Raw genomic sequence first — 144,179 nt, 5'->3', positions numbered from 1 at the left:
AAGCAATAACAAAGAACAGGGATCTAAAGGGATATGACAATGGTCGATAAATTGATGTACATTTCCAATAATAATATAGAATATTACCACTTTTTAGATTACAATTAGCGGTTGAAACGTTTGAATACTTGACTAAATGAATGAATCAACCCAGCTCATACCAATAACGAAATTAATTCGGAAGAAAATCACGAAACCTATACGTGTTTTTCAGCTGTCGTTGGGGGGCAACACATCGTAAAATTGACGACCTCTCCATTTGCCCCCCAAATATTATTTTAGATTTATTTTGCTTGTTGGTTATACCTTATTCCTGGAATCAACCAATTAAAATTCAATAAAAGTTCCCAAAGTTGTTAAACTAACGATTATAAAAACTTATAAAAACTTCTTTACCCCATCTCCTCCAACTAGATGAGACAACTGACCAATAAATAAGGCCCATATTAGCAAGCTAAATTGACGCCAATTTATTATCCTATATTCATTACAATGTACCAAATTTATATATTTTCCTCATAATTCATATATTTTGCTCATAATGTACAAAAATGCAGCACATTTTAGACAAAATTTATCTGCATTCGATTTCTATCAAAACACAATCTGTACATCTGATATTATATTTTGGTCACAGAAATAAATTTATAGATATATTGTATAACCCAGACAATTACATGTTAGGGACCATAGACGTCCAAGGGGGGGGGTAATGGGGCGATTACCCCCCCAAACGATTTTTCATATAACCCCCCCCCCATTTAAATTTTACTCCTACCCTGGGGGTGCCGTAGGCACCCCCAACCATTTAGGAGGGGGTATTTACCCCCCCAAACAATTTTGGGGGGGGGGAAATACCCCCCCAAAAATAAAAAATCTCTAATAAAAAAAATTTTTGCGCGCTTCGCGCGCATTTTTAATACTATATATTTGATAAAATTTTAATTACCCCCCCCAAAAATTTTACCCCGGGGGTAAATTTTGTGGGGGGTAAACTAAATTTACCCCTGCCAACAGATTTCAGGGGGGGTAATTACACCCCCAAGCAAATTACGAAAACCAAAAACGAATTACCCCCCCCTTAAAAAATTTTTACCCCCCCCCCAAAAAAAAAGCTTGGACGCCCCTGTTGCTTTCTGCTCTTTTGTAGTGCCTTGGCTGTGTTAATATTACGGACCCAGTTGGTTGTATTTCAAACACCCAATTGAAAGTCGGCACAGTTATTTAACTTCCCCCCCCCCCTCAGCTTGTTTTACTCTAATGTGACAGATACCCACTAGTCTAAGAATATACGCAAGTTTACACGTTACGCAGATATCCCCTTGAGGGATGAGACAATGGACAAACAGATTGATGTTTTCTTATTGGTTGAAAAGTTTGTTCACTGGTAGTTTAAAACCAACCAATTAAAATTCTATAAAAGCAATGTATATATCTAAAATAGCAATTACCAGTGTAAATTACAGTCCAATACGTCCTCTCCCTCCCTGAATGCTAAGTTTTTTAGATTTTTTATTAAAATAATTTCTGAAAAAAAAACTTTGTACTCTTTGGGAACAGCAGGTGTAACATAATAATATTTTATTTTATAAGTGAAGCTTTTCTATAATAAGGGTAGGTCTATCCGTCCGTACGTACGTCCGTAACGGTTAGCTTTTTTCATTATTTGAACAGATTAGAATCGTCCTATTGATTTCAAACTTTGATTCCTATAATAGTCACGAAATAGTTACAAGAAAGACATTTTTTTACTATTTAGGCAACAAATATTCTTTTTTGGAATACGGATTTCGATGCTGTGAGTATTGGTTTAAAAAATATGACGTAACAAAAAAAATTAGCCAATGAGAGGCCGTTATTGACCAATGGCGGCATGCGTAGTGGACTCTCATTGGCTAATTTTTTTGTTACGTCATATTTTTTAAACCAATACTCACAGCATCCGGATTTCTATTACAACAAGGTATAATGTAATAAGCAAAACATTACTATAATCAAGTCCTAAAAATGTAAGCATGTCTTTGAACAGGATAATTATTAAGTAGTTGCAATTTTGTTAAGACTCATGCATTAATATTCTGCTAATTCAGTTCTGACTCTCTACAAGTGTTGATGTTCGTCTGTCTGTCCATCCAGAGCTTCGATTTTATTGATGTTGTCATCCTTGTTCTATAAAGTTTCTAGTAAATGTGCATTTAATCGTTTCTTAACCAATTGCGCAACTAAACTTTTATATTTTGCTTCTACATATGTACCAGAGAGAGAGAGAGAGAGAGAGAGAGAGAGAGAGGACAATGGGATGTTTATTACATTAGTCCCCAAAGTTTTTAATAACGGTTTCCTGTTTGTTTGCGTAACAACTTTGGGGAATTTGAATTTGTTGGTTTATTAAGTTGAGTGTTCGAACGTTCCAACCACTAATTTTACATTAAAAAAGGGTAATTATGTGTATCATCATTGTGGATGTACATCAATTTATCGGCCTTAGATATCCCTGTAGATAACTGTCCATATTCTCTAGTTGGATAATAGATATAAAAAGATTAGATGAACAATAGTTTAACTAGATAAATAGTTTCACAGTGTAGGAAGTGAACACATATTGCTACGAAAAAGAATAATTACATTTATTATCTAATTAAAAAGTTAATAATTAATTTACAACGGATAATATAATTCTTTTAAAATTACGCTATCCTAGTGGTTTCAGGATGACAGTAAACCTGGCAACGTCATCCAGGTAAATAAAACATCGATTCTTATTTCTAGGTATGGTCTTGCAGGTACCTGAGAGATGTGAGTTCAAAGTTTACCAGAACATTTTTGGTAGGAACTTCGATTAACACAGCCTAGTTGATGGAGTACACTTGACAGTTTCAGCTTATAAATCGTGTGCCAACAATTTCCTGGGAGCTTTTCAGCGGAAACCAAGAAGACAAGCTGACATTACCTTGAAGCTGCCAACTTTCAACAGCTATCTGACCGCAAAAGGACTGCTGACCAGAAATGATACTGATAACAAAGAACCAATGGAAGGCGCTATAGATGACGCCATCAACCTGGCAAAATAAACCATTGTAATATTTTTTAACCTTAATTTATTTATGCTCCTATTCATGATCCTGATATTTTTTTAAAGTATTTTATTCATTTTAATAATAAAGTTTTAATAATAATAATCATCTTTAATTTTTTAAAACTTTTAAATACAAAAATGAAAAAACAATTTTAAAAAGAAAAACCTGATTCGACATAAAATAGTACAAAAGCCATAGTTTCATAAATAGATTTATTATAAGTCTAACTTTCAAAACTTTTACATTTTATTTCAATGATATTCAAATAAAACCATTTTTTTTGAAATTGAAAAAGTTTGCAATAAGGTTTTGAATATTTAGCAAGGTTTAACAGCCGCAGCGAATTTGTGGCGGCCTGGATGTAATTTATCAAAGTGTAAGTATAGCTCAAATTGTCTAAAACCGCTGTTTTCTTTTAGAATTAAGCGGTCACGGAACCTTAAAAAATTGTGTTATGAATGTCAAAAAGAACTTGATTAAAAGATACAGAAACAAGGATGACAACGTTCATAAAAGTAAAGCTCTACAATCAAATGGTAGGACAGACGAAGAATAAATCTTTTTGACAAGCAGAACATTAATTTGTGAGGCTAAACAAAGTTGTAAATAGATTTGTTTCAAAATTGCAAAAATACAGGATACAGTAAAAGTACATACTTATATTTGGAACTTGATTATTGAGATGATTTGTTTTATTTATTGTATCTTGCTGTCCTACGAATCAATTTTACAAAAATCAGAAGGATAGGATAATTATATCATACAAAAAGTGTTGTCCAAAAAGTTAGAAATCAAAATGTTTTAAATGGACATAGAAACTTTCTGGAAACGATTATCAAGTTGCTACGCTTCTAAAATCTTACCTAACATTTTAGGAATCATCATGCAAAGTTTGAAATCGATAGGACTGTTCTAACATGTCTAAATTAACGAAAAGTGCTAAATGTTACGTATGGATGGACCAAACTTGTTGATAGAAAAGCTTCAAATACTTTTATGTGTAAATAAAATGATTAAATAAACTTATGCCAGTAATGACTCTTCTAGAGCAAAAAATATTGTCTAAATTGTTCATTAACACAACAATATCCTTTGCTTTTTCCACTTCCACTTCATTACAAAAGAATAAAGTTTAAAAGAGCGCAAACATTAGCTTTTTATTAACCTATTTATTACTCTAAAGTAGTAAAATTTTGTTCGTAGTTTAATGATATAGCATATAGAACTCAATATAATTACTTGGAAGTTGAAGATTTTCATGTACTCTAGTAAAGCGATACTCGCAGCTGGCAAAAAAATGCCCCTTATCCACTCCTTTTACCCAATACCCTCCCCTCCTACTTGATAAACGTATTGACCAATAAATGAAGACCACTGTAGCAACCATAATTGAAGTCACAACTGCAATACTGATCGACCACTAGATCTACCAACTAAAACTGCAAAAATAAAATAAAACTTTTACAAAAACACAAGACAAAGTTTTTTTATACAGTGCACATAGGGGCAACAAGGGGATTCAATTCACCACCCCCAAATCAAGTTTTAAACATTCTATGAGTATTATCATACCCAATGTACAACAGATTTCAAAGGAATCGTAAAAATACGCTTTTCAAGTAAGCATTCTAATGCATGGAAGTCAAGAAATGCAAAAAATTTCTTACAGAAAAAGGCATACTTTTTAAGTTTCACCAACAATTTTAAAAGTATTATAAAATCTCTTAGAATTACCCTAATTAGACAAAATAACTTCTGATGAGTCATGCATTACATATATTTTGACAGTATAAAAGAAAAAAACACAAATTGAAGAAATTATTTCTAAATAATTCTAGTTAAAGTCAAGATTTTAGTTTTTTTTGTTTGTTTTTTAATCAACATTTAAGTAGACAATAAGAGGAAACATGTTTTCGCCGGGTGTTGCCGGCTAAAAAAACAATATTTGATTACCCAAAGACATATTTTAATCGCCAGTACTGGTTTCATTTACCCCCTCGCGCCCCCGTAGGGGTTTTTAGCCCGTTTTCTGAACGTGGGTGCACAAAAAGTTTGTAAGAAAAAGCGTTTAAATGCGCTTTTAAAGTCAAAACTTAAGATATAATTCAAATAAATAAAAGACACAAAAACATAGACTTATTGGGAAATATTTATTCTGACTTAGAATTAAAGTTAATAATAAATATTTTCAAGTTCTATTGCAATAAATGATGGGGAGGAGAGGGGGGGGGGGGCTAAACCTAAATCTAAATCTCTTTATGTTTGATGTTTTAATGTAACTAAATAATCGTTTCTATAGATTATTACAAATATCAGGGATCTAAAGGGATAAGACAAAGGTCAATAAATTGTTGTACATCCCCAATGATAATACACAAAATTACCCCTTGTGTAGATTAAAGTTAGTAGTTAAAACGTTTGAACACACAACTGTAAAACTTTGGGGACTAGTGTTATAAACAGCCCAATGTCCCCTACCTCACTGCAGAAAGGTAAAGTTAATATGCAAATAACGTGAGGTTCTTATAATCATTCTGAATTGGAATTAGCAAGTAGTCTATCTGTCTGTCTATTGGTAATGCTTTGTTTTTAAATTATGTAGTTACATGGTATTCATGTTTAACGTCAGCAGTTTTATTTAGAAAGGGAGGGGACTGTTAATTACACTAGTCTCCAAACTTCAAAGTTTTATAATAACGTTTTTATATTCGTTAGCATAAGAACTTCAGGAAATTTAATTGATTTTCTATTGTTTGGTTCATTAAAATGAGTGTCAAAACTTTTCAACCACTAATTGTCATCTACAGACAAATAATTTTGTAATATAATTTATTAGATATGTATCAATATTGGGGATGTACATATTAATCGGTTATTGTTTTGTTCCTTAGATCCCTAGGTGTTAATATATAATACAAAGTAGCTTGATGTCTGTTTGTCTGTCCGCCCATCCCTTAAGATCTCTTTTACTTAACTTAAACAGGCTAGAATTGTTCGATCTCAAACTTTTCATGCTGATTTCTACAACAGTTAGGTACGACTTAGAAAGCACAGCAACTCTATAATCGTTACCAGAAAGTTCGTACATCCATTTATAACAAGCTGATTTTTGCTTTTTTGACAACAAATAATAGTTTTGAATGTTAAAAATATCCTATTCATCTGATTTTTTTTAATACTGGAGATTCCTATTTCAATAAGGTGTAATGTTGTAAGCAAAGCATCTCTATAATCAAGTACTAAAAACATCAGTATGTCCTTAAACAGTAACATGTATTTAATCAGTTTTAATTACAATTTTGTATAGACATGCATTAATATTCAGTTCTGACACTTCACAAGTGTTAATGTTCGTTTGTCCTTCCATTTCAGAGCTTCGCTTCTATGGATGTTGTCATCCTTGTTTAATTACCTCTTGGAGCAAAGCCCATAGAGGCTAGGGGCTAAACTGCTAGTATACATATAAACAGTAAACAAGAATCATAATATCATTATAAATATAGATATTAGTTAATAAAAATTTATGTTAATCATGCCTACATTTATAATGGATTTACATAAGAATACAGTGAAACTTGTAGCTTGCTAAAATAAGGATCCCCATCCACCCCCATTTACACCATCCCCTCCCCTACTACTGAAATGAATTCCATGACCCCAAATTTGACACTTTAAACACTAAAATCGGACTACAATTGACATAGTTACACTTTAAAGGTCCCAAAAAGCTAGTGATAGAGTAGCTGCGCTACTAAAAAAATCTCATATTGATCTGATAACCAAAACCCCTAATTAGACATTTTAAACACGAAATTCATACAACGATAGTTGATGGATAGATAGATGTTTAGGTAGATGAATAGATATATGGATAGATAGATGGATAAGTAAATGGATAGATAGATGGATAAGTAAATGGATAGATAGATGGATAGATGGATGGATAGATAGAGGGATAGATTGATGGATGGATAAATTGATAGTTGATGAATAAAGAGATGAATAGTTGATAGATACATAGATGGATCGATATATAGATGGATAGACAAATGGATAGATAGATCGATAGATAGATGGATAGATAGATGGATAGATAGATGGATAGATAGATGGATAGATAGATGGATAGATAGATGGATAGATAGATGGATAGATAGATGGATAGATAGATGGATAGATAGATGGATAGATAGATGGATAGATAGATGGATAGATAGATGGATAGATAGATGGATAGATAGATGGATAGATAGATGGATAGATAGATGGATAGATAGATGGATAGATAGATGGATAGATAGATGGATAGATAGATGGATAGATAGATGGATAGATAGATGGATAGATAGATGGATAGATAGATGGATAGATAGATGGATAGATAGATGGATAGATAGATGGATAGATAGATGGATAGATAGATGGATAGATAGATGGATAGATAGATGGATAGATAGATGGATAGATAGATGGATAGATAGATGGATAGATAGATGGATAGATAGATGGATAGATAGATGGATAGATAGATGGATAGATAGATGGATAGATAGATGGATAGATAGATGGATAGATAGATGGATAGATAGATGGATAGATAGATGGATAGATAGATGGATAGATAGATAGATAGATAGATGGATAGATAGATGGATAGATAGATGGATAGATAGATGGATAGATAGATGGATAGATAGATGGATAGATAGATGGATAGATAGATGGATAGATATATGGATAGATAGATGGATAGATAGATGGATAGATAGATGGATAGATAGATGGATAGATAGATGGATAGATAGATGGATAGATAGATGGATAGATAGATGGATAGATAGATGGATAGATAGATGGATAGATAGATGGATAGATAGATGGATAGATAGATGGATAGATAGATGGATAGATAGATGGATAGATAGATGGATAGATAGATGGATAGATAGATGGATAGAGAGATGGATAGATATATGGATGGATAGATGGATGGATAGATGGATAGATTGATGGATAGATAGATGGATAGGGTAAGGGGGGCTATTTTCGGGAGAGGTTAATCTGGTAATTTTCTATCTACCTTCATAAAATGACCTTTATCTCCATGTTCCTTCCAAATGATAGAAAAAAACATAAAAGCAAATTTGTTTGTTGTTAAATTACCTACAAAAAAAAGTATAAAATGGAATTTTTGTGAGATGAATTTTAAGGGTAATAAATAAATAAATCCCCTTTTTGGTTGATTTGCCCCAATGTGCAGTGTAATAGAATGGAAGTACAAAGCTGTCAATTAGAAATAACTTATATTGATGTACTGTTTGGACCAATTTTATCCAGGAATCTCAGAGGATAAGACAATGAAAGACAAATCTATGTACATCCCAAATGATGATAATCAAAATTACACTTCTAGACACTTCTAGTTTGTAACCAACCAATCAAAATTATATAAAATGTACCTAAAGTCTTTGAATCAACAAATATAATGATGTGGCTTTAAAACTGTTGGTACAAGCCTAATTTAAAGTCCAATGCCCCCTCCCTGACTAGATGTACTGCTTGACACATTATTTTATTTTTCTATAAGATAAAAACGATGCTTGCAATATTATCTAATTTGCTACAATATAAAGATGAATATTTTCAAATCGTGAAAACTTAGATCTGAAATTTACGTCAACCTTCAAACATTGCGTATGATCGCGTACGACTTCGAGAAATGGTATTTTATAACTGACCATCTTAACCCCAATATTTGTCCTATAACTTGGCATGCTGTGCACTTAATTCTGAAAATTAAATCACATTTATTAATAATCAAAAGCGCAAATTGTATACATAGCACAAACAATAAATGTATTAAGTATAGTAACCGAGATAACTACCTGGCCCCGGTCTTTGGGACATTTCTTGTCTGCTATCAAATTGCTTACTGCCCCTCTGGAGCGACTTATAATGCTTTTGGCTGATATTTAAAGACTCATTTAAAAGTCAGCACGGGATGGGGACATTTGGAAGGGGTCATTTAACCCCTTCCCCCTCTATTGTTTTATTCTAACACACAATTTGCCTAAATATCAACATTAAATTTAACGTTCCAACAACACACAATATACAAATACTCCTTCTATCTTTTGATATTTTTGGCACTTTCGAAATACAACAAATATATGACATTGTGGGTAAGTGATGACACACCACTTTTTAAAAACTTCTCAGGGATGAAGGGTACATTAGACTGTAAATTACACCGGAACCCAAAGTTTAATAAACACGTAACTTTATATTTTCTTTAAATCTATGTCTACAAATTTGATTAATTGTTAAAACTAACACAGTCTAAACTTTTTGACGAGGACCAATCTGCATAGGCGTCCAAGGGGGGGGGTAATGGGCCATTTGGCACCCCCAAACGATTTTGGGGGTGCCGTAGGCACCCCCAATATTTTGTAAACAATACCCCCCCCCAAAAAAAATTACCCCTACCTTGGGGGTGCCGTAGGCGCCCCCAACGATTTTGGGGGGGGTATTTACCCCCCCCAAACGATTTTGGAGGGGGTTATTACCCCCCCCAAAATAAATGTTCTTTAAAAATTTTTTTTGGGGGGGGGTATTTACCCCCCCCAAATTGAATGTTCTTTAAAAAAAAATTTACTGTCCAACCAGTTAAAACAGTTCTTAACCATGATAACAAAAAATTTAATAGTTTGATCATGTTTTATTTGCTTGGGCCTTTATAAGGGCTAAAACCATCCCGGGGATCTATGATGTAATTGTAAAGCACTGAAGATTCCATAAAATAGATACCTAACAAATTAAATATTTCATTAAATAATGAAAAAGAATTTCTATAGGCGATTTCTTTTGGGAGGATGTCAGGGTGTCTCAAAACTAGTTATAAAACTTACCAGGACCTATAAGACGCTTCACTTTAAAGTAAAATCATATTGGTTCATTGGTTAGTGAGTAAATTATTGTATTTTTATGTTCTAAAGAATGAGATACTACTATATATTTGAATAGTAGTGGCGCCCTTAGCATCTAAGAACTCGTGTTTTCTAAAGGGTAAAAAGGGAGGAGAAAAATAGCCTAAAACCACTCAAAGGATTGACCTATAATAGTGTGGAACCATCATGGGATCTATGTGAAGCTTTCCTAAAAAGGAGAACTCAGTATTAAAAGTAATGAAATCTGAAGCTATAGTCAAATAAACCTTACTTACTACTTTAGATGTTATAAGATAGTACTTATTATTAACTTAATAGATTAGGTAGGTGCTTTTTTTACATAATTGAATTACCCCCCCCAAAAATTTTACCCCCGGGGTAAATTAGTTTGGGGGGGGGGGTAATTACCCCCCCCAACAGATTTGGGGGGAGAATTTACCCCCCCCAACAGACTTTAGGGGGGGTAATTACTCCCCCCAATCAAATTTTACCCCCGGGGTAAAAATTTTGGGGGGGGTAAAAAACAATTTCGGCGCGCTTCGCGCGCCATTTTACCCCCCCCAAACAAGAATTACCCCCCCCCTAAAATTTTTTACCCCCCCCCAAAAAAAAAGCTTGGATGCCCCTGCCAATCTGTACCACTTTTGATTCCTGTGTCGTCATATAAATGAGGGATTCTCCATCTCTTTTTAGGGGTTTTATTTCCTACCCCAACCTCTCATCTCCCTCATTTTATGACGTCACAGGAATAAAAAATGTTGCAAAAGTGGTGCAAATTGGGCTTCGTCAATTTTTTTACTAATATCAAAATCTACGAAAAGGGTAAGTATGTTTATAATAAGTGATGTTATTTCATTAATTTTTCGTCCATTGTCTTATCCCTTTAGATCCCTGACAACTTCTACACAACTTTTTGTGGTATTAGTTTAGCCCATATTATACTAAAGGCAATTTTTAATAACGAAACTTCTCTATATACAGAAGAAATATCCAACCGTTTGACCCACCGCCTGAAATAAAATTCCAGACGGCCAATCACACACTGTTATGCTTTACTTGAGGGATGAAATTTTTGGGCATATTACCTTAAGTGATCGCCTCTTAATGGGCGTTTCGTCGTAGTGTCACAGTAGCTTTTGATATGTTATTTTAGGTTAGGTTAGGTGATTGCCTCGCAGGGTTAGGCAATTGGCCATGCAGGGTTAGGGCACTCCAAAGGGGCTAGAAATAGGAGAAAAGCTACTGTGAAAATACGACGAAAAGCCCTTATGAGGCGTTGTCACGAAAGGGATTCACCCCAAATTTTGTATTTACTGTACCAATGAGTATACAGTAGATAGTTTACTTGATCCGTGGATATGTCGGTATCTCATTAAATTTCAGTTGATTACTTGGCTACATATCACACTAGAGATAAGGGGTTAAATAACTCTATTTCCCTATCCCAATGACCTTTTGTCGACTCTCAATTAGGTATTTGAAAATCAACCAATGGTGTTGGGAATACTAACACAGCCAAGTAGCACAAAACAATTTGCTAGCCGACGAAAAAGGTCTTTGGAAAAGGGGTTAGTAAGTTATTTGTATATACATCCAAATATATACCTGTTCTCTACATGTCATAATATCTGTCGGTCATACTCACTTTTTGCTACTTAAGGATGTTCTCATCCTTGTTTATTTGTTTCTACAAAGAATTGTAAAAAGTTTTGCCAAAGTTACAAATGACATCAAATGTAATATTAATTTTTGTTGCAAAGCTATTTCTAAGTCTATTTGTGTCTAGATGTCCTTTTGTCTGTCCGTCTATCTGTCTGTTCTTATGTCTGTCTTTTAGGGGTTTTATTTCCTACCCCAACCTCTCATCTCCCTCATTTTATGACGTCACAGGAATAAAAAATGTTGCAAAAGTGGTGCAGATCGGGCTTCGTCAACTTTTTTACTAATATCAAAATTTACGAAAAGGGTAAGTATGTTTATAATAAGTAAGGTTATCACAACAATTTTTCTTCCATTGTCTTATCCCTTACAATCCCTGACAACTTCTACACAACTTTTTGTGGTATTAGTTTAGCCCATATTATACTAAAGGCTAGTTTTAATAACGAAACTTCTCTATATACAGAAGAAATATCCAACCGTTTGACCCTTCGCCTGAAATAAAATTCCAGACGGCAAATCACACACTGTTATGCTTTACTTGAGGGAAGGAATTTTTGGGTATATTCCCTTTTGTGATATCGCCTCTTAATGGGCGTTTCGTCGTAGTGTCACAATAGCTTTTGATATGTTATTTTAGGTTAGGTTAGGTGATTGCCCCGCAGGGTTAGGCAATTGGCCATGCAGGGTTAGGGCACTCCAAAGGGGCTAGAAATAGGAGAAAAGCTACTGTGAAAATACGACGAAAAGCCCTTTGGAGGCGTTGTCATGAAAGGGATTCACCCCAAAATTTGTATTTGCTGTACCAATGAGTATACAGTAGATAGTTTACTTGATCCGTCAATATGTCGGTCCCTCATTAAATTTCAGTTGATTACTTGGCTACATATCACACTAGGATAAATAACTCTATTTCCCTATCCCAATGACATTGTGACGTCTCAATTAGGTATTTGAAAATAAACCAATGGTGTCAAGAATATTAACACAGCCAAGTAGCACAAAACAATTTGCTAGCCGACGAAAAATGTCATTAAAAAAGGGGTTAGGAAGTTATTTGTATATACATCCAAATATGTATCTGTTCTCTACATGTCATGATATCTATCGGTCATACTCACTTTTTGCTCCCTAAGGATGTTGGCATCCTTGTTTATTTGTTTCTACAAAGAGTTGTGAAAACTTTTGGTTTTGCCAAAGTTACAAATGACATCAAATGTAATATTAATTTTTGTTGCAAAGCTATTTATAAGTCTTTTTGTGTCTAGATGTCCTTCTGTCTGTCTATTTGTCTGTCCTTCTGTCTGTCCTTATGTCTGTCTTTATTTCTGTCTTTATGTCTGTCCTTCTGTCTGTCCTTCTGTCTGTCCTTCTGTCTGTCCTTCTATCTGTCCTTCTGTGTGTCCTTCTGTCTGTCCTTCTGTCTGTACCTCTGTCTGTCCTTCTGTGTGTCCTTCTGTCTGTCCTTCTGTCTGTCCTTCTGTCTATTCTATTGTCTTTACTTGTGGCTGTCATTCTATCTGTCCTTCTGCCTGTCCTTCTGCCTGTCCTTCTGTTTGTCCTTCTGTCTGTACTTTGTCTGTCCTTCTGTCTGTCCTTCTGTCTGTCCTTCTGTCTGTCCTTCTATCTGTCCTTCTGTGTGTCCTTCTGTCTGTCCTTCTGTCTGTACCTCTGTCTGTCCTTCTGTGTGTCCTTCTGTCTGTCCTTCTGTCTGTCCTTCTGTCTATTCTATTGTCTTTACTTGTGGCTGTCATTCTATCTGTCCTTCTGCCTGTCCTTCTGCCTGTTCTTCTGCCTGTCCTTCTGTCTGTCCTTCTGTCTATCCTTCTGTCTGTACCTCTGTCTGTCCTTCTGTGTGTCCTTCTGTCTGTCCTTCTGTCTGTCCTTCTGTCTGTCCTTCTGTCTGTACCTCTGTCTGTCTATTTGTCTGTCTTTTTGTCTGGACTTCTGCCTGTACTTCTGTCTGTCCTGATGTCTGTCCTGCTGCCTGTCCTTTTGTCTGACCTTCTGTCTGTTTTTCTGTCTGTTCCTCTTTCTTTTCTTCTGTATGTCCTTCTGTCCTGCTGCCTGTCTGTCCGTATGTCTGTCCGACTGTCTGTTATAAGCAATTATTTTATTGCATTAATCATAATCGGGTCGTTTGTTTTATAATTTAAAAGAATAGATTTAATTTATAAAGTTTTAAAACAGGAAAACTTTTGAATTTAAAATAATTTTGAAACAGAATAATTAATCTTCCAACGTAATGTTTCCCATTTTGTTTCAGCTAATTACAACTAAAAAAGGATGACAACATCCACAAAAGCGAAGCTATAAGTCTAGACGGTATGACTAACGAACATAAACACTTGTAAAGTGTCAGATCTTAATAAGCAGAACATTAATTTTTGAGTAAAAAGGACATACTTACATTTTAGGACTTGATTATGAAGCTAATTCGCTGATAATATTGTATCTTGTTGTTCTAGGAATCAATATTACGTACAGTTGGACATACAGAACTTAACTATAGAAAAGCTTCGCTTTTAAAAAGTACAAATAATAGTTTTGGGTGGGTTGTACTTTTATTACTTTCCTCTTGGCTAAAGAAAATTAAAATTTAAACAAAAATAATGAATGTACTATTTTTAAAGATAGACCAGGAGTTATGTCAGAGAGAGAGGGGACAATGGTCTGTTTATTACACTATTCCCAAAAGTTTTAATATAGCATTTTCTTTATTCGTTTGCTGAACAACTTTGGGGACTTTAGTAAATTTATATTGGTTAGCTCATTAAGTTGTTCAAACGTTTCAACAACAAGTTTTAGTCTACATAAGGGGTAATTTTGTATATCATCATTAGGGATGCACATTAATATATCGGCCATTGTCTTATTCCTTTAGAGACCTAATTTTATATGTATATGTTTATGTATATTTCATAAGATATCTGTTTGTTTGAGCTAGACTCGAGATTTATGATGGGGAGTAAAAAGAATAATTTGAAACAAATGTTACGCCTAATATCAGATTTATAATGTTGAAACCAAACTTGACAGTCACAAATATATACATACAAAAAGCTTTAGTCAATATATAAAGTAGGGTTGGGCCGGATAATGGATACCGGATGTCCGACTTATTAATAATGCCGGATATCCGGTTCCAGCCGGATATTTTGCCAACGTTCGATATCCGGCAAATTACTGCTAGATATCCGGCTGGATAACCAGATAGTTTCATTATCCGGTATCCGGCCGGATGTTAAAAATGGCCGGATATCCGGCCCGAAGTACATACGGCCATACCGGATATCCGGACCAACCCTAATATAAAGTAGGGCAATAAATCTTATGAGAATCAACTTATTAAAGTGCGGTATTTATTTTTCTCATTTTTACCTTATAAAGAAAAGAAAAAATGAAGTTTTTAAATAAAAATTGAGCTAACTTTCTTATTAATCAGTAGTTATTGAGATGATTCACCTCTAATTATATCCATTGTAATTGTTTGAAAATTATAGAGTTGCTACGCTTCCTAAATTTTACTATAACATTAGACTTAGGTTCTTAATCGACAGGTCAATTCTAAAATGCATAAATTATTTATCAGACCTAACCATTACGTCATAAGGACTTACTTTCGGAATCGGATATAAACTGAATAAAATTTATATTTAGAAGAAAAACTTTAAAAAGTCTATATGTCCAAACCAGGGAGGCAGGGACATTAGGCTGTTTATTACACTAGTCCCCAAGGTTCTATTATTCGTTGGATCAACAACTTTAGGAATTTTTACAGAATTTTGATTTGTTTGTGCAAACGTTTCAACCACTAATTGTAATTTATAGAAAAGGTAATTTTGTGTATCATTATTGGAGATGTACATCAATTTATTGGCCTTATCCCTTTAGATTCCTGGTCCAAACTCTCTTGATTAAAAAGTTTGGTAATTATTCAGTCTTGTTCATTTTCTAAGAAACACAACAAGAACTAAAAATAATCTTTCCTTAGTTTTATTTTTTTATTTTATTTTCTTTCTTCCCAGTCTAACTTTTGAGCTAGAATTGTATCAACATTATAAGAATAAAATAACGCATTTTCGAAAATATATCAGCCTAATGATGATACACAAAATTACCCTTCTGTAGATTACAATTATAGGTTAAAACGTTTGAATACTCAGCTTAATAAACAATACCATCAGAATTTACCAAAGTCCCTAAATTTATTAAGTCAACGGATAAGAAAACGTTGTATTAAATTTTGGGGACTAGTGTAATAAATATCTAATTCTTCTTTCTCTCCCTCTCTGTTAGAGTAGTGTTTAAATAACGCCTTGTTGATAATGTATCAGCCAACATTACTCTTATTATCCTTATAATATAGTAAAAGGATCTTGGTCTGTCTGTTTTTGTAGCAAGGATCTTGCTAACCTCTGAACCGTTATGGTTCTCTTTTACAGGGTAGCTTCTTACAAATCTGGAGAAGGATTATAACTATTTTGGGGGGAGGGTACCACTACCCTCCCAAAATAAATCTCCTCTAGAAAAAAAAATTTTCTTTCAAAACTACAATCGAAAGTAGTGAGGGGGGTCGACTCTCCCTTCCACACTCAAGGACCCTTAAAGGCCTCTAGGGGCGTTGCCTCTAGTATGCCATAAAGACGACAGAATTACTAAAATTCTATGTCAACATATTACCCACCAAGTTTAACAAGGAGCCATAAGATTTTCTGGTTGAGTAAAGGTCAATGGTTTGTCAGGATTTACAATGAAAACAATGATGACAACATCCATAAAATCCAAGTTCTGAAATGTTAGGACAAACGATCATTAAAACTTGTATAGTGCCAGAACTGAATAAAGATAGTATAGATACATAAGTTTATTTGTTTCAAAACTGCTTTAATACAGGATACTGTTCAAGAAAATACAAACATTTTTGGGACTTGATTATAGAGATGCTACGCTTTCTTAATCGTACCTAACTGTTGTATGAATCATCATGAAAAGTTTTAAAACAATAGGACAATTCAAACCTGTCCAAATTAACGAAAATAACTAACCAATACGGACGGACGGACCGACCCTAATAATAGAAAAGCTTCACTTAAAAAAAACCATGTGTTATTAGGAAATAAATATTTGCTAATGCTTTTTTGTTTATGTCTGAAAGCATCATAGTTCTATCAATGTTATCTTCCTTCACTGAATGACCGAGATTCAAACCTATCACCTCTCTGACGACGAGTAGATCCGCTAGATGTTGAGTCACTGTCTTGGGTTTTCTCTTCCCTCACTATATAACTGACCCTTACACTGTTTTATCGTCGAAAATTCTTTAATCGAACTGGGGAACCCAAAAAAATTTTTTAGCCCTCTTGCTTTATCAGAAGCTGAAATATTCATTCTAATCTAAATAGAAGATTTTTTTGGGTAAAAACAAATTATTGTCTGAGAAAGAAAAGGGAAGAAAAGAGACACTGGGCTGTTTATTGCAATAGTTCCCAAAGTTTATAACGAATTCTTATTCGTTGGCTTAACAACTTTGGGGACTTTTATTAAAATTTAATTTTTTTTTTCATTCAGTTAAGTGTCCAAACTTTACAACCACTAATTGTAATCTACATCATTGGAGATACACATCAATTTATCGGCCATTGTCTTATCCCTTTAGATCCCTGATTATGTGCCATTGTATAATACAAATTTAGTTGGTTACAAATTTCAACAACAGCTATTATCAAAGGCCATTTAGATTTGCCTTAATCTTTATTTCTCCTAGACAGTCTAATCCCACTCTGGCCCCCCGCCCAACACTGCCAGGGATATTAAGGAAAGGGTTGAATTAAGGATCGAACGTTGACCAGATATCCGGCCGGAACCGGATATCCGGCATTAGAAATCAGCTGGATATCCGGTATCCGGCCAAAAAAGTATCCGGCCCAACCCTAATTAAGGGATAAGATAATGGATGATAAATTAATATATATGTCTCCAATGATGACAGACAAAATTAGCCCTTCTATAGATTAGATTTAATGGTTGAGAAGTTTGAGCACTACTAGTACAAAACCAACCAATCTATATTCAATATAAGTACCCAAAGTTTTTAACTCAGTGAAAAGGATTAAAAGGATTTGGGTATTGGTGTAATTTACAGTCCAATGTCCCCTCCCTCCCTGACTTTATGTTGAGCGAAACTTTTGCTATTTGAATTCAATTTGAAGGAAAGATTTAATGGCATATTATTTCAGTATGCTCTTATTTTACTTGTGAAATCATAGTTATTTTTCGCATCGTATTATAAACGGCTTTCCGCGGATATAGAATGTACAGTTATAAGATTAAAACTAGTTTTTTTAGCCCCGAGGTGCCAAAGGCACCGGCTAAAAAAACTGGTTTTAATCTTATGATTGTACATTTTTATATTCGTAGAAAGCTGGATATAATACGATGCTACACATAGTTTTTTCGTATGGATGAGAACCGGTTCCTATCCACCGGATTCGAATGAATACGAGAAAAACTTTTGTCGATTGTGGATTTTTGTTATTACATGAAATTAATTTTAAGATTTTGTTCGTCTTTTAAGATCTTGATAACAACTGGCCCGATTGAGTTCTTCATTGTCATAGATTACTTTTTGTCTAACACAAAGTCGTGGGATTAAATCCCTCCTCTTCTAATTAAGAGCCCCTAAATGCTAGGGGCATAGCAAATAGTTTACATCCAAAGTATAACGAGGTCTGTCAGTTTTTTGTTCAGTAGGAACTATGTAAAATATGACCCCATTCGATTTTTGATTTTCAATGAATATCTAAACCACCATCCAAAAGTTTCTTGTATCAATATGAAAATCTTGGAAAGATTTCCTAATGTAACATTTCCTAAGATTTTTAACAAACTTAATGACAATATAAGAAATTGTTCCTCATTTAAATCTACCAAAGCCAAAATGAAAAAAAAAGTATTCTAAATTGCTATTCTAGTTTTAAATGCACCAAAAGAAAATGTTATCCTTGTAAAAAATGAGTAATATTGATCTAATTAGCGCCTGTATATAAGTTAGACCCTCTACTATACTTTTTTCTTATTCTTTTTACATTATTTTTTTATTTCAGTAATAACTCTTAAAAATATTTTTTCCGATATCTAATAATTCTCATATTTTTATGTTTTTGAATGTTTGTATAAAAATATTATCTAAAATCCTTAACCAACAAATATCTACATATCCAAGTATTAACAAAATCTTATAAACAAATTAGGGATTACGCATTTGTACGGTCCTAGTTGACTTTGTGATTCCTTACTTTTGTATTAATATTAATAATTTCTATTTTTATTAAATGTATTTAACCATGCTAAAGTTAAAATAAATGTTATGTTATGTAAATTCAAACACCAAAAGTTTTTGTCACAGATTTAATAGGAATCTTTCTTTACAAATGTTTTAGTAGCGTATTTGGTTTACACAACAAAGAATTTAATGCCAGTTCATGGAACCTTTCAGCTTTTATTCTTTTAACGTTTAATATCATTATTTAAACCATAAAGAAAAAATAATGAAAAAGCTATAGGTAATCAAAATTGAGGGCCTAAATCTGAATGTTTAAAAAGGTACTTAATTCCAACTTCTAATGATCTATTTTTTTTAGTTTTACTTTATATTTACCCTATAGATTGGAAATATTAAAAATTGAAATAACAAGTTGGCATCCAAATAACCAATAATCATTTTGATAGTTATTAATCGAATCGTATTGTTTTAATCGTATTGTAGACAGCTTTCCGAGGGTATAAAAATTATAAGATTATAACCAGTTTCGCTAACCTCGAGGGGCTGGTGGACAGGGTTAACAAAACTGTATCATCTTATAAATTTTCATTTACTATTCGCAGAAAATTATTCATAAAATAATACGATACATGATTTTTAAGTATTGCTGAGGACCAGGTTTAATCCAGGGGGTGTTAACGGTTACATAGCAACATTTATATCATATCTTATTGTAACATGAATCCTCAATCAAGATACAGACCAAAATTTCATGCCTGAATTACCAATGGACGGACACATCATAAATATAGAAAATATTTGCTTTAAAAAATAATGTATAATATTCGTTTAAATGTCAAATAACTTATATTGGCGTCAATCTGATTTCTGGTTAAAGCTTAACTTTACATTTTAAATATAATTTTTGGATTTTAATTTGTTTTACATTTTATCTTTTTCTTTAAAAGCGAAGCTTTTCTAAAATTAGAGTTGCCGTCTGTCCGTCCGTAACCTTTCAGTTCTTTTATTTCATTAGACATGTTAAAATTGTCTTATCGATTTAAAACCCCGAATATTTAATCTTTCTCATTTTTACATCTGCAACTAAGGATGAATAAGTATATTTTCTGTATTGCTGTAAGAAAACATTCAAATGATAGTTAATCCTAGGGAGGGGGTGGGGGGCTAACCCCGCGGGACTACCCTATACTCATTATAACCAAACCTAAAGCAAAAACACACACCACCCTTATTTTCATTTTATAAAAAGTAGGGAAATAGGAGAGATATCTGTGCTCTAGTAGGCTCTTTGATGGGAAACCGCCCTGAATCCAGAATACATATGTTAACTTCCCATTTCATGTTGAGAACAATTAGAAATCTCTTTGTTTTAGAAACAGTCAGACAAAACAGAAATTGTATTTGTGGAAAAATGTTCAGAAATGACAGGGAGGGAGGGGACAATGGAATTTAGATTAATGTGGTCCACATTAGTTTTATGTTCTCTCATTCATTGACTTAAAACTTGGATACTATATTACTTCCCAATTGGATACAAACTTATGGAGGGAGGGGACTTTAGGCTGTTTATTACTCCAGTCCCCAAAGTTTTATGATGGCATTTTCTTATTCATGAACTTAACAACTTTGAGGACTTTTATTGAATTTTGATTTATTGGTTTTTCAAAGTTGAGTGTCCTATCGTTTCAACCCCCAATTGTAATCTACAGAAGGGTTAATTTTGTGTATAATCATTGGTGATGTATATCAATTTATCGGGCATTGTCCTATCCCTTAAGATCCCTGGTATATCCAATAATGAAGTGTAATGTTTAGGTAATGTTTAAGATAGATAGAGAAGAAGAGAGAGGGAGAAAGAGAGAGAGAGAGGGAGAGAGAGAGAGAGAGACAGAGAGAGAGAGGGAGAGGGAGAGAGAGAGAGAGAGAGATATATATAGAGAGAGAGTGACAGAGAGAGAAAGAGAGAGAGAGAGAGAGAGAGAGAGAAGAAGAGAGGGAGAGAGAGAGAGAGAGAGAGAGAAAGAGAGAGAGAGAGATGGTGTGTAACTAAACCTATTTTATTTCGATACATTATAGTATTTCCCATGTATTGCTTAATGCTCATATAATACATAGATGCTAGCGTACGAGCCCCTAACATCCTGTATTATATAAGTAGGAGAATAAAAAAGCCTAAAACCATCCTAGGACTTGAAACTAACAATAAAAATTCCAACGCCTATGTGTAGCTGTCCTAAAATGGAAACACAATAGTAAATACAAAAAGGTGTATAAATTCTTCAAGAACATTTGCCTTTTCATATAAATATAAATAAAAAAAAGTTTTAGCAATTTTCCTTGTAAAGGTGTAATTCATTTAAGAATTGAATTGTTCGTCTGGACTTTATAAAAACAAGGATGGCTACATCCATAAAAGCAAAGCTCTGAAACGGCAAACAACCATTAACATTTGTAGAGTGTCAGAACTGAAAAAGTAGAATTTATGTATAAGTCTATACAACAATTTGTATATTTGTTGCAAAACTGGTGTATACATGATACTGTTTAAGGACATTTATACATTTTTGTTCTTGATTATAGACATTCATTGCTTATAATATTTTCCTTTTTTGTCCTAGGAATCAGTTTTTCAAAAATTAGATGAAAAGAATTTTTATATCATAATAATGTTGTTGTCAAAAAAGTTAAAAAAAATTAACATGTTTAAAATGGACATACGAACATTCCTTTAACGATTTTAGAGTTGCTACTTTTTCTTAATGGAACCTAACTGTTATAGGAATCATCATTAGGGTGGGTCGATTTTGGACATTTTTTTCTGAGGCCAAAGCGGGGATCTGCAAATGATTTGTATGAGTATAATACACCTCTGGATGATTTAAAATTTATCCTAAGTCTTAAAACCGCCTACGACCAGACATTCAATTGTACAGCTATTTGTAAATGGGAGTCAAAAATTTATTGAATCAGAACTATGGCTTCATGGTGCTCTCAGGAAAGGCATTGAGGAGTAGAATTAGGAACTTTTGCCCGTTTCAAAAAATCTTGTTCCTAGCCTGAGAAAATCTAAAAACTGTACAAATTGGACAATTCTCAATAAACCTTTAAAAAATGTGTTTTTTTAGTGATTTCTAAGGCTAGGAACGAGATATTTTGAAACGGACAAAAGTTCCTGATTCAGCTCCTCAAGGCCTTTCCAGGGAGCATCATGAAGCTATAAATCTGATTCAAATTTTTTTGAATGTCGTCTTTGCATATTTATAAGTAATTAAATATATTTTTTAGTGGTCGTGTTCTAGAACTCAATTTTTTAAAATTCTTTTTCGGTCAGAAATGTTTTAAAGGTTAATTTTATCTGTTGCATATTCCCTCTTTGTCTAATTCCGATATGAACCCGCCCTAATCATCATGCAAAGTTTGTGTAAATGAACGAAAAGATCAAACCGTTCTGGACTTACGAACTGACGGAAGAACCGACCCTGCTTATAGAAAAACTTCGCTTTGTTCAAATATTGAGTTGAAGTAAAATATATATTGTCTGCTACATACACAGAATTACTCAGTCTCAGGGGTCCAAAGGAATAAGACAATGGGCCAATAAATTGATGTACATTCCCAATGCTGATACATAAAATTACCCCTTTTGTAGATTACGTTTAGATATTCAACTTAGACCATCAGATTAAATTTCAGTTAAAGTCCCCAAAATTGTTAAGGCAACGAATAAGAAAACTTTATTAAAAACTTTGGGGACTAGTAGAATTACAGCCCTATGTCCCCTCCCTTCCTGACTTATTCTAACACCAGGCAATAGATTTATTATCCTAGATGGACAATTTTTCTTCGTATTTATTTCATCTAGAAATACGAGCGACGAGTTTTTTGCACTCTATAATTTCATATCTTATTAAAGCCTTATCTTTTAAGAAATTTAACTATTTATAGCTGACTTATTTTATAGACGAATAAAAAAATAGTTTCCTTTCTACAAAAATGTTTAGAATTTCTAACCAATAATGTTATTGAATTGCTCCTACACTATGGTCTTATTAGTTTAATTTAAGGGATTGTTCATCTAAACTTTCTATATCTATTCATGAGAAAGAGTTGAGTGTTCATATGTTTCAACTAGGGTTGGGCCGGATACTTTTTTGGCCGGATACCGGATATACGGTATCCGGATAGTTTCAATATTCGGTATCCGGCCTGATATATGGCCAACGCTCGATATCCGGCAAATTACCGGATATCCGGCCGGATAACAGGATAGTTTCAATATCCGGTAACCGGCAGGATATCAAAAATGGCCGGATATACGGCCAAACCGGATATTCGGCCCAACCCTAGTTTCAACACAGTTTATCAGGGAAGGTTCGTGCCGTCAAATGGTTTGATCCAGGGAGGAAAGGAGGGGATATTGAACTGTTTATTAAACTAGTCCCCAAAGTTTTATAATAGCGTCTCTTCGTTGTCTAAACAACTTTGGGGACTTTAACTGAATTTTGATTGGTTGGTTTATTAAGTTTAGTGTTCAAACGTTTCAACCAATAATTGTAGTCTACAGAAGGTGTAATCAAAGGGAAACTATCAAACATTTTTTTATAGACTGCCCAACCACTATTTCACTAGCAAATAATTATTTTAATAATAATTTAAAGGTGACAAACTTTAACTTTTCTATGGAAAATCTTTTAATAGGAGCACCCTCTTATCTACCAGATTTTGTAATTTTTATTCTTAATATAGAAATCTTAATGTTTAATTATTTTCTTTACAGCTGTGCCAGGAAAAGAAAGACACCCTTGATGGTTAATCTTATTTGTTTTATCTCTAATTACAGGAAACTGTATTTAAAAAATGGCAGTTATAGTAAGAAGTTTTCTAAAATAATCTTTGACCCAGGTTGATATATTAATTAAATGATGAAAGGGTGAAGGGTGGGGCGAGATGGAACAGCGCTAAAATTTATATTTGGGTTTTAGTTTAATAAAACTATTAGCTGGATTATGAGGGGAGGTGAAGAGAAAATAAGCTATTTTCTTTATCTAAATCAAAATAAAAACTTTATGTCTTTAACAGAAGCTTTTACCTGTCCCTCTACATTGTATACAATTTTTTCCGCTTAACTTTGCATATCTCTTAGTTACAATATTGAATGTATGTACATACTGCTAAGGTCAGCTTTGGAGAAGCCACGCTACTAATTAATAAACAAAAATGTTTTGTTTTTTTTAATTTCTTTTGATTTCAGTTTCCTTCAGAGTTTATTGTTGTCCATTGAACCTTGAAAAATCCCACCCTCTAATTTTTTCTGTTACAGAGCACCAAACCCTGTTATTGTTAAACTTTTTCTTTATTCTATAGGAATGATTTCATGGGGAAATGGGGGCGGGGGGGGGGGTTACGCTAAATCTATCTTCTCTTATTTGCAATGTTAAATGAACGGATGAATATCAGTCATAAATAACTTTGGCTACAAACTGTTTTCTTTTATTTTAAAAATAATTATCCTGTCTTAACCTTTGTAGTTTACCTTTAAGTACCTTGTTGTACAATGTCTCGTCAAACTTTTTAAATCTTAACTCTCTTCCTCTTAAATTGTTGTGTTTTTCTTTTGTAAAAAAAATTAACTCTCTCTTCTTATTTCAGTTGCTGAGCACAGACGAGACCAGGAGAATTTCCAGCCTCGGCGATTTGGGCGTGCTGGTGTGGGAGAAGGAGGCCACCTCGAGCGTGTTCGTGACCGCAGTTCTGGTGGAGGTGCTGGACACAACCGTAGCCGCCGTAATGAAATCAGTGGTGGAGAGGAACGTCGCCAAATAGCTCCCAGCAATCAGAACTCTAAATTGCAACTTCCCTCAGACAAGGATTTTTACATTTGTACATTAAACCTCAACGGTCAACTTCTAGTTTCCAGACAAGCGTTCACCAACGACAAACTTCCTGTTTTTGACAAGGACAATCGCCTGCAACGAATGGGCTTGATTCTACCCAAACCAAAATTCTTGGTCTCAGGACTGGCAGCCACTACAAAGGTGACCTGTACGTTCTTTGGAGGAGCATGTTTCTCGTGTGATGTTATGGGTAATAGTCACAACATAAACAACTCGGCAAGAGTCTTTCTCCTTGGTGATCAACACTGTCCAGTCCTTGTTGGTCTGAAACAAGATTGCTGTCCTGTTATTCGTGTGGAGTCCGGAACTTTTACTGACCTACAAAATATGCTGATTAGACACTTCAAGGCTGGACTAAGGATACAGAGTGGGTCAATAGGTGTATGTCTCCTTCTCACCCTGCTTATGAAGGTTGGCCACACAACATACTGGGCTCAGCTGTTGAGCTTTTCAGAGTGGGCCGCAACTTACAACCTGCATATATTACCTTCTATTCCACCATTCCCGACTGGCTATGGCTTGGACAGCTTAATTTCAATCAAGCAGCTGAACTCACACCTGCAAGTGTGTCATTTTGGTAACAGTGCAGGAGGTAAAAATGCTAAATACTCACTCTGGCAACCCCTCACCTCCACTCTTGAACAGCATGGTGCAGCTGTCTGTACCATTCCTTCCCCCCCAATTTGCGTACAGGAGGTGGGGGGAATGTACGCACGCTGTGATGGCCAATTCTCAGAGGGTTGCAGTGGAGACTGGAGCTATGGAATGCCCAGGAATATTGAGGAGACTTTCCTTGTATCCTTATTACAGTCGGTGTCTGCTGCCCATGTGGAATTGAACCCAACAGCAACAGCTGTTGTAACTCCAAGCAAAGATTCCTTATTTGCTGGTCTCAGATCTGGCTCCAGATTGGATATTAACAGTGGCAGAATCGTGTTTCTACTCGGTAGCTCCATAATGCAGCAGACTAAACCCTTTCTACAAGATCTCTGCCTCACCAAGGGTGTTCAGGTTGTCTCCTGCTGTAAGGGAGGTGATTACCTAGGCTTCTTCTGGAACCAAGACCACTCTTTCCTAGCAGCTGGGAAAGAAGAAGATGTTCTGTTCTTACATTTCCTGGGAAACCACATGTTAAACAAGGACAACTTCTGGATGGACATGCTACAGAATGGTAAGAGAGTGTACCACTTAACTAACCCAATGATCCTGTCAGACCAGCAGATGGACCAGTTGATTCTAGACACCAATAAGCTGTCAATCTTCCTGGCGCAGCACTTCAAGGGAAGGGTGTTTATTCTAGGACCCTTCCCTAGACACATCACTCAATGTTGTGGCCTACAGGAACATTCTGTCCTAGACAGTGAGAACCAGCGGATCTCAATGACTGGCTATGCAAATCTTTTCAACAAGTATCTGCAGGCAAGCCTCGTTCTACCAGAGAGATGCGAATTCCTGGAGTACCAAAACATTTTTGGTAGAAATTTTGACAAAAACTGTCTGGTCGATGGGGTTCACCTGACCCCTTCAGCCTACAAAGCTTGCGCCAATTTCTTTCTGGGTTCACTTCAGCGTAAACCTAGAAAACAGACTAACACGCCCTCCAGGATGCCAGCTTTCAGCAGTTACCTGACCATGAAGGGGTTACTGACCAAAAACGAGGCTGACACCAGGGAACCTATGGAGGGGGCGATTGATGACGCAATAAACCTTGTCAAACAATGAATTCACCAATCCTTATTTATTTTTATCTTATTTTACTCGTATTTATATTATGCTTTGATTTTTATCACTATGTCTCATTTTATAATTTATATTCTAATAATAAAGTTTAAATAATAATAATAATGTAATATTGAGTTTCATCATAAAAGATGCACATCAATTTATTGGATGTTTGATTATGTGTAAAAAAGAAGACTATAAATAGTGCCGTTAGCTTAAAATTCTATTAAATCTTGGTTTTATGAAAACTTAGCAGTATCCTAGCTTTTCCACCACTCGTTATTACTGGTATTCTATTTAAACTGATTTTACCAGGTGTAGTTCTATACATTTTTGTTGCATCTTTTAGCAGGTTAGTTTGCGAAAAGAATACAACATCTAGAGAGAGCTTTGGTATTTTATGTATTTGCCATACAGACACAAAAGAATTTTAAGTTTAAATGAGAGGTCATATTTCTAGCCTATGCTGTGTGCATATTACTTTTTTATGTTCTAAATTTATTCTTTTTTAAAGCGAATCTTTTATATAATTAGGTTCAGTCTATCCTTAGGTCACGGTTAGCTCTTTTTTACGTTTATTAAGACATGTTAGCATTGTCCTTTCCATTTCAAACTTTGCATGATTATTCCTATAACAGCTAGGTATAATTAAGAACTCTATAAATGTTTACCAGAATGTCCGAACGTCAATTTAATCCATTTGTTGTAATATTATTAAATATTAAATTATCCTATAAATCTGATTTTTGGAATACTGATTCCTGGGACAACAAATTATAATATTATAAGCGAAGCAAGTCTATAATCAAGTCCTAAAAATATATGTATGCCCTTTAAACAGTTTTGCATCCAATTTACGTGCAATTTTGTCAAAACTTGCATGACCTTTTGTCTAAAAGTCCCAACTGTGTTAGCTAATTACGTCATGCAATGCAAACGACCTATGACTAAATTACCAATGGAAGGCCAGTATGACGTCATTTTTATAAGCACTATGAAATGATTCTAATAAAGTATTCAGAATAATAAAATAATTTAGTTTCTAATGAGATTTTGTTATTTGATTAAATACTTTGGTTATAGTAGAAAAGGAATCAAAATTTGTAAAACCTAATTCCAAAATTACATTGCACAAATATTGCTTTTATATTCAGGATGACGCTGAAACAAGGCAGGTATCTAAAGGGATTAGATAATGGCCGATAAATTGATGTACATCCCCAATGATGATTAAACTTTCTGTAGAATGAAACACTCAAATAAACGAACTAACTAATCAAAACTCAATAATAACTATTCCAGGTCATAATGCACAGAAAAATAAATTTGAAAAGATACCTTGTATAATAATGTTCAAATACAAAGGAATAAATATACTTAACTCATCATATCCCGATTAACATTTTGATTTGATTTTATGGTAATAGTCGGTACACCGACAAACGTCCTACTGCGACAAACGTCCTAATGCGACAAACCTCCTAAGCGACAAACCTCCTAAACGACAAACGTCCTAATGCGACATCTCTTAAGTAAAACATCCTAAAATATTTTAAAAATTTAAATCTTTCACAACTTAATTTAAAAATGTCCGAATATAAATTTTAAAAAAAGAATTAAAAAAATTAAAGGTCGATTTTTGTTATGCATGATTGTATCGGGTTAAAAACCATGCCATTCGATGGCCAACGCAGACTTTGGGAAAACTGTCGGACGAATTTTTAATTTTCAGCCTGTGTGCAAAGTTATTCAATAAATAAATTCAATTAAAAATTATGTCCCTGTGTTTTATCGCCATATTGGATTTTATATTGTTAATTTGTATTAACGTTAGTGGATTTTGTTCTCAAATTTTGGAAGATTTATTTATTTCATAATTTTTGAAAATTTTTAGGACGTTTTACTTAGGAGATGTCGCATTAGGACGTTTGTCCCTTTAGGAGGTTTGTCGCATTAGGACGTTTGTCGCATTATGAGGTTTAGGACGTTTGTCGCATTAGGACGTTTGTCGTGGTAGGAGGTTTGTCGGTGTTCCGATTTTATTCTGTATCCAATCTTCCTTTTATAGACATACATTTATAATGGACATTATCGTTCTAAATATAGTGGTACACCGACAAACGTCCTACCGCGACAAACGTCCTACTACGACAAACGTCCTACGCGACAAACGTCCTAAGCGACAAACGTCCTACTGCGACATCTCTTAAGTAAAACGTCCTAAAAATTTAAAGGTCGAATTTTGTAATGCAAGGATGTATCGGGTTCGAAACCATACCATTTGATAGCCAACACAGACTTTGGGAAAACTGTCGGACAGATTTTTAAAATTTAGCCTATGGTTAAAGTTATTCAAAAAATAAATTTCAGTCAAAGATTATTTTCCTGTGTTTTATCGCCATTTTTAATTTTATATTGATAAGTATTCTTACAATTAGAGGATTTTGTCCTTAAATTTGGAAGATTTTTTTATTTCATAATTTTTGAAAATTTTTAGGACGTTTTACTAAAGAGATGTCGCAGTAGGACGTTTGTCGCAGTAGGACGTTTGTCGCTTAGGAGGTTTGTCGTTTAGGACGTTTGTCGCATTAGGACGTTTGTCGTATTAGGACGTTTGTCGGTGTACCAATATAGTTTTTAATAGTTATTTATTGCTTCGTATTATAGAAAGCTTTCCGCGGATATTAAAATGGAAAATATCATAAAGTAGCCCGGGCCTCCGGCTCCTAGGAGCTAACCAAACTGGTATTGATTTTTTTTTATTTTTCATTTTAATATTCTTAATAAATTGTCTAAAATAAAATGCTATACATGATTTTTCAGTCTTGTTAAGAACCTGTTCTAATCCAGCGGATATAACTCGGTTTTGAAGCCATACTTGAAATTTATTTATCACTCTTTATGATTATTATATTTGGTTTTGCATTTATTACTCTGTGCAATATTACTTCATGTAATAAACTTTCAATGCATACCACAGGGATATCCAGGGATAAGACAATGAATGAGAATTTGATGCAGAATATCATTGATGACAATAGTTATTTATCATATCGTATTTTGAAGAGCTTTCCGCGAATATAAAATATACAATTATAAGATTAAAACTTTTGATTGTACATTTTTATATTCATAAAAAACTAGATATAATACGATGCTAGACATGATTTTTTAGTATAGCTGAGAACCGGTTCTAAACCACCGGATATTAATTGGTTTCGAAGAAAACCGGGAATTAAAATAATCACTTTTTTGGATTTAAATTATTGGTACGATGCTAGACATAATTTTTCAGTATGGCTGAGAACCGGTTCTAAACATCAGGATATTAATTTGTTTCGAAAAAAACGGGAATTAAAATAATCACTTTTTTGGATTTAAATTATTGGTAATTCAACCAATCAATCAAGATTTTTAGTTTTAAGCCAACAAATCAGAGCTGGATCTTTAAATTGTTTGGTGGTGCGCTGAATCGGGGCGATCCAGCTCGGCGCGCCTAGATATTATTAGATTTCAATCTTTAAATCAAAATGGAATGGGCGAATCAGCGCGCCCAGTGGCGCGGCAATGGCACTCAACGAGTAACATTGCCGCGCTAAACCGGGGTGAACTGGATTGCCCCGATTCAGCGCACCACTGAACGATTTAAAGATCCAGCTCAGATAATGTGTTTTTCAAAGTTACGGTACCAGTATATTTTTTATTCCAATTTCCCTATCTCTCTGATGCACACAGAACACAGAATAGGTTCACCAAATACAAACACACAAATAATTCAGAAAAAAATAAAATATTATCAAACAGAGAGAATAAAATCATAAATAATACAAAAAAGTGCATTAGTTGACTATCGCATTGTATTATATACAGCTTTCCGTAGATATTAAAATGAAAAATTATAAGATTAAAAATATTATTATTTTTATTTTAATATTCTTGAAAAATTGGCTGTAATACAATGCGATACATAAATTTTCAGTCTGACAATGACAATTTTTGAATGATATACATTTTATCAAAGAGGGATTTTTTTAAAATTAGGCTCGCTACTCGCTGGTGAGGCAAAATTATTTTTGGTGAAAAATCCTCCAAAATCGCATAAAAAGTCTACAAAAATTAAATAAAAGAGTTGTTAACATACGATTTTAAAAAATTGTTGTAGATTTTGAATGTGCAGAGTTGGTTAAATATTATTCTTTATTGATTGTCTTATCCTAGTCTCTCTTTAAAACTATGAATTTATTTGACTTATCTTTAGAATAGAATAAAAGTAAATTTTGTCTAAATAATCATAATTAGAATTTTTATAATTGATTGGACTCAAAAAAATGTAAAATTACAACTACATAATTCTTCCTATAATATAAGGTAGTAAGCTTTTTTTGTCTGTAGTGAAAGATCTTGGTAACCGCTGAACCGATATCGTTCTCCTTTACAGTGAGGCTTCACATAGATCCTAAGATGGTTTTAGGCTATTTCATTTTCACAAGATGCTAGGGGCGCAGCCGATAGTCCTTTAATATATGGTAGTAAGTTTTTATGTCTGAAGCTAACGATCTCGGAAACTGATTGATTGTTCTTTTCAGGAAAGCTTTTATTAAATGTACATGGGTGGTTTTAGGCTACTTTCCAGATCTCCCTCACAATCCGCTAGAGGCTAGGGGCGAAGCACAAGGTATTATTTTAGTGCAATACTCTGGTATCAAAAGGGATATGACATTGGTTGATAAATTGATCCCCAGTGATGATGCACAAAATTACCACTTATGTAGATTACAATTATTGGATGAAACGTTTGGACACTCAACTAAATGAACCAACAAATAAAATTCAAAAATAGTCTTCGACTTTGTAAAACCAACGAATAAGAAAACGTTATAATAAAACATTGGGGACTAGTGTAATAAAGAGACCAATGTCCTCTTTCTCCCTGGTAATAATGCAAGTTGTGGATAAAAGTAAAATAGAAACACAAAATCCTCATCCAATAGAGTAAAACAATAGTGGGAAGAGGGGTTATAAAACTGTATGTCCCCCTCCACGTAGACCCCGTGCCGACTCTTAAAAGGATCTTTGAATATCAGCCAAGAGCCAAGGGAATAATAACACAGCCAAGTCGCTACAAGAGAGCAGAAAGCAATTTGCTAGCACACGAAAAAAGAGTCTCAACACTGGATATAGATTGTTGTTTGGGTTTTACATCTATATTTATAGATTTATTCTTTATCCAATAAAATATTTTACTTGTCTGTCGTTTTATACAGGAATAGTTAGGGATAAGGCATTGATTCATAAATCACTGTACACACCCAATTATAATAAACATAATTATCCACATTGTCAAAATCAGAAATGGAAATGTTTCGATACTAATAGTTTGTACTAACCAATCAAGATCAAGGTGCCCAAAGTTAACAAATTAAAAAGAAATGTTTTTAAAAGTATAAATATTATCACAATGTCCCCTCCCTGTCTTGGTTTTATCAAATATACATATAAAAACAGAAGTTATTTTTCTCGTATTCATTCGAATTCGGTGGATAGGTACCGGTTCTCATCCATACGAAAAAAAACTATGTTTAGCATCGTATTATATCCAGCTTTCTACGAATATAAAAATTATAATTGTACATTCTATATCCGCGGAAAGCCGTTTATAATACGATGAAAGAAATAACTATTAACGTAAGCGCAATACAAATAAAAAAACATTATTTAAAAAGGATGACAACATCCATAAGTAGCGAAGCAAACATTATTGTGGAATGGACAAACGGAAAAAGGTTAGTGTTATAAATTACTAGAACTTTAAAAAGAAATTTATGTCTTTTGAAGTATGACCGACAGACAGACGGACAAAACAATATGTAGAATATTTGCACATATGTAAAAGGAACCTTCACTGAAGCTTTTAGCAGTCTATCTTCAAAAGCAGCCGAGAAAATCACATTTCCCCCTTACGGACGGACAGACAAAGTGAATTATAGAGTAGCCATAAAAATGTACAATCTATAAATCTTGGAGGAACTTATATTTATTTTAAAAAAATTTTGTAAACACGTTCTTCTATTTGTTGGGTTAATAACTTTGGGGACATTAATGTACCTTCATGGGGTTTTGCAAACTACAAAAGGGTTGATTTTGTTTTTCATAATTACTCCAGTTTAAAGTTTTATGTGAATTTTTTTTAATTACTTATTTTCAAGATACTTCAATAGGCCAGTAGTTGAAAAGTTAGGACACGAAACTTATTGATCCAACCAATCAAATCAATAAAAGTCCCTAAAGTTGTTAAACCGAATAAGAAAACATCATTTTAAAACTTTGGGGATTAGTGTAATAAACTGCCCAATGTCCCCCCCCCCCACATTCCTGATAATAAGCTCAAATATTTCATGTGAGGTTATCATATTACAACAGATTTACAAAATTTATTACATTGTAAAAAGTAAGAAACATATGAATTTACATATTGAACAATGAACATGTATTAGAATATAATAAATGTTAAATCAAAAGAGAATTTCAATCCTATCATATAAATTACTAAGTTTTGTATGTCTGTAGCGAAAGATCTCGCATACCGATTAACCTATACGGTTCTCCTTTACAGTGAAGCTTCTTTTAGGTCCAGATAAGATTTATAATCATTTTGTGGGAGGGTTATTAGATTCTCCACCCTCCCAAGGGAAATCACCCATTAAAATGTTTTTTTTTTACTTTTTCTTTTTAAAGTTAGATTGAAACTTGGGTAGGGAGGGAGTAACCCCCCCCCCCCCCTAAGTGCGCCTAGTGGCTTCTGGGGGGCGTAGCCGCTATATACATATAAGCTCTGTTAAATAAACGTGCTTAAAAAGTAACATTTTTCTACTTTATAAATAAAGATTTTTGCTCATTTTTGAAACTATCGCCATAATGAACCAATCACGTCTCTGCTAAACATTGAATGTCTTTTAACAATGGACACATGCACAAGAAAAAAGAATATTGGAAAATAATTTGGCCCCAACTCAGGTAAATGAAACTCAAATAGCACAAAGAAACGTTGAATTTTATGTAACATTTCACATTAACCAACACCTGACCTTGTTGGTTTTAAAATTGTGCCAGCCAGGGATCTTAAGGGATAAGACAATAAACGATTAATTGATGCAGAACAAACTTCTGTGCGCCTAAATTATTGGTGAAAAAGTCTGACACTGCTAGTACAAACTGATAAAAGTAGCCAAAGCTAGAAAATGAGAAATATATGGCCTGTATGAAAACAATGTGTGAATATTCATTTCTGCATACGTCCAACCTTTAGGAAATTGCAATTTGTGAAGACTTTTTTTTTTTATAAAATAACCATATAAATATAGTACATTTAATCATTTATACTAAATAATAAATCTTATCTGATCTAATATATATAGCTAGGTTTATAAAACTTTGGGCAAAAAAAAATTTACACTCCATTATCCCATCCCTTCCAGGTTGTCAACATTTGTAATTTAAAATAAAAAGTAGAGTAGGTTTGTATTTTAGAATATTTAAATTTAGTGAAAAAGTATACAATTAAATGAAAAGCTAAGCATTTCCTACAAGGGTTCGACTGCCACAAATTCTCGATTTTTTTCAATAAGCTTTGATAGGCTTACCTATCAATTACCTCATACAAGCGAGGCTGCTGTACATAATATTCTAACGTCAGGTCCAACTACCTAGGATAACTAAGGAGAGCCAAATATCTTCCATCCAAACACACTGGGTAAGGTTAAGTAACACCCATGAGACAACCAACTCTTTTATTGTAGAACCTTTGACTGAGAAGAAGAACTGTGCATGGTAATGAGTTGCGCCTATTTATGTCACGCAACTGAAATATAAGCAGTAGGAATAATTTTTAACGCCTTTAGTAAACCTATCACCTTCCCGTCGACCAGTGAGGTACCTATCTATTTAGGTAGGAACAATTTTTTTTTGGCAGGTACCTAATTTTCTTTTTTTAATTACCTCATGGGACAAAGCCCCAAGAGGCTAAGGGCGTAGCTGCAAGTACAAACTATAGCAGTTGTTATTTAGTTCTTTTCCTCAAAATGCCTAACGAGGAGTGAAACCTGACCTAACCTATTCCTAACCACTGAGGTAGGTTCGAACCCGCAAGGACTATAAACATACCTGACTACTTGTTACCCAATATAACCTATCCTAACTTGACATAAAGTGATAAACAAACAGAAAAATACCTCTTCTGCCCCTCATGTTTCTAATTCATTCCAGAATACTGTAAAATCTATATGTTCATTGTGTTCATTACAAAAATGTATGTATAAAGACAATTTATTATAAATAAAATATAAATTTACCCGTCCTTTCCTCCCTGTTGTACATTTGGACAGGAGGAAAAAAAACCTGTTTACCGTACAAAATAAATTCCCGTCAGAAGTAAACTGGTATAAAAGGGCCAATAAACTGATCTATCAGTGTTAATTTTACTATCATAGAAGGAGGTTCCACCCTACCAATATATACATTTGTTCTGGCTGTATTTTTAGAGGAATTTTAGTGAAAATACTTATTGTGCTTGTGTAAGTTATTAATTTCTTATTTTGTAACCTTATGATTAAAATTGCCTAAAACCAACTATGTTTATTGGCGACAGGGATAAGGGATGGGAAACCTGACCGAAAATTAGGTCTCAGCCTCCTTTTAAAAGTGATGGGGCAACTTTTCTTTTTTGCCTAAAAAATCAACTCAATTCCCCCAGTTCCTCATTGGCTGTAGGCCAATATCCAATAGCCTGAAACTTGCTTTTAGCATTAACCAATTAATTAATAACAAACGCGTCCCCCAGTTCATTATTGGCTAAATTAATTCAACCAAACATAAATTTCTGCTATTAGAAAGACAACAATGGAAATTTTCTGCTATTAGAATGACAACAATATATATGACGTTCAATCACATCAACTTATTATTAAATTTACACATTAATAAATGTCCATATAGCAAAACATAAATTGAGTGATCGTTTTTTGAAGACTGAGTAGGATTCAACATTTTATACTTTAGAACAATGTGAAAAACTCATGTCTTTAGACAATTTAAAAGTTACATTTCATGTGGAATTGATAACCCATCTAAATGATCACAAATACAAAACTAGTTCAATATGTAAATAAAAGTGTACTGTGTTTTGTTAAAAAAAAAATTTCATTAATTTTGGTAAAAATTATTGCACACTTAATTGAACTTTTGTGTTAATATTTAACGTAAAATAAATTTTTTTTTTAAAATTCTTAATTTATATGTTTGCTATGGACAAATTAGTTGATAGAATGTTACCCATGTACTTATTCAATTCTACTTAATTTATTTATTAAAGCTGGGGAGCTAAAGCGGTGTTTATTTCTATATACAAATTTTGGGGTGAAGTAGATCCCCCCTTAAAAGGACTCTCCACAGAAAAATCAACTTTAGATTTTTGAAAATCTAACCTGAAATTATTATTCTCTGTTCAATTTTAGGCATTTTTTGTTTTTGTGGCATCGTGATCGAAGCCCTTTGAAATTTTTTACCTCCTTTAAGTGAATCCTCCCGCCATTTAATTTGTGGTGCTTTAGTGATTTTTAGCTTCTATTTTTGCCGCCGTTGCCGCCTTCATCGCCCTTCTCCGCCGCTACTCCGCTGTACGTCGCTTTTAAATAAATGCTCCCCTCTCCCTTGTTCAGAAATTAAATAGAGGCTGGGGGTGTTGTGTATAGCTACGTACGCAATGTATAGCGGAGTAGCAGCAGAGAAGGGCGATGAATGCGGCAACTGCGGCAAAAGATGGTTATATTTGGCGGAGGCTAATACAAAATGGAGGCGGCAGGATTGTCCAGTCAAGGAAGAGGATAAATCGTAGAGCGGCCGGTTGCAATGGAGCAAATGTTCTTTAGCGGCGAACACATATTGAGTGGAGGAAAGTGTAGTATATATTGTTATAGCGGCAGTGCAAATAGGCGGCGGACAAAATTTTCAAAGGGCTTCGATCGCAATGCCAGAAAAACAAAAAATGCCTAAAATTGAACAGAGAATAATAGTTTCAGGTTAGATTTTCAAAAATCCAAAGTTGATTTTTCTGTGGAGAGTCCTTTTAAAATGTTTAAAAATAAATCAGATTTAACCATCTCAAAAAAAACTTTTTTTTAAATGGGGGGGGGGGGGTTGGCGAAGTAATAACGGGATTCTACTTAAAGCCACTAACATATTGGTTCTTTGAAAAGTTTTTATTATATTTTATGATAGGTGAAATAAACTACCTGAATTCTATTCTATACTTTTTTTCTTTGCATTCATATAATAGCTATTTCATCATTGTTCATAGTTTTCAAATCTAACTACTGTGTCATCCCGAAACTAGTTTTTTAGGCCTAGTTGGAAAATAGGCCTGGAAAAATATTTTCTTACGTTTCCCATCCCTTATCCCTGATTGGCGAAGATTAATCTATTTAAGGAAGTAACTCAGTATATTGAATTTACTTGCCTTTCTTATTATTTGTCCTATCTGGAGAAATCTGGACTATATCAATTGATGTTTAAAAAGAGTGGCATACTGTAGCTTAGAGGAAAGATGAACCGACGGAAAGACTTACCTGTAGAGTATAATAGCAACAGTTAATCATATGTTGTTATTATAAGAGCTGTCTGCAAGTTTCAAGCTAACAGTTATGAGACAGAGCTGTTTAAATCTGAAGCAGACCTGCAACAGGCAAGATTCCATGGAGCCTGCGTTAAGGTTAGGAGTCTGGTTACTGCTGAGTCCACTAGGCTGCGTTACACAAAGAGCTGCCACTGCTTAGTAGATGAACTGGAGTTCCTCAGGAATGAGAACAGGAGAAACCTTGAGTACATTGACCAGCTCTTGTCCGATGGTAGGGCTCTACGGCACAGCTTAGGCCAAAGAGAGAGGATTATAGACAGCCTTGAGAGTACAATCCGCGGTTATTTGGATTATATTGCTAATCAGCAGCGGCCGCGGTCTATTGGTACTACGGTTTCTATTCCTGATTATAAGCCAATTAATCTAGAGATATATAAACCACTCGCTGACCTGGCTGTTGGAGACCTTGATAGATCCCGCCTACTCTGTGACCTTGTTTCCAAGATTAATAAGGTTTGTTCTGATTTAACCCTTTGTGAGGAAGCAGTCAACAGGACTGACCGCTCTTTAGTAACTATATTGGGTGAAGCTTGCTCCAGCCGCCAGAGGAGGGTGGAATTAAGAGAGGCTGAGATCCGGTTGGGGTCCATGCAGGGAAAGTATCCCTTTCTTATTTCATTGTGTCAAGGGTCTGTCAAAGCAATAGATACTGCTTTTGACTCTACAATTATCTAAGCTGAATATGCTTCCCTTGAAGAACTTGCTGCCAGACGTGATCTCATCGCCCAGGTCTTGCTGAACCTACTCCAGCTTCTCCCTCCAGAGAACCGAGAGTCCCTTCCAAGCTTGGCCAACTATTCATCACAAGAGTAATACCTGACAAGTAAGTACTAACCAATAAATAGGGAGGGCGGGGGTAACCTTGATACTTGTCTTATTTTATAGCTTTTATAATGTAATTGTAAATTGCTGTAGTATTCATCTATTTAATCTTTAAAATATTTGTTTAAATACTTTTGTACCTTGACGTTGACTGATCCAAAACATGCAAAATTTCTAATTTAACTATTTCAGGTTTTAACCGTTCTGACTATCAAGAATGAGTCTAAAAGTCAAGGATTATCTAATAAAGCAAGACCATGCCCTCTATCAAGATTTAAATTAGTACCCTTTTTGAAGTGAATTTCAAACAGTAGTAATTTTATCATTTTAAATTTTATATGTTAATAAAGTTTTATGTGTTACTAACTGTGTTTATTTGTTTTTGATGAGATTTGGCCGTTGAATATAAAATTTCGGACGCTATTGGTTTATTAATACTATAGAAAAAGCTTCTAGAAATTACAAATACAACTCCAAACCCCCACCCCATCCCTATTTTTTGTGACCGACAAGCACTTTGGCGGATATTGCCAATTTTGATAGTATACAAACATTTAGAGGTTATCTTTAACCCATTAGTGCCGAACCGGGTTTTAAAACCCGGTGCCAGAAAATGTAAAAAAACCGGTTTTCGGCTTCATAATTGCATCATTCTCAGTATGAATCCCCCCTCTACTACCCTGGCTTTCATTTCCCCCTGGAGCAGGTAGTTTTGCCGGTATAGATCAACAAAGTTTGAAAATCATGAAAATTCAAAATACCCCATCTAACTTTTTTGTTTTTATAGTAAAGTCGCTGATTTTTTTCGTTAAATCTAAAGTTTATTGACAAGTACATCTATTTGTGAATTCGTTTTATTTAAATTATTATTTTTTATATGATTTTTTTATCGTTTTTTTACGCCCTATATAGGCCTGGTTCGGCATTTCCATTTGGAGTCTGAAATTTTTATTACCCGGTTTCACTAATAGATCTTTTTTGACAACAACAACAAAACAGGGTTTTTTTACCCGAAATCGCCGGCTAAACACGAAATTTGAAATAAATCGCTTCGTATTATACTTGTAGCTCTATAGATTACATGAGGTTGTGTAGTTTTCAATTACGGATCGTATCAAAGTTCTAAAAAGTGTTCATCTCACTTTTGGCGTTCAAAAATTACATTTTTCGATTTTTGGTCAAAATAACCGGGTTTTTACAGGTCAACCGGGTTTTAACGCCGGGGGAAAGCACCAAAAACGGGTGATAATGCCTGGTTGGTATTTATGGCCAAGCCGAACCGGTTTTTTTTGCAACTTTCCTGTGCACGCCACTAGAGCAAAACAAAAAAATACGAATTCCGTTTTGACCATTATAAAGCTTCCCTGAAACTTACAGCTCGATCGGCCCATAAAAGTGGCGCTCGGCACTAATGGGTTAAGCCAACCAAAGATCTGCCGCGGTTAGGTGACCCTAGTTGTGTATCTCTCTGGTTGTTGTGTATATGATAAATACTTGTTGGAATTTCTAGCATGTGTGGAGGGTATGCGCAGAATTACAAAAATTTTATATACACTTGATAATGAATTTAGCTACTGTAATAGATGTATTACCCTAGATGATGTAGCAAATACAATAATATGTACACCGTTAGGGAATTTATAGCAGACGATAAATTTTGAACGGTATAACTTTAGGAAGGAAGGGGACAATGGACTGTTTATTACACTAGTTTTTTAATATCGTTTTCTTATTCGTTGGCTTAACAACTTTGGTGAATTTTGATTGGTTTGATAATTTGAGTGTCCCAATCTTTCAACCAATAAGTGTAATCTACAGAAGGGGTATTTTTGTGTATCAGATTGGGGATATATATCAATTTATCAGCCATTGTCTTATTCCTTTGTATCCATGATATTTTACGAGAAAGAATTTTTTTCCAAAGAAATTCAACTATTTAAAGCTACTATTTATGGATTTTAAAAAAAAAGGATAGCTGCCCTTTGTTTATAAATTGTGTTTTTATTGGTCCAATTTACTGATGAGGAATCTAAATCTTCTTGAGTTCTTAAATTTAGTTTCTAGTATATATGTATACGTGGATAGAAAACTAGTGAAACAGAGAATATTTCACAAAATCAAAGTGTCATTATTTTGCCCTAATGTGATTTAATTTCCATTATACTATATTGTTTGAAAAGACGATTTATATGATGAAATAGCGCTATGTATTAATTTGATTAAGCATCTTCATAATCAAATATGTCGATATCAAATAATTTCATTTATACAATAACTTATTTACATAATATTTTGCTCTGTTTGTCTGATTTTTGGAGCTTTATTTTTATGGTTGTTGCTGGTAACTTTACAAAGTGTCTCAAAAATCAGACATGTGACGTCATAAAAATGAGGGATTATCCATCTCTTTTTAAGGGGTTTTATTTCCCGCTTCTCATCTCCCTCATTTTAATGACGTCGCATGGCTGATTTTTGAGACACTTTGTAAAGTTACATTTTATTGCAAAATCTCATTCCATATCCACGAGAGTTTGGCTTTGAATGTTGTTCTTCCGGGTGTAGAGTTCAATGTGTTCAATATCGTCAATACATTTGTATTTAGTCTAACATACAGGGCGTGAGCGGTGGACACGACGGACTTATTCACTAAAGTCTTAATTCTTAATTCGCTTCAATCCTCAATTAAACAGAGTCACTATAAACAAGTTTATTTACAGACAAACAAAACAAAACAATACTGATTTAAATATTTACAGATTAGGATGGGTTAAACAGAATAATTATGATTTCTTCCCTGGGGTAAGGAATATCAAATACAAAAATAGATTACATTAAATAAGCATAATTTATTCAAGCAAATTATATACAAAAAAAAAAAACAATTATTACAGGTTGGAGCATAGCTACTCTATAAGTATGTCCCGCTAGAATAGAATGGGTGGGGGAGGTTCTTTATAAAGCCCTCTCTATCTGCGAGACTTTATATCTATAGAACTTAAATAAACCCACCCCACCGGAATTAGATTAAGTTAAAGGATGTTAATATTATTATTAAACTTGTTTTTAAAAAGTATCATAATTGTTTTAGATTCTACAAAAGTTAAGTTTTAGTTCTTAACCTTCCTAAGACAGTCAATTATAAGGGGTCCTAGGACAAACTCAGCATTGACAAACGTCGGAGTGGACACTTAACTTAATCTAACCTATCTTTACCCATCTTATAATTTTCAAATGTTTAACCTCTGCGGGTTGCTTATTGCTATATTCATATATATATATGTATATAAATTCTTAATTAGCTCAATATTTTAGACACTCCTGTGTTTGTCCACTCCGACATTTGTCATTCCTGCGTTTGTCCTGGAACCTAATAAGGTACAAAAATGTGTAGAAAAGCCTTGCTCTGATATTTTATTCTGATATAAAATGTACTTGCCTATATTTGTATTCTAGAATACTAATATATTTATGTAAATAAGCCATGCCGTCTCCTCTTATATCCTTAAGACTTTTTAGTATTAACAAGCGGTTATGCCCCTAGCGTCTAGGAGCTATATAGTCAAGGTGCTTAGACGAGATATAAAACTTACTTAAAACCATCCAAAGACTAAAGTCTGATGATGAAAAAGCCTAAAACCATCACAGGACCTATGTAAAGCTTACCCAAAACAAAGAACCTAGTCGGTTCAGTGGTTATTGAGTTCTAAAGCTTCAGATAAAAAAACCTTACTTCTTTATATAATGGGATATGTATTTTAGATAAAAAAAATGTACAAATGTGTGTTTATTAAAATGATGCTTACAATAAAAGTGTTTCCAAACATTCGATTCCTGAAAAATTTGGGTACAATTTAGAGAGCATTTCTAAATTCCATTAGACCTTTTTTTTTTTTTTTTGTCTGTTTTGACTACATTCTTATTTTAACATTTGCTTGATTTTTTTTTTGTTCTTGGAACGATTAGGAGAAATTGCGTAAACGAAGCATCTCTATAGAGTCAACCCTTAAATTTAAGTATGTCTATCTTTAGCATTCTCTGTCTAAGAAGTTTTTTTCCCGGACTTTTTGATTTTAATGATTTTGGCAATTGAGTCATAGAATAAGGAGGAATAGAAATGAAAACCTCAAATATTTTAGGGAATATTGAAGAAAAGTTGCGCTTGCGCAATAAAAACATAATATGAAACTTGAATGGGACACATGTCAAGTTGGGACAAAACTGAAATAATATCTTTTTAATGAAAATATATCGAAAAGTATTAGATTTTTCCTCTAACTTTATGTCTCTACTGCATAGAAATTAAATTCATGTTTATCTAATATTGTTTACATTTCACCACTGTCAATGTACTTTATGACGCAACTTGCGTAATAACTCGATTACGAAATGTAAATGTAACTTGCGTATAACTCAACAATTAATAAAATAATTTATGATAATAATTGAAATTAAAATACTTAAAAATATAAAATATAAACATCTTTTACTCTCAGACCTTGAAAGAATTAAAAATCAGCTGCTAAGGATTTTTTGTAAACAAATTCATGCGGAACCCTAATACAAATGCCGTGATCATTATTTCTCAACCAAATATTTTTAAAGTCATTTTTTTACTAAATTCATGTTGAAATGAATTTTTGTTTAAAGTTTTGCTAATACTATAAGGTTTTAATCCATTGTGAATAGGACAAATATGGCTGGACGATTGGCTGTATGGCTTTTAGTATACTATTAAAAAAGTCATTTATTTTTCATATCATTTCTCGATAATATCTGAAATCATATGATTTTACTACAAGCCTTGTAGCCATTTAGGGCTTTCAAAAGTTCCAATTTTATTTCAGGCTAGCCAGGCAGAATCTTCTACCTGGATTCTATTCTATACTTTATCTTCTTTGAATTGAGTATTTCTTTTATGCATGTTGTCATCCTTGTCTTGTCGACTTTAAACTAAGTCTTGATTTCACTAAGGAGCAGGGTGTAGTGTAGAATTTTAAGACAGCTATTACAGAAGTAAACTGACAGAATCCTGCGTATACACAGGAGGGAGGGAATTCATTTTGGATGCTGGAAAATATTCTGGTCTCCAAAGTTTATAACTTGAGAACTTTGAGGACTTTTAATAATTCTTCATTGGCTTGTACAAAGAGGTAAATTTGTTTTATATAATTCCATTGTATATATCTTTTACCCTAATATAAAGGTTGAACAAAATACAGGGAGGGAGGGGACATTTTAATGTTTATTACACTAGTCCTCAAAGTTTTTTATTAACGTTTTTTATTCGTTGGCTTAACAATTAACTTTGGGGACTTTTATTAAATTTTTACTGGTTGGTACATAAGGTTGAGTGTCAAAATGTTTCAACCATTGATTTTAATCTACAGAAGGGATAAATTTGTGTATCTATATTAAGGACTTCATCAATCTATTGAACATTGTCTTATCCCTTTATATTCCTGACAAAATAGAAGCAAGTTACAACAGGAAGTGAAGTATTAAATTAGCATTTCATGTTGGCAATAGTAATATTCTCATTTCATCCTCAAATAAAAACAACATGATGACTATCTGTGTGTTTGTAGCAAAGAATCTTGAAAACCACTGAACTGATATTATTTTTTTCTGCGTTGCTTAAAAATCTTTCTCGTTTTCATTTGAAACCGATTAATATCCGGTTGATTCGAACCGGTTCTCATCCATACGAAAAACAAATATGTATATCATCGTATTGCAGAAAATGTTCCACAAAAACTAAAATAAATATCATAAGACTAAAACTAAAACTTGCGGAAAGCTGTTTATAATACGATGCGATAAAAAAAACTTTTTACTAGTTTTGCTAAAATGTAGAATTTGTGTAAGTTTGACTTTACAATAGCTTTTGATTTCTTTATTTATTTTACTCAGTGACGTAAGTTTCATTAACGCCTTCTTTCAATTAGCATTCTTTAAATTAGCAGTGTCAAACTTTTCAATAATTGATATTAATAAGGGTAATTTTGTTTATTGTAATTGTTTCATTCATCTATTTATCATCTGTTGTCTTATCCCTTATCTTCTATTCTTATTAACCAAAAGAAAATAAATTGTAAAAAGAAAGTTAAATTATCGAGAAAACGAGACAGTTAGTTCTCCTTGATGTTTCAAACTTACACACTTTTCTTTCTAGTAGCACAGCTACTATACAATTAGGGCCTGTCTGAAACCCGCGACCGTGGTGCTGCTTTGTCAGATGCGCGTCATTAATAGGTAGTGTAGAGGAAATGCCTTGGTAAAAAACAGGCGCAACTCCATGAACAGTTAGGACTCCCAGACAAGGGTGGTGCAATTAAAGTGTTGGTTGTCTGTTATTTAACCTCATATCCTTGGGTGTTAGTATATCGCATCCCATTATAAGCAGATGATGCTCTGGATTCTATAGATAATCATAAGAAGATTCCTACCCTTACGAGGTAAGATATGGACATATTTTTCCTTGTTCTACATTTAACAATATCTATTTGAGCCAAGGTAAAAAAAAGGAAAAATAAGAATTCTTAAGAATTTAGTTGAAGAAATTAGAATTACTCGGGAGCACTCACAGTTACTCACAGATTGAGACGAATTATTGCATTACCAAATAATTTCATTCAGACAGACTTATCTGAGATATTTTAAAAACAAATTTTGACATACTAACACAAATTTTAAAAAGTTTTTTAAGAACATAAGATTTAGACTTCCAACTGATTTTTAAGACATAAAAGGTTGATTTTCATCAAATGGCTGACACGTGGCTGCCGAGCCCTGGATTTATTCTACTTGTCTAAAAAATACAGGATGCTGAATCTTGAGGAAATAGATTAGTCATTAAGGTTATAGGAATCATCATCTTAGTCAAATTAATATAATAGACGTATTTATATTCCGATAAAGTTATTAAGATTTCAGATTAAAAAAATCTTTAGGATTTGACATAAATTTAGAAAAGCTTCGCTTAAGAAAAAGAGAGAAAGATATAGAGTTAGGAGGGATCTAAAGGGATAAAAATGGCCTATGAAATAATGTACAATGTACATCACCAATGATGATACACTAAATTACCCCTTAGTAGAATTATTGGTTGAAACGTTTGAAAACTCAACTTAATCAACCAATCAATCAAAATATAATAAAAGTCCCTAAAGTTGTTAAGCCAATGAATAAGAAAACGTTATTAAAAAACTTTGGGGACCAGTGTAATAAACAGCACCATGTCTCTATCCCTCCCTGTATGCGAGAGAGAGAGTCTTGTAAAAAGAATTGTAACTAATGAGATGAATCAACTGTGAGAAGATAAAGATATTATCCTAGAATTGAATTTCTTTGTCTATACTCTACATCTGCAGGGATCTAAAGGGATAAGACAATGGTAAATAAATTGATATACATCCCAATGATGATACACAAAATTATCCCTTCTGTAGATTACAATTATTAGTAGAAACGTACGGACACTCAACATAATGAATCATCTAAAATTCAATTAGTCCCCAAAGTTTTTAAGCCAATGGACATGAATTTTTTGTTTTCAAACTTTGGGGACTAGTGTAGTAAACAGCCCAATGTCCCCTCCCTCCCTGCTTTATCTTTCAAGTCATTCTCATTTTACCAAATTATTGAACCAAATTTACACAAAGATGACAACATCCATTAGAAGCAAAGCACAAGAGCTACGTAAAAAAATGGACATATTAACTTTATAGAAGATTCTTAACAATTAGAAAAAACTTCACAAAATAATTGGCCGTTTATTTTAAACAGCAATTGAAATAATCAAATGACTTCTGTAGAAATCCAATTACTTTCAAAGCATTGCCTAAAATAAGTTAGGTGTAAGAAAAAAATCACAAAAAATTAAGGCTAGGGTTCTTGCCCTCTCCACCCACCTTGAAACAAACTCCGTGTGTTATAATTGCGTTGTAAACCTTCCCTTCGCCCGATAAGTATTGGGTTACACTACAGGGAACCAACCCTTTGATGGCAAGAACTTTGTCTGGAAGTCCTAACAATACTCCCTAAATACATTACCAACTGACCGACCGCCAAAATGGTTTAGTGGCTAAATGCTAATTCCAATCTTTAAATAAAAAATATAATATCTTTCTTTAATTGCAGCCGAGAAGACTAAGTTTTTCAACCTAGCGAAGCAGCATATAGAGCCTAATAAAAAAAGGATGACAACATCCATAAAAGCGAAGCTCTGAAATGGAAGGACAAACGAACATTAACACTTGTAGATTGTCAGAACTGAATTAGCAGAATATTAATGCATCAGTACAAACAATATTTTAAGAAAATTTGTTGCAAAACTGCATAAATAGATGATACTGTTTAAGGACATACTTACATTTTTGGGACTTGTTTATAGAGATGCTTCGCTTATAACATTGTACCTTGTTGTAATAGGAATCAGGTTTTAAAAAATCAGAAGAATCGGAAAATTTTAACATACAAAAATTTGTTGTCAAAAAAGTTAAAAATCGACATGTTTAAAATGGACGTACGGAAATTCTGGTATAGTATATAGAAATGCTACGCTTTCATAATTGTACCTAACTACTATAGGAATCATCATGCAAAGTTTGGAATCGACAGGACAATTCTAACCGTTTCAATTAACGAAAAGAACTAACTCTCTGTGACGGACGTACGGACGGACGAACCGACCCTAATTATAGAAAAGCTTCGCTTTTAAAAAATACAAAAGACCAATGAGAAGCCAGAATACATTTTCATTGACAAATTATACTGGCCTTTAATTGGTCAATTGTATTGTTTCACGTAATTTTTATTAGGCATTATAAGCTGCTTCCAACTTAGCCCTACAGACAGGCAAATTGAATTATATATTGGCTTCATTATCAACAAGATAGTATCTTGTGTATTTTGCAATTCATGTACTGAAGAAAATAATAAACTATCCTTTTTAATCATCTAGTAAAGCACCCCGCTACCCTTCCATTGCCACAGTCTATATTTTAAAGTTTTTTTTAAAAACAAAGTTAATTTTCTATAGGTTCAAAGACCAAAAAGTACAAAGAAAAATATATCATTATCGTAGAGGCTTCGCCTCCAGCATCTAGGTGATACCTAACCTCATGCTTTCGTCAAAAATGTAAAATAAATGATGTTCAAAAAAGCCAATCCCTTCACTCTCTTCAATGCAAACCCTACAGTAAATTCTGGTCCAAAACTAATAAAAATAATCCAATTCATGGTCAAGCAATGACAATAAGAAAACAATATTGAACTTTAAATCTACTCACCTTTCAAGACCTAGTCCTTGTGTAGAATTTTGCTCTACCAAGAGATTAAAAAAGAACAAACCATAATATTATATTTATATTAATAATTATATTTCTATTGAAATTTGAACATTATTAACAAGCGAAATGAATCAATATAATATTCAAGAAACAATGAATAACATCAAAAAAAAGTTTTCTAATCTTAATCTAGACAAACATATATATATTATGTAAAAAACAATCAACTTAATGATATCCTTATTAATATAAAAGATAATTTGTTTAGGTATAATTAATTAGGGATCTAAAGGGATAAGGCAATGGCCGTTAAATTGATGTATATCCCTCATGATGATACACAAAATTTCCTTTTCTGTGTTTTACAATTATTGGTTAGCACGTTTGATCGTCACTTTAATGAATCAACCAATCAAAATTTATTAAAAGTCCCCAAAGTTGTTAAGCAAACGACCAAGAAAATGTAATAAAAAACTTCGGGGACTAGTGAAATAAAAAGCCCATTGTCCCCTTCCTTCCTGATAATGAATACAAAACAAGGCAGATTACGTCCAATAGTAGCCAAGCTTTTTAATCAAGTAATCGTATTTAGGTGATTTTGATTTTGGCATAGAGCGTAAAAGTTTTGTTGATAAACTTGGGATATGAATTACAGAATTGAACGTACTGTTTGTTCATTGGGATGTTCATATATCTAACTAACATGATGAACTAAATATTTCTGGACATGAAAAATTTGTATACTGCTGGTTTGTACAAACCAATAAAGATTTTATTATTGTCCCAATTTTTTTTAGGCAACAAATAATGTAACGTGTTTAAAAATATTGGATGCACGAATAATTTAATGTCCAATGGCTCTTATCTCCCTGATTAAAGCAGAGAGAGGGGTTCTTTATTACACTAGTCCCTAAGTCTTATAGTAATGTTTTCTTAATATTAAATTTTGATTGGTTAGTTCATTTAGTTGAGTATCCAATCTCTTCAACCACTAATTGAAATCAACAGAAAGCAAAGGGTAATTTTGTGTATCAACATTGGGGATGTACAATAATTTATCGTCCATTGTCTTATCCTTTTAGATTTCTGCACTAAAGGAGACAATAACTTATTCCAGTCTGACACGACTAACTTATCGAGTAGCTTCGCTTCTAGCTACAATATTTTCCTCATTTATATTTTATCTGTTTAGAACAATGGTAAAGCTTAATTGAAACTGTTCTAAATCTTGTTAATCCAGTAAATGGTATAGAATGGAGAATAAGGAAATCTCGAATTTCTTTATAATTATTTATGTGGCAGGAATTGTAAGGGATGTAACAATGGACAATAAATTGATGTACTTTCCAAATTATTACTTACAAAATTACCCCTTCTGTAGAATAAAATTCGGACATTTCTAGTTTGTAACCAACCTTTCAAAATTTCAGTAAGGTATCCAAAGATAACTTTAAATAATCTTTAAATCTCATGATGGTTTTAGGCTTTTAATCTTACATTAAATTCTTAGAATTGGTTTATGTAAATCTCTGCCCTTAATATTCTTCTGAATACAAAGCCCCCTAAGTCCTAAGGGCGCAGCCACTAGTCAATTTAAAAACTAACAGTAAATGTAATACTTTTACAGTAATTTTAATGCACATTTAAAGACAAAGAAATCTTTATTTATTTTAAACGTTGGTTAAAGCACATACATTAATTTTGTTAATTGTTACGCCTTTCTGATAATTTCATTGAAACTTTTGACGAATTATTTTTTTTTAAATAAGATAGATTCTCCTTTTTCCTTTAAAAGGCACAAAATAAGAATATAAGATATTTCATCATATTAAAATAATTATAAATATGATAATAATGTTATTCAAATATAAAATTTTCCTTTCTATTTCCAAAATTTTTTTTATCTTAAACAAAAACCTGCTTGAAACAACTTGTAACTATATTTTGTTTAGTAAATAAAAAGTATACAAATACATTAAAAAAGCATTACATTTTTCTTTAAATGAGGTTAAAAAATAATGTTTTCCTCTAACAATTGCTTGATTCTATTTTCCTGTTAAGTAATGTTAAGTAATTTTGCAGTGGAGTCTTTTTATTTCTTTTCCTTCATTCGGAAGAAAAGTTTTTATATCTCTTAGGGGAATCAGGGATTAAAAGATATGTAAGAAAATCTTGATGATACATTTACCCAAAGAGGTCCTAGCTTTTCTGGTGGTGGGGGGAGGGGGGGATTGCTATTTAGGTGCCCCCCCCCCCCCCTAAGACAAATACTACTATTATTAGGGATCTAACGGGATCAGACAATGTAAAATAAATTGATGTAGATGTAGATTACAATTAGTGGTTTAAAAGTTAAGACACTTAACCTTATGAACCAACCAATCAAAATTCAATAAACGTCCCCAAAATTATTAAGCCAACGAATAAGAAAGCGGTGTTGAGAGACTTTTGGGACCCACCTCATTGATTATGATGCTGTTTGAAATGTTTAAAATATACCAGATATTGTAATTATGTTTTAATACCTAAAGGTACCTAATACCCCCCCCCCCCTAAAATTAAAATTACTATCTTTTATAGGAGCCGTCTAACATTGAAATATATAAAAGTAGCTAAAAACCTTTCTAAAAGCAGTCCGACCGCAATGGTTTACCTAATTATGCTACATATTGAAGGAAATTTTAAAATGAAGATTCATTTTATAAACATATTTTATGGAGACAAGAAAATTTCAGAAGTACGGACAAAAGGATATTCCGAATTATAGAGTAGCTTCGCTACTAAAAATTGCTAAGTTTATAATACTATAATGTGAGAGTGTCCCAGCAAGGTCATATGGAACTTATTAAATTTCCCGCTATTTAAATCTCATGATTTGTAATTAGAGTATTTAACAATAATATGTCAAAAGAGAATACTTGAGCCAATAAAAGAATGTTGTTTTAATGGATATCTTTAGATGCGGCAATTTGTAGAAGAGGGAATATGATCTCATTGCTTTAAGACGTTTAGGCTAAGTGCATCAAGCCAAAGTGTCATTGGGTAAAGAGTAACACAGGATATTTAACATTGGGGGAATCAGATTTCGGGGAATCCGTTTGTGAGAATCTAAACAGTGGGAATAAAATTAGGGAAATGTGTGGGATACCGTTTTCTGTGTAGATATAATCACATTCAAATACTCGGAAACTATTTATCAATAAAACTCTTTCTAAACACTTATCCATCTATCCTTTCTACTTTAATGGAGGATGACAGGCAAATCCATTGTTCGAATTCGTACTATTCTGTACATATAAGGATTAAAATATATTATTAGAATGTACAATAGAAAGAAATAATCAAAACTAAATATAAATTTAACAGGAAAACGCTGATGTTATTGCCATTGTACTTTTTAAACCTGCATACATACTTGGTCTACTAGTTAGCTGCATCCGAGTGGAAAGTAGTATTGCAAGGAAGGAAGGAGACATTGGGCTGTTTATTACACTAGTCCTCAAAGTTTTATTATAACATTTTCTTATTCGTTAGATTAACAACTTTGGCGACTGCAAAAGAATTATGGCTAGTTCATTAAGCTGAGTGTCCAAACGTTTCAAGGGGCAATTTTGTGTATCAACATTGGGGATATATCTATCAATTTATTGGCAATTGTTGTATCCCTTTAGATCCCTATTCCCTAAGTATTGCAGTGTGAAACTATTACGGCCCATCCATCATACACACACATATCCTATTTCATTATTAGCAACAATTAATCTAATTGTCTTAAGTGGCAGTCTTCTACAGGGAATACTAGCAACATCCATAATGTACAAAGAAGCGGGGAGGGAGGGGACAATGGGCTGTATATTTCACTAGTCCCCAAAGTTTTAAAATAATGTCGTCCAAGTCATGGCTCAACAACTTTGGAGGCTTTTATTAAATTTTGATTGGTCGGTTCATTCAGTTGAGTATCCAAACGTTTCAACCACTAATTGTAATCTTCATAAGGGGTAGTTTTTTTTATCATTATCAGTTATTTGGATTAATTCATCGACCATTGTCTTATCCCCTTAGATGCCTGACAAAGATGTGAGTTTTAGCCGTTTTTAAAAGAAAATAACGAATATATTGTTAAAATAAGTATGAGTATTGTAACAATAAAGATGGTTAGAAAAAAGTTGTATGGAAAAGTCAGTTGGATGAAACTAACAGTTTAAAGAGTAGTTTTGGTCTTGATTTACCAGAGGATGTACACCAAATTATCGTCCATTGTCTTATCCTATAATTATGCCTATTAGTGTAGTAAACATTTTTATAATAGTTATTTCTCGCATCGTATTATAAACAGCTTTCCGCGGATATAGAATGTACAATTACAAGATTAAAACCAGTTTTTTAGCCCCGAGGTGCCGTAGGCACCGGCTAAAAAACGGGTATTAATCTTATGATTGTACATTTTTATATTCGTAGAAAGCGTGATATAATACGATGCTAGACATAGTTTTTCGTATGGATAAGAACCAGTTCCTATCCACCGGATTCGAATGAATACGAGAAAAATGCTTGAAAATATTTTTTCCGTTATATCCTGATATAAAAGTAACAGGATGCCTTTCTATCTCTCTGTCAGTCTATGTGTACCGAAGGATCTCGCTAACCGCTTAACCGATATGGTTCTCCTTAACTGATGCTAATTATAGGCTCAAGGGAAGGTATATAATTGTTTTGAATGGGGGGGAGAGTACCGCCACCCTTTCAAGAGGAATGGCCAATACATAAATTAACTAAACTGCTTTCAGGGGCATAGCCGCTAGTAAATAAACACTTATTTAGACAAAATAAAATACATATTAAAGCTAGAATATAAAACATAAAAACGTACTAAATATTAAATACCTATGTATTTATATACATATATGCCTATGAATGATAATATTTATATTCTAAAATAGGTCATCCATGAAATTATGAATTATATACTGGTCTGCAAATATTTTTTCTTCTTGGACATCACACAGACACACAAAAATCAATTATTCGTGGCGGACAAAAAAAAACGAATATTGGAAATCGGGTTTGCCAACCACAGCCGTTTATTTATAAATTTGAAGCTTTTTAAAGTACCTATAACAAAAGACGTCATACTGGCCTACTAATGCGCAATTGAAATGTATACTGGCCTGCCATTGGTAATTTAGTCTGTGTATTGCCTTATCATTGGTCATTTGTATTGTATGACGTCATTTTGTTTAGGCACTATAAAGAGCTTCGTGAATTTTTCAGTTTTCAGGTTTGTTGCTTTAAAGTTAACTCAAGGGTTTAGACTTTCTTAATTTTTAATAAAATTTTATCATTCTGTTTCTGAATGTTATATCAATATTTCTTTAATAATTTTAAAACTCGAAATGAAACTATATGTACTGTACAAAATCGGAGCCCATATTGTCTGTAATTATTGAAGGTATGTAAGCCTAAACCATAAATGCTGAATACCATGCATGGACGTCCAAGGGAGGGGGGGGGGTAAAGGGGTGAATATCCCCCCCCCCCCAGTAAAAAAAGCTTAGACAAACTTGCCTCTATGATATAAAGATTACCACTCTCCCCCCCCCCCAAAAAAAAAAAAAAATGAACTTGGGGCCCGGGGGTTCCCAAAAGTTTTTATTTCCAATTTTTATCCCCCCCCCCCCCTTCCTCACAAAATAAAAAAGCTTGGACGTCCTTGCATGCATTAAAATTAGATATCGACACAATGACTACATTGTAACCAAAAAAGTTTAAGCCGTTGTAATTCAACAAGCCGCTAGTTAGCTGCCAGTAAAGATAGAGGCTGCTGAATCATGTATGTAACAAGGATGAAAACATCCAAAAGCCTAAGATAATAAAATAATGCCTAACAAATCAGACAGACAAACGAACATTCACAAATATATAAAGTAAAAAGCATATAGACAATTATTGCGTGCCTAATCTAATAAAAAGAGCTAACCATTACAGAAGGACGTACAGGCCTACCTTAATTATAAAAAAGCTTCACTTTCACCATTAGAGTAAAACGATAGAGGGAGAAAGAGAAGAGGTCAAATAACTGTATGTCCACAGCTTATGCCGACTTTCAATTTGGCCTTTAAATATCAGCCAATAGCATCGTAAACTTTACCACAGCCAAGTAGCTACAATAGAACAGAAAGCAGTTGGTTAGCAGACGAAAAAGGCCCTTAAGAACGGGTCTGGATAGTTGTCTTGGTTACGCATCTATACATTATACATTTTTTGCTTTACCTAGGAAACTAAGATAGATTTATCTCCGAACATTTATTGACACACACGCGAGTATAAAATATTTGTTCCAACTCAGGCATCTGAAGGGATAAGACATTGGTCGATTAATTGATGTACATCCCCAATGATGAAACACAAACTTCCCTCTTCTGTAGATTACAATTATTGATTGAAACGTTAGGACAATTAACTTATTGAATCAACCAATCAAAATTTAGTCAAAGTTAATGAGCCAAAGAATAAAAAAACATTATCAAAACTTTGGGGACTAGAGTAATAGAAAGCCCATTTTCCCCATTCTAGTCTTCCTTATAATACAAAAATATCAGGTTGGACTTTCATTTTCATTTTTGAAAAGTATAACTTTTCTAGAATTAGGGTTAGTATGTATATAAGTCACAACAACACAGGGAAGGAGGAGACATTGGACTGTAAATAACACTGGTCATTAAAGTTTTATAAAACGATTTCTAAATTATCGAATTAAAACTTTGTGGACTTTTCAGTGATTAGGTTGTTCAAACTATCAGTTTTTCCCCACCCTTCGACCTATGATTTTAATATTTTGTGTATTTTTAGGTGCTTGATAAACTGGAAACTTGATAAAATTGTTTTTTAGTACATTTTCTACGTCATCTTATTCGTTTGCTAATAACACTTTAAATGCTTTTATGGAATTTTGATTGGTTAGGTTTTAAACTTACAGAGTCGAAACTTTTCAAAAATTAGTTTAATCTACAGAAGGGATTATTTTGTTTATCATCATTGGGAATGTATCTCTTAAGCCGTGGACTACACTAATAATGTATGTTGTTCTTCTAGTTTGAAGATATGTATACAATGTACAATTTATATTCACAACCAACGCAATTTCAATATTCAAAGTTTTTTTTAAAAGGGAATAGTAGCTTACGCAATAATCCGTAAAATTTTGAGCAGTTTTTCAGTCAAATGCGCTTATTAAGTCTAACTGTTCTTAATGTTGACCAATTGCATAGTATAATTAAACGCATTTTTAAAAACTTTTTAACCTAATAAGCGTATTTGACTGGAAGCTTTCTCACAATTTTACGGATTATTGCATAAGGTACTTATTCCTTTTATAAAAGGATATTTAGATAATCAGATAATAATTGCAATATCCTATTATACATAGTAGAAAGGTTTTTTAGAACAAAGCTTAAGATTTCAATAACTACTAAACTAGTTAAGTTCTTCATTTTAAGGAAGCTTTGCATAGGTCCTGGTATGGTTTTTTGCTATTTTGTTTTCGGATTTAAGCCTTGGGATAGTTTTATGCTATTTTATACTCCTAGATGATACGAGCGCAACCAAACCACTAGTATTCTAAATCATTTAATCAAAATTAACTTTTTTGGTCCTTGGAAGTGACCTTCCCCAAAATAGCTATAAACCTTCACTTGACTAATAAGACGCTTCACTGTTAAAGTGAAACACATCGGTCCAGCGGTTGGTCAAATTCTTGGCTAAATAAAGACAAAAAGACATCTTGTATTTTCAAATTAGGATTATCCTATTATATAAAGTAGAAAGCTTTTTTATCTGTAGCAAAGGATCTCGCTAACCGCTTAACCAATATGGTTCTCCCTTATAGTGAAGCTTCTTATAGGTCCTTATATGGTTTTGGGCTACTTTTTTTGCAAATAAATCGATGAAAGGTTCTAGGCTATTTTTCTGCCCTTCCATATCCTGTCGAATATATAGCTCTTCCATATCCCTACGAATAAAGAGCCCCTAAATGCTAAAGGCGCAGCTGCTAGTTCAATTATATAAAGTAGTAGGGATTTTTTGTCTGTAGCTTAAATTTCGATAACTATTGAACTGATTGAGTTCTCCATTTTATGAAAGCTTCTTATAGGCCCATGGATGGTGTTAGGCTATTTAAATTTTATATCTAAGTTTGGTATAAACAACCAACACGTATTTGTTTAAAAACCGAGTCCACTCTTTGCTAAAATTTATATATTTTTCACACCTTTCTGCGCTCTAAATCATGGATATACTATAAGGGATATAAAGGGATAAGACAGTGAATGATGAATTCATTACATCCCAAATGATGATATACAAAATTATCCTTTAGATTATAAAAATTGGTTGAAACGTTTGGACACAAAACTTAATAAACCAACCAATCTAAATGCAGGAAAAGTCCCCATAGTTGATAAGTTAACGAATAAAAAAACGTTAAAATAAAATTTTGGGGACTAGTGTATTAAACAGACCCCCCTCCCCCCCCCCCTCTGATACACTATACACAGAGATAAGACAATGGACAATTTAAAAAGCTCACCTTCAACTTAAGTGTTAAGTCATTTTTTTCATTGGTTATTTTTAGTTACCTTGTAGTTTTAAACATCGCAGCTAGTTTCGTCCATACGGTTAAAATCAGCTAAAGTAAGAAATAAGAAAATCCAATGCAATTATAATAAGGATGAACATAGTATAGAAGCATGACCTATGTACCGACAGACAAAGTAAGTTGTATATCATATGCTCATTGAAAAAGTGTATCTCCCCCCCCCAAAAAAAAAATCTGCAATCTATATTTAATTGGAGCCAAGAAAATATAATTTTCTTTAATAAGCATAGCGACTGACGGACAGACAAAGTGAATTAAAGAGTATCTTTCTATACTATCCTTATAATAAAATAACAGGATCTCTGTATGTATGTATGTTTATGTATATCCAAGGATCTCGCAGAACCGCTGAACTGATAGGGTTCTCCTTTACAGGGTAGCTTCTCATTGGTCATGGGAAGATTCATAACTGTTTTTGGGGAGGGCACCACCGCTTTAGTAACCGATATTAGTATAGTTATTTCTCGCATCGTATTATAAACAGCTTTCCGCGGATATAGAATGTACCTCGGGGCTAAAAAAAACTGGTTTTAATCTTATGATTGTACATTTTTATATTCGTAGAAAGCTGGATATAATACGATACTAGATAGTTTTTTAGTATGGATGAGAACCGGTTCCTATCCACCGAATTCGAATGAATACGAGAAAATATTTTTCCAATGTCCTATCCCCTCTATTCCCTGATGTTCTATTTTCACACTTTTTCCAGAACACATTTTACCATTTGTGATTATAATGTTACTCAGAAAGGGGGGGGGGGGGCAAAGTTTCAAAAAAATGTTATTTTATTCGATTCGGTATTTTTTTACCCAGTAGTGTATAAAAGTTTTCCTAGTGTGTGCATTTTTTATCATAATCAGAGGTGTGTTCATCAATTTAATGCCTGACTACTACTAGTAGGGTTGGGCCGGATATCCGGTTACATGATATCCGGCTGTTTATTGCCGCCGGATATCCAGTTATTCGGCCGGATATCCGGTAAATTGCCGGATATCGAACGTTGGCCAGATATCCGAGCGAAAACGGATATCCGGCATTATAAATAAGCCGGATATCCGGCCAAAAAAGTATCCGGCCCAACCCTAGCTACTAGTTGGCTTGATGAATTATGACAGTAGTCTAGAGTAGTGTAGAGTGGTCCTAAGCAGGCATCTCAAGGGATGGGACAAGGGAATATAAATTGATGTCCTTCCCCAATGATGATAATTATAATTACCCCTTTAGTAGATTAAAATCAATGTTTGGACACTTCAAATTTCAATCAATTTATCAAGATATTATGAACGTAACCAAAGTTTTTTTAGGAAAAGAATAAAATACCCATGATTTTTTTTTTGAATAAAATTTCCAGTCCAATGTTCCCTGAGTCCTAAGTAAGGGGGGCAAGGATTAGCCACCGTGCCAATTTTTGATTATCATAAAAGCTTTCAGCAAACACAAAAAAAGCAAAATAAAATATCCACAAAAAGAAAGAGAAATCAGATTTCTTAAACATACAAAGCATTTTCCAGAATGGCTTCCAAACCGGTTAATATCCGGTGGATTAGAACCTATATTGAAAAATTATGTAGAGCATCGTATTACAGACAATTTTCCAGGAATATTGAAATTACAATCATAAAATAAATACAAGTTTCGTTAGCCTGGGCCTGCGACCCATCGGGACTAACAAAACTGTTTTAAATATAATAAAATTTCATTTAATGTCCGCGGAAAGCTGTCTATAATACGGTGCGATAAATAAGTATTATACGTACTTTTGTTCTTTTACTATTTATATAGCGGAAATCTTTATTTACTGAAAATAAATTTTAAACTTTTGAAAGTTTTGGTTCATTTTATTTTTATAAAAAAAGTTGGTACATGTCAATAGTATTTTTTTCATGGAATATATTTTTGTAGTTCTGTAAAAGCTTTTCCAGTACAGGTTTGAAACCGTTTAATATCCGCTGGATTGGAACTAAAGTTCTAAGCCATACTGAAAAATCACAAATAGCATCGTAGTACAGACAAATTTCCACGAATACTAAAATAGATATCATAAAATTATAAAGGCCCGGGTTAACAAAACTGTTTTTAATTTAAAAATGTTTCATTCTAATAACCGCGGAAAGCTGTCTATAATACGATGCGATAAATAATTAATAGTATTTTTATGAAATATGACCATTAACCCATTAGTGCCGAACCGGGTTTTAAAACCCGGTGCCAGAAAATGTAAAAAAAAACGGTTTCCGGCTTCATAATTGCATCATTCTCAGTATGAATTCCCCCTCTACTACCCTGGCTTTCATTTCCCCCTGGAGCAGGCAGTTTTGCTTACTTCCGTTTGCCGGTATAGATCAACAAAGTTTGAAAATCATGACAATTCAAAATACCCCATCTAACTTTTTTGTTTTTATAGTAAAGTTGCTGATTTTTTTCGTTAAATCTAAAGTTTATTGACAAGTACATCTATTTGTGAATTCGTTTTATTTAAATTATTATTTTTTATTTGATTTTTTATCGTTTTTTTACGCCCTATATAGGCCCGGTTCGGCATTTCCATTTTGAGTCTGAAATTTTTATTACCCGGTTTTACTAATAGATCTTTTTTGACAAAAACAACAAAACAGGGTTTTTTTACCCGAAATCGCCAGCTAAACACGAAATTTGAAATAAATCGCTTCGTATTATACTTGTAGCTCTTTAGATTACATGAGGTTGTGTAGTTTTCAATTACGGATCGTATCAAAGTTCTAAAAAGTGTTCATCTCACTTTTGGCGTTCAAAAATTACATTTTTCGATTTTTGGTCAAAATAACCGGGTTTATACAGGTCAACCGGGTTTTAAAACTGGGGGAAAGCACCAAAAACGGGTGTTAATGCCTGGTTGGTATCTATGGCCAAGCCGAACCGGGTTTTTTTGCAACTTTCCTGTGCACGCCACTAGAGCAAAACAAAAAAATACGAATTCCGTTTTGACCATTATAAAGCTTCCCTGAAACTTACAGCTCGATCGGCCCATAAAAGTGGCGCTCGGCACTATTGGGTTAATTTAATTTCTTTTGGTAACGACGCGAGTGTAAATTTGGCTAAATGTGGCAAAATTAAAATTTGGTAGATTTTTCTGAGAGTGGCTTTGGTTAATGCCAAGCCCTGCATTTAATTGTGGTAGGCGGCATTATACGGACAAGCCTTTTCCAGAGTATGCGATGCTCCGTGTTTACCAAATAACACCCCGGCGCTAATCCCAGCTTATCACAATTCTGTCCAGCCCCTTTCTGGGCATTGTCTACACATCAAAGACAGCGGTCAACTTGGACACCGCTGATAATGGGAGGGGCGCTGCCCATCTCCCCTTCATGCCCCCAGCAACCTACCCTTTTCCGGGAGATATCTACCTTACCCCCTACGGGAGCCTACCACTCTACTGCTCACCTGAATGGGGCTCCGCCCCATCTCCCCCACACCCTTCTCTACCTAACCCATTTATAATCTATTTGTATATAAACTAGTAACTCTGTTGTAAATGTATTCAGTTCAAATATATCTTTTAAAACAGTAACTACTTGTAGTACTTTATTGATAGAATCCTTAAGGCTAGGGGCTCTTTTGAATCGAACTCGCGTTGTAGGGTTGAAACGCTTCACCCCTACCACATAATCATTAAATAAAAGATTTTCCTTTATACAAAATTTCTTTTTAATTTTATAAAATAAAACAAGGATAACAACATCCATAACAGCGAAACTCTGAAATGGTAGGACAAACGAACATTAACATTTGTAGAGTGTCAGAAGAGAATAATCAGAATATAAATGTTTAAGTAAAAACAAAATTGTTAGTAAATTTGTTTCAAAACTGCTTCAATACTGCATAAAGTGTGAGGACATAATGACATTTTTAGAACTTGATTACAGAGATGCTTCGCTTTAAACATTGAACTTTGTTGTCCTAGGAATCAGTATTCCAAAAATAATATCAAGAGGATAATTAATAACGTAAAGAAATTGTTCTTAAATTTCAACATGTTTGAGATGGATGTATTACGATCCAGGTGATGATTATAGAGTTGCTACGCTTTCTTAATCGTACCAAACTACTAGAGGAATCACCATGCAAAGTTTGTTTCAATAGGACAATTTTAACATGCCTTAATTAACGAAAAAAGCTATCTGTTACGGAGTTCGGACCGAACCGAATCATTGGAAAGCTTAAAAATCTACCAGCAACCAAGAAAGTAACTACCGCGGATAGACATATGGACATACCCAAATTATAAAGTAGTGACGATACTAAAAATAAAAAACAAAGAGAAGAAAAACCCAGGGGATTATTATTTAACCCTTTACAGTCGGGCCCCTTGCCGCACCTTAATCAGTCGGGGGGGGGGGGGGGCGTTCAACGCCCCCCCTTATTATCTCAGTTCCTATTAGAGCTAGAGGGCTAAATTTTTTTGTGCAAGTCCCCTGATTGATAATGAATTTCCGACCTTTTATAAGTCTAAGTCAATTTTCGCTTCCTTCACCCTTTTATTTAACAACCTTTGTTTTTAGGTCCTTTTTTACTTAAAAATTTCAAACGGCTGTAATTTTCTTATTTTTGAAGCTAGAAGAAAATTTTTTTTCCAGAAAATGTTTATCTTTATGTAAATTTTACATTAGAAATATCAAAATATAAATTTCAGCGGCCGCAGCTGTACTTGGCAGCTGTTAGCCGCCGCAGTCGGCGGTCGGCGGGAAAACGGCGGCGGATCTTCATGAAATTTTAATACGTTATGTAGACATGTAAGAAAAGCTTAAGTTTAAAATTTGAAGTCTCTAAGTCAAAAATTGCGGCCACAGGAGCCTTTTAAAGATTTCTGGAGACCTGGAGGATCAGGACCTGCAGGATCATACCTGGAACCTGAAAGTGACTTGAACACCTGTATTTCATATAAGGATGTACTACTAGAGGATTTTTTAGTATTTTGGTATGATAAAATGCTTTGTTTTAGTCAAAAAAAATATTTTTGCTCTTTACCTGGATGACCCTGCCAGGTTTGCTGGCATCCTGTGCCCGCCAGGATGGAGATATTCAAAAAATTCCAACTCTCAGTTATGTGTCATACCCATACTTAAAAAGTCAAGCAGTTTGGGCTCTTCATCTTTCACACACAGAAAATGAGATAGAAAAAACCGGATGGGGGGGCGTTCAACGCCCCCCCCCCCCCCGACCGTTAAGGGTTAATGCCGTGACTTGTGAAATATTTCGACGTGCCTAACTATATTATTAAATTCTAAACATAATAAATAGTCTGAGGGTCAAAATTAAATGGAGAAAAATTCTTTATGCCTTGCTTTGCAGGGATCTAAAGCGATAAGACAATCAACAACAGATTGATTAACAATAACATCCCCAATGATGATACACAAAATTACTCCTGGTGTAGAAATAATTAGTGGTTGGAACGTTTGGACACTTAACTTAATGAACAAACTAATCAAAATTCAGTAAAAGGTTCCAAAGTTGTCAAGCCAACTAATAAAAACACTTTTGGGACTAGTGTAATAAACAGCCCATTGTCCCCTCCCTCCCTGCTTGCCTTGACTTTCCAACCCTTTATTTATGTTCATAAAACAAGAACGATATCGTCCATTAGAAGCGAAGATGGGATGTAAAGGATAAAGAATTATTTACATCTAAACAAGGATGACAACATCCACAAAAGCAAAGCTCTGAAATGGTAGAACAAACGAATATTAATAATTTTAGAGTGTCAGAACTGAATAAGCAGAATATTAATGCATAAGTCTGAATAAACTAAATTGTAAATAATTTACTGCTACAACTGTTACAAAACTGCTTTAATTCATTATCCTGATTACAGACTTGATTATAGAGATGCTTCGCTCATGCAAAGATCTGAACGTATTGTCAGTAAGGACGGACGTACGGACCGACCCTAATTATAGAAAAGCTTCACTTTAAAGAAAATGATAATAATTAATAACCCTATAAGACAGATAGAAGGACAAGAATACACAAATGTTTATAGAGTAGCTCCGCTACTAATAATGTATAATATTATGTTAAGACAACCATTTCTTTGTTGAACAAACAAGGATGACAACATCCATAAAAGCGAAGCACTGAAACGGTAGGACAAACGGACATGAACACTTATATAGTGTCAGAACTGAATAATCAGAATATATAAGTATAAGAGTCGAAGCAAAATTGTAAGTGAATTTGTTCAAAAACTGCTTTATACAGGATAATGTTTATGGACATACTTACATATTTAGGACTTGATTATAGAGTTGCTTTGCTTATAACATTATACTTTGTTGTCCCAGGAATCAGTATACCAAAAATCAAATCAATCGGATTATTAGATTACATAAAAATTTTTTGTTAAAAAAGTAAAAAAAAAACATGTTTAAATTGGACGTACGGACATTTTGGTAATGATTATAGAGTTGCTACGCTTTCTAAATCGTACCTAACTACTAAAGGAATCACCATGCAAAATTTGAAATCGATAGGCCAATTCTAACATGCCTAAATTAACGAAAAGAGCTATCCGTTACGGACGGACGGAAGGACCGACCCTAATTATAGAAAAGCTTCGCTTTTAAAAAGTATCTTGGGTAGAATTTTTAATGTTAAAGTACACATTTCATTAGTTTTACTTCCTTCCAGAAGAGTAGCAATAGATAAAACAAAACAAGGATGACACCATGCATAAAAGTGAAGCTTTGAAACGGTCGGACAGACAAAACCCCTTAAATGCAGAATACAGTTTGGGGACATTTTTAGGGTTTAATTAAAGATGATTCTCTTATACTATTGTGTCTTAGTGTTATATAAATCAATACTCCAAAAATCATATCAATTGGATGATAATACCTCATAAAAAATAGTTGTTTACAAAAGTTAAAAATCAACATGTTTAAAATGGATGTAAGGACATTCTGCTACCGATTATAGAGTTGCTACGCTTTCTAAATCGTACGAACTACTACAGGAATCAATAGGATATGACATGCCTAAATTACCGAAAAAAGCTATCTGTTACGGACGGATGGACCGAACCTAATTATAGAAAAGCTTCTCTTTCAAAAAGATAGGTGAAATTAAATTAAAATCTTATAAATAAAGATCAAGTGAGAAAATGTTTATTGTGCGTTAGATTGCGTAGAAGTTTGATTTAATATTTAGGTTTATTTTGTTAATGTATTTCTCATTGCATCAGCAAAATAAAAACAAAGATGACAACATCCATAAAAGCGAAGCACTAAAACGGTAGGACAAACGGACATTAACACTTATATAATGTCAGAACTGAATAATCATAATATAAATGTGTTGAAAAACTGCTTGATACAGGATAATTTTTATGGACATACTTACATTTTCAGGACTTGATTGTAGAGTTCCATCGCTTATTACATAATACTTTGTTGTCCCAGGAATTATAGAGTTGCTTCGCTTATAATATTGTACTTTGCTGTCCCAAATATACCAAAAATCAGATCAATCTGATGATTAGATCACATAAAAATTTGTTGTTAAAAAAGTAAAAAAAATCTACATTTTTAAAATGGACGTACGGACATTTTGGTAATGATTATAGAGTTACTAAGCTTTCTAAATCGTACCTAACTACTAAAGGAATCACCATGCAAAATTTGAAATCGATAGGACAATTCTAACATGCCTAAATTAACGAAAAGAGCTATCCGTTACGAACGGACGGACCGACCCTAATTATAGAAACGCTTCGCTTTAAAAAAGTATCTTGGGTAGAATATTTAATGTTAAAGTACACATTTTATTAGTTTCACTTCCTTCCAGAAGAGTAGCAATAGACGAAAGCCAAAAAAAAGATGTATTTAAATTAAAATTTTATAAATAAAGATCATGTGAGAAAATGTATCTTGTGCGTTAGAATGCGTAGACTTTGGATTAATATTTATGTTTATTTTGTTTAGGTTTTTCTCATTGCATCAGCAAAATAAAAACAAGGATGACAACATCCATAAAAGCGAAGCACTGAAACGGTAGGACAAACGAACAATAACACTTGTATAATGTCAGAACTGAATAATCATAATATAAATGTGTTGAAAAACTGCTTGATACAGGATAATGTTTATGGACATACTTACATTTTCAGGACTTGATTGTAGAGTTCCATCGCTTATTACATAATACTTTGTTTTCCCAGAAATTATAGAGTTGCTTCTCTTATAATATTGTACTTTGTTGTCCCAAATATACCAAAAATCAGATCAATCCGATTATTAGATCACATAAAAATTTGTTGTTAAAAAAGTAAAAAAAAATCAACATGTTTAAAATGGACGTACGGACATTTTAGTAATGATTATAGACTTGCTACGCTTTCTAAATCGTACCTAACTACTTAAGGATTCACCATGCAAAATTTGAAATCGATAGGACAATTAAAACATGCCTAAATTAATGAAAAAAAGCTATCTGTTACGGACGGACGGACCGACCCTAATTATAGAAAAGCTTCGCTTTTTAAAATACATGTTTTATTACTTATATTATACAGTATTTTTTGGCTACGAAAGGCCGAACGAAGGCAAAGGCTTACAAAACAATAAATTGAATTGAATATTCAATAAAGTTTTCTATTCTGGCTTCGAAACAGTTTGATATCGGCTGGATTAAAACTGGTTCTCATCCATATTGAAAAATCATGTGTAGCATCATATTACAGACAATTTTCCACAAATATTAAAATAAAAGTCATAAAATTAATGATTAAGTTTTGTAAGCCCAGGCATTCAGCCCCTCGTGGAAAACAAAATTGCTTTTAGTTTTATAAGTTTTCATTCTAATATCCACAGAAAGCTGTGTATAATACAATGTGATTAACTAATTGTTTCTCGTGGAAAATTATCTATAATACACTTTAAATTGTTTTAATCCAGCCTTACTTTTAAAAAAATAAAAAGGTTATTTTTAATGTTAATGAAACAAAAATCGTATTTTGTTAACACAGACTTTGAGGTGTAATAATTGTTAAGAATGCATCCGTGTGCCTAAACTTTTCTGCCTTCCAACCCTTTCTGAGGTTTTCTAGCTAACTCAGAAATGCAAAAACTAGTTGTAACAAAAAACAAGGATGTAAGTTGTAACATAACATCCATAAAAAGCGAAAATAACAAAACAATAGATGGGGAATGGGTTAGATAACTGTATGTCCCCACCCCGTAGACCCTGTGCCAAATTGCAATATCAAACATTAGCGTCGGGAATATTAACACAGCCAAGTCGATACAAAAAAGCCTAAAGGAATTTGTTAGCAGACGAAAAAGGTCCTCAACTCTGGACCCATGTAGTTGACTGTGTTACATACATCTATTTTTATAGATTTATTGAATTATCGTGTAAAGGGATATTATAGAACAGTTGTTCAGTGGTCATAAAAAATATAGAAAGAAGGATATAATGAATATTGAGAATCACGAATCCTTTGTAACTTTACAAAGTGTCTAACAAAATCAGCCATGTGACGTCATAAAATGAGGGAGATGAGAGGAGAAGTGGGAAAGAAAACTCCCTAAAAAATATATGGATAATCCCTCATTTTTTTGACGTATCATGACTGATTTTTTTCTAAACTGACCAAGCTAAATTTGCTTTATTCCCCTCAACTCTTCCAATAGCGTTACAGACTGACAAACGGACGGGACGGACAAAGTAAATTGTTGAGTAGCTTCGCTCCTTAAAAAAAGCTCCGCCCATTTCTTAGCACTAAATCTAACTTTGGCTATTGCACTTTTTTGCGGAGAAGAAAAACAAAAATAAATATCAAAACACAAAATAAAATATTTTGTTTTCTTGAAATTAGAAATTATGAAAGTATTTTGAGTACAAATGCAACTTTGAACTTCTGTTGTTTTCGAGGTGAAAAAAGCGCAGGGGTCTAAAGGTACATGACAACGGCCGATAAAGTGATGTACGTCTCTAATGATGGTACACAAAATTACAAAATTATCCCTTCTGTAGATTGCAATAAGTGGTTGAAACGTTTGAACACTCAACTTAATGAATAAACCAATCCAAATTCAATACCCTTTAAATCTTCAGCCAATAAATAAGTATTCCTAAAAATAAAACTTTGGGGACTATTGTAAAATACAGCCAATTATCCCCTCTCTCTCTGGAAAAAAATCGATTAAAATGTGGTATGCGGCAGCTCTGGACCATGCAGAAACCAGGACATTATAGTGATGCTACGCACCTAGCTAAATCCTGTTATTCTACAATTATAAAGCCACCTGAAAATATGTCAGATAACGGTACTGGTTTCATCTCTCAGTTGTCCTGCAAATGGAGGGAGGGGTGTTACCCCTCCCTCTCCCATCTTAAGCACCGGAACCTTCCCCTTCAACCACCAAGTTATCAGCACCACCTCAACCCTGAGGATAAAGGATCTAAACCTGCCCTCACCTGATAGAATCACCCCCACACAGACTGTTGTTGTCACAAGTAATCATCAAACCTTCCCTCTTTAGTACCCAGACCTACCACTCAACCCCTCTATGCTTATCTACCTATTGTGCTGCTCCATGGGCTATCCTGCCTGCCCCAGACAGGGATAGCCATCTACCTAACCATTGCAATTATCTATGTTTTACTGTATGATTTATCTTTAACTATCCTTATCCCTAATCCATATGTATTTATATTATGGTTAACTGTATTCTTAATTCCCCCCACCCTTTCCAGGGATGGGGAATCATGATTGCCCAAACTGACTATTGTATATGTATTATAATGCTTTTATGTTATGATCATTTATTCCTATCCATGTAGTTATTGTTTGTTGTATATAGCTTTAGTATCCTTTAACCCTTCAATAAAGTGACAACTGAAATAGATGTTGATTCTTGTCTAGTGAATGCTAGAGAAGCGTAGCTTCTCTATAGTAAGGTGTCCACGTCTGTTCACACTGCCGTAGTCTTTATTCGAACTCTGGTGTCTGCCATTTACCCTAGGCGGATACCACAAAAACTTCAATAAATACAATTTAAAAGAAATTAATTTAAATTTTGAGGATATTTTATACCTAACAGGAAGCAAAAAATTACATTAATTTAGAGAATGGCTTTGAATTCGAATCTTTTCTAAAATTAAGGTAAGTCCGTCTTTTCGTAACGAATATTTTTTATCTTATGTTCATATCGATTTTAAACAGTAATGATTTATAAGTAGAAAGCCTAGGAACTCTATTAATGTTACCAGAATGTCTGTAAGTATGCTGATTTTTAACCTTTTTAACAACAATGTTTTTAGAGATTAAATTATCCTAATTATCTGTTTTTTGAAATACTGATTCTGATTTTAAGCAAAGCATATCTATAATCGAGTCCTAGAATATGTAAATAAACCCTTAAAACAGTTTTCTGTACCAAGCGGTTGTGCATCAAATTTACTTACTATATGGTTAATATTTTGCCTATTTTGCCTATTCAGTTCTAACACTCTACAAGTGTTAATGTTCGTTTGTCCTATTTTTTTAGACGTTCACTCTTATGGAAGTTGTCACCCTTGTATTATCTTCAATTAATTGTAGACCATTAACCCTTAACGGTCGGGGGGGGGGGGGGGCGTTGAACGCCCCCCCATCCGGTTTTTTCTATCTCATTTTCTGTGTGTGAAAGATAAAGAGCCCAAACTGCTTGACTTTTTAAGTATGGGTATGACACATAACTGAGAGTTGGAATTTTTTGAATATCTCCATCCTGGTGGGCACAGGATGCCAGCAAACCTGGCAGGGTCATCCAGGTAAAGAACAAAAATTTGTTTTTGATTTAAACAAAGCATTTTATCTTACAAAAATACTAAAATATCCTCTAGTAGTACATCCTCATATTAAATACAGGTGTTCAAGTCAATTTCAGGTTCCAGGTATGATCCTGCAGGTCCAGATCCTCCAGGTCTCCAGAAATCTTTAAAATGCTCCTGTGGCCGCAATTTTTGACTTAGAGACTTCAAATTTTAAACTTAAGCTTTTCTTACATGTCTACATAATGTATTAAAATTTCATAAAGATCCGCCGCCGTTTTCTCGCCGACCGCCGACTGTGGCGGCTGGCAGCTGCCAAGTACAGCTGCGGCCGCTGAAACTTATGTTTTGATATTTCAAATATAAAATTTAAATAAAATAAACATTTTCTGCAATAAAAAATTTTCTTCTATCTTTAAAAATAAAAAAATTACAGCCGTTTGAAATTTTTAAGTAAAAAAGGACCTAAAAACAAAGGTTGTTAAATAAAAGGGTGAAGGAAGCGGAAATTGACCTTGACTTACTTAAGGTCGGAAATTCACCATAACACAGGGGACTTGCACAAAAAATTTTAGCCTTCTAGCTCTAATAGGAACTGAGATAATGAGGGGGGGCGTTGAACGCCCCCCCCCCCCCCCCCCCGACTGATTAAGGTGCGGCAAGGGGCCCGACTGTTAAGGGTTAAAGTTTCATTTGTTTATGTCTTTTTATTGATATTCTGACACAAGCAATTTTACCAGACAGTGAAATTTGCTTCTACAAATCATGCCAAATATACTGTAATAATTAAGCTATAAAAATTGGAAAGAATTTTAATGATTATAACAGATTTGAAATCTGCATAAAATTTTAAGGAATTTTTATAAAATTCGTTTTTTGTATAATTCTTTATCTATAAGCGCAAATACAAATTAAGTTAAATAATTTTGACATCTGTGATTGGTGGATTGAAAACTATCTGCGCCCTGATTGGAGAAGCTTAAGTGACGTACATCATTCAACCAATTAGAGCGCAGGTAGTTTCCAATCCACCTATCCTATTAGTCAAAATTTATTAACTTAAATTGGATTTGCGCTTTTAAATAACTAGCGGCTTCGCCCCTAGCCTCTAGGGGCTTCGCTCTATATAGTTTTGGGAAGTCAACCCTCCTTAATAGAAATATTCAAAAAATTATTCTTTGTTTAATTACTCTGTGGTAAAATTAAACCCAGGTTGTGCGCTTTATGCACAAAAATTTTAATTTGTACAAATTAAACCCAGGTTGTTTGCCGTATACACAAAAATTTCAATTTGTAAAAATTAGACCTAGGTTGTTCGCATACACAAAAATTAAAATTAAAAAAAAATATTTTAATTTTTTTTTCGGGGGGGGGGATTCATGGGGGCTTCGCCCCATGTTGCAGTAGGGTTCCCCCACCCCAATTACTGGTTTTTGTTTAAAAAAAAATTTAAAAAAAAAAAATTTTGGAAGTGGGGATTTTTTTATTTTTGGGGGGGTTGGGGTGTCCCACCCCCCAAGAAAATAGCTTAAAACCACCAGAGGACCAGTAGGTATATTCCCAGAAGGGTAGAGCCCAATTTGATCAGCAGTTACTGAGATTTTACAAAAAATGAAAAAAAAAAATTTTGAGGGTTGGATTTTTTTTTTTTGGGGGGGGGGTTGGGGGTGTCTCACCCCCCAAGAAAATAGCCTAAAACCACCACAGGACCAGTAGGTATATTCCCTGAAGAGTAGAATCCGATCGGTTCAGTGGTTACCGAGATCTTAAGGGACAGACAGACAGACGGACAGACAGACGGACAGACGGTCAGACGGACAGACATCAAGCTACTTTGTATTATAGATGAATTATATAAAAAACGAATTTTATAAAAAAAAAATCCTTAAAATTTTATGCAGATTTCAAATCTACATATTATATTCATTAAAATTCTTTCGAATTTTTATAGCTTAGTAATAATCCTTTAATATAGGCATAATAACAAGGATGACAAGTTGAATACATCCATAAAAGCGAAGCCATTAAACGGTAGGACAAACGAACATTAACAATTGTAGAATGTCATATCTGAATAAGCAGAATATTAATGTACAAGCCTCAACAAAATTGTAAGTAAATTTGTTGCAAAACTTCCTAAATTCAGGATACTAATTAAGGACAAACTTAAGAATCAATATTCCAAAAATCAGACGAACAGGATATTTATATTATATAAAAAATGTTGTCAAAAAAGTAAAGAATCAACATGTTTTTAATGAACATACAGACTTTCTGGTAACAGTTATAGAGTTGTTACGCTTTCTAAATCGTAACTGATCATTATTTGAATTATGCAAAGTTTGAAATCGAATGGATAATTCTAACATGTTTCAATTAATGAAAAAAGCCTATCTGTTCCAGACGTACGTACGGAGGTAATGCACTGCGTTTGCCAATTTTTTTGTATTTAAGACTTTAAAAGAAAAAGTAATAAAATTTGAGGGGGAGTATTTTTTTGGAGGGGAGAATTCGACTTCCCCCCTTTTTAAATTTATTTTTAGTTTTGAGGGGGTAATTTTTTGGGGGTTTGGGGTCTCTCATCCCTTAAGAAAATAGCTTAAAACCATCACTATTCAGTCGGTTCAGTGGTTACTCTTATCTTAAGTTTCAGACAGACAGACATCGTTCTACTTTGTATTATAAATAATCTATGTTTTATAATCATCCTGATTAAATAACTATACAACAAAATGAAAACTATATCCATGCCAAAACATAGTAATTTTTATATCTACATATTGTACATCATTGTGTTGACCTTCAAACATGCATTTTAATTGTTGCCTCTGCAGCAATCATCCAAGCCAGGCGTGCACACGAATTTGTGGGGGGGGCGGGGGGTTTGGTAATAAGTGCCTATAAAAATGTTACCACACCTCGTGGGGATTTTGGGTAATAAGTGCCTATAAAAATGTTACAACAGCTCGTGGAATTTTTCCACTTATTCCATGAGAGGTGTACGGAAACACATTATCTTAAACCGTTTTTTTTTGTGGGGATTTGTAAACAAGGACGTCCAATGGGGGGTCCCGGTAAGCACCCCCTTCAAAAAAATTAAGAGCTTGGACGTCCTTGCCTATATGATATAAAGATCAACTCCCCCCCCCCCCCCTCCCGAAAGGATTTGGGGGTGCCGTAGGCAACCCCTACAATTTTGAATTTTTACCCCCTCCCCCCCCCCCCTCCAAATGAAAAAGCTTGGACGCCCTTGGTTGTAAATACTCATTGCAAATAGCCAGGGGGGGTTATACCCCTCATCCACCTCTTATGCACGTTTTTGTAGCTAAATTATGGACAGTTTAAAAGATTCAGAGAATAATGCAAAACATGAAATGTCAAATGTAATTATTTTAATTTTGAAAGTGAAACTTTGCGTCATACTCAGGAGGGATCTAGCGGGATAAGACAATGGCTGATAAATTAATGAACCCAGTAAAAGTGTCGGACTAATTATGACGTAAAAAAATAATTAGCCAATGAGAGGCCACTATAAATTTTACTATTGGTCAATAATGGCCTCTCATTGGCTAATTTATTATTTTTACGTCATAATCAGTCCGACACTATTTCTGGGTTCTAAATTAATGTACATACTCAATGATGATACACAAGGTTAATCTATCTGTAGATTACATTTAGTGATAGAAACCTGTGAACACTCGACTTAAAAACGTTATCATAAAACTTTGGGGACCAGTGAAATTATTATCCCAATGTCCCCTCCCTCCCTGTTCATACAGCATTATAAGAGTGGTGTATTTTTTCTCAAACATTAATATTACATATCAAAGAATGAGTGCAGTCACCCAGCAGACCCAGTATGTACACAGCATCGAAACTTCTCTAACTTATTTTTAGATAAATTGAAGAAAGAGGTGTCTTTTTTTCCCTTAAGCCTGATTCCTGCAGGGTGCTCTACTTCTGTTTTTCTGTGCTTGACCTTTCACTTTTAGGGAAACTGCTGTTTATCAGTGTCATTGTTAAGGTTTAGTCAAGGCGTAATTTAGGGAAGAAAAGTGAAGGGACATTTTACACCTAAATTACAGACAAACAGAAGGACACACAGACAAACAAAAGGACACACAGACAAACAGAAGGACACACATACAAACAGAAGGACACACAGACAAATAGAAGGACACAGAGACAAACAGAAGGACACACATACAAACAGAAGGACACACAGACAAACAGAAGGACACACAGACAAACAGAAGGACACACAGACAAACAGAAGGACACACATACAAACAGAAGGACACAGAGACAAACAGAAGGACACACATACAAACAGAAGGACACACAGACAAATAGAAGGACACAGAGACAAACAGAAGGACACACATACAAACAGAAGGACACACAGACAAACAGAAGGACACACAGACAAACAGAAGGACACACAGACAAACAGAAGGACACACATACAAACAGAAGGACACAGAGACAAACAGAAGGACACACATACAAACAGAAGGACACACAGACAAACAGAAGGACACAGAGACAAACAGAAGGACACACATACAAACAGAAGGACACACATACAAACAGAAGGACACACATACAAACAGAAGGACACACATACAAACAGAAGGACACACATACAAACAGAAGGATACACAGACAAACAGAAGGACACACAGACAAACAGAAGGACACAGAGACAAACAGAAGGACACAGAGACAAACAGAAGGACACACATACAAACAGAAGGACACACATACAAACAGAAGGACACACATACAAACAGAAGGACACACATACAAACAGAAGGACACACAGACAAACAGAAGGACACACAGACAAACAGAAGGACACACAGACAAACAGAAGGACACACATACAAACAGAAGAACATACAGACAAACAGAAGGACACACAGACACATATACAGACATGAATAATTATAGATTAGCTTAGTTAATAATAAACAAGGATTACAACATCCATAAAAGCGAAACATAAATGCTTAAAATGGACATATGGACATTCTGGTACCGATTAGGGAGTTGCTACGCTCTTTATATCGTACCCAATTATTACAGGAATCGCCATGCAAAGTTTAAAATCGATAGGACAATTATAACGTGTCTTATTTAACGGACGGACCTACCCTAATTATAGAAAAGCTTCGCTTTTAAAAACTAAATATAATTTTTACATTTATTTACATTACAAAGCATACATTTATATTTTACATAAAATAATAATATTAATACATATAACAGTCATGTACATTATAGACTGGCCCAAAAAAACATGAATTTTTAAATCTTTGCCATATCAATTTGCGGATACCTTAAAGTTGTTACCGGCTCAAATGTAGACCTTTTAGTGAAAACTAGACCTCTCTACAATGAAAATTGATCTCGAAATTTCAATCTTAAGCTTTTTATCAAAAACTTCATATTTTCATGATTTTAACAAGAAATAATTAAAGAACAGCCAACCTAAAATAATGTGACAAGAGTTCAAATATAAAGCAATCATAAAAAGTAGACAGAACCGCCATTCCTGCCGAATAATTCTGAAAAACGTCTAAAAACATTGTTTTATTGAAATTGATAATTTGTGTAAGAAATTAAACTAAAACAGTAGCTATTAGTCTTATGAGAAGAGAAATGATGAAAAACTCTAAAAAATATGCATTTTAAAGACATAAAATAGGAAAAAGTGTTTTTAATAAATTTCATGGCTCAACAGACATTGTCGCCAATAAAGAGACAATTTACTTAAATAAAAAATTAAATGAAGGTAAAAAAATATGTAATATACTTATTCTCATATTCAACTTTTAAAAAAAGCATACTAATAAAAAAATTAATATTGCAAAAAATAATTTGATTGTTTTTTATTAAACCAGGAATAAAGAGTAAGGCTTATCTTTAATTATTTTTCTTCAATAATTTTGCAGTATGAATTGGCTTTCCCAAATTATTGTAATTGTACATAAATAAATTTTTATACTTTCTTTCTTCATATGTTTATTCCTGGTGATTTTAATATTTTATTTCAATGTTTGTAAACAAATAGACAGAAAATTTGATGTTTTGCTTTATACAGTTAGGGAGTTGAATCCATTTTTATAGAAGCAGAAATATAATCTATGATTATGGTTTGGACCCTCTAAAACTGTAATCTACCCTTCCACTTTCCCCTCTCTTGGTGAAGATATCTTCAACGCCGATACGATTTTTGAAATATAAGATTCCACTTTTGTCTCTCTTGTTGAAGATATCTTCACCAAGAGAGGCAAAAGTGGAATCTTAAATTTCAAATATCGTATCGGCGTTGAAGATATCTTCACCAAGAGAGGGGAAAGTGGAATCTTACATTTCAAAAATCGTATCGGCGTTGAAGATATCTTCACCAAGAGAAGGGAAAGTAGAATCTTACATTTCAAAAATCGTATCGGCGTTGAAGATATCTTCACCAAGAGAGGGGAAAGTGGAAAGGTAGATTACAGTTTTAGAGGGTCAAAACCATAATCATAGATTATATTTCTGCTTCTATAAAAATGGATTCAACTCCCTAACTGTTATATCTGGTGTAAGGCTTTCATAATTTGGGGGATTAAAGGTGAAAATAAATATGCATTGGACGAGATAGCGATAGATTTTTTCTTAAAATCAATTATAGGGCTAAAACCTACAAACAATGCATAACCTATTTTTGCATAACGCACATTGAAAAGCGATTTAGACCTTCATTTGGGCCACACTAATGTACAATAACATATATCATCACAAAATGTAACAAAATACTTAACTCATTTTCCCGTGTCGCTTTGAAACCGATTAATATCCGGTGAATTAGAACCGGTTCTCAGCCAAACTGAAAAATTAAGTCTAGCATCGTATTATATCCAGTTTTATAGGAATATAAAAATGTACTATTATAAGATTAAAACTAGTTTTTTAGTCCTTCTGCATCTAAATAGTTTTTATCTTATAGTTGTACATTTTATATCCGCGAAATCTGTTTATAATACGATGCCAGAAATAACTATTCTAACATTACCTCCTTACTAGAGCAGCTGTGTATAATTAGGATATGTCCATCCGTCCATCTGTCCGCTGTGCTACTTATGGATATAATTGTCATTGTTCCAAAATTGTCTTTTTAGGATAACTATAGTAGTTTTAAACCCAGGCATAAGAAATACTAAATATGAATTATTATTTGTAAAAATCATTGCGGGTCGGATGTAAAGGCGTGCAAAAGGGGTGGTGTAATGGGGGTTTATCCCCTTTAAAACTCACACCCCCTACACCTTTTCGAAGGAGGGTGTGTCAAAATTTTCACTCCCCTGGAAAAAACCCGATGCATGCCACTGCACTGGTTGGATGGTTTATGGTTTTGTAGACAGAGGTGGATTCTTAAAAAATCTTTTGGCTCAGTGCCTCAATAAAATCAGTGAGGCTCGCAAAAAAATATTTTGTGAAAAATTCTCCAAAATCACAAAAAAAAAATATTAAAAAACTCATAAAAGGGTTATTAACACAAGACTTTGATTAATTTTTGTAGATTTTTTACGCGATTTTGGAGGATTTTTTTTGCGAGCCTCACTGATTTTAGTGAGGCAATGAGTCAAAAAGTTTTTTTTTAAGAATCCACCTCTTGTTGTTGGTTAAATTAGGAGAGTTTTAATCGGGATAATTGAACCAACGCGTTGCAACGTTGCAACGGCGGATTTTTGTTTCTCGCACATTAAGTATAACTTATGCCTGCAAAAATCGATACAAATTATAATATAAATATTTCATGAATATTTTAAAACAATTTTGACAATTTACTGGTATAGCTCCAAATCTGAAATATTTCTGCTAAAGAAAAACAGGTTTTGAGCCGAACTGAAAAAAACATGACATCGTATTACAAATGATTTCCTACGAAAAAAAATTAAATCATACAATTTATTCCAGATTTGTTAATAGAGGCCTACGGCCTTTTTGGTCAACAAATAAGAAAATATTTCTGTACACTTATTTAATCCATTTCTCAGAATTGTCTATATTACGATGCGATAATTACACATTAATCGTTTATAGTAAAAAAATGACAAAAGATGCAATTTTTAAAAATTCTTGTGTTAAATGAAAATACTATATTAGGAAACACAAAGTGCTGAAAGAAATTTCAAAGATTTGATTATTTAAAAAATAAAACGTTTTGAAAAATAATGAAAAAAATTGTTTTTGACTATAGATGTTTATCACATTGTTTGTTTTATGCTTTGATGTATTTATTATTTGATTAAGTAATAAAAAAAACATTTGTTTGTGATTTATTTGATACTATTAACAATGTATTTTTTCTCATTTTATTCTTTTCCTTAAATTTGAAACTAAAACTAAATATTTGATCATGATTTTAATTTTTTTCTCTCAATTATTAAACAATTGCATAAAATAGAATATCAGCAGTTCTTGTATAACATAGACATGTGTGGTTTTCACAACATAGATTGTTCACTTTTAACATGAAACCTTTCTTGGAGTTTAACTTAGCTTAGTATACTTAGCAGGGTTGGGCCGGATACTTTTTTGGCCGGAAACAGGTTATCCGGTATCCGGATAGTTTTAATATCCGGTATCCGGCCGGATATCTGGCCAACCCTCGATATCCGGCAAATTACCGAATATCCGGCTGGGTAACCGGATATCCGGCAGTAAAAATCAGCCGGATATCCAGTATCCGGATAGTTTCAATATCCAGTAACCGGTCGGATATCGAAAATGGCCGGATATCCGGCCCAACCCTAATATTTAGGAATATTGTCTAGCTATAGTTATAGTTTATAACAATTACAGCAAGGTTTGGTTGGAGAATATTATGAGGAGGATGAATGATATAATCTGTGCCAAGGAGCTGTAGAATCCAAACCTGGATGTCCCCGCCTGCTTGGCCAGCAAAGCCTCACCTGAAATTTCAATTATATTATTTTCGACTATTGATTATCACAGGGATCTAAAGGAGTAAGACAATGTCAAATAAGATGATATACATCCCCAATGATAATACACAAAATAACTCCTTTTGTTGATTACAATTAGTGGTCAATTAAAAAAATGAACCAAATAATCAAAATCCAATAAAAGTCCCCAAAGTTGTTAAGCAAGCTAACAGGAAAACGATTTCATTAAACATTGAAAACCTGTCAAAAAAACAGCCTAATGTCCCCCCCCTTCCTACATTATCTCATTATTTTGTATCTAGCAGATCTTATGTATAGATTATTTGTAGATAATTTTATTTGAAATTATCCTGCATGGTTAATGATAAGAAGAATAGTTATTTATCGTATTATAAACAGCTTTCTGCGGATAAGATTAATTACTGTTTTGTTAGCCCCGAAGGGACGACGCCCAGGCTTACAAAGCTGGTATCATTATTATTATTTTCCATTTTACTTTTTGTACAAAATTGTCTATAATACATAACGATACATGATTTTCAGTATGTCCCAGAACCGGTTCTAATCCAGCGGATAATGATCAGTTTTGAAGCAATACTGGAAAATATTTTAGCTGTGTAAACAAATTACAATTCCTAGTTAAAAAAATTAATTTTAGTGCAAAACCTCCAAGCAAATACATATGTACATTAATTTTAGCTAAGTACACTCGAAGTCATAACAAATGAGCTGTAATTTCATCGATTTCTTTCTTTCTTTTACAAATTATTGAGTATGAAACATTGGACAGGGATATCTAATTGAAATAAAGTAATAATAAAATATTTATGGAGGTGTATAAAAGAAACTCTGTGTGTGTGTTGTAAAAAGCAATCAATTATTTGAATTGAAAATAAAGTGTAGTGGGTAGGTCTGTTATTTTAGTTTGTGTGTGTAGTATTAAAAACTGGTTGACTCGAAATTAATGACTAAATTGTTCAAATTATCTTTAGTTTCTTTTTTTAGTATAAAAAAGTATGAAAATTATATACATACAACAGCTTTTCTTTTCTTTTTTTTGATACTTCAAAAAAAGTATTCATTTTAAAAGTAATCCTTTTAAAAAAATTTCTGTCTTTATGTGACAACTGCTGGACTAATATGACGATCCTTTACAGGAGAGCTTATTTTTGTTTAAGGGATGGTACCCCCAACCCTTGCGGAAAATTGCACCTTAAAAATTACTTTTTCTGTTTTAAACCTAACTTTAACCATTTAACCATCCACCTACCCACCTTTCTCCCCCCCCCCCTCTCCCCCAAATAGATAGAGCAAAGCTGTTATCTATAATACAAAGTAGAACGATGTCTCTCTGTCTGTTTGTTTGTTTGTTTGTACCGTAGGATCTCCCTAACCGCTGAACCGATCGTGTTCTCTTTTACAGGGTAGCTTCTCATAGGTCCCGGGAAGGTTTATAACTATGTTCTTGGTGGGTGAGACACTCCCTCCAAATGAAAATACCCCCCCCCCCCCCAAAAAAAAAAAGTAATTTTTTTTTAAAGTCGAAAATTTGAATAGTAGGGTCGACTACCCCAAAAAAAAAAAATTCTCACCCCCTAAAAAAAATTCTTTTTAAAGTTTTCTTTTAAATCTAAAATACAAGGCCAATATATGCTAGGGGCGAAGCCGCTAGTTAGATAATATAGTAAATAGAGGGCCAATAAGATAACTCACCATCTACGACATGTAGCATGATAAATTCTGGTTCTGTGTTGGATGGAGAGCAAGTGTACCTTCCAGACTCGGTTCTGAAACATATAAAATAATTGATAAATCATTTTTAATTGTACATTTTTATATCCATAGAAAACTGGATATAATACATGATTTTTCAGTGTTGCTTAGAACCAGTTCTAATCCAGTGGATATTAATCAGTTTTGAAGCCAAACTGGATAATTATTTCCATATAATATACTCTTATTATGATTTTAAAATAAAAGTTTATACTCCTTTCTTATACTATAAAGTTCAATATATTATACTTTGGACAGTTTATCTTTCATCAACATACTTTTGATTTTAAATTTACTATATGGAGGAATATATAATCATCATCATCCTATAATATAAAATACTAAGCTTTTTTTCTGTTTGTAGCGAAAGATCTCGCTCACCACTAACCCAATATGGTTCTCTTTTAGAGGGAAACTTCTTATAGGCCCTGATATGGTTTTAGGCTATTTTATTTTTATAGATAAGCCTGGGTATGGTTTTAAGCTATTTTTCTGCACTTTCAATCCCTTAGAATATAGAACCCTTCAGATGCTAGGGGCACAGACGCTAGTATTATATAAAGTAATACATATTTTTTGTCTGAACCAATATGGGTCATAGTAATTTTAATAATTTTTTTGAGGGAGGGTGTGACTGATCTCCCTAGAACAATTTACCCAAAATAACAAAAAATAATTTTAAGAAATTCTTTTTAAAAACTTAAATTTTAATTTGAGGGGGGGGAGGGTTTAATTTCCCCCCTCCCTCACCTTTAGTGCTTCTAGAGGCTTCTAGGGTCATAGCAGCTTGTATAAAATATTATAATAAAATAATTTACTACAAAAAAATAATACAGTAAGAATTTTAATTTGTCTGCAAAGATCTTGCCGACCACTAAACAGATTGAGTTTTCAATTTTAGAGAAGCTTTAAATTGGTTCTAGCATCTTTTTTTATTATTTTTTGTTCTAATCTCTGTTTGCTTGGTACAGAATCGAGATTATTAAAAAATCACTAAATAAATAAAGAGAGAATGGTAGGTTGTAGTAAAACATGTGAAGATTTAATATATTTGTAAAAGTTGAATCAGGAAGAGGAACAGTTGGAAGCTTAGTACACTTGGAGATGTCAGTTCAAGGTTAAATCTTTCACTTCCTCATTCTACACACACAGTAGTTCCAAAGAGAGGACAAGTAAATGTTGATTAGTGATTTAAGGTACAGCTGCAGCCCTAGCAATATGGTAAGTTTTGATATTTATCCAGTTGAACATAATATTAGTTTTAAAATCTGCTATCTTTATTAATGAATTTTGAAAATTTACTAAAATTGTTTGCTTTAGATTTTAACTAAATGGCATAATTACCAAATATTAAAGTTAGCAAATTATTGTTAACATTTAAACGTTTATAATTTTTTTCTGATATACCAGCACTCCTGTAAACTATTTTAGATAGAAATTATGTTTTATTTGTAATCTTCATGTCCACTCTATGTTAGTATACCCTGAAGCATTAAATATTGGTGTAGCACTTGTCAAACTTTTCACTTTGAAATCTATTCCAATCTAAAATTGTAGAATGACAAGCAAAGCTTTTGCAGTTGAGCTTATTCAAGATTTAAAAAGATACAACATTGACAGCACATATTGTATTAATTGATATTTACATGAATTACATCTATAAATAAATCATTAGCTTTTTGGATTTTTTGCTTTTAAAATCAATTATAAATTTTCTTTTAAAGAAAATATTTTTATAATTGTACCTTTAATTAATTAGTTAAAGAGAACTATTTTTGTTAATTCAATGTAATTATTTCTAGCTTGACAAATTGCAGAACAATTTGGATTTTGAAAATCCATTTCCATTACTAATTTCATTTAATTAGAATTTGTGTAAACTTTAATTTGTATGTCCTCCATTTAACCTAGAAAACCATAGAAATATTTATTTAATTATGTTTAATCATCATTTTATAAGGAAAAAAGTTTATATAATGTAAAAGCTCTGAGGTTGTAAAGCATACAACATACCCAGACTTAATTTCAAGCTTCAAATAAATCATGAAAAATTGGGTTGGTCAGATTGTTGTATAGACTTTGTAAATTAAGTCTGGTTCTTGCCCTAGCTTCTAACTATAAAAAATCTTTGAAAATTTATATCTTTCTATCTTTCCCCTTTTGAATGTATATCTCTTGCATATATGAGCAATACCCCCCAGTTAAATCTGGCTGGGATTTTTGTATTGCAAGCAGAATATTGCAATTTACTCCCATGAGAGAACAAGCCCAGCCGACAAATTTGCGAAATTTTCGCCAACTTTCGCAAATAAATTGCGAAAAAATGGCGAATTCGCGAAATATTTGCGATTAAATGTTGCGAAAATTAGCGAAAGTTTGCAAAATCGCATATTTTGCGAAACCTTGCGAAATCGCGAATAAACATGCAAAAAAAAAATAAGCGAAAATGTGCGAAAACGCTTTTTTTTGGCGAATTTTTTTGGGTTGCTAAAATATACAAAATCGCAAAAAAAAAGCTGAGATAAAAGTTGCAAATTCGAAATAAATCTTAAAATGTGCTAAAACTTGCTAATTCACTTAAAATGAAAACTTGCAAATTACCTATCTTGCTAATATTTGCTAATGATTGCAATTTAGCACTAATTAGATTTATTCCCAATCTTGCTAATTAGCAAGTTTTAGAAAATTTTGAGATATAGTGCGATTTTGCAACTTTTATCTTAGCTTTATAAGTGCGATTTTGCATATTTTCAAAAAAATTTTAAAATTTTCAATCTTGCTAATTAGCAAGTTTAGTAAATGAGATTTAGTGCGATTTTGCATATTTTCGCCAAATTTTTAAAAATTTTCAATCTCCCTAATTAGCAAGTTTAGAATATGAGATTTAGTGCGATTTTGCATATTGTTGCAAATTTTTTGAAATTTTCAATCTTGCTAATTAGCAAGTTTAGCATATGAGATTTAGTGCGATTTTGCATATTTTCGCCAATTTTTACAAATTTTCAATCTTGCTAATTAGCAAGTTTAGCATATGAGATTTAGTGCGATTTTGCATATTTTTGCCAATTTTTTAAAATTTTCAATCTTGCTAATTAGCAAGTTTAGTAAATGAGATCTAGTGCGATTTTGCATATTTTTGCCAAATTTTTTTAATTTTCAATCTTCCTAATTAGCAAGTTTAGCATATGAGATTTAGTGCGATTTTGCTTATTTTTGCAAATTTTTTAAAATTTTCAATCTTGCTAATTAGCAAGTTTATCATATGAGATTTAGTGCGATTTTGCATATTTTTTGCAAATTTTTTTAAATTTTCAATCTTGCTAATTAGCAAGTTTAGCATATGAGATTTAGTGCGATTTTGCATATTTTTGCCAAATTTTTAAAATTTTCAATCTTTCTAATTAGCAAGTTTAGCATATGAGATTTAGTGCGATTTTGCATATTTTTGCAAATTTTTTAAAATTTTCAATCTTGCTAATTAGCAAGTTTAGCATATGAGATTTAGTGCGATTTTGCATATTTTTTTTAAATTTACAATTTTGCTAATTAACCCTTACAGCTCGGGCCCCAATTCCCACCTTAATAGATCGGGGGGGGGGCTCCAAGAGCCCCCCCCACTATCTCGGCTCCTGTTACAGATAAAGACGTAAAATTTTTTTCTGGTGGTTCATGTGTATTTTTAGAGAAAATTCCTTTTTCTAGTCATAGCAGCCAGGCCGCTCCTTAGCCGCTTTTTAGCGGCCAGCCGCTAAATTTTAAAACAGCTGTAGAGAGGCCAATTTTGCAGCTAGGATGACCAAATTTTAGGACGAACTTTTATTTTTCATAACAAAAAAATTACTTTTTCTGATCATCGCCAAAAAACGGCAAATAACGGAAACCGCCATTTTCGGCGGTTACGGCGGTAAAACGGCGGTTGGCGGCGCCGATTAATATTTTTATCTGTTTGATGTTGCTCAAGGATTTACCAAAAAAAATTATAGGACTCTAGCTGTAATAGAAGCCACGATATTCATGATATATGTCTGTAGTAAAAGCCGGACAAAAATCGGTCATAAAGTCGGTCAGGGAGCGGTCAAACGGTCATAACACATTTTTTCTCAGAAGGTCATTGATATCTAAGTATTCACCAAAAAAATTTTAGGTTTCTCCTTATACACAAAAGTCATAATGTAGAAATTAAGATTTTTTTAGAATTTTTTTCTAATTTTGGTGCTACCCAACCGACTTTGACCGGACACCACGACCGACACAGACCAGATATCCTAATAAAATCAACTCTTGCCGACGTATAATTACTAAACTTAAAAAGTCATGAAGTCACAGCACTCCATCTTACCTACAAAAAAGTGCGATTTTGCATATTTTCGCCAATTTTTTAAAATTTTCAATCTTGCTAATTAGTAAGTTTAACATATGAGATTTAGTGCGATTTTGCATATTTTCGCCAATTTTTTAAAATTCCCAATTTTGCTAACTAGCAAGTTTAGCACATAAAATTTAAAAATTAAATTCCCAATCTTCCTAATTAGCAAGTTTAGCATATAAGATTTAGTGCGATTTTGCATATTTTCGCAAATTATTAAAAATTTTCAATCTTGCTAATTAGCATACATATACATATATTAAAAATGCTTAAAAAATAAAGTTTTTCTAAAAAGTAAGAGACACCTAGCGGCAAATATTTGAACTATATAAAATAAAAATTTGTTTAACTCCATTTTAAATGTGCAATGTAAAAGACAATGGGAGGGAGGGGACATTGGGCTGTTTTTTACACTAGTCCCCAAAGTCTTAGTATTGTTCCTTGGCTTAACAACTTTAGGGACTTTATTGAATTTTCATTGATTGTGTTATTAAGTTGAGTGTTTAAACATTTCAATCACGAATACTAATCTACAGAAGGGGTAATTTTGTGTGTCACCATTGAGGATATGCAAATCCCTTTAGATTTTATTGAGAACATTTCCCGATAAATAGACAATTGATGTTTTTGGGTATTAATAGAGACGATGTGAATTGTCTTTCTTATATACCCATTATTTAGTTCAAAGATGAAAACGCACGAGCATTGTCGGTCAAATATGCGCACTACACCAATAGCAGTTACATGAGGTGCATGTGAGAGCATATGAGCGGTCAAACTGGACACGTATTAAACAGGGAGGGATTGGGGATTGGAATTTAAAATATGCTGCTACCCAAATTTTATAAAACGTTTGCTCATTTTGGTTGGCTTTTAAAAGTTGGATACTTTTTAAAAATTTATATAAATATTTATCCCAAACTAAATCAAATACAGGATGCTTAACATTTGAAAATTAAAAAAACAGTGGTGCTTCGCTGATAACTTTGTGTTTGTTCGTTTAGATCTCGGTAATCATTAAACTGATTAAGTAATTCATTTTAGGGAAGCTTCCATAGGTCCGCTTTTAAGCAATTTTAGTTTATCATCTTATCTTGTTTATCAACATTGGGAATGTATGTATATCAATTTATGATCCTCGGCCTCTCAGGGCTAATTAATTTTATCTTATAATTGTACATTATAATATCCGCGAAAAGCTGTTTATAATACGATGTTAGCTTATGAAACAAAATCTTTATGTTTTTTCTTCCAATATGTGAATAATATTCAAAAAGATGCATATTTTGATTTATAAGTTGACCTCTCACTCATCAAAAAAAAGTTGATTTTTAACTTTTACCTGTACAGAGACCACCTGGAGGCCTGGAGCTCCAGAACCTGGAGGACTATCCAAAAAATCTTAAAACTTGGGAAATTCATCATATAAGAATGATTTTACGTATGTAACATAAGTTGTGTATAGAGAGAGATAGTTGTGTATGTATATTTATATATTTTTAAAGAGCAATTGAAAATTTAATGCAAACTTAGGGATCTAAAGTGATAAGACATTGAATGATGATACACAAAATTACCCCTTATATTATTAAAATTAGTGGCTGAAACGTTTAAACACTAAACTTAATTAACCAACCAATCAAAATTCTCCAAAGAAAAAAATATTATTATAAATATTATAAAACTCTTGGGACTAGTATATTAAACAGCCCATTGTCCCCTCTTTCTCTTCAAACTTTTCCAACAAATAATCTAATTGTTCATGAGGGGTAATTAATTGTCAAAAAAATCAATCTTTTATAAGAGCCGAGAAAATCACGTTTCCCCCAAACTAAGACAGACGGACATTTCAAATTATAGAGTAGCTTCGCTACTGATGAAAAACAATAAATATCAGAGAGAGAGAAAGGGGACAATGGGTATATTACACTGGTCCCCAAAGTTTTACAATAACGTTTTCTTATTTGTTGACTTAAAAACTTTGGGGACTTTAGTGACTTTTGATTAGTTGGTTTATTAAGTTGAGTGTTCAAACTTTTACACCACAAATTTTTAATCTACAGAAGGGGTAATTTTGTATATCAATTTATCGGCCATTTTCCTATCCCTGTATAAACATACACTTAATCTTAGAGTAGTTGTATTTATTCAATTGTTCATTAAAATTTTTCCAGTTTGGCTTAAAAACTGACTATTATCCCCTTGATTAGAACCGGTTCTATGTCCGGAAGCTTAAGATCTCAATAACTACTGGACCGATTGGGCTTTCTATTTCAGGTAAGCTTAATATTTTTCTTGTGATAGTTTTAGGCTATTTTATTTTAAGTCGTGGACTGGTTTTATGCTATTCTATTTTAAGTCTTGGGAAGGTTTTAGGCTTTTTAACTCTCCCCTTTGAATACAGAGCAACTAGAAGCTAGGGGCGTAACCGCTAGTATTATGTAATTGATTATTATTACATGGATTTTACACAAGATTATCATGTACTTTAATAAAGTGAAACTATTAGCTGGCTAAAAGAACAAACGCTCTTATCCACCCACTTTACCCCACCCCTCCCCTCCTACTGGAAGAACAAACTAACAAATAAATGATATTCAAGTTAGTGAACCATTCAATGAAAATTCAATAAAAGTAACTTATATAGTTAAAAATTTTGCCGCTAGGTGTCTCTTACCTTTTAGAAAAACTTTATTTTTTGGCGTTTTTAAAATATATATTTTTGTTTAAAAATGCAAAAAGTAAATTCTAATTAAATTTGTTTCTCATATAATTGTTTTTTTTCAATATTTTGAAATATTTTAATTTAAATACTACAAAATCTAAAGGCAACGTAATCAATTTTAGTAAGGTTCTAAGTCAAGCTATAAGATAGTTCTAACACTAGAATCTTCACCCTACATACATTTTGAAAGTAAAGGATAAGAAGGTCTTTAAAGTGTTTTAATTATCATAAAGAGCTAGTATATTCCTTAACTCAATAATATTTAAAATGGACGTACGGACATTCTATTAACGAATATAATATCTGTAAATGATATGTATTATATTTTTCATCACTAAACCCATTTGAAAATAAATCTTATTTAATATAGTTGCTACGCTTTCTAAGTTGTACCTTTCTACTACAGGAATCACCTTGCAAAGTTTTAAATCGATGGAAAAATACTAACCTGCCTAAATTGACGAAAAATTTATCCGTTCTGGATGGACGGACCAACCCTAATTAAAGAAAAGTTTCACTTTTAAAAAACTGTAAATTTGAATAACAATATGACAATTCTAACTACTTAAATCTATAACACAAAGTAGAACGATGTCTGTCTGTCCGTCTGAAGCTTAAGATCTCAGTAACCACTGAACCGATTGGGCTCTACTCTTCAGAGAATATACCAACTGGTCCTGAGATGGTTTTAAGCTATTTTCTTGGGGGGTGGGACACCCCCCCCCCAAAACGAAAAATTAGGTTGATCAAACATCTTGGTGCAAAGCCCCTAGAGGCTTTATATATTCTTTTATATAAAGTAGTAAGCGTTTTTTGTCTGTACTGAAGGATCTCGCTAACTGCTGAACCGATTTTGTTCTCCTTTACAGTGAAGCTTCTTATAGGCCCTAGGAAGGTTTTAAACTATTTTGGGAGAGGGTGTCTTCACCCCCCTCCCCCCAAAAATATCTTTTTTATCTTTTTGAAACTCAAATTTTAAATGGGATGAGGTCGACTTTTCCTCCTCCTACCTTAAGTAAAGTGCCCCTAGATGCTTCTAGGGGCGTAGCCGCTAGTATACATATATAGCAAAGCTTTCTGTCCCTTAGGTTCAAATCTTTATTTTCATCAAATCCTAAAAGGAATAGATTATTTCATCGTTAGATGGTTGTCCGCGGATAGTAAAATGAAAACTTGTAAGATTAACTCCAGTGTTATTGATTTTATGATTTTATTTTACCATATGCGGAAAAGTGTTTATTGTGATACATGACCCAAGAACCGGTTCTAATCCAGCATAAATTTATCAGATTCAATGCCTTACCGGTTAAATATTTGTCTGTTCTTGTATATGGAAATTTACGGATAATTAAAATTGACATTGAATTTGAAATTTACTTAATATAAGGTGTAGAAAACAGGGATCTAAAGGGATAAGACAATGGCAAATGAATTCATGTACATTCTCAATGATGACACACAAAATTACCCCTTCTGTAGATTAGAATTAGTGATTGAAATGTTTGAACACTTAACTTATTAAGGCAACCAATAAAAGTCCCCAAATTTGTAAAGCCAACGAAAAATACTAAGACTTTGGGGACTAGTGTAAAAAACAATGTCCGCTCCCTCCCTGTGTATAAAATTGTGGCGAGCTATCTTTATATTTTTTCCATTAAATTTAATTTTAATAAATTTATACTTTATATAGTTTAAATTTTTGCCGCTAGATTTCTCTAACATTTTAGAAAAATATATTTTTTTTGGTATTTTTAATATATGTATGGTTGTTTAAAAATGAAATAAGTATATTATATTTAAAATGGTTTCCTATTTCATTTTTTTCCGGTATTTTGAAATTTTTTGTAAGAAATTATAACAAAATCTAAACAACAGACAACAGTATACAAAATTTGAATGTAGTCCGCAAAGGATGGAAAGGATAATAGAAATTGCCACCTAAAAATAATTATATGAGTTTCTCATCACTTAACTTCTGAAGTAGAAGTTAAAGTAACGGGTATCTGAAGTACATAATTGTGAATCCGCTATTATTTACGTAGGCTAGAGCTTGAGAGAAATAGATAAAAGTCGCGAATTAGCAAGAATTTGGAGGGAAAAAAATAGAGAAAAGCAGCGAATTCGGAATGATTATGAGGAAAAAAGAGAATAGCCGCGAAAATAAATAGATAAAAGTCGCGAATTAGCAAGAATTTTGAGCGGAAAAATAAAGAAAATGTGCGAATTCGCAAGGATTTTTAGAAAAAAAATATAAAAGCCGCGAAAATAAATAAATAAAAGTCGCGAATTAGCAAGAATTTTGAGGGAAAAAAAATAGAGAATATCCGCGAATTTGCAAGGATTTCTTGAAAAAAAAGCCGCGAATTCGCTAGTTTTATCTGCGAATTTTTTGCGATTTATAAAAGGCGAATTTATTAAAGGTGATGACGAAGAATCGCAAATATTTTGCGAAAAATGCTAATTCGCGAATTTTCTCTATTTTTTTTCGCAAAAAATTAGCGAATTTGCATATTTTCATTCTCTCAAAAATCTAATTAACACAGTCGCAATTATTAGCAACTTTTAGCTTGCTAATTCGCAATTTTTAGCAACTTTTAGCTTGCTAATTCGCAATTTTTAGCCTATACATTTCGCAAAATTTTCGCGAATTCGAAATTTTTCGCAAAAAATACAAAAATTTTGCTAAAAACTGCTAATTCGCATTTAATCCCTTGCTAAAGTTCGCGATTTCGCCTGGCGAAATCGCTAAATTGTCCGCTGGGAGTGCTGGACTACAAAATGTGAGCTGAAATGTGTCCATTTGTATTAATAAAATGCAGTAAACAAAACATATATTATGCTATGAATTTTATAAGCATGAATACTATTTTTGCTTGCGTGTATGAAAATTACATTTTTTGCACACTTGATACGATAATACTGGATTCTCAGTTAAGGATTTTACTTTCTAAAGTAGGTTTTTTGCCTGTTTGCAAAAAAATTCGCTTCCTTGGTTCCTAGCTTCTTGTACATAGCTATTGAGTATATATAATGTATATTCTTGCTGAAAGCAATATTGTAGATACATATCTCTATCTTAACATAAATTTAAACTACTCAGCTCTCAACTCAACAACAGCAGTCCAACTAAATTTGCTTGACAAAAATTCCATACAGGTATTGGATAAAGGTTCAAAATCTGTCATGATTTAAACCATGATTTTGCAATGATTTATATCAATCCTTTACAAACATAATTCTAGCTGATAAAAAAAAAGTTTTCCAGTAATTTACTTCACCACGAACAAATATTCCTTCAGTTTTTATATGTGGACTTTTCTAAAAGCAAAATAAGTATCCTATTATTTAAAGTAGTAAGGTTTTATGTCTTTAACCTAAGATTTAGACAACTGCTAAACATGTTGAGTTCTCCTTTATAGGGAAGCTTCACATAAGTCATGGTATGGTTTTAGGCTATTTTTCTGCCACTTTTAAATTTTAAGCCCATAAAATACTAGGGACACAACCAATAGTTTTATAAAATGTACAATGTTATAATTGTGACCCTCTATTGCCTTTCTAATCTGTATTGTTTCAAGAAGATATTCAAGGCCAGTAACACGCAAATTTTAAAACTAGGACTCATTATGAAATTAATTAAATAGTTAAGTAAAGATTCTATTTAAGTAGGTCTAGTGTTAATTTTATAAAGATTACAACATATAAATATACCTTACTACATTAAAGGGTTCAAGGTATCTTCAAATGTTCAACAATAAGCAGTTATTTATATTACATGTCAAATGTTATTTAAATAATCATTTACAAAAGTAGTTTATATAACAATCAACCAATAATTTAGACGTTTAATCCTGGGATATATAGGGATAAGACAATGGCCGATATATTGATATACATCCAGAATGATAATATACTAATTAAACCTTCTATAGATTATAAATAGTGGTTGAAACGTTTGGACACCTTACTTAATAAGCAAATAATTCAAAATTCAATAAAAGTCCCGGATGTTGTTGCGCCAACAAATAAGAAAACTTTCAATTAACAGCTCAATGTTCTTTCTCCCTGCGTATAATCTTACCTCCCTATCCTAGTAATGTTCTCATAAAAATGTTAAAGCATCAGATTTGCATATAACAAAAAATCTTTTATTATGTTACCATTTAAACTAACTTTCATTTTTCATGTCTTATATTTACAAAGAATTAAATCAATCACTTAACTTTCTATTTGGATAAAAAGAATACGATTTGTCAATAGACGTTTTTAAAAAAAGTATATCTATAATACAAAGTAGCTTGGTGTCTGTCCGTCTATCTGTCCGTCTGAAGCTTAAGATCTCAGTAACTACTAAACCGATTGGATTCTATTCTTTAGGATATACCTATTGGTCCTGTGGTGGTTTTAAGCTATTTTTCTGGGGGATGGGACACCCCCAAACCCCCAAAAATTAAAATCCCCCCTTCCCAAAAAAAAATGTTTTCTGGGGAAACTACTTCAAAATAAATGGCCGGCAGCACCAGAAATACTTAATTTTTTTAAAATTACCTATTGGGGCAAAGCCTCTAGAGGCTATTTGCGAAGCCGCTAGTTATATAAAAAAGAGTAAGGCTAATCTTTTCAGGTTAATGTTCGAAAAAACTTTGTGATTAATGGGTTTTGGATCCGGAGTTTTGACACCATATTTGGAAATGAAATGTATTGCAGAATGATATTTAGTGAATGGGGGAAGGGAGATAAATAGATAGTGTAAGAAAAGAGATATATAAAGAGAAAGTGCTTGATGGAAAAGGTTTATATTTGATATTGCATTAAGGTGGATAACCAGGGATCTAAAGGGATAAGGCAATAGCCGATGATAAACAAAATTACCCCTTTGTAGATTACAATTAGTAGTTGAAAGTGTGGACACATAGCTTGATGAATCAACCAATCAAAATTTAATAAAAGTCTCCAAAGTTGTTAAGCCAACGAATAAGAAAACGTTATTATAAAACTTTGGGGACTTGTGTAATAAACAGCCCATTGTCCACTCCCTCACCTGGTGGATAACACAGACTTGTTTATTGAAGATAAAATAGTACCAAAAGGATCTAACACAAAATCTACTCAGGGAACTAATGGGATAAGACAATGGCCGAATAATTGATGTACCTCCCCAATGATATCAAACAAAATTACTTCTTCTGTAGATTAAAATTGGCGTTTGCAATCATTGGACACTCAACTATTTAACCAACCAATAAAATTCACAAAACTCCAATGTTGTTCAGCAAAAAAAATGTTATTATAAAACTTTGGGGACTAGTGTATTAAACAGCTAAATGTCCCCTCCATCCCTAATATTTATTTCTGTTTGTTTTTAACTTTTATTCAAAGCCAGACAGGGACAACTTAATTGCTTGTTGTTTTAATTCTATTTTCTGTTGTTCTGGTTATCCTTGAAAATATTAATAATAATATAAAGACAAGGACAAAAATGGCCTTTAGTAGCACAGCAAGAATGTGTATATAATAAGATAACTACATGAGCAGATCTAAAGTATAGATGTAAATACAGATAACTTACTACCCCCCTTATCTAATTACCTTTTTCGTCTGCTAGCAATTTGTTTTCTGCTACTTGGCTGTGTTAATATTCAATAGCAATAGGGTAATACAGTTATTTAACCTCTTCCCCCTCTAGTGTTTTACTTTAATACTACTGGTTGCCTTTAGCTACTATTAGAACTAAGAAAACCATACCAAGACATCATTAGAGCTTCCCTGAAGAGTATAATTCATTCAGACCAGCAATTTTTAAAAGTTACCAGTAACCACTTCATAATATATCTGATTAAAGTGAATAATATGAAGTAGAGAAAAAAAATGACTGTCCATTTCCTTTTTAAGCTTAAAGATTCATTCTATTTATAGAATAGAATTTACACATAAATGAGACGTCTATCTTTTACACTGGCAGACTAAATAACTTTTCTCTAAACAAACCCATAAAGATGTACGTAAGGACATTCCGTAGTTACATAGTAGCTTCGCTACTAATTATAATTTATCGCAAAATATTTTTCTTTTACACGCAATTTGTATTTATAATTTATGGAAGGAGAAGAGTAAAATAAAATTACTGGATAATTTAAATCAAATTTAAATATAAGTTTTGAGTAAGGTTCAATGAATTTGTGGGCTCAACTTTGGCTTGCCCTAAACTAATTTCTCATTGATTAATGTTTTACTCAGGTTTGCGATTTAATTTTTGCATACTTTTGCTGAGGTTAGGTTGCGCAAGCAAATATTAACCTCAGTTGCTATGGCCTAGCAATATACTAGCTGTTTATTCACAGCTTATTCAAGAATTTTAAAATTTTGTGTTATATCAAATATTCTCAGAGCCTTAATTTAATTTTTTTAATAATTATAAGTTTAACTAATCTATTTAGAATATATATATTACAATTTTAAATAAAATATTTCCATTATAAATAAAATAATGTTATTTGCAGGAATCTAAAGGGATAAGACTATGGACGATAAATTGATGTAAATTCCCAAATATGATGCACAGAATTACCCCTTCTGTAGATTAAATTATTGGTTGAAATGTTTAAACACTTAACTTAATAAATCAACCAATCAAAATCCCCTAAAGTCCCCAAAGTTGAGAAGCCTACGAATAAGAAAACATTATTATAAAACTTTGGGAACTAGTGTATTAAACAGCCCATAGTTCCCTCTCTCTCTGAATGAAGCTAGTAAACGTGGCTGACTCAGATTATGACGCCAAAAAAATTAACCAATGAGAGGCCACTATAAATTTTACCATTGGTCAATTACAGTGTATACTGGCCTCTCATTGGTTAACTTTTTTTGGCGTCATAATCTGAGTCAGCCACTTTTACTAGCTTTTCTTGGATGTTTGAAAATCCCATATTTCTTTTAACTGCCTTTTTCTTTCTATGGTTATTTTCAATCTTGTTAGATATTCATTATTTTGTGCAATAATTGTAGATGAAATGAAACCATATAAATCCAGGATGGAAAACTTGACGTTGGCTAAAAGTTTGTTGAAATATTCCAGGGACGACATTGGACGAGAAATTGATAAAAAAAATATTTAGTTTAGACCAAATTCTTTAAGAACCATGTAATCTTGATTGCTGGCTTAAAACTTTGGATACAAGTGTAATTTACGGCCCAATGTACCCATCCTTTCCGTGAAATATCATGGTGAACCTCTTTCATGTTATAAATGTAATTTATATTTGCAAGCAGATATCACCCCCATCGCCCCCCTCCCCCTCCCTCTACTAATATTTTCACCTTTCAAACCTTGGCTTACCTTTAAATATTGAACAAGTAACTCCCTCTCTCTCTCCCTCTCTCCTCACTCTCTCTCTCCCCCACTCTCTCTCTCTCTCTCTCTCTCTCTCTTCTCTCTCTCTCTCTCTCTCTCTCTCTCTCTCTCTCTCTCTCTCTCTCTCTCTCTCTCTCTCTCTCTCTCTCTCTCTCTCTCTCTCTCTCTCTCTCTATCACTCTCTCTCTCTCTCTCTCACTCACTCTCTCTCTTGCTTGCATTTATCTTTACATTTGAATGTTGATAGTTTTCCTTATTTTGAAATGAACTCATAAAAGTAATATAGCCCAGATTTTGATCTTGTCATGGCGAGTAACTTAAAAATTTATTGGTTGCTTGAAAGTCAAAGAACTTTCTTCCTATCTGAGTACGTTGCATACTTGTATGTATAGATTTTTAAAGCGAAGATTTTCTATAATTACGGTCGGTCCTGTTAGAATGGTACTATCGAATTCAAAATGTAGTTTAGACTTAAAAATTGATGTTATGCTTCTTAAGTACTGACACTCTACAAGAGTTATTGTTCGTTTGTCCTTACATCGGATTTTAGAGCATCGCTTTAATGGATGTTGTCATCCTTGTTTTTATGATATTTACAAGTTATTTTTAAGTCGTTATCTGAAAAGAGCAAACAGTTTTTTTTCTAATTGTAATATCTAAAAAATATGTGAAATTGATATTTTGTTTGTGAGTTAAAATTTTAAATATACCAAATATTGAAATAAATGATTTTTACTTGACCTAATAACTTAAAACAATAATTTGTGCTTGAGGTTTTGGAAAATGATTTACAAATTTTTGGATATTATGAAGGGAATTTTTAATTTTAATAATCCTCGACTTTTTAGCAATTGGAAAACTTTTGCTAAGACAGCGCAAAATGGCACCCAAAAATGACGTCATACGATGAAATAACCAATGAGGCGAATATAAATTTACCATTGGTCAATTACAATGTATATATACTGGCCTCTCATTGGATAATTTTATTTAATGACATAATTGTTTTTGTGCTATTTTGAACTGTCTCACTTTTGGCAGTCTGGCCTATTTACGGATCTATCACCTTCCAGACTATTTCAATGTTTAGATTTTATTGTCTGTTATTGTTTTAATTCAGCTGGTGCAGGCAAGGAGGGAGGGGTCATCAAATTATACTGGCACTTCACAAATGCTGAGCTTCTAGAGCGCAGTGATATGTCAGACATTAAACTGATAATAAAACAGAGAAAATGGAGATGGTTGGGGCACACTCTAAGGAAAGGGCATGATGATATAACCAATCAAGCCTTGACTTGGAACCCCCACATAGGAAAGAGGAAACCAGGTAGACCAAAAACAACCTGGAGGAGGGAACTCTTAAGTGAACTGAAAGATAAGACAATTCCATCTTTCAGCAATGCCTCAAAACGTGCCCAAATAAAGGAAGATGGGAGAACCATTGTGCATGGCCTACGTTCTGCCGAGAACTAAAAGGCAATGATAATGACTCCAAAGTTTTATAAACACAATGGATTAAAACTTTGGGTACTTTTAATCATTCTTTATTGGTTGGTACAAACTAGCAATGAAGAATATTGTACTAGTAATTTAACCTGCAGAAGATGCGAATTTATTAATAATAAACTTTTTATTTATCTCCTATTGTCTTATCCCTTTAGATGCCTGAAACTTACCATTAAAAACTCAAGAATTGAAACAATGTTGTGCTATCAAAGGCTTTGTTTAGTTCAAACCAACAATAATTAAGAAATAAATAAAAGCCTAAAATTCTTAGGAAATTTTCATCAGTGTTCCTGGTGTCTCTTATATACAAAAATCTATGAACTGTAAAGGCTACTAGCGTCCAAACGGTGGAACGTATATCATCATCTTCGCCATTTATCTCTTCTTTTCAGAGCATAGGCCACGCACATTTTCTTTGGATTGGGCCTCAGTAGAGGCATCACAGAAAGATGATAGATTCTCATCTTTCAGTTAATCTTTCAGGTTGTTTTTTGTCTACCTGGTTTCCCTTTGAAGGGGTTCCAAGTCAAGGCTTGATAGGTAAAATCATTATGCCCTTTACTTAGAGTGTGACCCAAACCAACTACATTTTCTCTGTTTTATTGTCAGTTTGATGTCTGACATATCACAGCGCTCTAAAAGCTCAGCATTTAAGAACGTATGTATATAAGTAAAACAGTGTGCAAACATTACATGTTGCATGGCAATTTGGCAGCTAGCAGCCTTTAAAGTTCATAAATTTTTTTATATAATCGTTACCAGAAACATTTTGTAGATAATCATTACCAGGAACATTTTGTAGATAATCGTTACCAGGAACATTTTACCAGGATCTCACTAGATCCCTAAATATGATATTATCCTGGTTTGTATAAACAAAGCAAACATGTGTGCACGGATATTACATAATAATGTATTTATTAAAATTTGTTTATTTTGCTCTTGTAAAATATAAGTATATGTAAATTAGGGGGGAGTGTGCATTGTAATATATATTTTCAAGTATTGTAGGATTCATTTGCCGCCAGTTTTCAACCTTGTCATTGTAACTCCTGTAACAGTTCAGTCCGTCCCTCGGTAAAAAAAGACAAACCCTTTAAACATCAAGAACTCAAAAAAATACAGAGACACCTGCTTGATTTTTGTTGGTCTTTTTTATGCTAAATCATATGGGGTTGAGTTAGAAACATGGTTAAGGTGTCTATAGAAAGGTCTTAACATACCCCATCAAAAACTCTGAACATTATGGGGTCTATCTAAAAGATTTCAAGTAATTAAGAAGGTTTCTTCCTTTTTAATCTCCACGTAGATAAAAAAAATCTCCACAAGGGCTAGGTTTCAAGCTGTGGTGCTCTGGAGAGGTGAGTAGATTTAAGATTCAATATTGTTTTCTCTTTGACATTGCTTGAGTATGGGTCATTTTTTGTAAGTTTTTGACCAGAACTGTAGGGTTTTATAGTGAAAACAAGGATGCAACCATAACAGCAAAGCTCTGAAATGGTATGACAGACGAACATGTCCGAACTAAATATATAAAATTTAAATATATATGTTTTGACAAAATTGTACAAAAATTTGGTGCCAAAATCAGAACAATCGGATAATTAGATCACATAAAAATTGTTGTTGAAAAAGTTAAAATATCAACATGAAAAAACGTACGAACATTCTGGTAACGATTATAGAGTTGCTACACTTTCTAAATCTGACCTAACTACTACAGGAATAATTAGACAAAGTTTGAAATCAATAGGACAATTATAACATGCCTGAATTAACGAAAAAAGCTATCCGTTACGGATGTACGGACCGACCCTAATGTTAGAAAATTTTCGCTTTTAAAAAGTGAAGTGATTTTTTTTTAACACCCTTTATATATATGTGATTATTGAATAGTGTATAATGTACCAATTGTTTGCAGTATAAATGAGAGTGTGCAAGTTTGAAACTTGTCCTTTCCATCAAAATTGCATAATTCAATAGATATAGTAGATCTAGATCCCTGCACAGAAAATTGGACCAATCAGAACACATTGAAGAAACTATCCGGCTATTTAATTGGTCAGAACGTGAACTATTTTTTTCTTTTCATTCACGTAAACAAAGAAGATGTCTATGAATAATTTCTTTGGATGAAGATATTTATTGTGTCTCACAAACCATCTATGGCTTACATCTATTCATAATTTATTTTGCATTTCTCAAGATAATGTTACCACCCTCCCTCGCCATCATAACCTTGATCTAAATAAGGAGAACAAAATTATAATATTTGCCATCTTTTTATAACTTTTAGGCAAAACTTGTATTAGAGTACAGCTGCTAGCAAAGTTGCAAGAAAAGGGTTTTATAACATAAACTTTAAAATTTGTATTATGCAATTGATTCATATTAAGTAGTATAAAACAAACATCTGCACCCTATAAAAAGCTTTGTATTAGGAGAGGGTAAAAAATAGCCTAAACCCATCCCAGATCTAAAATTTGAAAATGAAATTAATTGAAATTGATTAATCAATTAGTTTAGTTGTAAAAAAATTTATTAATGACAATATTACTTCCACAGATGACAGAAATCAACCGCCTAAGTAACTTTACAAAGTGTTTCAAAAATCAGCAGTTAGGCAGGTGATTTTACAAAGTGTCTCAAAAATCAGCCATGTGACGTCATAAAAATGTGGGATTTACACTTCTTCCCTCATCTCCCTCATTTTTATGACGTCACATGGCTAATTTTTGAGACACTTTGTAAAGTTACCTGCCTAACTGCTCTACTTGTTGGTAATTATTTAGGCTTTTGAGTCATCTTAAACTAGACTGTCAATATTCATTGACAAATGCACTAAAATTCAAGGTTTTCTAATAAGGAATCTAAAAGGATAAGTCAATGGCCGCTAAATTGATATACATCCAAAATGATACACAAATTTACACATTCTGTAGATTACAATTAGGGGTTGAAACGTTTGGACACTCATTTAAATCAACACATCAATCAAAATTCAATAAAAGTCCCCAAAGTTGTTAAGCCAACGAATGAGAAACGTTATTGAAAAACTTTGAGGACTAGTGTATTAAACATTCCAAAGTCCCGTCCCTCCCTGTTTTATAACCCTGCATTGTACAATTTATCTAACATACAAAAAATAAAAAAATATGAATTTTACATTTGTTGTATATTCATATGCATTGTATACATACTATGTACAGGACCAAGGATGATAGCTTCATTATAAGCAGAGCTCCACCAACCAGACAATAATAGATTTATAGATGGACAGACATTTTAATATGAAGAACAAAGTATATTCCTAATAATCTAAATGTAATAGAGAAATCTTGATGTTTACCTTTTTTTCTAAAACGGACTTAACCCTTACAGATCGGGCCCCAATTCCCACCTTAATAGATCGGGGGGGGGGGGGGGGGGCTCCTAGAGCCTTCCCCCCCCCCCTCTATCTCGGCTCCTGGTACAGATAAAGACGTAAAAAATTTTTATGTTGGTTCATGTGTATTTTTAGAGAAAATTACTTTTTCTAGTCATAGCGGCCAGACCATTTTTGTATTGATTGCTACTTTTTCCATATTGTTTAAATATATAAGGAATTTTCAAGTAAAGGATCAATAGTACTCAAAGACAAATATCTGAATTGAGGAAAAGCTCCGCTTTTAAAAATACTTTTAAGTATAAAATTAAATCTAGTTTGAAAAGCGTGCAAGCTATTGTTATGGCAGATTTGAAGGGTCTATTGTCTGCAATTTTATCCTCCCTTTTACTTTCTTGTAGAGCCCTTTTCTCCATACCTTTCAGAGTGTTGCAAAAATCATTTATTTTATGAAAATCGCTTTTCGCATTCGTTTAAAGCAGATCCAGCAAATGTTTATACTTATAAATTTAGACATTGAAATGCTTACTTTACCTTATGGTGTTCACATTATAAAGAATTTGATAATAGTTATTTCTCGCATCGTATTATAAACGGCTTTCCGAGGATATAGAAAGTACAATTATGAGATTAAAAAAAAACTGGTTTTAATCTTATGATTGTACATTTCTATATTCGTAGAAAGCTGGATATAATACGATGCTAGACATAGTTTTTTCGTATGGATGAGAACCGGTTCCTATCTACCGGATTCGAATGAATACGAGAAAAAAACCTTTGAGACCATTTTAAATTTCATTAACTTTTTGTGATATAATTGGAGGCCAGATTTTCAGCAATGTAATTTATATACTATACAACAAAAATCCATGTTTTTTTTCAATTCTAAATGGCTCTAATTTTCTTATTTTAAAGCTATAAGATCAATTTCGTCAGAAAATGTTTATCTTTATGTAAATTTTATTTTACAAATCTCAAAAAATATTTTTTTTGCGGCAGCAGCTGTACGCGGCGGCTGCAAACCACCGCAGCACGCGTTCAGTGAAAAACCGGCAAAATAACAAATCACCAGATTATGAGAAAATTTTTTTGCTTCTTAAATATCCAGCCAGATACTGGATATCAGTCGGATATCCGGTATCTGGCCAAATATGTATCCGGCCTGACCTTACTAAAAATGCCATGTTCCCAATTAACATAGTAAGAACCTTAGCTAGTTACAATAAAATGCTAGTTTTGAAACCCCCTAATAACTATTTATAACTCACTTCATCCCAACTACTTCAATACTTTAATTTTAACACAAGACAACTTCACCCATTTTTTCTTTTAACTTTAGCATATCTGTAAAGGAAAACTTCTTTTAATTTTTTTTATATTTATTTTATTTTTAGCATATCAACTTCAAATCATAAATCAAAATTATGAAAATTTCATCAATATCAAAGGCCTAGCTACTTATGCATAGTATTGTTTATTTTTGTTTATCTCTTTGTTTGTAGAGCTTTTATTTGTTGACTAAAGTTTTCATACACTTAAAAATAATCAATTAACCCTTCTTTATTAATCTTATTTTTTTCCAGTACTCAGCAGCCGTCTTTAAACTTCAAGGAAATAAACTTTTTACAATTGAAGTTTTAACCTGACCAAAACATGGCAATCAAACAAGACATTTAAATTCTTTTAAACGGATGTCGAGCCTTATTTTTATTTCCTTGTGCTATGCTTGTAATAGCAGATCAAAACAATACTGGACTTTCAATTGGATCTTTGTATATCAGCCAATAGCGTCGGGAATATTAACACAGTAAAGTCGCTACAATAGAGCAAAATACAATTTGCTAGCAGACGAAAAAGATCCCCAACATTGGATCCAGGTAGTTGTCTGGGTAATACATCTGTATTTATACATTTATTCTTGTAATAATAATATAAATAATAATGATAGAATAACATAAAAATTGTCCACAATACAAAAGATTTTTGTAACAGAACAAGTGTGGATAAAACAAGGATGACAACATCCATAAGTAGCGAAGCTAAAAATTATGGATGGACAATTCATCCTGAACTATAAAGCAGTGTCATAAAAAAAAAACATTAAACTAAAATAAATCATGAATCCTTTTAAATTTGTAATGTGAAAATCTAAGAATCCAAAACGTGACATTCAAATTATAGAGTAGCTTCGCTACTAAAAATGTATGTTTCCTAGTTCTATTTGATACGATGAAAGACATATTTATGTTCCGATTTTGTACAATATAGTAAGTTTTTCTCTATTTAACAATAACCATTTTTTAAACCAAAGTTTTATAATCATGTTTTCTTATTCGATGGCTTAACAACTTTTAGTTTATTTTGATTGATTGGTGCCCAAACATTTCAACCACCAATTGTTTTGTATAGAAAAGGTAGTTTTGTTTATCATCATTGGGAATATGCATTAATTTATCGGTCATTGTCCATTTATCCATTAATATCCCTGGGATTGTTTTTTTTTATGGAATACCTTTCTTTGTGAAAAAGGACTATTCAGGAATCTAAAGGGATAAGACAATGACTGATAAATTGATGCATATCCCCAAAAATTACATTTTCTGCAAATTACAATTGGTGGTTGAAATTTTTGAACATCTAACATAAATGTCCCCAAATTTTTTAAGCCAACGAATAAGAAAACGTGGTTTTAAAACTTTGGGGACTAGTGTAATAAACAGCTCAATGTCCACTCCCTTCCTGATACTATTAATGACATGAATTAAAATTATAATTCTTTCTAAATCTCTGAGAATTAGAGAAAGACATGAAGCATTTTTTTGAGTAGGAAATTGTTAAATCCACAAAGTTATGGAAGAAATTGAACAAAAGTTGTACAAATGAAAACTTTACTAATGGAGGAACTCATTTCCTTTCAAAGATGCACACACACACACACACACACACACATATATATATATACTACGCACACTCACACACACACTCAAACACACACACACACACACTAACACACAATTTCAACAAGTAATCCCACAAACTTTAATTCAAAACAAAATTAGATTTTTTTAACTTTAAAAAGTAATTATATATATCTACCTCTTAAATAGAATTTGAGAAAAAATATAATTGAATTTGAATTTTTTATTAAAATGCACTTTGATTCAAATGTTAACAGTATTATCGACACCTTACTGTTTACTGTCAAAAATAACTAACAAAACTTTTTAGTAAAAATTTTAGAAAATTCTATAATTCAAAAGTTGACCTTAAGGAGGACGTTGTCCGCGGCATTACTAAGCCGCAGTTTTCGCGCATTTATGCAACAATCTGCGGTTGGTGCGCCCTAAAGTGCGCGGCTACCGAGCCCTACTTTTAATCTCCAATCTAAATAGCAATTTCGTGCCCAGTTTGTATATGATAATGTATTCCATTTTTTACAATTGCACATTTTTTTCTTTTATACACCCCCTCCCCCTACCCCTACTACCCCGTATAATAACATTAAATGCCTTATTTTGTTATGGCAACCAATCTAGATTTTATGTGACTGTATACCCTGACAAAAATTACTGCAGATAAGTTGTGTTAGTATTCTTATCTTATGTTCGGAATATGTAACATGGAATAAGATTAACATAGAATTTGAGTCAGGTTTAAAACTTGTGTTGCATATAATATTACACATACAGCAATACACATAGAATTTTAGACAGGTTTAAATAAATTACATATGTAATAATAAGACATAGAAAAATATCCATATAGAATTTCATACAGGTTTAAATATAAATAAGAATAATGCCACCTTAGAATTTGAGAAGTAAATATAACATAGAATAATTTCCATATAAATTTTAGACATGTTTACGAAATGACATGAGTAACATAGAATAATGTCCACATATAATTCCATACAGGTTTTAAGTATAACTTAGAAAAATGTGTAATTAAATTTTTTACAGGTTTTAAGTAAATGACATATGTAACATAAAATAATGTTCTCTTAGAATTTGAGACAGGTTTTAAGTATATTGTATGTGTATGTAACTTAGAAGTATGATAACAATGTAAAATCATTTTCATTCCCTTAAAGCTAACGGCTATGAACCTAACCTCTAGGGTTATCTAATATTGTTAAGCTTCGATTTTAGAAATAAAAAAGAAAAATATTTTCGGATAACCATGTAACATTTCTCCTGGATATAAAAATCAAGTTGTCTAATGGTCAGCAAATCTCAAGTTACTGACAAACAAACATCTCGGAAGAGAAAGGTGAAAATTGACTGTTTATTGCACTAGTCTCAAAGTCTTATATTATTATTTTCTAATTCGTTGGCCAAACAACTTTTAGTCAATTTTGATTGGTTGGTTTAATAAGTTGAGTGTTCAAACGTTTTAACCACTAATTATATTCCACAGAAGGGATAATTTAGTGTATAATCATAACGGATATACATCAATTTATCGGCCATTGTCCTATCCCTTTAGATCAAACATCCTACATCTTATATATCTTTGAAATTTACACTGTATATATATTTACCTACCATGCATAAAAAGATTTTGGTGCAACCCTTCACCCCCCCCTCCATACATTAGGAATTAGGTCGTTTAGTAAAAATGCAGTTAGCTTAAAATCTGTTCTCCATTAATCAGATAGCAAATATCCATCAACTTTGACCCACATATGTATACACTATCAGGGATCTAAAGGGATAAGACAATGGGCGATAAATTGATGTACATCCCCAATGATGATACAGAGAATTAATTAACCCTTTAGTAGATTACAATTGGTGGTTGAAACTTTGAAACACTCAAATGAATGAACCAATCATTCTAAATTCAATGAAAGTCCCCAAAGTTATTAAACCATCAAATAAGAAAACGTTTTTATAAAACTTTGGGGACTAATGTAATAAACAGTCATTTCTAAGGGTAGGAACAAGATATTTTGAAACAGACAAAAGTTCCTGATCCTACTCCTCAAGGCCTTCTCTGTGAAGCCTTAGTTCTGATTCAAAAAGAGTGTATTGTTTCTTGAGGAACAGGTTTAGACATCCAGCTGAATTTGAGAGTAAAAATAATTAACTGAATCTTACAAGCGTCTGGCGCACAGCTGCCGAGCCCTGAAAGGTATGTATGGAAATTATATAGGTTTATCGATAGTTGAAATCATGAGTTTGGGGTGTATATCCAGATTTTCATTTAATGCAATTTTAGCTTTTCAAGAGATAAGACAATGGGCGATATATTGATGTACATTATCAATTAGAATACACAAAATTACCCCCTCTGTAGAATATAAATATTGGTAAAAAATTTATTCAATGCTTGTTTGAACCGTCCAATCAAGCTTTAAGAAAATTACACAAAGTTTTCTGTCATCGAATTAGAGATCTTAGTTCAAAAAATTTGGGAAACATATTAATATGCCACTCTTTGTTCCCTCTCTCCCTGCTTTCCCCCTTCATTAACATATTTAAAAAAATAAATTTTACATTTTAGATCTATTTCTATTAATTTGGCATGGCCATGGGGTAAAAATCTATCCTCTCTTTCCCCCTTATTTTAAATTTATTTCAAAGGCAATCTGCAGAAAAGCATCTTTTATTTTTTTATAAAAAAATTAAATTTATATTTTAAATAGTATTGGTTATGAAACTTCCTGGAAAATTGTCTGCTATACTATGCTATACACGACTTTTCAGTAGGGCGGATAACAGGTTCTAATATAGCGGATTTTAATCGGTTTCGAAGCCATACTGGAAAAAATAACGTCTATTGGCTGAGTAAGGCTGACAGAATCGCATTTTAAATTGAACTACAAATAAAGTAAATTTAATGCCATGATAATAAATGTGGTACTTACAATTACTCGAGTGAACAAGAGGTAAGGGTGAAGAATAAATGTAAAACCTTAGAGAGACTGTCAGATAATAAGCCGTCCAACTTAAAAAGGAATTTCAGAAATACGTTGGTAACAAATAATTCATTACAATAATACGAGCGAAGAATTAATTTTCCAAAAGCTAGCTTTATCCAAAAAAATTCAACTATCTTTAGCTGACTTTCATGATAAAATAAAAAAAATATACACTTTTGTAGACCAAATGTGTACATGTTTTAACCAATGCAATGGCCTGATTGTTCCTTCAATAAATCTATAAATATAGATGTACAATCAGACAACTACCAGGATCCCTCTGTTGGGGACCTCTTTTGTCTGCAAGCAAATTTTTTTCGGCTCTTTTGTAGCCTCAGGTTGAAGACACACATTATATAACCCCTTGCCCCTATTTTTTTTACTCTAATGTTCCTGCACTCTGTTCTAATTGGTCCTATTTCACAGTATGGAAATAGAATTATTATATATATTGGGTAATGCCCTTATCTCTGTTCTAATTGGTCCAATTTACTGAGTAGGGATCTAGAATTCCTTCCCTATATCTATTGGGTGAAGTAATGCACTTGCACTCATCTGTGTTCGAATAGGTCCTTTTTACTGAGTAGGGATCTAGAATTGCTATATCTATTGGGTGAAGTAATGCATCTGCACTCATCTGTGTTCGAATTGGTCCAATTTAAAAAGTATTGATCTAGAATTATTATATCTATTGGGTGAAATAGTGCACTTGCACTCATCTGTTTTCTAACTGGTCCAATTTACAGAGTATTGATCTAGAATTACTATATCTATTGGGTGAAGTAATGCACTTGCACTCATCTGTGTTCTAATTGGTCCAATTTACTGATTATGGATCTAAAATTACTATATCTATTGGGTGAAGTAATGCACTTGCACTTATCTGTGTTCGAATAGGTCCAATTTACAGAGTATGGATCTAGAATTATCATATCTATTAGGTGAAGTAATGCACTTGCACTCATCTGTGTTCTAATAGGTCCAATTTACTGAGTATGGATCTAGAAGTATCATATCTATTGGGTGAAGTAATGCACTTGCACTCATCTGTGTTCTAATAGATCCAATTTACTGAGTATGGATCTAGAATTATTATATCTATTGGGTGAAGTAATGCACTTGCATTCATCTGTGTTCTAATTTGTCCAATTTACTGAGTAGGGATCTAGAATTACTATATCTATTGGGTGAAGTAATGCACTTGCACTCATCTGAAATTCTATGCACAGAGGATTTTGATTCAATAAAGTAAAATTTTGTTTTTGCTGCTGGTTTGCGGCCCCCTCCCCCCTCTCCCCTGGTTTGCGGCCCACCCGTAAATGCATTAGTGGTTCCACTCTAAAAAAAATATTCTATAAATTCCAAAATTTAACCATTTATTGAAAATTCAGAGATCTAAAGAGATAAGACAATAGCCGTTAACTTGATGTACATTCACAATGAAGATAGTTCTCTGAAACGTTTAGACTTACAACTACATGAGCCACCCAATCAAAATTCAAGTCCCCAAAGTTGTTAAGCCAAGGAATAAGAAAATATTATAATAAAACTTCTGCTTCCTCCCTGCGAAAGTTAATCTATTTGGTTTTGAATTTATATTTGGTAGGGTAAAATAATGTAAGAGTTAAGGAAAAGAAGGGCTATACGATAAGAGTACATCCCTAATTATGATAGACAATTTACCCTAGCTTTTGATAAAATTGGAAAGTGGAAAGGATTAAGCACTGCTGATTTGAAATATCCAATTAGGATATTAGAAGTATGTATAGTTTTAAACTAACGAATGCGAGATCGTGTTTAAGAACCTTGTTGTGGTCCAGTATAGTTTAAAGTCATATGCCGTCTTAATTTAGGGATCTTAAGGGATAAGACAATGAAAGATAATTTGAGATACTTTCCCAATGATAAACAAAATTACCCTTGTTGCAGAATAAAATTAATGGTTGCCAACTAATCAAGATTGAATAAAAGTATTCAAAGTTTTTGAACCAACCAATCAAGATTGAATAAAAGTATTCAAAGTTTTTGAACCAACCAATCAAGATTGAATAAAAGTATCCAAAGTTTTTGAACCAACCAATAGGATAACATAGTCATAAACTTTGGGGACTATTAAATATTATATTTAGTTAACTCTGATTTTACCATTAATTTCATAAAACATTTTCTTTAGAGTGAGATAGTACCAAAGAACTTTTGAATTTCAGTAATTATTTCACATTATAACTTTTACATTAATGGTTATAATCAAACAAAGTTCTTTTATCTCTAGATTTAGATTTAATTAAGTACGTATTTTTTAAGTACAAAACGTTTCATAAAAAAACACCTGATCAAATAAATCACTTACATACCTGATGGCTTTTATACAGAGAGAGAGAGAGAGAGAGAGAAAAAAAAGAGAAAGAAAGAAAATGAAAGAAAGAGATAGATTGATATATAGATAGATAGATAGATAGATAGATAGATAGATAGAGAGAGAGAGAGAGAGAGAGAGAGAGAGAGAGAGAAAGAGAGAGAGAGAGAGAGAGAGAGAGAGAGAGTATTTTAGAATCATTAAAGAAAGACAAGTATCAAAATGAGGAAGCTTTAATTTTATTTCTAAAATCCATTAGGTACTCATAACGTGCTGAAGTTTTCCCCCCAAATCTTAGAAAAGCCATACCTACAAAGGTATATATACATAATCGTTTACTTTATTTCAATTTGTGGTTATTTATGTAACTCTACCGACATTATTATTCAACAAGGATGACAACATCCATTAAAGAGAAGCTCTAAAAACAAACTGAACAAAAATCAGATGAATATGTCCATTAGATCATAAAAAAATTTGTAAAAAAAAATTTTGCATGTTTTAGATGAACGTACAGGACTTTCTGTTAACCATTATAGCGTTGCTACGCTTTCTAAATAATGCCTGACTGTTACAGGAATTATAATAAGATAATTATAATTTATAACATGCATAAGTTGAAGAAAATAGCAAACCGTTACGTACGGACGAATGTACGGACCGACTCTAGTTATAAAAATGCTTCGCGTTTAGAATATAAAATTCAAATACAATGTTTGACAATTTATGGACTTGTTTATTTTGTATGAAAATGTAAAAATGTCTTGTATTTGCAGGGATTTAAAGGGATAAGACAATGAACGATAAAATGATGCACATCTCCAAAATTACCCCATCTGTAGATTATATTTATTAGTTGAAATGCTTAGATACTACTAATTTGGAAATTACCAATCACAATTGTAAAAAAGTACCCAAAAATGTTGAAGCAACAAATAAGATAACGTGGAAATAAAACTTTGGGAACTAGTATAATTTACCGTCCAATGTCCCCCACCTCCCTGGTATGTTTGTGTATGTGTATGTGGATCAACTGAAAATGATTGCCCATTTCTTCCTTAATTTCCAACGTTGTACAGCAGATAACACTTAACTTTTGCAAAACCTATTTTCAGCTACTCCGCAGGGAAAAACGATATAATGTATAAACGATTTATACATTCAAAATTTTAATTTTATCAAATTTTTTTTTTTTTTTTGAAAGTTTGAAGCTTTTTTTAGCTAGTAGTAAATATTGAGATAGGATGAGGATGCTATGTACACAATCGGAAACCCCAAATCAGTTGACCTTTTTGTGTGTATTGGGTTAAATATGAGAAGGGTATTATTGTGTTCTTTTATCAAGATATAGCAGAGCCAGGGGCGTGCAGGAGGGGGTGTTGACCCTCCCCTGCATGAAAATAAACCTTTTTCTATTTAAAACCAAGATATGTCTACTTTTTAAAATCATCCTGGAATTTTTTTTAAATCGTCAACTTTCATATTTTCAAAATTATAAGAAGATGATATATTTTGACTTATTCTTAATATTTTATGCTTAAATAAGGCAGCATTCTACTTATTTGATAAGTTAAAAATCCTTTAGTCTTATACTCATAAAGATCTTTTTTTGTAAATATGCAATGCATCCAGTATACAACATACTTGAACTGTCGGTTCGTCCGTCAGGGAACAAATTATGTAAATATTTTTAGGAAGGTATTGTGATCATTCTATTATTTTCTATTAATATATCCATTTTATCCAAGGATCTAAAGGAATAAGACAATGGCCGATAATTGATGTACAATACATCCCCATTAATGATACACAAAATTAATTAATCCTTTAGTAGATAACAATAATTGGTTATAAATGATCCAAACAATCAAAATTTACTAAAGTCCATAAAGTTGTAAAGCCGCCAAATAAAAAAACGTGATTATAAAACTTTGGGGAATAGGGTAATAAAAAGCACATTGTCCCCTCTCTATCTCTCTGTTTTTTTTTATCGCACACCCTTCTAAAAAAGGTAATGCCCACGCCCTAGCAGAGCTAGTGTACAGATTTATTCAAGAACAAGAGTTTACTACAAGCCATAAACTCTGCATAATATGCATAGAGCCTAGGGATACAAAGGAATAAGACAATGGCCGATAAATTGATATAACAACCCAATGATGATGAACAAAATTACCCCGTTTGTAGATTTAGATTATAAAATTTCGGTTAATAATAGAAATCAACCAATTTTTTTTTCTTGTCAGTTATCTCCATTAAAATTATATTGCTAACGTTTAGATACTTTAAAACTACCAGAAAAATCATTTTTTCATGTTTTAAAATGCCTTTTTAAGCCAGTCTAATTTACGTAAACTGTTGAAAAATAATCTCGCCAAATCTGAAATGAAAAGAAAATACTCCGGCCTAAAATACAATTTTACGCAACTCCAAGGTATAAAGTAACAGGATATGTTTTATAAGAATTTTATAAATTATTTTATTTTACAAATATTGGAAAATATTATCTTACAAAGAGGGGGGGGGGGGGTTAATGCAACCATCTCGTAATCAATGTATAAATGGCACTTAAAATTCGAATTTTGATCTGAAATTGTGCATGAGTAATCCTTGGTAGGTCTATTTTCCCTAAATCGAAAAAAAAAGTTGAAAAAGTAACGGCTAACGGCTCAGCTGTTTAGCCGTTTTTTGGCTATTTTTAGGGCAAATCTTCGTAAATTACGTAGAAGCAAATCTTCATAAATTACGTAGAAATCAACTTTTTGAAACATATTTTTGCTTTAAATCATGTGAAATGATACAAAAAAAAACATTTTTTAGATTTCTAGTACCAGCAACTTCCGGCTAGAACCGTTTGAAAACGTTTTTGATCGGAAAAGAGCATTATGTGGAGAGAGGTTTCGTGATGGATTTCGCTTGAAAATACCCAATAAATGTCTAAACGGATGAGCCGCCAGCCGTTAGCCGCTACTTTTCCAACTTTTTGTTCGATTTAGGGAAAATAGACCTACCAAGGATTACTCATGCACAATTTCAGATCCAAGTTCGAATTCTAAGTGCCATTTATACATTGATTACGAGATGGTTGCATTAAACCCCCCCCCCCCCTTAGTTTTGGTTTTTAAAACAAAATTTGCTAAAACTCCATAAATACGATTACGAAATTATTATCTATCTATCAAAATAATTGACAATATTTAAGAAACGAGTATCTACTAATTAAGTTTCTAAAATAATTAATTTTTAAATTTCTTATTCAATAATTATATAATTTGTGACGTAGTTTTCAATGACAGGCAAATTCATCATCTGATTTTTTACTAATTCATATTTTTGATATATAGGTTTTTCTCAATTTTTACACATTTTTTAACAAAGAAAGTTTGTTAACTAAATTTATTTTTAACTCAAATATTAGTTCAACTTTAAGAAACAAATAATCTGCTTTTGTACTTTTTAAACTTGCGCACAATCTCGAACTACTGATTATCTACCACTGTGGTTTTCAGATTTCATGCTTTGTCTTGGATTAAAAAAGAATATCTTGTAGGTTGTCATACAAATCCGCCAATAATACATTTTAAATTCAATATACATTTATTTTCTGCTAAATAGAAAAAAGTATAGAAGAAAAATATTATTTTTAGCTTTTGCCACGGCCAACCCAGGTTTTGAAAGTACCCAACCATGCAAAAAATTATGAAAATATGTGTAATTATATTTTTTTTCTGTAAGCTTTTCTGATGAAATACATATTTATATATTAGTAATGCTTAGATCTAAAGCCATACTTTTCTACTAGAGCAGAAAATTTTAGCAAATTTTGAGTGAGAAATTATTGGCGGGTTTGTATGTCCAACATTTTGTTTACCTCTGGTTTATGTTTATGAGAAGACTGGCTGTCCACGGGGGGCCTGTATTGGACTCCTTTATCGGAAAGTTTCGCTTCAAAACCTAAAATATTGAACACTAACTGCAGAGCTTTTCAGGGATGTAGGGATGAGTGATTACATATCCTATTATATAAAGTAGTTAGCTTTTTTTTGTCTGTAGCGAAGGATCTCGCTAACCGTTGAGCCATTATAGTTCTCCTTAACATTGACGTTTCTTATAGGTTCAGGGAAGGTTTTTAACTATTTTCTTACCCCCCCTTCATGTTTCCCTAGAGGACTCTAGGGGCGTAGCCGCTAGTTATTAATAACAGATTAAAATAAGACAATTGATAACGATAATCTGCTATTTAGTAATTGTTGATAACATTTTTATGGCAAGAAATAATAAATAAAAAAGTTCCATGAAATTGTCAATAAATCACTCTCTATGACACTATATTCTCATTTTATTTTAAATAAATAATAAGTTGTTAAATTTTTAAATAAACATTATATAGAAGTAACATGATGTTTGTAGCTAAAGATCTCTTTAACCGCATAATCCTATAATATAACGTAATAAGCTTTATTTGTCTGTAGCGAAGGATCTCGCTAACCGTTGAGCCGATATAGTTCTCCTTAACAGTGAATTTTCTTATAGGTTCAGGGAAGGTTTTTAACTATTTTTTTAAACGCCCCCCCCCCCTCATGTTTCCCTAGAGGCCTCTAGGGGCGTAGCCGCTAGTTGTTAATAAAGTAATTTAGCATTTTTACTCTAAGAATTTCGTAATTATTTTTTAAAGTTCCATTGAATGTTCGCATTAAATTGTCAATGAATCACTCTCTATGACACTATATTCTCATTTCATTTTAAACAATTAAGGTTGTTACATTTTCAAATAAACATTATATAAAAGTAACATGATGTTTGTAGCTAAAGATATCTGTAACCACATAATATATATTATAGGCACAGTTAAGGTTTATAACAATTTTGCTGGAGTTCATAAAATCTTCCCCAAGTAATATTTTTTAAAGGCTAAATTTAAAAAATGGGGTCGAATTTTCAACCCTTCCCCCTCTACCTCCCCCTAAGTGGCCCGAAAGGCCTCTAGATGCATCCAGAGTCTAGCTATAAAGTATCTTGGCGACTAAGCAAGTTGAATAATGTAATTTTTGGTTATGTATCCCTCACATACTCTGTGTAAAACTATGTGTAAATCTTTTTATCTTCAAGATAAACACACACACTGTGGGCTACAATTGAATCAAGACAAAAGTAAGTGCCGAGCCCTGGGACCTATGTAGGGTGAAAATAGACATAAATCCTAGATGATTCCAGGTGGAGACAAAATATTTTAGCGGGGTCTTTTGGTTTTTGTTCAATTTAAAGTTCTGAAAAAAAATTGAAAAAAATATGAAAATCTTTAATAAAAAACAAACAAAAAATAATTTTTAATATTTTTTTTTATTTAAAGATACAAACAACTTATATAAATACTATAAGCTTTAAAAAAATCACAATTTTCAAATTTAGACTTTCAATATAAAGATTTGTAGAAAAAACCTAACAACAAATTCTAACATATTTCTGATCAACATAGCAATAAAACGTCTTTTGCAAAATCTTTATCATCAAAAATAAATAGCACTTACTAAAGACTTTTTTTCATTTAAACTTATACTTTTCACATTAATTAACTTTAAAGATTGATTTTTTTAAAAAGAAAGGTTGCGTGATTTTTTTATTCATAATTAATTGCCTAATTTTGAGATTCAGATAAAAAACCTTACTGCTTTATATCATTGGATACTCTACTAGCAGCGGCTACGCCTCTAGAGGCATATAGGGACCCTTAGGTTGGGGGGGAAGACAAACCTCCCCTTACAATTACAGTTTTTTTTAATGAAAAAGTTAAAAACATTTATTTTGGAGAGTTGATTCTCTTGGGATAGTGATGGTACCCATCCCCAAAATAGTAATAAACCTTACCAGGACATATAAGAAGCTACCATGTAAAGGAGAACCATATTGGTTCAGTGGTTAGTGAGATCCCTTGGTGCACAAAGACTTACATAGAACGTGTTACTTTATTATAAAGATACATATATACACAGAAACTCTACAATCAGAGTATGTCTGTTTGTTCATCTGTCTGTATAAAAACATTACAGAATATATTTATTTGGTACTAGCGGCTACGCTCCTAGAGGCCTTTAGGGGCACTTGAGAGGGGAAGAAGTGGTTGAATTCTACAACTAGATTTTTATTTTAGACTTAAAAAGAAAAAGTTTTTTTTTGTGTGTGAAATGGGGTCCTTTTTTAGGGGTTGATTTCTCCTAGGATGGTGGAGGTACCCTCCCAAAATAAGTTATAAACCTTTCAAGAACCAATGAGAAGCTACATAGAAAAAAAAGAACCATTGATCATTGTTAATTACTATTCAGGGATCTAAAGGGATAAGACAATGACCGCTAAATTGATTTACATTCCCAAATATGATACATGGATAACCCTTCTGTATGTTTCAGTTAATGGTTGAAATGTTGGGCACTTAATTTAATAATCCAACCAAACAAAAATCGCAACAGGTCCCCTAAGTAGTTAAGCCAACGAATAACAAATTCCTATATTAAACTATGGGGACTAGTCTAATAAATAGCCCATTGTCCCATCTCGCTCTGATTAATATATTTTTGTATCTGTATGTTACACTTGCTATTTTCTTTATTTGCATTCTTTTAAACTTCACTAATTATGGATGTTGTCTTTTTCCCTTGTTAAATCCAATTACCTAATTCTTGATATTCTTTGAGGTTAATAATTACAATTATATTTTATTAAATGGAAAAAGAACAATTTAATCATAATTCAAGATAAAAATTATTTTATCACTAGCGGTTTTACCCCTAGAGGCATCTAGGGGCCCTTGATAAGTGGGGGGAAGTTGACCCCTCCCCTACTTTCAGTTTTAGTATGTAAAAGAAAAAGTTTTTTTTAAATGTTGGGTAGGAACTAATTTTTTCTAAACTCAAAACTTCTCAGGACAATGAAAAACTTGAACCAAGAAGAACTATATCAGTTAAGCGGTTACAAAGAATCTTCGGTACCGACAGACACCCTCACACACACACACAAACAGACAGACACAGAAACTGTTACTTTTATATAAGGATTAATAGACACTAAACTACTCCTTAATATGTTGATCCTATTATCAGTCTAAAAGATAGGTCAATAAAGAAGAACCAAATTGGTCCAGCGGTTAGCAAGAACTTTAGGCACAGACAGAAAAAACACACGGACATCCTATATTTTTTATACAGGGATATAACTTTTAAACGATAGGAAATTTTTTTTTTCCAGATGATATTTCTCCCCTGCTTTAAAGCACTATTTATGATACAAAATAGATTGATGTCTGTTTGTCCATCTTTCTGATGCTTAAAAACTGATATGGTTCTTTTTTTACTTTACTATGTAGCTTCTCATTGGTCCTTGGATCGAAGGTTTATAACTTTTTTTGAGAAAGAGAAGAGAAATCGCCCCTTAAAAAAGGACCACAACACACAAAAAAACCTTTTTCTTTTTAAGTCTAAAATAAAAATCTAGTTGTAGAATTCAACCACTTCTTCCCCTCTCAAGTGTCCCTAAAGGCCTCTAGGAGCGTAGCCGCTAGTACCAAATAAATATATTCTGTAATGTTTTTATACAGACAGATGAACAAACAGACATACTCTGATTGTAGAGTTTCTGTGTATATATGTATTTTTATAATAAAGTAACACGTTCTATGTAAGTCTTTGTGCACCAAGGGATCTCACTAACCACTGAACCAATATGGTTCTCCTTTACATGGTAGCTTCTTATATGTCCTGGTAAGGTTTATTACTATTTTGGGGATGGGTACCATCACTATCCCAAGAGAATCAACTCTCCAAAATAAATGTTTTTAACTTTTTCATTAAAAAAACTGTAATTGTAAGGGGGGGTTTGTCTTCCCCCCCAACCTAAGGGTCCCTATATGCCTCTAGAGGCGTAGCCGCTGCTAGTAGAGTATCCAATGATATAAAGCAGTAAGGTTTTTTATCTGAATCTCAAAATTAGGCAATTAATTATGAATAAAAAAATCACGCAACCTTTCTTTTTAAAAAAATCAATCTTTAAAGTTAATTAATGTGAAAAGTATAAGTTTAAATGAAAAAAAGTCTTTAGTAAGTGCTATTTATTTTTGATGATAAAGATTTTGCAAAAGACGTTTTATTGCTATGTTGATCAGAAATATGTTAGAATTTGTTGTTAGGTTTTTTCTACAAATCTTTATATTGAAAGTCTAAATTTGAAAATTGTGATTTTTTTAAAGCTTATAGTATTTATATAAGTTGTTTGTATCTTTAAATAAAAAGAAATATTACAAATCATTTTTTGTTTTTTTTTTATTCAAGATTTTCATATTTTTTTCAATTTTTTTTCAGAACTTTAAATTGAAAAAAAAAACAAAAGACCCCGCTAAAATATTTTGTCTCCACCTGGAATCATCAAGGATTTATGTCTATTTTCACCCTACATAGGTCCCAGGGCTCGGCACTTACTTTTGTCTTGATTCAATTGTAGCCCACAGTGCACACACTCAACAGCTAGGTCAGTTGAATTTGAGTTGCCGATTGTGTACACAGTTTCCTCGGTGTTTCCTCATCCTATCTTAATATTTACTACTAGCTAAAAAACTTAAAACTTGCAGAAACGATTTATACATTATACATTCAAAAAATTAAATTTTTCAAATTTTGATTTTTTAAAGTTTGAAGCTTTTTTAGCTAGTAGCAAATATTGAGATAGGACGCGGAAGCTAGGGGTGCTGCCACTTTTACCACTAGCAAAAGTACAGCCACTGTGTTTTTGACAAATATTGGGTGTGTTTTTGTCAATTTCGTTTTTAGCTGTATTTTTGGCAATATTTTTTTATCCACTGTCAAAATTACATCTTTCCGCTGTCATAAACACAGTTTTACTGTCAAGTTCACACCCATGAAATTCAAGTATGCTGTCAAATTCACAGTTTTGATGACAAAAATACACCTACTTTTAAATTAATATTAACATTGACTGGAACCCCAAGGTAGTCATTAAAATCATTTTTGCAAAATGGAATTTCATCTGCTAGACTGGGACCAACATTAATAAAAAATTGTTAAAACCTTCACAAATATCTTGAAAGTTTTCATAAGATCTGTTATCGTCAGTAAAAAGATTTGGGATAAAATGCGTTTTTTTATTCTTGTTTGATTAATTGTAGACCAAGTTTTTTTCATGTTAGACGAAAATTCATTGAAATTAGAAAAATAGTACTCTTTTTTGGCTTTCCTAACTGCAGATTTATAAATATTATTTGCAATGACAAATTTCCTATAGCTATCAACGGTTTTATCTTTAAATTTTTGTCTAAATAACATTTCTTTTTTCTTTCTTAAGTTTAGTAAAGCTCTGGTGACATCCAGGGATTTTGGGGGATAACTCTTTTGTTGGGTTTTAAAGTTTTAAAAGGGAAAATTTTTCAAAATTTTCATTGATAACATTAGAAAAGTTTTCAAACGCACTCTCTGGATTACTTGAAATTCATTCTATATCATCATCAAAGACCTATACTAACAGATAAGTTTAAATTAATTGTATAAGTTATACTACTTAACCCCAAAATAATAAACTTGTTTTAATCTTTAAATTTAGATTCTATTTAATTCTTTTTTACATATTTTGGCTTTGTGTCAGATTTAACACCAACATGTTTAGGCAGTTAGCTGTCGATATCACTTATGGTGTAAATAAACGAATTTTCACTTTTAGGATAATAATGTATCTATATGTAATAGATGTATTAATATTATGGATAAATAGGTAGGTATAAATTTAATAGATGTATATTTGTCAATATGTAGGTGTATAATTGACAAATTATAAATTTAATAGATGTATTTTTGTCAATATGTAGGTGTATAATTGACAGCAAAACTGTGAATATGCCAGTGCAATAACTGTATTTTTGTCATACCCCCTAAAAATGCAGGTGTGAATTTGACAGTAAAACTGTGTTTATGACAGCAAATCACTGTGTTTATGGCAGTAATATCACTGTATTTTTGCTAGTGGTAAATCTGCCATGTACCCGGAAGCTACGCACACTTTCGGAAACTAAAATTCAGTTCATCAACAGCTAGTTATATTCATCAAGCTTCTCAAGGGATAGGACAATAGAAAAAAAAAATTACGTAGATCAAAATTGCCCTTTCTGTAGATTAATATTGTTTGTGGAAAAGTTTTGACACTGAAAGATTATGTTCCAAAAGATTTTAGGTCCATGAATAAGGAAAAGTGTTTTACAGTCCAATGTTCCCTCCCTCCCTGGGTATAACAAAGAAATAAATGAGTCCAATGTTCCCTCTCTCCCTGGGTATAACAAAGAAATAAATGAGTCCAATGTCCCCTCACTCCCTGGGTATAACAAAGAAATAAATGAGTCCAATATCCCCTCCCTCCCTGGGTACATCAAAGAAATAAATTAGTCCAATGTCCCCTCCCCCCCTGGGTATAATAAAGAAATAAATGAGTCCAATGTTCCCTCACTCCCTGGGTATAACAAAGAAATAAATGATAGACACGAAAGAATTTAGGTGTATCTTTTTACATTAGGAAGAATATAATCATAAAAGTATAAAAATATATAATAGTTATTTCTTTCATCGTATTATAAACAGCTTTTCGCGGATATAGAATGTACAATTATAAGATTAAAACCAGTTTTTTTGCCCCGAAGTGCCTAAAAAAAACTGGTTTTAATCTTATGATTGTATATTTTTATATTCGTAGAAAGCTGGATATAATACGATGCTAGACATAGTTTTTTCGTATGGATGAGAACCGATTCCTATCCACCGGATTCGAATGAATACGAGAAAATATTTTAGTTTAAAAGAAAAAAATTGTACAGAAAGGAATAAGAAATATTTTCTTTTTGTTACATTTTCTTGGGTTTAAGAGTAAGACTGCATGTAATATGAAAATATTTTTCCCTTTTTTTTGCTTTAACTGTTACGAAATTTCAACTCTGATTTGCATATGGAATGAGAGTGTGTGAATATTTTACATACTATAAAAGTAGTGTTTGTTTGTCTGTTGGTGTGTTTGTACTAAAAGATCTCGCTTGCCGCTGTAAAGATTATTTTAGGTACCGAATAAGTTCTTAAAAGTTTAGGGGAGAATAATTCCACCCACCTAAGAAATTGCCCAAAATACCCCCTTGCCGAAGATTTGTTTCTATTTATTAAAACCTCAATAAATGACGTCAAACAATACAAATGACCAATATAAGGTCAATACACAGACTAAATTACAAATGGCAGGCCAGTATACATTTTAATTGACCAATGGTATGCCAGTATGACGTCATTTTTTATAGGTACTATAAAAAACTTGATCCTGTACAACACACAAGGAAAAAGGAATTATTTGAGCAACTAGAGAGAGGTAAATAATCAAATTAGAGCAAACTGATTGCGTATCAGGCAGGGATCTTAAGGGATAAGACAATGGACGATAAATTGATGCACAAAGTAGGCGGACAAAGTGACTCAAAAATCAGCCATGTGACGTCATAAAAATGAGGGATTATCCATCATTTTTTTTTTAATTTCTTTCCCGCTTCTCTTCTCATCTTCCTCATTTTTATGACGTCACATGGCTGATTTTTTATTCACTTTGACCCACTAATGTACAAACATTAAAGTTTATGAGTCAAAAAAAAGGATAATATATTTATAAAACTTTGGGTAACAGTTTAATTTATAGTCCAATGGTCCCTACCTCCCTGGTATAATAAGTTCATCTTACAGTATACTATTGTTCTTTTTTATATACAAGAAGAATAAAAAATTGTGAACAGTTACCCTTGTATGTTTTAAAGCAACAGGATATCTATCTGTCTCTGTGTGTGCAGAGAAGCTTCTTATAGGTCAAGGAAAAGTTTAGATACCTTCACCCGACACCAATATATTTATAAACCTTTCTTGGACCAATAAGAAGCTTCTTTGTCCAGCGGTTAGCAAGATCTTTAGCGTCAAACAGACATACATATAGAAATCCTGTTACTTTCATAGAAGGATAAACCCTAAAAATTTAGGTAGTATGTAACCTGGTACTTGAATAATGTATGAATGTTAAATGAGGCGATTTCCCTCAAATTGCTTAGACGAGCAGAGAACCCCCACCACCTCTATCTCTCTTATTTTGAAATAAATTAAATAGAAAGTAGTTTTTCGTTTTTTATGGTCAGGTTAAATTATGTGTTGAGTAACCCCGCAATTTAAAGGCACTTCTGAGCAGGGGTTGATTATAATGTATAAATATAAAAAAAAGATAGAGGAGATTAGATGCTCGCTTGGCACTTTTAGGGAAAGTACCATAAATGTATGCTCACCTTTTCTCCATACTTCCAGAATATTGCATGCGGCGGCTCCGGACTCAGCACCTGCAATAGCATCGTATTATAGACAGCTTTCCGCGGATAATAAAAAAACGAAAAAGATTTAAACCAGTTTTGTTAGACCCAATATGCCAAAGGCACGAGCTAACAAAAATAATTTTAATACTATGGTTGTACACTTTTATATTCGTAGAAAACTGGATATAATACATGATTTTTCAGTGTGGCTGACAAACGGTTCTTATCGACCGGATATTATTCGGTTTTGAAGCCATACTGGAAAACAATGTAATCTTTAATTTATAGTCCAATAATACTCTCCCTCCCCGTTTTATCTTAATATTTATGAAGAAATCCATTTTTTAGTAGCGAAGCTACTCTATAATTCCAAATGTCCGTTCGTCTGTCCGTTCGTAAGAGACAAGGTGGGGGAAATGTGATTTTCTCAGCTCTTTTTTAAGATAGACACCGGAATTTTTAGGGAATAAATATGATTCTTAATATTTTTACCAAGTTTAATTAAGATTCGTCAATTAATTGGGGTGCTAGATTGATTCCTACATTTTTAAGTTTTCATGATTTTCTCAACTCCTATTCAAAATAGAGGGCTGAAATTTTCAGGGATTTAATACTTTAATAATCATACTTTTAATGCATACTTTTATCAAATTTTATAGAGTTGCCTATTGGTTTGGGTGCTAGTTCGATTCTTAGTTTTCATGATTTTCTTTATTCCTATTCGAGATATATGGCTGATATTTTTAGGGATTAAATAAGTTTACAAATTACATATCCCAACAAAGTTTCATTGAGGTTTGCTTATTTGTTGAGGTGTTAGATCGATTCCTAGATTTTTTTTTAGTTTGATGTTTTTTTTTATGAAACTGCTCTATAGTTCATTTCTTCCGTATATCCATCCATAATTTTTGAGCTTCGCTACTTATGGATGTTGTCATTCTTGTTTGAAGCATTCAGATACTAATACATAATGATCTCTATACTAGATAAAGTCAGGGAGTAAGGGAGGGGACAATGGATCGAATATTCAATTTTTAAGAGTACTGGCCTAAAGGGAATGTGCAAGAATTCAGCAGTTTCTGACTGACTTTGGGTACTAGCGCATTAATGCCCTGTTAACTAGCTGAGTGGTTTTAATAAATATTTTTCCCAAGAAATGTCATTTCATGTATAGAAACTCTACTGTGATATTTATGTATTAAACGATCTAAGGTCCCCTTGAATTTAGGTAGCAGTTAAAAATATATGAGAAGGGTTGACGAAGTTCTAAGGGTGATTTTTCTAGTGATTAATTACAGAATGTTTACTACATTGTGATGTACTGGTAATTTAATTTTCAAGTAAATGATATTTTTTCTTAGAACTAATTTTGTTCTTAATCATATTACCATGATCCCTTTACAATTTTGGTCAATTTTTTTGGATAAATCTGGTTTTCATTGCTTTTCAGTGAAAACTCTTAAATTGAAATAATTGCCCATTGTCCCCTCCCTTTCTCCCTGAGATAAAGTAAGATTGATAAACAAGTTTTGCAGGTAATGGGGTATAATATCGGTTAAATGAGACAGAATATATAATCAATATTGATAATTGTTTATTGTCATATAAGGTTGTTTTAAGGGTTCCAGGACAAACGCGGGATTGACAATCGTCGGAGTGGACAAAACGTAGGAGTGTCTAAAATATTTAAACCATTAAGTAATTATATACATCTTATATTAGGTTAACATTTGAATATAGAAATAAGCCCCCCCCCCCCCCCACCATTAGGTTTTAGGCATTTAAAGATGAACTGAAATTAGTTTCCGAATGTGAACACATTTTCCTAGGTGTTTCCCAATCCTATCTCAATATTTGCTACTAGCTAAAAAACCTTCAAACTTCAAAATTTGAATGTATTAACGATTTATACATTATACATTAAAAGTTTTAATTTTTCAAATTTAAATTTTTATTTTTGGAAGTTTGAAGGTTTTTTTAGCTAGTAGCAAATATTGAGATAGGATTGGGAAACACCTAGGAAAATGTGTTCACATTCGGAAACTAATTTCAGTTCACCCATTTAAAATACCTATAAAATGGTTTAAATTAGGTTAGATTAGGTTAAGTGTCACTTTGTAAACTCCGACGTTTGTCACTCATGCATTTGTCCTAGAACCATTTTGTAGCTGGACAAAGGGTCTCAAAAATCAGCCATGTGACGTCATATAAATAAGGGGGATGATAGGAGAAGTGGGAAAGAAACCCCCTAAAAAGAGATGGATAATCCCTCATTTTTATGACGTCACAAGGCTGACTTTTTTAGAAACTTTGTCCAGCAACACAAATTCACGGGTTATTCTGCAAAATATGATAGGAGAAAATATTCTCGTTTAGTGTTTTTGATTAGCAACGAAACTCTATAATTTACCTGGCAAGTCAGATTGAGAACAGAATTAGGATTGATAAAGACCTCCTTGTCTCCGAGAATTTTAGTTTCGGGCTCAACAACCTCCAATCTGAAAAAGGATAATTGGAGAAATCAAATCAAATGCATGTCGGCCAGGGATGGGATATTAGAATGTAAACTATACTTGTACCCAAAGTTTTATAATTATGCATTCTCTTTTGTTGGCTTAAACATGTGGAAATAGTCCCTTTCGTGGCAACCATTAAGGGACATTTCGTCGCATTTTTTAATTGGCTTTTGATAGGTTATTTTAGGTTAGGTTAGGTTATTTTGGGTTAGGTGATTGCCCCACAGGGTTAGGCAATTGGCCCCACAGGGTTATAGCACCCCGCAGGGGCTATAAATAGGAGAAAAGCTACTGTGAAAAAAACGTAGAATCGCCCCTTAAGTAACGTTGCCACGAAAGGGACTATACATGTTTATTTAATCTTGATTGGTTGGTTCAAACTAACAGTAACTGGACTTTCTAACATATAATTTTAATTTACAGAAGGGGTAAATTTGTTTATCACTATTGGGGTTATACCTTATATTTTCGTAATTCTATGACACAATTGTTTTATCCTTTTAGGTTCTTGCTTAATGGCAAATCTTTTATATAACTATACTAGCGGCTGTGTCCTTAGCATCTAGGGACTTTATATTAGAAGGGATATAGCAGGGCAAAATAGCTTAAAACCATACCCAGACTTATCTTTAAGAATATAATAGCCTAAAACCATATCAGGGCCTATACCAAGCTTTCCTCTATACGAGAACCATATTGGTTCAGTGGTTTAGTTCTTTCATGATTTTTAAAAACTAATGTTAACAAGATCTTACAGGACAAAAACATACAATTTCTTTTGTATATTCTATTATATCAAGTAGTAAGGTATTTTGTGTGTAGCTTACGATTGCGATAACTATTGTACTGCTTTTGGAAGCTTCACATAGGTCCCGTGCTGATTTTAGGCTATTTATTTTTGAAATTGATACATTGGATTGTTTCAGGCTATTTTTAAGCTTTCTCTAACCCTAGATACGAAGGGTACAACCGCTAGTAGTTTGATAATACAAATATTAAAATCATAAATGGTATATATCATCCTTCAACGTTTCTAATTAATTTGAAAGTTTAATTAATCTTTCTGCAAAGAATTATGCTCAGTAAAATGTGTGTTAATTATGAAAGGAAGGTAACAAATGTTGTTGCACGTTTCACTCAACATTTCAGCTTTATGTTACATGGGTATTAGCCCTGTTCAGTTTTTATTGAGCTTTTATCTTCGTTTTACATAGGTATTAGCACGGTTCAGTGTTTACTGAATCTTTCAGCTTTATCTTATATTGGTATTAGCCCAGTTCAATTTGTATTACGTTCTCATCTTTATGTTACATGGGTATTAGCCTAGTTCAGTTTTTATTAAGTTTTCATATTCATCTTACATGGGAATTAGCCCTGTTCAGTTTTTATTAAGTTTTCATCTTTATATTACATGGGTATTAGCCCTGTTCAGTTTTTACTTAAATTTTCATCTTTATGTTACATGGGTATTAGCTATGTTCAGTTTTCAATTTCAATTTCAACGTTTCTAATTAATTTGAAAGTTTAATTAATCTTTCTGCAAAGAATTATGCTCAGTAAAATGTGTGTTAATTATGAAAGGAAGGTAACAAATGTTGTTGCACGTTTCACTCAACATTTCAGCTTTATGTTACATGGGTATTAGCCCTGTTCAGTTTTTATTGAGCTTTTATCTTCGTTTTACATAGGTATTAGCACGGTTCAGTGTTTACTGAATCTTTCAGCTTTATCTTATATTGGTATTAGCCCAGTTCAATTTGTATTACGTTCTCATCTTTATGTTACATGGGTATTAGCCTAGTTCAGTTTTTATTAAGTTTTCATATTCATCTTACATGGGAATTAGCCCTGTTCAATTTTTACATAGTTTTCATCTTTATATTACATGGGTATTATCTCTGTTATTTTTTTATTTTTCATGTTTATGTTACATGGGTATTATGCTATTAGCCCTGTTCAGTTTTTATAAAGTTTTCATCTTTATGTTACATGAGTATTAGCCCTGTTTAGTTTTTACCTAAGCTATCATCTTTATTTTAAATTAATATTAGCCCTGTACAGTTTTCATTCAAGCTTTCATCTTTTTGTTACATGGGTATTAGCCTCGTTCAGTTTTTATTAGGTTTTCATCTTTATGTTACATGGGTATTAGCCCTGTACAGTTTTCATTCAAGCTTTCATCTTTTTGTTACATGGGTATTAGCCCTGTTCAGTTTTTACGTAATTTTCATCTTTATGTTACTTGGGTATTATCTCTGTTAATTTTTTTTTCATGTTTATGTTAATTGGGTATTAAGCTATTAGCCCTGTTCAGTTTTTATTAAGTTTTCATCTTTATGTTGCATAGGTATTAGCCCTGTTCAGTTTTTACTTAAGTTTTCATCTTTATGTTACATGGGTATTAGCCTTGTTCAGTTTTTATTAAGTTTTCATCTTTACATTACATGGGTATTAGACCTGTTCAGTTTTTACGTAGTTTTCATCTTTATACTAAATGGGTATTAGCCCTGTTCAGTTTTTATTTAGACTTAAAATTACGCCGGTATTTGAATTAGTAAAAACATGTTCTCTAATTCGTTGACTATTCCAAAAAAAGGTTGAATTTTGTCAATTTATTGTCAATTGTCTTATCCCTATGTACAGGGCTAATCTAGACATGTTACCTTATCTATAATACAAAGTAGAACGATGTTTGTTTGTCTGTCTGTCTGTCTGTTTGTTTGTAGCGAAGGATCTCGCTAACCGCTGAACCGATCGGTTTCTCTTTTACAGGGTAGCTTTTCATAGGTCCCGGGAAGGTTTATAATTATTTTCTTGGGGGGTGGGACACCCCTAACCCCCCAAAAAAATGAAAAATACCCCCCAAAAAAATTTTTTGTAAAATTTTTTTTTAAAAATCTAAAACACGAAAAATTAGTTTGATAAAACCTCTTGGGGCAAAGCCCCTAGAGGCTAGGGGCGAAGCCGCTAGTTTAAATATATTTCCCTAAACTAGAAGAATTTCATTTCAGATAAAAAGTTCAGTGTTCACATTAGAAGAATTAAAGTTTTATTTGATAAAACCTCCACAGGAAATATGACACTTCCCTGAAAACGTGATTCTATTGGACCCAGCTAATACCAACCACGAAATTAATTATAAAAAAATCACGAAATATTTACGTAATTTCAGCTGTCGTTGGGGAGCAACACATCGTAGAATTGACGACCTCTACATCCGCCCCCAAATATGTTAAAATTTCTTTAAAAGGCAAATCCAATGAATTTTTAGATATATCCTTTTAAGATAAAATCAAACATCTGTAACCCAATTCAAGAATTTCATTTATATACATTTATGTTTATATCTATATATCTAGGCCCATTTCTTCAATCTTTGTACAAGGATAAAACATAAATTTCTCATTTAAGTGAAAATATGGGGGAAAATGTGGGAAGGATTACTTTCTTAGGGGGAAAGGGGGTGGGTGTACGTACTGTGCGGTAGGCTTTATAGGCCTATCTTATACATTAGGAAATTGGACGGGGGGGGGGGGGCCTGTCAGCTGGCTGAAGTAAGGTGCTCAAGTTTACATTTTATGGAAACATAAAAAGGTAAGTGCATCTGTGTTAAGAAGTTTGTGTGTGTGTGTGTGTGTGTGTGTGGGTGTGTGTGTGTGTGTGTGTGTATGTATGAGAGCTAGGCCGCCTTTAAATGGCATTTTCTTCAGCAGGGTTTTTTATGATTCTAAATTGATTTAGCTGCAATGATGCTAACAAACTGTTGTTTGCAAAGCAATTATTTATATAAAAAAATTCTTAAAATTTGCATCTTATTTCAAAGTTTTGTAAAGTAGATTTTCATGCATTTGTTATCAAACTTTCCTTATTTTTTTTGTTGGAAGTAATTTGCTTTGTAAGCATTGATTCCTAAGTTAAAAGGGTACAACATTTTAAAGGTATCCGGGACATTAATTTAATAGCCGCATTTTTTTAGCTGCCAGTAAGTTAACGGTCCGCAGCTAGGCCGCTTTTTTGCTAAGCAGCTGGCGATCCATGTAAATATCATTGTTTTGCTGTATGAGTTTTAAATAAAAATATAATCCCAAATATTTGTTTTTATGGTTCTACTTAGCAATTTGTGTGATAGTGCACAGTATTCTATTATTTCATACAATTTTATTTGCCTCTTTTCAATAGAGAAAAATCTTTTATTTGAACTGCAGTATATTTGCCAATGCCTCTGCAAATCAGGAAACAGAGGATGGGGAATTCAAATATAAGTTGTTTTGGATGATTTTCAAAGTATTATTAGATAAAAATTATGACAGGAACCAAGTACACCAAGAATGTATACAAGTTTTAAAAGTACAATGGCAACGAGCAACTAAAATACTGCTTCTAAAAGTTTAAACAATGATTTATTTTAGAATATTTGTAAAACTCATTCAAAACATATATACTGTACAAAATTCCAACCCCCCCCCCCGACCTATCCCTACAAATTATCTGGCTAGAATAGACAAGGTTAAATAATGCACAGGAAGTTCTCAGCAGTCAGCGATTTTACGCGTGCTTTTACCAGTCACGCACCCTCTGATCTTTTTGGTCCCATTTTTAAGTAACTTATAGTGCCTATAAAAATCATACTGGCTTACCATTGGTCATTTGGCTTGTATGACGTCCTTTTTTTACAGGCACTATAAGCTGCTTTCTCTTTTTTAATAAGTTATATATACTATGATCTCTGATTCGCACACACCACTAGTTTCAACAGACGTATTAGCTGCACTTTTTCTATGGCCAAACTATAAATCAATCTTTCCGGGATCAATTTGATAAAGAAATGCATTCTTCTTCACTGTTTGTATGTTTGTCTGTCCGGCGTTTGTGAGTTTGTGGTCAGGCTTATAGTGTACATTTGTGTTATAAACATGGATGACAACATCCATAAAAGCGAAGCTCTGAAATGGAAGGACAAACGGACATTAAGACTTGTATAATGTCAGAACTGAATAATCAGAATGCGAATGTATAAGAGTCAAAGCAAAATTGTAAGTAAATTTGTTGAAAAACTGCTTGATACAGGATCATAAGGAAAAAGGATAAGAGGATGAATACTCACCCCTTTTTCATGGTAAAATACTACTTCCCCATCCCTAAATTTAGAAGCAGACGAAAATCAAAAGCCGCCCAGGGCTTTTTGTAAGTCAATCATAAATAATAATGTGAATAAAAAGAAAAGCGATATTTAGCAAACAGCCGTGGGCGGTCAGAATCAGCTGAATGTTCATTATGAAAAAAATTTCCCCCTTTTTAGAAATAGAAGGATTCATCTTTCATGAACAAATTTTTTTAAATAAAAATAAAATTCTATGTAATTTTTAATTAAAACATTAAAACGAAAATATCTAATATAATATTCTTGCCCTAAATATGGAAATAGTAAAAAGTAAAAAAATATTTTTTAAAATAATTTTTAATCCTCCCATTTGAAAAGTAGTGAAATAGCAATAAATTTTAGCGCGGCAACAGCGCTGAGTAGGCCTCTAGGCCCACTGCCTATTTTCGTCTTCTAGTTGCTTCGATTCCTCTCTTTTATTTTTTTCTCTATGGGACATACTTACATTTTTAGGACTTGATTATAGAGCTGCTTCGCTTATATTATTGTACTTTGTTGTCCTAGGAATCAGTATACCAAAAATCAGACCAATCGGATAATTAGGTCATATACAAATTTGTTGTTAAAAATGTAAAAAAATCAACATGTTTAAAATGGACGTTCGGACATTCTGGTAATGATTATAGAGTTGCTACGCTTTCTAACTCGTACCTAACTATTACAGGAATCACCATGCAAAATTTGAAATCGATAGGACAATTATAACATGCCTAAATTAACGAAAAAAGCTATTTAAAAAAGTAAAAAAATCAACATGTTTAAAATGGACGTACGGACATTTTGGTAATGATTATAGAGTTGCTACGCTTTCTAAATCGTACCTAACTACTAAAGGAATCACCATGCAAAATTTGAAATCGATAGGACAATTCTAACATGTCTAAATTAACGAAAAAAGCTATCCGTTACGGACGGACGGACGGACCGACCCTAATTATAGAAAAGCTTCGCTTTTAAAAAGAAATTTACGCCATAATTGATAATTTAAACAAACGAATCAGGAATTCGTTGGCTAAAAAATCTATTGGTTGGTGAAAACTCGCAATGTTTAAATTTTCCAGGCAATCATTATGATCTACAGGGTAAATGTTTTTATTATGATTGGGGTTGTACATAATTTTTTTGTCTATTGTCCTATCCCAAAAATGCCACTCTGCGGTTTGACAGCATTTTCATTGCATCTTTTTTCCCTTGTTTTTTTGCAGAGGCAAATATTAATCCTTATAATAAAGTAACTGGATGTTCTTTTGTCGGTACCAAAGGATCTTGCTAACCGCTGAACCGATCGGGTTCTCCGTGAAAGGGTATCATCTCATGAGTCCAGGAAAGGTTTATAATTATCCCTTCAAAGAGAAATCACCCCTAGAAAAAAAATATCCTCACCAAAAATTTTTTTAATTTTTTTACATCTAAATTTTAAAAAATTAGTTTTAGGATTTAACCCCCCCCCCCCTCTCCTCAAGCGCCACTAGAGGCCTATAGCGGCGTAGCCACTATTATTATATAAGTTGTTATAAGATATAGGAAGAATAAGTTTTAAGTTATCTCTAGGTAGTCAGGGATATAAAGAAATAAGACAATGGCCGAATAAGTTTTTAGTTATCTCTAGAGAGTCAGGAATATAAAGGAATAAGACAAAGGCCGAAGTAGATCCCCAATAATGTTATACAAAATTACCCCCATTGAATATTGTTATTAGTTGTTGAACCGCTTGGACACTCAACTTGATGAACCAACTTATCAAAATTTAATGAAGGTCCCCAAAGTTGTTATAAAACAGTGGGGACTAGTGTAATAAACAGCTTAATGTCCCCTCCCTCCCTGCAAGAGGGTATACTTTTAACTTTTACAAACTGTAACAAAACTAAAAAAAGTGTTAAAAAGTTACATTTTGCAACAACAAAATATGTATCTTTAATATATCACTTATTGCTTTTTAAAATAATACCCTTGAATCTAAAAGGCAAATAGAAATAATAAATATACAATTTTTTAAAATTAATTTGAAGGGTCTTAAGACATGACGATAAAATGATATACATCACCAATGATGCTAAACAAAATTACTCATCTTGTAGATTAAATTTATTCACTAAAAATTGTGGACTTATTATTTAAGCCAACGAATGATGATACACAAAACTACCCCTTCTATAAATTAAAATTAGTGGTTGAAATGTTTGAACAATCAACTTTAAGAAGCAACCAACCAAAATTCACAAAAGTCTCCAATGTTGTTAAGCATTAGCAAACAATAAATAAAAGTTAAAACGTTATTATTTATAACTTTGGGGACTTGTGTAATGAACTGCCCATTGCCCCCTCTCTCTCACTGGTGAAATGATAAGAAAAACGCCAAAGCACTCTTCAATTATTTTCAAAGATAACTATAAGATTTATAATCCATATCAAATCTGCCATAAAAAAGAAATATAAGAAAAGTCCTAAAAATATATTGCACAAAGAAAACTATTCCCAGAAACAATTGTTTTACTGTTAATTATCATATAAAAACAAACATTTACAATTTTGCAAAATTTTAGAATTTGCTTGCATACCACTAACACATATCTTGCAAAGAAATAATAGTTAAAAGCGAAGCTTTTCTATAATTAGGGTCGGTCCGTACGTCCGTCCGTCACAGAGAGCTTTTTTCGTTAATTAAGGCATGTTAGAATTGTCCTATCGATTTCAAACTTTGCATGGTGATTCCTTTAGTAGTTAGGTACGATTTAGAAAGCGTAGCAACTCTGTAATCATTACAAGAATGTCCGTACGTCCATTTTAAACATGTTGATTTTTTTACTTTTTTAACAACAAATTTCTATGTGATCTAATCATCCGATTGATCTGATTTTTGGTATGTTGATTCCTAAGACAACAAAGTATAATGTTAAAAGCGAAGCAACTCTATAACCAGGTCCTAAAAATGTAAGTATGCCCTTAAACATTATCCTGTATCAAGCAGTTTTACAACAAATTTACTTACAATTTTGCTTCGACTCTTATAAAATTTATATTCTGATTATTCAGTTCTGACACTATGTAAGTGTTAATGTCCGTTTTTCCTAACGTTTTAGTGCTTCGCTTTTATGGATGTTGTCATCCTTGTTTTATTTATATGTTATTCTTTATGATATTTTGTTTTGTTACTGCATAAAAAATGTGTTATCTTACATAACTACAATCGTTTTATGTATGAAGAAATTTATAAACCTTTATTGCAAAAGGTCATATTGTTTATAGGGTTTGAATTACATTTATGGTACTTTCTGAATTTTCTTTTTTTCATATTTATCTGAGGCGGATTCTTTAAAAAAAAATTAGGGTCGCTTAGTGGGGCAAAATTATTTTTGTGAAAAATCCTCCAAAATCACATAAAAATCTACAAAAATTAAACAAAATCTTATGTTAATAACCCTTTTATGATTTTATTTAATTTTTGTAGATTTTTATGCGATTTTGGATGAAGTAATTAAAAGGAAATTTTTATAATTTAAAACTACGTTATCTTATTTGCTGGCTCAATGCTTTAGAAACTTTTTATTAAAAATTGATTGGTTGGTTGTAAACTAGCAGTTCAATGCCGATAAATTGATGTACATCTCCAATGTTAATACACAAAATTACCCCTTGTGTAGATAACAATTAGTTGCTAAATCGTTTGAACACTCACCTAAATGAATCAACCAATCAAAATTCATTAAAATACCCAAAAGGAAACGTTATTTTAAAACTTTGGGGATTAGTGTAATAAACAGCTCAATGTGACCTCCCTCCCCGGGGAATATTACCTGTAGTCCCAGCTACCAGAATGCAGGTTTTCCTGGCACTGGTATAGTATCCAGAGTCTGTGTCCCCTCCCTCCCTGGGGAATACTACCTGTAGTCCCCAGAGTCTGTGTCTCCTCCCTCCCCGGGAATATTACCTGTAGTCCCAGCTACCAGGATGCAGGTTTGCCTGGCACTGGTAGTATCCAGAGTCTGTGTCCCCTCCCTCCCTGGGGAATATTACCTGAAGTCCCAGCTACCAGGATGCAGGTTTGCCTGGCACTGGTAGTATCCAGATTCTGTGTCCCTCCCTGGGGAATATTACCTGTAGTCCCAGCTACCAGGATGCAGGTTTGCCTGGCACTGGTAGTATCCAGAGTCTGTGTCCCGTACTTGTGCTATCTTCAGGTAACATTCCATGGCATTCTCACACTGTACAGTTATTCTTTTATCCTAAATAAAAGGATATATTATTACTTGGATCCTACACCAGAATTTCAAGTTCTCTAATAAAGTGAAACTTGCGGCGGGCTAAAATAACAATAATGCTTAGGATCTTAATGGATTAAACAAAGCACGATTAATTCTTATATATGAATAATACAAAATTACACCTCCAGTAGATTTAAATTATGTAAGGATAAAAAATACTCTTTTATCAGAATGGTTATTTATTGCATCATATTATAGACAGCTTTTCCCGGATTTTAAAATGAAAAAATATAAGATTAGAAAAAGGCCCGGTATAATAAAACTTGCATTCGTTCTAAGATTTTTATCTTTTTATTCGTGGAAAGTTGTCTATAATACGATACATATTTTTTTCAGAATGACTCGAAACCGGTTCTAATCCAGCGGATATAAATCGGTTTCCAAGCCATACAGGAAAATGATTTTGATGATTCAAATTCACTTTTGCATTACATTACAGAGAGGGATCAAATTAACAAAAGAAAAAATCCAACACTTTGAGCTGGACAATTGAATATATAATACCAAAATAAATATAGGAGGTCTAGATACTTAATCCATTGATTATATCAATAGGAACACATTAATAAGCTATATAATAATTTCTTAGGGTATAGCTTTATTTGGAGGATTTCATTGCCCCTTAGGAGGCGATGTCACCGAACAGAAGATCTGAATATTCATCTATTATAATACATCTATACTCCTTACCTTTGTATAAACAAGATCACCAACAGACAGAAGATCTGAATGATCATCTATTATAATATATCTATACTCCTTACCTTTGTATAAACAAGATCACCAACAGACAGAATATCTGAATATTCATCTATTATAATACATCTATACTCCTTACCTTTGTATAAACAAGATCACCAACAGACAGAAGATCTGAATATTCATCTATTATAATACATCTATAAACCTTACCTTTGAAAAAATAAGATTACCAACAGACAGAAGATCTGAATGATCATCTATTATAATACATCTATAATCCTTACCTTTGTGTAAACAAGATCACCAACAGACAGAAGATCTGAATGATGATCTATTATAATACATCTATACTCCTAACCTTTGTATAAACAAGATCACCAACAGACAGAAGATCTGAATGATCATCTATTATAATACATCTATAATGCTTACCTTTGTGTAAACAAGATCACCAACAGACAGCAGATTAACATCCTCGAGCCTCAACCAAGAAACCTGACCATATAAAGAAATTAAATAAATAACAAGGATAATAATGTCATTGAGGGAGGGGACAATGGGCTGTGTATTACATTAGTCCCATAAGTTTTATAATAACGTTTTCTTATTTCTTAGCTTTTTTGGGGACTTTAAAGAATTGATTTGTTAAATCATTTAGTTGGGTGTTTAAACGTTTCTATCACGAATTTAATCTACAGAAGGGGTAATTTTGTTTATCATCACAAAGGATGTACATTTATTTATCGGCCATTGTCTTATCCCATTAGATCACTACAATTATGTTGATAAGAAGCGAAGCAACAACAAGCAAATATAATTTGGGATAAAAAAGCAAAAAAAAATTCATATTGTCAAATTTTTTAATTAAATTAATAAATGTTGTGCAATAAAATTGTTAAACTCACAAAAGACAAGAAAGGCATATTTTTAAAGTAGTAATGAAATGACGTACGAGCAAACTACATTTATAAGGTAGCTGTGACACAAGCTTTAAAGAGGTTAAATAATTTACTCCAAATTTTGTTACCTAACTCGGAATATTTAAATGTAATAGATACAATATTAAAGGAAATATTTTCCATGAAGATTGAAAGCATATTTCGGAGCATAAAAGACAGGGTAAAAAAGGATTATACGTTTTACAGTACATTTTTACAGCTTTAATCATATATTGGAATTTAACACAGGAATCTACAGGGATAAGACAATGGCCGATAAATTCCTAATACTTCCCAATGATGATTAAGAAATTACCCCTTCTGTAGAATAAAATTATTGTTTGGAACGGTTGAGCTCTTAAATTAATGAAGCAACCAATCAAATTCACCAAAGTCTATTTCTCGCATCGTATTATAAACGGCTTTCCGCAGATATAGAATGTACAGTTATAAGATTAAATTTTTAGCCCCGAGGTGCCAAAGGCACCGGCTAAAAAACTGGTTTTAATCTTATAGTTGTACATTTTTATATTCGTAGAAAGCTGGATATAATACGATGCTAGACATAGTTTTTTTCGTATGGATGAGAACCGGTTCCTATCCACCGGATTCGAATGAATACGAGAAAGATACTTATGCATCTTAGAAGGTTTCTTAAAGACCCCAATTTAGATAAACAAAATTGAACCTTCTGTAGATTAAAATTTGTTAAGCCAACAAATGAGATATTATACTAAGAATTTGTTACTAGTATAATTTACAGTCCATAGTCCCCTCCCTGCCTCCATAATATCAAAGTACAGTTAATGGAATTTAATCTCAACAACAATGACTTGTGTTGTATTATTTTTGCAAAAATTTTTGCACCTCCCATCTCCATATTATTATTGGCGCTTTCCCAAAAAGTACCATGTTGAGCATTGATGACAGACCCTTCCTTCTCCCATACTTTTGAAACAAACGTTTTTCTTTTGAAGCTTTTTTATAGGACCTATAGAAAATGACGTCATACTGGCCTACCATTGCCAATTACATTGCTCAATTAAAAATGTTGACTGGCCTGCCATTGGTCAAATAAAAATGTTGACTGGGCTGCCATTGGTCAATTTAAATGTAGACTGGCCTGCCATTGATAAATTAGTCTGTATATTGGCTATTTGTATTTTATGACGTCATTTTTAAAGCCACTTTAAAGAGCTTCTTTTTAAAAAATATTTTTGGTATTGTTGAGGGGGAGCGGGGGGGGGGGTTATAAGTGCACAATAGGCACTTTTTGTAAAAGTCCCTAATTATTTGTAAATTTACTGTGAGTAGTAGTAGTATCAGCAGCATGACTGCATTGTCCAGTTTCTCATAGGTGTAAAGTGCATTGCTCATAAATATCCTAATATGTACAATAAATAAACTGCATTGCTATCAGGGCACAGGTGCATGGCAGCTGTCACATACTGTACCTAATCATCGTGTTTATACACACCAGGGATCTTGAGGGATAAGACAATGGACAATAAATTAAAATGATTCCCAATGATGATCAATAATAACCCTTAACTACTAGTTTGAAACCATTACATCAGAAGTGAATAAAAGAACCCCACGTTTTTGAGCCAACAAGCAAGAGAACGTTATAAAACTTTGGATACAAGTATAATAAACAATCCACTGTTCCCTCCCTCCCTGATACACACACATAATATACAAGTATGGAAGTGTTTAAAGCAAAATCTGCAACTTGTTTTTGTCCAATAAAGTTTTGATGGATGAATGTGCTTGAAAAGTTCCAGTTATTGGTGATAAAATTGGCGTAAAAAATTTTATGATTTACCCCCCCCCCCCCGCGTGCCTTATGGCAGGGTGTAAAAAGATGTAATAGCACTTGGAATTTTGTTTAGTCAACAATTTAATTTTATTCATTTTCCCCTTATCGTATCATAGACAGCTTTCCGTGGATATTAAAATGAAAAATAATTAAAATCGGTTTTGTGAGACCCGAGATGCCAAAGGCCCTGGCAAACAATACGGGTATTACTTTTATGATTTGTATTTCAATATTCTTGGAAAATTGTCTGTCATATGATGCTTTACATTATTTTTCAGCATTGCTGAGAACCGGTTCTAATCCAGCGGATACTAATCGGTTTCAAAGCCATACTGGAAAACTTTAGTTAATTAATTTTTAATTATTCCCAGAGAGATTAAAGGACAAGACAATTGGTAATTAATTGATATACATATTTCTAATGATGATAAACAAGATTACCCCTTCTTTAGATTATAATCATAGATTGTAAAATTAGAATAATATTAAATTGTAACTAACCAATGAAAAAATAATATAAGTACCCAAAGTTTTTAAGCCAACTAATATATTATATGTAATAAGATAATTTGAAATAAAACTTATATACCAATGGTCCCTTCCCCTCTGGATTTTTTCCTATGAAATATTTAAACAATTGAGGTCTGAAACACTTATTTAAATTTAACTGTTATAAAAGATTGCTTATTTATTTTTGAACAGTAAACAAGAACATTTTTAAGTCATTAACTTTTGAATTCTTTCTATGAAAGTTAAAACAAAGTTTGAAATCGATAGGACAATACTAATATGCCTAAATTAACGAAAATAAACGTTACGGACGGACGGACGGACCGACCTTGAATATAGAAAAGCTTCGCTTTTAAAAATAATAAAAAAAACTGACCGTCAAGTTAGGACCAGTGTCTGCGTATCTGGGAAGGTGGCATTTGATGGCAGCCGTCCTCCCGCGGGAAACTCTGACAACCTGCGCATCTGGCAGCAGCTGCTTGCCGCTATGACCGCTGGCGCTGCCAACTGTTTTGCTGTCTCTAATTTGAGTCCAGGGGTTTCCTAAATTAAACATGTTAATTTTCTGAAAATTATTATTGTAGATGTTTTATAGTGCCTATAAAAAATGACGTCAAACTGGCCTACAATTGGTCACTATAATTTACGTAATTTAGTCTGTGTATTGGCTTATCATTGGACATTTGTATTGCATGACGTCATTTTTTAATAATGGCTTCCTTATTGTAGACTTTCTGCGATTTCTCGTACCTATTTTGGTCAATCAATAAAGCCCTTGCTCTAGTTCACCTATATATACCTGAGGTGGATTCGTAATCGCTTAGTGGGGCAAAATTGTTTTCGTGATAAATCCACCAAAATCACATTAAAAATCTACAAAAATAAACAAAAATCATAGAAGGATTATGAACATAAGATTTTATTTAATTTTTGTAGATTTTTTTATGTGATTTTGGAGGATTTTTCACGAAAACAATTTTGCTCCACTAAGCGATTAGTGGGGCAATTTTTAAAAGCGAAGCTTTTCTATAATTAGGGTCGGTCCGTCCGTACGTCCGTCCGTCCGTCCGTCCGTCCGTAACGGATAGCTTTTTTCATTATTTTTTTAAGAATCCACCTCTGGTCACCTCTTATCTTTACTTAATCTAACCTAACCTGAAATAACATAAAAATAATATCTTGTATTGGTTACAGCTATTTATTTGTTTTATTACTGCATCTAGCATGGATATATAAAATACGTGGATATTATGACAGGTAACAAATTGTCGTTAATTTAGGTTGCTAACACGAAACTCGTTTATTGGTCAGTTCGTTTATTCAGTAAGAGGGGAGGGCATGGGGTGGATGTGGGGTATCGTTATTTTAGCCCGCTGCAAGTTTCGAGAATAAGATCCAAGTAATAATATATCCATTCCATCTAGGGTGGAAAATACTTTTTCACGAAAAAAAAAATATTTATCACTGAACAATATATAATTTTAGATAAAAATAAAACCTGTTTCGGAGAGTTTGACAAATAGAATGAGGATGATTGATTGATTTATTCCACTCAACATTTTCATTTAAATATCTGAAGAAAAAAGGAATATTCACATAAAATATATATTTATGTTTAAATTTTTAATAGATATTTATCACATCGTATTATAGACATCTTTCCGTGGATGTTAAAATTAAGAAAAATAAGACTCAAACCAGTTTTGTTAGCCCTAAAGAGCCGAAGGCCAAGACTAACAAAACTTGTTTTAATTTTATGATTTTCTTTTTAATATTCGTGGGAAATTGTCTGTAATACAATGATATAATGATTTTTTAAGATTGGATACACGCGTAGCCGCTAAGGAGTAGCTTCGCTGCGAAAAAGTTAAACATCAGTGTCCATGCATTTTCAGACATCCAGACATTGAGAAAAAAGTTACTCTATGAAGAAATAAGGTAAATATTGAGGTAGAACAAGGATGACAATATTCAAAAATAGTGAAAATTTACCAATCTTACTTATACAAACGGCAGGATTTAGCACGGCATTGGAATCTGATATAATAAACAGCCAAGTCATTTTTATTATAGACTATGTAAAAAATATTAATTGAAGACATCTATCTCGAAAAGCAGCTATGAAAATCACACAACTTAAAGATTCTTTAAAACTGACATTTTCAATAATAGATTATCTTTGAAAAATAGCTAAGAACTTAATGAAATCAGTCCGACCGCCATAAATGTTTTATAATTTAATTATCCTCCTTATTCATAAGAATGTTGACAAAAAGTTTCAAGAAGTATCCTTTATAGGAGTCGAGAAAATGACGATTCCTTTCAAACGTTTCAGACAAAAGGATATTTGGAGAGACATACATAGAATTATAGAGTGGTTTCTCTTTTTAAAAAAGGAGTTTCGAACAAGAGAAAACAAAAAAGAGAAAGAGAGACATTTGTAAAAGTAGTAGGCAAACATTCAGTGAATACTACTACAGTCAATGTTTGTTTAGGCTATGGGTAGCCTTGGACAAAGTCTCATATTTATCGTCATATTCAACGCAGGGTGATCTATAAAATAGTTGTTTATGTAAACTATTTGTAAATTTATACAAAGTCTCATATTTATAGTTATATTCATTGCAAGGTGATATATAAAAAATTTGGTTATAAGACCTATCTGTAACTTTAGACAAAGTCTTATTTTTGTTATATTCGATGCAGGGTGATCTATATAATGTTTTTTTATGTAAACTATATGTAACTTTATACAAAGTCTCATATTTATCGTCATATTCGTTGCAGGGTGATCTATAAAATTGTTGCTTATGTAAACTATATGTAACTTTATACAAAGTCTCATTTTTTTCGTTATATTCATTGCAGGGTGATCTATATAATAGTTTCTTATAGAAACTTTATGCAAAGTCTCATATTTATTGTCATATTCATCGCAGGGTGATCTATAAAATAGTTGCTTATGTAAACTATATGCAACATTGTACAAAGTCTAATTTTTTGTTTTTTCCATTGCAGGGTGATCTATAAAATAGTTGCTTATGTAAACTATATGTAACTTTATACAAAGTCTCATATTTATAGTTATATTCACTGCATGGTTATCTATAAAAAATATTTGTTTACCAGAAATATTTGTATCTTTATACAAAGTCTCATTTTTTTGTTATATTCATTTCAGGGTGATCTATAAATAGTTGCTTATGTAAACTATATATATGTAACTTTATACAAAGTCTCATATTTTTTGTTATATTCATCGCAGGGTGATCTATAAAATAGTTGCTTATGTAAACTATATATATGTAACTTTATACAAAGTCTCATTTTTTTTGTTATATTCATCGCAGGGTGATCTATAAAATAGTTGCTTATGTAAACTATATATATGTAACTTTATACAAAGTCTCATTTTTTTTGTTATATTCATCGCAGGGTGATCTATAAAATAGTTGCTTATGTAAACTATATATATGTAACTTTATACAAAGTCTCATATTTTTTGTTATATTCATCGCAGGGTGATCTATAAAATAGTTGCTTATGTAAACTATATATATGTAACTTTATACAAAGTCTCATATTTTTTGTTATATTCATTTCAGGGTGATCTATCTAATAGTTTCTTATGTAAACTATATGTAACTTTATACAGAGTCTCATGTTTTGTAATATTCAATATAGGGTGATCTATAAAAAAAATCGTTATAACTCTTTGTAACTTTATACAAAGTCTCATATTTGTTGATATAATTATTTTAGGGTGATCTATAGAATAGTTGATTATGTAAACTATATGTAACTTATACAAAGTCTCATATTTATAGTTATATTCACTGCAGGGTGATCTATAAAAGTGTTGCTTATGTAAACTATATGTAACTTTATACAAAGTCTCATTCTTTGTTATATTCATGGTGATCTATAAAATGGTTGATAATAAGAAATTAGGAAGCTTTAAAAAAAGTATTATTATTTTGTTTATTTTTCAAGGTGATAAAAAATATTTTTTTCAATTGGCAAAAAAATTTTAATTTTTTTTTGAGTCAACCTGCACATGAAGAATGAACATGGTAGTATATATTTTGTGTATAATACACGGGATATAAGGGATAAGACAATGAATGATAAATTGATTTACATCTCCATTGATGATAAACAAAATTAACCCTTCAATAGAATAAATCTATCAGTTGAAACAAACAAATCAAGATTCGCTAAAAGTACCCAAAGTTTTGGAGCTAACATGTGATAAAAAGTGGTGATACAACTTTTGCTACCAGTGTAATTTCCAGGCAAATGGCCCCTCCCTCCCTGGTCTGATCCAACTACTGAATTATACCAATAGATCAGGTTCCAAACAATATTTCAATATTTATTTTATATTCTTTTACATGGAGACTAGAGAGGCATGCAAATAGTACAAAAATCATACTATTAATAAATTGTTATGTGGTTTGATCTTTGAAATGTTATTATTTCTATAAATACTGATAAAGAAAACTATGATTAAGTCATCCCAACCCCCCAACCCCATTTCTAAGGTGTTAATGTTTAACTTAATTGGAGGAAAGAAAAAAAATGGTCTAGATTTATTTTGATTTTCTTCATTTTTTTTGCTTGCAGTGTCTTGGCACAAAACAGGCACAACAAAAATTTGAAATTGAATAATTTAGACCAAAACTTAACTAGAAGAACCACAAATGCAAAACTGCTCTTGATACATAAAATGATAAATTGATATACATACAACCCAAATAATAATTAACAAAATTACCCCCTCTTGTAGATTCAAATTTATCCTTGAAAAGTTCAAGCACCCTAAATCTTACCAGCAAATCAAGTTTTTATAAAATGTTGAGATATAGACTTTTCTAAGTAAAAAAAGGTGAATTTGATCTTTGACTGTTCAACTTTATATAATAAAATATTGTTGCATGTTGTAAATATTGTCCTATTTATGATATTTTCTGGTTGTTCTGTTGTGTTGATTATTCTACACATATTCATCCAATATCTGTGTATTTTCTTATATAGATCTGACATGATCTTGAAGCATTGAAACAGGCCCTTTTACTAATACTAAAAATAAGAAGTATATGTGTAGTAAAAGTTGTCTCAAATATAGGTATTAAATGTTGTAAATATTGTTCTATTTATGATATTTCTGGTTGTTCTGTTGTGTTGATTATTCTACACATGTTTATCCAATATATGTGTATTCCCTATATAGATCTGACATTGAAACAGGCCCTTTTACCAATATTAAAAATAAGAATTATCTATGTAGTAAAGTTGTCTCAAATATAGGTATTAAATGTTGTAAATATTGTTCTATTTATGATATTTTCTGTTTGTTCTTTTGTGTTGATTATTCTACACATGTTTATCCAATATCTGTGTATTTTCTTATATAGATGTGAGATGATCTTGAGGCATTTAAGCAGACCCTTTTACCAATATTAAAAATGGGAAGTATCTATGTAGTAAAGTTATCTCAAATATAGGTATTAAATGTTGTAAATATTGTTCTATTTATGATATTTTCTGGTTGTTCTGTTGTGTTGATTTTTCTACACATGTTCATCCAATATCTGTGTATTTCCTATAAAGATCTGACATTGAAACAGGCCCTTTTACCAATATTAAAAACAAGAAGTATATGTGTAGTAAATGTAGTCTCAAATATAGGTATTAAATGTTGTAAATATTGTTCTATTTATGATATTTGCTGGTTGTTCTGTTGTGTTGATTATTCTACACATATTTATCCAATATCTCCACTACTCAAACCAAGAATAGGCAAGATAGGAAAATATACCAATTAGGAGGATGAAATAATTTTTATTAAAGCAGAAATATAATCTATGATTAAGGTTTTGTCCCTATAAAAAAAAGTAATCATGATTTCATTATCTCCTCTCTTGTTAATCATATCATTATGGCCGAATGATTTTTGTAATGTACAATTCCTTTTTCAATAGAGGTGAAACTGGAATGGTACATTCTTGTTTAAATTATGCTGAGAACCGGTTCTAATCCAGCGGATATTAATCGGTTCCAAAGCAGTACTGGAAAATACTTTACATATCTACTTGCGATATAAACATATATACAGATCACTTTATTCCTAATTATTCATGTATTCTGTATACGGTAATATAAAACAACAAGGCAATACTTGTATTATGTATGATATGCCTTTTTTATTTTTAGATGTGACTTGGCAGTTATGAAGCTACTCTATAATTTTAAACATTAATAAATAAACAGGGGTTTTAAGGGATAATACAATGAACTATAGATTAATGTACATACCCAATAATAATGTAATAATAATTGAAAAGTTTGAACCAATCAATCAAACTTTCTTACTTATACATGTTGTAAATCTGTTAACTGATGGGAAGATTCTAAGTTAGAATCTTCCCATCAGTTTCAAACTTTTCATGAGGCTTCCTGTAACAATTTAGTCAAATTTAGAAAAGCATTATCAAAATGTTCGTATGTCTATTTTAAACATATTGATTTTTAATCTTTGAATATAATATTTTTTTTTAAGCTTTGCTTTTAGTTTTTATGAATGTTGTCATCCTTGTTGTTTCTTTATGCATTTCATATGAGTTATGTAAAGACTTTAGTTATGTAAGTGTTAAGAATACGATGTTCAAATAAATCTAATAATCTCATGGATGAATGGATAAAACGTTTGAATATTCACTGGATTAAAAAAACGTTTGCTAAGACTAAAAGACTGAAATGCTTATTAAATGTTGAATTATAGTAAAAAGATCATTTTAGAATTTTGACGTTTTACTTTTATCTTTTTAAGAAGCTTGTTACATATAAAATACTGTCTGTTGCGCCCCAAGGGGCCTCTAGAGTATCCCTGCCTCTAGAGGCACAAGAAGGAAGGGGGAGGTGAATTCGACTCTCCACTGTTGCCTTTAAAAAAAAACAAGAATTATTTGTTGTTATATTTTTCCAGGGTGATTTCTCTTACGGGCGTGGAGGCAACCTCTTTTAAAATAACTTCCTTGAATCTATAGGAAGCTACACTGAAAAGGAGAACCATATCGGTTCAGATCCTGCGCTACAGACAGTTGGAGAGTTAATCGGATATAATCTAATTATGAAGTCTCAGCGTTCTTAGAAATTTTGGGTAATGTAAAGGAAACTAAGTTGCGGGTTTCGTAGTATTTTCACAGTAGCTTTTGAAAGGTTATTTTAGGTTTGATTATGTGATTGCCCCGAAGGGTTAGAGCCCCCCACAAAAGCTAGAAATGGGAGCAAAGCTACTGTGAAAAATATGACGAAACCCACATTTTCGTTTCCCGAAATTTTTAGGGTTGACAGGCTTTTTAAGAATCTCTATTATTTCTCATCATTTTTTTTCTTTATTTTAGATATACACGATTCGGATCTAATGCAGTTCACGGTAAAATATTCCTGGTAACTATAATCTCCAAAAATCTAAGAACTTTAAAGAATTCTAGCTGCCTAACGGCTAAAAGTACATGTTATGCCCACAATAACTGTGCGTTAACAGTAATGACTATTTCAGGTTTGTAGACCCTCTATCGTTGGTTAAAATTTTAAACGAGAATAGCCGTTTTGCCGTTGGAGTCTTAAAAGTTCATAGATTGTTGGAGATAATCGCTACCAGGAGCATGTTACCGTGAACAGCACTTGATCCCATAATTGAGTTAAATAACCTGCAGACAAAATACACTTGCGAAATTAAATTAATTCACTTTAATGTTTTATCACCCAATGAACACCGACACACACACACACACATATACTTATATATACATACACACACACACACACACACACTAACACTAACACACACACACACACACACACACACACAAACACACACACACACACACACACTGACAGAAATGGGAATAAAACTATTTTTTTAATCGTAGCTTTTCTACTTTTAAGATGTGTATGTATGATTGTTATCGGTAACCTTAAAAGTGTAGGTGTATGTTGTGACTTTTGTACTGATTTTGATTGTACAGGAAGGGTATAGTAAAATTTTCTTATTCGTTGGAGACATTTATTAAATTTTCATTGGTTAGTTAATAAATGTCCAAACGTTCCAACAACTTACAGATGGGGTAATTTTGTGTATTACACTCGGGATGAAAATCGATTTAGCTGCCATTGTCTTATCCCTTTAGATCCTAAAATTTTATAGCAACTCTATAAATAACTTTTAATATGAAGGAAAACTTAAATCTTAAGTTTTGTTTGCACTTTTTGCTTTATGAATATTTTTATTCTTGTTTTTATGCATTCAAAATAGATGATTAAAACTGCAGTTATCCTCCTAAAATTGTTAATTAATGGGATGTTAAATTTTCATAAACTTTTTTGTCACATTTGTTAAAAGACAGATTCAGTACATTGAATACATTGCCAGCACTTTTTGAAGGGGGCTGTAAAAATAGCCTAAAACCTTAAGAAGAAGAATTACAGGTATTTAAAAAAAAACACATAATCGGTCTAGCATCTTCTTTGATCTTTAGAATCAAACATTTTACTTTGAAATATAAAAGTGTTTTCTTTTAGATCATAGTGACTTTCCTTAAAAGCAATTATTGAGATCTTAAGCTTCAAACAGACAGCCATAATTGTAATTTGTATTATAGTATATAAATTTATATGACTGCTCTATCATCTAGTGGTAGCTGGACAAAGTGTTTCAAAAAATCAGCATTGTGACGTCATAAAAATGAGAGATTATCAATCTCTTTTTTAAGGGCTTTTCTCTCCCACTTCATCCCTCATCTTTATGACGTCACATGGCTGATTTTTAGACACTTTGTCCCCCTACCTATTTGTATTATAGTATATAGGTACATTTAAACATTGCTTTTATATTTCTATGACTGCTCTATCATCTAGTGCCATGAATAAAAGATCAAAACATCTCTACTACAGATCAAATACATTACACCAAACGCATTTTCACTTATTCAATTTGACGCCTATTTACCTTACATTATACCCAGGGATCTAAAGGGATAGAATAATGGACGATAAATTGATATATAACCCCGATGATTTTAAATGAAATAACCCCTTCTGAAATTTCTAGGTTAAAAATTCGGGACCCAAACCATCAAAATTCAATAAAAGTATCCTAAGTTTTGATCTAACGAATAAGATAATGTTGGTTACCATGGTGTTATTTACGTCCAGTGCACTCTTCCTCCCTGACTATATAATTTCAAATACAGTACAATAGTTAGATGTATAAATGGATTTGTGTAAAATTGTAATAGAAATTTATTAAAATACAGTACAACAGTTAGATATTTAGATGGATTTGTGTAAAATTGTAATAGGAAGTCATTATAATACAGTAGAACAGTTAGATATATAGATGGATTTGTGTAAAATAGTAATAGAAATTCATTATAATACAGTACAACAGTTAGATATTTAGATGGATTTGTGTAAAAATGAAATGAACTAAATTGAAACCTATATGAAGCTTTCCCTAACAGACAAATAAATAAAATCACTGCTGTAGTTAAATAATTATTGATGAAAAACATTTGACACTGTTAGTTTGCACTAATCAATCAATAAAGCACATATGAACCAACGAATGTGAGGAAGTGTTTATAAAACTTTGGGTACCAATATAATTACTCTTAACCCGCGACCGTGGCTCAACACGTAGCGCATCCGCTCGTCT

At 32.6% G+C, this 144,179-nt stretch overlaps 1 protein-coding gene across 1 annotated transcript; it reads right to left on the bottom strand.

Moving 5' to 3' along the window:
• Nucleotides 1-73,027: 73,027 nt before the first annotated feature.
• On the bottom strand, nt 73,028-136,048 carry LOC145312212 (zwei Ig domain protein zig-8-like). Its single transcript, XM_080151427.1, has 9 exons — nt 135,957-136,048; nt 134,835-135,001; nt 131,624-131,686; nt 130,323-130,450; nt 120,961-121,048; nt 118,527-118,577; nt 110,055-110,137; nt 78,509-78,582; nt 73,028-76,801 (listed from the first exon to the last, which is right to left on the bottom strand). The coding sequence occupies exons 1-9, from the start codon at nt 136,021-136,023 to the stop codon at nt 76,686-76,688; spliced, it is 837 nt and encodes a 278-aa protein (XP_080007553.1). The 5' UTR covers nt 136,024-136,048; the 3' UTR covers nt 73,028-76,685.
• Between the last annotated feature and the right edge of the window lie 8,131 nt (nt 136,049-144,179).

This window comes from Acartia tonsa, chromosome 2, assembly GCF_053477335.1.
Source record: "Acartia tonsa isolate MP-2025a chromosome 2, ASM5347733v1, whole genome shotgun sequence".
Classification (NCBI taxonomy): domain Eukaryota; kingdom Metazoa; phylum Arthropoda; class Copepoda; order Calanoida; family Acartiidae; genus Acartia; species Acartia tonsa.
This window is presented reverse-complemented; position numbering and strand designations above follow the sequence as displayed.

Coding starts and splice junctions, on each gene's coding strand:
- LOC145312212 (XM_080151427.1), bottom strand. CDS start 136,023: ATGAAAATGTTGAGTGGAATAAATCAATCAATCATCCTCATTCTATTT. Junction 131,687..134,834: donor ACACTGGTCCTAACTTGACG/GTCAGTTTTTTT, acceptor TTATATGGTCAG/GTTTCTTGGTTGAGGCTCGA. Junction 110,138..118,526: donor TCTGGAAGTATGGAGAAAAG/GTGAGCATACAT, acceptor TCAATATTTTAG/GTTTTGAAGCGAAACTTTCC.